Source organism: Moschus berezovskii, chromosome 6, assembly GCF_049115385.1.
Source record: "Moschus berezovskii isolate FMDL1 chromosome 6, NW_MosBer_1.0, whole genome shotgun sequence".
NCBI lineage: Eukaryota > Metazoa > Chordata > Mammalia > Artiodactyla > Moschidae > Moschus > Moschus berezovskii.
Window position 1 is genome coordinate 98584693 of NC_142465.1, and position 144179 is coordinate 98728871.

Consider the following 144179-nt stretch of genomic DNA (forward strand, 5'->3'; position numbering starts at 1 on the left):
TCTGCACCCAATCTCTTAGGTCAAAGAATCACAGTCAAAAGTCTATCAGTCTTCTGCTTTCGACTCCAACATGAAAATAACATTCCTGTACTCACCCCCTATGTTTTGAATTACTATGACTTTGACCCAATAATTCTACTCCCTTGTCTTCCTATATCCTTCTGCTAAACTCCTAACTGTTAAAATGTTCTCTTTTTACTGCTGCTTTTTTAGCTTAATTTGTGCTCTCCTGCTTTCCAAAATAGAATGTTAACATCCATTCACCCAGCTGGAGGGTCAGGGTGATACCAGAGTTGATATTCCCCAAAGCATGTGTAGGATAGCTGCTGTACCCCTCTTGCTGACTAATAATGAATCAAATAGCGCCTTTTCATTCTGATTTCCTCTGAGAGGCTGTTCAACAAGCATGGGGTCAACTTGAAGGAACAGGGTTTTTGTTTAAAATTTTCTCCTTTCATTAGTGCACTTAAATTACTTTCTTGCAAACTCTGCTCGTTACCTAAATGTACTAGCACTTTTGTTACCTAATTAGCTTTCTTATCAGAATTCCAACTAAAAATAATAAGAAATGTAATAATGATAAGGTATCCTGCCCCCTCCAAACAGATTTTCTTCAGCGCTTTATCTCTAGGTACTGTTCTGGCTTGTTTTAATTAAAGTATCAGAAATTATTAGGCTCAAATTATTTCTTGATCTAGTGCTCAAATTCTCCTGAAAAACTGCTTCTTCTGCCTCCGTATTTAAACCTTTATCAGTGTGAGGCAGATGAGTTTCCACATGTGTGCAACTGGATTCATGTAATTCAATATAAATTTCAGAGGAAAAGCCTAATTTAGCCTCTAAGTAATTAGACAAACAAATCAGATTTGGCCACACTGAGCTACCACGGTTTAAATACTCATGTCTCTTCTGTTCTCTTGGATCATCAAAATGAACATTAATGTGCAAAAAAAGCCTTATGAAACTTTAGCATGGAGTTGTGAAATTCAAAGCAAAGATCTTATTTATTTTTTCATTAGAGGGATGGGGGCAAAAATCACCAAGTTCAAACCACTAACTTAAGTGGTATTCAAGGAGGGTAGTCATGTCTGTTACAGGCTTTAAAAATACCGTTGAGAGGGTACCCTTAAATCATAGCATCGAGAAGAGAAGCGGGAAGCCGTAAGACGTGTTGGTTATTTGTTTTCTTCGTACTCTGTGAAAAAAAATTCAGGTTGGAATCTGTTTGTTTCTAGTAGAGCTGTGTGAGAGGTTCACTTTCTTCGAAGTCATCTGCAATATGATTCCCTTCTGCACTGTCAAGCTTGGTTATCACAATTACCAGGCCGCCATTTTGAACTTGTGTTTTATTGGACCATCAATCCTTACCCGGGTGTTTGCAGGTTGGCTTGCTGATTTCTGCCTAGGAAGAAACAAACTGGTCCATATTTGCTTATTTCTGCATTTTCTAGGTGAGTGTCCACTTCTGACTGGACTGTTCTACAACTTATTTTAGTGTATTTTTATTAGAATGTTTGATTTATGTTATTCCCACCTTGTTTTTAGCATAAAGTGTAATAAATGAGCCTAGAATGTTGTTTCAATTTATTTTATATTCTGTATAATTTGAGGGCTACTAGTAAATGTGTATGGAGAAGGCAATGGCACCCCACTCCAGTACTCTTGCCTGGAAAATCCCATGGACAGAGAAGCCTGGTAGGCTGCAGTCCATGGGGTCGCTAAGAGTCTGACAAGACTGAGAGACTTCACTTTCACTTTTCACTTTCATGCATTGGAAAAGGAAATGGCAACCCATTCCAGTGTTCTTGCCTGGAGAATTCCAGGGACAGGGGAGCCTGGTGGGCTGCCGTCTATGGGGTCACACAGAGTTGGACATGACTGAAGCGACTTAGCAGCAGCAGCAGTAAATGTGTATGTATATATGTGTGTCTCTATGTGTGTGTTAGAAGTTGCTTTGATACCTTTATCATTGCACTAATTATATTTTATATTAATTATCTCTTCAAATGTCTGTCTTCTGTAGAATGCCCTCCTTTTCCCCCTTCCTATCACAAGCCCAAATTTGTGACAAATTCTATGTGAAATGTGACATTCATTTGCTTCACAATTAAAATGAAATGTGCTAAAAAGGTGTTTTGAAGTTCATGTAGAATAACTGAGAAACGTTTTCATGAAAAAATGATCTTTTAATTAGTCATATAGTAATTAAGATTGCATTTGAATACATGATTTCCATGTTATGAGCTATGGTTACCTGCTAAAAAACCGAGTGAATTTAACACTATCCTGTGCTACTTTACATAGCAAAAAAAGAAATATATCCTTAAAACTTGGGGAGCAAAGTGGTTGCAAGCAATGTTGGGAAAATATCAAGTTTATTTGATAAGGTATAGAGACCAAGTTGATGAACAGTCTAGAAATTTAGACTGTGAAGTTCAAGGTGGTCTTCTAGACACAAAGGAGTTACTGAAGATGAGATGAACACGTTTGGGAAATCTTCCAATAAACAATCACAGTGAGAGATTAGATAGAGAACAGAAAATCTCAGGATGCTGGTCTAGGTGATGGAGAAGTATTAATCCAAGAAAGAACATAAAACCACAAAAAAACTCATCAACTAAATAAGGACACAAATATGATAGAAGGACAGAAATTAACTCCAAGTTCTGAGTTGAGGAACTTAGGAAGGTAGTTCATCAAAACCAACCAGTGCAGCAGAAATGCAGTTTTGGGTGACCGGGAAGATGATGAGGAAGTGACAGGTAGCAGGTACTCAGCCGGTGCACATTTCTATCAGATGGCCAAGTACCGTTCACTGAATCAATCAGAGTGTGATTCAAACTTGTAAACTGCTTCAGTTCTGTGAAACATAAACTAAGTCACTGCATGGCAAATATTCATTCACCATTCCACAAATGTTTCTCGTTGATGACTAGGCATTGTTCCAGGCAGTCTCTCTTCTTATGAAGCTAACTTTCTCAAATGGGACACGAGAAAATCAAGAAATAGCTATTTTGTTGGGTGGTAATGTACAATGATGAAAAATGAAGCTGGGGAAGTGGGCAAGACAGACTAGGTAGTGACAAGGCTGCTCTTCTGTATCAGGGAATATTTTCTGATAAGGAGGCATTTAAGCATGATTTACTCTTTTTTACTTGGTAACAGACTACATAGGAGTGTACATATACAACAATGCCAATCACCTTTGCAGATAACATCATCTATATAATTTTTCTAGATTCCTCATTTATGTGTTGATATATGGTATTTGATTCTCTCTGACTTACTTCACCCTGTATGCTAGTCTCTAGGTTCATAGTGCCTCTACAAATGACCCAATTTCATTCCTTTTTATGGCTGATTAATACTCCATTGTATATTATGTACCACATGTTCTTTATCTGTTCCTCTGTTGATGGACACTTGGAAATCCAAAAAAACATGGGATATATGTATATGTAGAGGTAGAGTTGATTCACTTTGCTATATAGTGAAAACTAACACAATACTGTAAAATAACTATACTCCAACAACAACAAAAAATTTTTAAAGAAAAATATAAGCAATTCATGCTAAAAAACCCCCCAAAATGTTTTCTTTAACAGGCTTCTGAGTTGACTAAGATCATAGTATTTTCTCTCTCTATTGATTAAGAACAAGTAACCATTGTGAAAGGTGGTTTTCTCTGAGGGGTGGGAGTGTAGCCATCTTTAGTATCTCACATCAGGTGTTCTGAATTGTTTTAATTTTGTTAAAATGGACTTGATTTGTTCTCCCCCAAACCTCTCCCATCCGGGCTGTCACATAACACTGAGCAGAGTTCCATGTGCTGTACAATAGGTCCTTGTTGATTATCTGTTTTAAACATAGCAGTGTGTGTATATGTATGGCTGAGTCCCTTTGATATTCACCTAAAACTATCACAACATTGTTAATCGGGTATACAAAAAGTTCCTCCAAAATGGACATGATTTGTTTATACATTCTGAGAGGTGGTTTGAGTTTGAGGGAAAAATAAACTAGGACCCTGGATTCATTAAAAACACATATTGAGGGAAATATTTACTTTTAGAAAAATTATATTACCTCCAGAATTGCCATGATTAATATTTTAATAAGACTATCACAAGACGAGGCTACATTCAGAAGAAAAACTTTATTTCTGGTGTGCTTTGGTGAGTCAGTGGTCTATGCATATTTATTTCTCTTTTTCTCCATCTACAGGCACTGCTTTATTATCTGTGGCTGGCTTTCCCGAGGAGGATTTCTACATAGGCACTCACCATCTGATTAACAACGTACCCAAAAAAGAGCAGACGAGGCTGTTTCACGTAGCACTGTTGGCTGTCTGCCTCGGCACAGGAGGAATCAGAGCTGTAGTATGTCCACTGGGTGCTTACAGCCTTCAGGAGTGTGGATCCCAGAAACGAACATCCCTTTTTAACTGGTAAGGAGAGCTAGCTAGGAGAGAAAACAGGTTATGACATCCTTTTCCCTTTGTGCATTTCTCATTGTTTGCTCTCTGGTTCCATTTTGATGGCAGTCATTCAGCCTTTGCCATTGATTGGGCTGGGTGACAGTGAGATAATACTTGAGACAGTGATTAAGCCAGTAGTCCTGGGAGACTATGAGTTAGGTATAGACCAACACAGCTCACCGGCACCTTCTTGAAACACATTGATGAATTTGTCCTCCACGTAAACAATTGTGAGATGGTGTGTCGTATTGAATAGAAGATGATTTTGGAGCCAAACAGGCCTTAGTGGAAATCTCAGCTCTACACAATTGCCTGATCTTAGTCATGTCATTTATTCTTTATGAGTTTAACCATTTCTGAAGGGTTATCATAATACCTCTTCTTGGATTTTCTTTGAGGTAATAATATGTACATTGCTGGTAGAGAACATGGCACATAGCAGTAATCAATAAGTTGTTTTTCTTAGTTATGTCTACATTGTAATAGACTAATTCGGCAGGGATTATAAATTCAGCAAGAAGGTGAAAAGGATGGAAGAAGAATTTTACTTCTTAAATATCCATTAAAGCACCAACCAAAATCTCTATTTCACATTCACTTCACCCCCAGCACCTGACAGAATTTCTAGTCCATAGAGATCAAACCACATTTCTATGAGTCTTTCTCTCCCAGTGAGTTCTTTTACAGTGTTATGTGTTTCTAAAGAACCAATTTTAATTATCAAATGCAAATTCAAGAAAAAAAGTGAAATTTTGATCTTAAGAAAAAGTAGTTCAATACTTAGTGGAGAACTTTGTTGCTATTGTCATTCATCAGTGGATATCAGATATATCTGAGACGTGTTGTCTTTCTTCCTCTTCTCTGTGAAATGAGCTAGCGACATTTTTCTAAAATATTGCCTTTTCCACCAGTGTTAGCAATAGATAAAAGCAAAGCAGAAATAGCATCAGACAAAATATCTAAAGAGAACTCATATTTAAAGCATTAAATGAAAAAATTATAATAAATATTATTTAGGTATTATTACATGTAGCTATCTGAGACAGTTCCTTTTTTCTTTCTTTCTTCCTTCCTTTCCTTCTCCCCACCCTCCTGCCATATTATATTAATATTACAAAGCACTCAGGCCTATTTTGGATCAAGTCCAGACTAAAGAGAATAATGCTATTTTACCAAAGGTGGAAAGAACTCTTTACTTCCTTACAGCAAATTCTGCCTCCTTGACCTGCCCAAAGGAGAAAGAAAAATCTTTCTTTTTTATTCTATTCAGAGGTTTTAATCCTTAATTAGCAACATCATTTTGATTAAATAAGACTCTGGAGGATTAAGACTAGAGAGCAATCAGTTGTTCTGAAAGATAGCTCTGGAGAATTTATTGTACTGTGGTCTTAGTCATTCAGAATTGTGTTTAATCAAAGTGACATTTCTCAGCGTTGATTACAAAGGAGACATTATATGAATGAAATATTTCCTCAGGGAAATGGAGGGGACACCCAATGGGTTTGTGCTTTAGGACATTGGAAAGGGGGATGAGGAATGGGGTGAAAATGAATTTCTGGAGCCAGGCCACATTTAAGATGAACACCTTTAGATTGGGTTACTTATTATTTTCTGATTTCATTAAAATCTCTGACAAAGGGATCATGCAACATTTTTTAAAATTAAGGGCGATGAGAAAGAGATATAAAGAATCAGAGTGTTATTCTTTAACATGATGAAAGACTGTAGAAATAATAAGCTCCTCGAAGGCTGAAGACGGTTGTTTTTCCTTTCTCAGTTCAAATACTAAACCATGGAAAAACTTTTATGAACAGCTGCTTGTTGCAGTTTATAGAAATGAATGTTCATTCTATTCTTGTACATATTGCAGGGGTTGGTGGCAAGATGGGTAGAACCCCTGCTGGGTTCCAGGCAGACAGCTGGCAGGAACCTGGCTGTTTCACTTAGGTGTCTTACGGTTTTCAGCAAGTTTCTTCACCTCCCAAAGTCCCGGGCACATTATAGGTATTCAAATCAGGGTAGCTATGACCAGTGTTATTCAATGAAGAATAAGTCATCAGCTAAAGTCATTGTCTAACTTCTGGGAAAAAGGAAGGCCATTTAAGAGAAGGTCATCTTTAAAATGAGCAGCCCATTGATTTATCATCTATTTCTTCAAGTCAAAAGTGCCCCTAGAAATTACAAGCCTGGTTAATATAATGAATTTCAGTAGTGGCTTTTGAAAAAGCAACATACCACTTGAATCCATAGCCACTTGAAGGTTGCATCCAGTTCTGGTTTCAGCACAGATGTCAGATGTTCATAGTTACGGGACCCTTAATGAGACGTGTCATTGCGTCTCTACCACCTAACGCTTCCCAATGATCATGTGAAATAGTGTAGACTAGAAGTCTCAGGCATTGAAAGCACGACTTCCGAGTAGAGCTGCCAAATGTAGGTGAGAAAACCTCTCCCAGCCAACATCACCATCTGGTACTGGATCATCCTCAAATATGTACCTCATTGAAAGAATAAAGCTAAGCTCCCTGAAATCAAGAGGCATAATAATCTGCCAACTTCTCCTTGTGCCATCACCCAGAACTGAACCTGGCTCTTTCAGTGTTTTCCAGACTCTGAGGTGTACAATTAAGAGTTACCATACTGGAGGTCATATAAGTAAATACACCTGTGCAGAATCTTTTCCGGAAGCAAACTGAATGGTGAATAATTAAGTCTGTTCATGACCGTAATTTTAAATCCTACCACAGTTAAACTTAAATCTTGCTCCCTCATGTCTCTACTTTGGGTTTCCCTGGTGGCTCAGATGGTAAAGAATCTGTCCACAATGCAGGAGACCCAGGTTCGATCTCTGGGTTGGGAAGATCCCCTGGAGAAGGGAATAGCAACCCACTCCAGTATTCTTGCCTGAAGAATTCCATGGACAGAGGAACCTGGTAGGCTACAGTTTATGAGATCGCAAAGAGTTGGACATGACTGAGAGACTAACACTCACTTACTCATATCTTTACTGACTTCACCTGATAATTTGCATCCCATCTGCATATCATAATCTGTTGTGAACCAGTTACCAGAGTGAATTCTACATGCTGTAAAGGCTCAAATAGTATATTGGTAAATTTCTTGCAAAAGTCTAGAGACTGAATTATTCCATCCCTGAAATTTTGATTATCTGGTACTCAGTTTGAATCTACATAATGTATGTCTCCTACTAAAGTGTTCTGATCTAAAATACTTACTCAAACTTAATACTTTTTATCTTAGGAAAACACTAGAGGTAAAAAATTATTATCCCACAGCCTTTTTTTCGAACCTGTTGTAATATTTTACTAAAGTGTTGTCTGAGAGAAAGTGAAAGTTAGTCACTTAGTTGTGTCTGACTCTTTGTAACCCCATGGACTGTAGCCCGCCAGGCTCCTCTGTCCATGGGATTCTCCAGGCAAGAATACTGGAGTGGATTGCCATTCCCTTCTCTAGGGCATCTTCCCAACCCAGGGATCGAACCTGGGTCTCCTGCATTTCAGGTAGATTCTTTACCAGCCAAGCCACCAGGGAGTATTAGAGTATTGTCTGAGAGAAGCGATTCTCAAACCTAGATGTCCAGGAAAGAGTAAAAATACTGATGCCTGGACCCTGCCACCAGAAATTCTGATCATGTTAATTTGAGGTGGGAACCAGAGGCTTTTTTTTTAAGCTGCCTAAGTAGTCAGGTTTGAGAACCACTGCTCTCAAACAGTGTTGCGTGATTTTAAGAATCAGTTGGGGATTTTGTTAAAAAAAAAAGTTCCCCATAACTCTACTTAATGCAGTGTGATGACTTGAATGGGAAGGAAATTCAAAAGGGAGAAGGTATATGTATGTGTATGGTTGACTCATTTTGCCACATGGTAGTAAATAACACAACATTGTAAAGTAACTATACGCCAACAAAAATTAATTAAAAAACAAAACAAACAAACAAAAAACATTGCCCATGTCCCTACCTCCAACTTCTCAGATCAGAATATCCTGGGAGCATAGCTGGGGAATGTGCATTTTTACCAAGTGCTTCAGAATTTTGAAAACAGTTCCAGAGACTTAAGAAAAGAGAATTCCACACGTGGTCTGGATTCTTGAAAAGAAATGGAGCTCAACACTGATGGAAGCACTTATTTTGTACCAAGATGCTTCAGAAATTTTTGATGATTCATAGCCGTTTTTGTTTACCACTCCAGAAATCTACCTGATTGAGAAATCCTACCTAATCCTTGAGGAGAAAAACAAAATATGAAATTATTCAATTCTGCAATGGTAAAATCATAATTTACAAGATACATTTCAGCTAACAAAATCAAAACAGTTCTTGGCATAGTCTTATTGGAACTCATTTCTTATTAGTACTCATTAACATGAACATAACTCTTTTTATTGCTTTGCTTTATTGTGCTTCACAGGAAATAGAATTTTTAAGTTCAAAAATTTATAAATTTTTATGAATTGTAAATTTTATAAAATTTACAGATTGCAAGTTAATGGCAACCTTACGTGTAGTGAATCTGTTGGTGCAGTTTTCCCAACAGCCTTTGCTGACTTTGTGTCTCTGAAGCATCTGATAAATTCTCACAGTATGTAAACTTCATTATTATTATTTTATTTATTATGGCGATCTATGTTCAGTGATCCTTGATGTTACTACCATCGTGCACTCAAGGCTCAGATGATGATTAGCATTACTTAGCAATAAAATATTTTTAATTAAGGTAAGCACATTATTTTTTAGGCATAATGTTATTGGACATTTAATGCATTATAGCATAGTATAAACATAACTTTTATATACACTGGGAAACCAAAAAGTTTTTGCACCAAAAACTTCATGCCCTCTGTTATATCTTGGTGGTCTGAAACCAGACCCATAGTATTGATATCTTCAAGGTATGCTTGCACTCAGAATATCTTCTTTTTTTTTTTTATTTTTATTTTTATTTATTTATTTATTTTTTTATGCGTCAAACCTGGACTGGTCACTTATGATAATATACATGCTACAATTCCATTCTCCCCAATCATTCCACCTTCACCCTCTCCCACAGAGTCCCAAAGACTGTTCTAAATGCCTATGTCTCTTTTGCAGTCTCTTATACAGGGTTCAGGTTACCATTTTTCTAAATTCCATATATATGCGTTAATATACAGTATTGATGTTCTTCTTTCTGGCTTACTTCACTCTGTATAATTGGCTCCAATTTCATCCACCTCATTAAAACTGATTCAAATGCATTCTTTTTGATGGCTGAGAAATACTCCATTGTGTATATGTACCAAAGCTTTCTTATCCATTCATCTGCAGATGGACATCTAGGTTGCTTCCATGTCCTGGCTATTATAAACAGTGCTGCAATGAATATTGGAGTACATGTGTCTCTTTCAATTCTGGTTTCCTCAGTGTGTATGCCCAGGAGTGCGATTGCTGGATCATATGGCAGTTCTATTTCCAGTTTTCTGAGGAATCTCCACACTGTTCTCCATAGTGGCTGGCTGCTATCCAAAAGTCTACATGCAATAAATGCTGGAGAGGGTGTGGAGAGAAGGGAACCCTCTTACACTGTTGGTGGAAATGCAAACTAGTACAGCCACTATGGAGAATATCTTCTAAGTTGAATACTGAGGAATAGCTTGTAAAGAGTTTTTAAAAAACCACTCCGTTCCGTTCCGTCGCTCAGTCGTGTCCGACTCTATGCGACCCCGTGGACTGTAGCCTACCAGGCTTTTCCGTCCATGGGATTCTCCAGGCAAGAATACTGGAGTGGGTTACCGTTTCCTTCTCCAGGGGATCTTCCCGACCCAGGGATCGAACCGGGGTCTCCCGCATTGGAGGCAGACGCTTTAACCTCTGAGCCACCAGGAAAGCCCAACCTTCCAAAATTCTATTTGCCTGGGCTCCAGCCAAGTTTCACAAATGTGCCCACTCACCGTAGTAACAACTGGTACCTCCTCTACTATCTTTGCCAAAATTGTCAGCATTCAGAAAATACTCAGAATTCCTCTCATACAACTATAAACTAAAAAATATTGAGAAAAAAATCAATTTCTTACATTTCTTACTGATCCTGCAGCCTCCTGCTTTTTCTTAAGGCTTGTGTGGTGGCTTTTAAGCTGTAGGTGCATCAATAGTGACTTATTGTCATCAATAAACATGCAGTGGTTCAAAGATCTAAACTCAGAAAATGAGAAAATGATACACTTGTTTTAAAAAAAGCAACAGAGTAAATTTGAAGACCTAGTGGGCTTTATCAGGTCATCCATGAATTGGGGAGCATCTCTTCTAACAACCAGAAGTGTGCTTTGAGGGGCTGTACAAAACGGAAGGCTTTTATAGGATGAAGGGTGGGGCAAGGGAGCTATTAGCAAAAGAAAAGAAAGCATTATTTTGGCGCCAGGATATCTTCTTTTGGGGGTGGGTGTTGGGAAGGGAATGGCAAGGGTTGCACTACAGAGATTGCTACTTTTTCTCCTGAGGAGTGGAGAGGTTCACAAGACAGATGACTTCATTGATCCTGACAAGAAAATTCCAGACTGGTTGATTACATTTCTGGGGAGGCTCAAAACTTCAAGTAAGTCGTGTCTCTAAGTCTAGATTTGGTATCATGGACTTTAGCCCGAGTGACGTCATTTTGGGCCTGGTGTTCTCTTCAACATTAGCAACTGTTAAAATTGAGGTGTTGACAAAAGAAAGAGAAATAAAGACAGAAACGGAATGAGAGCAAGTTAGAGGCGTGAGAGGCAGGGGAGCAATGAGAGAGAACGGAGCAGTCCCCGAATTTCTTAATTAAAAATGAACCTTTTACTTTAATAGTGCTGCCTGCCCACCAAAGTCAATGATCTTCTTTTATTAAGCTGTCTTTTCTTTAATAGCATTGTTGAAAAATACTTATAGATGAAAAGTAGGAAAAAATTATATAAATGAATTTATTTACAAAGCAAAAACAGACTCACTAATTTTGGAAACAAACTTATGGTTAAAGAGGGGAAACTTAGTAGGGAGGGATAAATTAGGAGCTTGGGATGAACAAACAGATACTACTATATTGCTGTTGCTGCTGCTGCTGCTGCTGCTGCTAAGTCGCTTCAGTCGTGTCCGACTCTGTGCGACCCCATAGACGGCAGCCCAGCAGGCTCCCCCGCCCCTGGGATTCTCCAGGCAAGAACACTGGAGTGGGTTGCCATTTCTTTCTCAACTACTATATTACTATTGTTTAATTGTTCAGTCATGTCCTACTTTTCTGCAACCCCATGGACTGTAGCCCTCCAGGCTCCTCTGTTCATGGGATTTCCCAAGCAAGAATACTGGAGTGGGTTGCCATTTCCTTCTCCAGGGGATCTCCCTGACCCAGGGCTCGAACCTGGATCCTGCATTGGCAAGCAGGTTCTTTAGCACTGAGCCACCTGGGAAGCCCACACTACTATATTTATATAATAGATAATCAATAGGGACCTATTGTATAGCACAGGTAACCCTACTCAATATTGTGTAATAACCAATGTGGGAAAAGAATCTGAAAAAGAATGAATATATGTACTATTTAACTGATTCACTACGCTGTATACTTGAAACCAACACAAACATTGTAAATCAGCTATACTCCAATCATTTTGTTTAAATAGAAACTGCAAAACTTCCTCTGGTCTCTCTTTCTCCAAGTTCATGTCAGCGAGATCATTCTTTGAAGTATTTCAATGTGCCAGTGGTTATGCTAAAAGAAGCAGTGACTGACAACAGCATCCACCATGAAATCAGCACCCCAGTGTTATACTGACTCTTCTAAACAGCTCAATTTAAACCCATTGAAGAGCCACAAATCCTGGTGAAGAGCCACCATAATCCTGGGGAATTATCTCAGTGTCGTTCCATGAAGAATAATATATTCTCTCTGAACTCAGAATTGTCCACTAAGGCTTGGGAGACCCAGAAGTTTTCCTCCCCTCTTTCATTATGTTCTGAAGTAGGATGGAAAGCCCATTTCAAACTGTTTCTCTTATAATCACTTAAAATAAGTCTGAAGCATGTCAAAATTGGTCAGTCTAAAAAATGACAAAACATTTGAGTGACTTTAAAAATTATTACTAAATAAATTATGGGGAATTTTAAAATTATTAATCCCCAAAGGTTTGCTAAATTCTACAGCGATAAGGTTTTTCCCCTTTATTTGTATTCAACACTGTGGACTCATGAAGACCAAAAAAAAGAAAATTACCATTTATATATACTCCCAATTATTTGCAGTTCCCAGTCTGTGTTTAAAAGTAGACTAAAGAAACATATTTTTACTGCTGCTTTCAATTTTCCTTAATCACTGGTATTTATTTTGCTTTAGTGCTTTGCTCTCTGACTTTCTGTGTGAGAGGTGCTTTATATATTCAATTTGCTAGTGAGCTATGAGATGAAAGGAGTCTTAATGGTGAGTTTGAAGACTGTGGATTTTTATTTCTTTTATTTTTTTTTACAGTTGATACATATATAATTTCACCCTTAATTATCTATGGCTTGTCCTGTCCATGGATCAACAAAGACATATATAAAGCATGATTGTACTAGGCAATTCTTTTAGAAAATTACACAATCAAATAAGTCGGGTGACATTTGCTAAAATACACTTAGTACTTTATGTGAAATCTCTTCCTATACAGAGACATTCAGCACTATAATTCTTTGGTTTATAACTATATTTCACAAGATGTAAGTCTTGGAAGAATTGTAATTTTCCTTGACCCTCTTTAGAGCAATTCCGTTTACATTCCCCAGTGGTGTGCTGAAGAGTTTCGCGGTGTCCTCTTGGATTTCTCTACAATACTTAGCATTTGAAACAGGGTTTGTTGAAGATTAAAGGGACTATAGCATTGCTTGCAGCTCCAGCTTCTCTTTGTTACTACCAGCCACACAGTTCAAGTGTCCGACTTGCAGAAGCATTAAAGATGACCTGAGGTAGAGGCAAGGGACTCTATCCCATTGTTCTAGAAAATTCTAACTTTGTACCTCCCCTGCATGGTGATAAATAAATCAATATTAGTAGATTATAGTCAGTCAGCTTACTCGGCATGACCATGCTTGACGTTTGATTACTTTTCTAGGTCAGTTATGGAGAGTAGATGTTCAAGATTTTGAATGGGGTAATCATTTCATGGGTGCATACATATTCAAAACTTAAATTGACAAGATGACATTGGTCAGACCACCGTATGACCAATTTCAAGATGACTGTCAGACTCACTGTACTGTTTCTGTATGTCGCCTCCTTCTTCTGCCGATCAAAGCTCTTGCCCATTGATTGTCAGTAGAGGGGAGTCAGCCTTTGGACAGGAGTCTGCTCTCCTCCTGCCCCAGTTGTCGTGTCCAACTCGTTGGGACCCCATGGACTTAGCCCTCCAGACTCCTCTGTCCATGGGATTTCCCAGGCAAGAATACTGGAGTGGGTTGCCGTTTCCATCTCCAGGTAATCTTCCCGACCCAGGGATCAAACCCAGGTCTCCTGCACTGCAGGGGGATTCTTTACCAACTGAGCCACCAAGGAAGCCCCCTGCCCTAGTTGCTGGCACCCAAAACAAAGCAATTTTTCCTTTCTACCAACTTTGCCTATTTATTGGCTTTTGAGCAGTGAGCAACCATACCCCACTTAATAAGTATGTACTTAATAAGAAAGCTAATAAACAAAGATGCAAATGGCCAACGGGCATATGAAAAGATGCTCAACATGTCTAATCATCAAGGGAATGCAAGTCAAAAATCACAATGAGATATTAATATCACTTCACACCCATCAGAACACCTATCATCGAACAGAACACAAATAACAAATGTTGGTGGGGATGTGGAAGAAAGGGAACCCTCGTGCACTGTGGGTGGGAATGTAAATTGTTACAGCCACTGTGGAAAACAGCATGGAGGTTTCTCAAAAAACCAAAAGTAGAACTACCATATAACCCAGCAATTCCACTTTTGGGTATATATATCTGAAAAAAAAAAAAAACCAGAACAACTAATTTTGAAAAGAATCATACACCCCAATATTCATAGAAACATTATTTACAGTTTCCAAGATATGGAAACAGCCTGTGTCCATCACTTGATGAATGAATAAAGGAGATGTAGTATATACATACAATGGAATACTACTTGGAATAGAAAGGAAAGAAATTTGGCCATTTGCAGCAACATGGATGGAATTGGAGGGTGTTTTGTCAAGTGAAATAAGTCAGATAGAGAAAGACAAATACTGTATGATTTCACTTACATGATAGAATCTAAAAAATTCAACAAACTAGTGAATATGACAAAAGAGAAGCAGACTCACAGATATAGAGAATGAACTAGTGGTTATGAGGTGGGGGAATATAGAGGCTGGGGGAGTGGAGGTACAACCTGTTTTACGTAAGATAAGCTACAAGGATGTCTTTGTACAACATGGGAAATAGAGCCACTGTTTTGTAACAACTATAAATAGAGAATAACCTTGAAAATTTTTATAAAAATTTAAAAAATGAAATTTGAAAAAAGAAAGCTAATAAATATTTGCAGAATCTAGTTTGGCTCATATGCTACTACTTTATAGCTTATGTTTATTAAAAGAATTAAAATTAGCAATTATTATATGAAGCTGCTGCTGCTAAGTCACTTCAGTCGTGTCCGACTCTGTGCGACCCCATAGATGGCAGCCCACCAGGCTCCCCCGTCCCTGTGATTCTCCAGGCAAGAACACTGGAGTGGGTTGCCATTTCCTTCTCCAATGCATGAAAGTGAAATATGAAGCTACTCAATGGCAATTTTATTTTTGTTTTTGATTCCCAGGTTTTATTGGATCATGAACCTGAATGCAACTGTGGTCTTTCTGGGAATATCTTATATCCAACACTCAGGGGCCTGGGCTCTGGTTTTACTTATTCCTTGTATATCTACACTTATGGCTCTGATAACTTTTTATATGATACACTATAACCTGATTTATCAGCCAGAAAAATGTAACTAAATCTCATTTTACTTTTTTTTTGTCTTTGTTTTTATGGTTTTCTTGACACATCTTCTTCCTCTTAGGTTCCCTATAATTTCACTTGCAACTCAGAGAATTTGTAGAGTCTGTCACTTACTTCACTTGAGAGCAACAGAGTCTATAAGAATATCAATAATCTCTATCTTATTTGTCCCTTGTTAAAAGAGTTTTACTAATGGAATATTTTAAATATAAACAAAAGTAGAAAAAAATCATATATGAACCCTTCTATCTAGCTCTCAGCTTCAACAATTCTCAATTCATTTCTACTCGCTTTCCCCCCATCCCTACAGGTAGTTTTGAAGCAAGAACTAAATATTACAGTGCTTCATATGTGTGTGTATAAAAAGAAGCTATATATATACTCAATACTTTAAAAATATAATCACAATGTCATTAATGCACACAGAGAATTTCTTAAGATGATCAAGTATCTGTTAAAAAATGTTTCTCTTTTAAAATCTGTTGATTTTGTTTTGTTTTATAATTTATTCAAATGAAATCCAAATGAGGCCCATACATTCCAAATAGCAGCTATGTCCCTTAAACCATATATATTCCCCCTTCATCTCTATTTCTCTCCTTTCAATATTTTTTTCCTTAAGAAATCTGAACATTTCACATAATCTGAATTTTGCTGATTACATTCATTTAATGTCATCCAAAAGGTTTTCCCTCTTTATTTCCACTAAAATGTCTGACAGACATAAATCCTTGATCAGTTTCAAATTTTTCATTTTTGGCAAAATTCCTTCACAGATGGTGTTAGGTACTTCCCACTGTCTCATTATCTGCTTTTGCAGGGTCAGTACCCATTGATAATTTTTGTCTAAATCTATGATCCCATTGGGGGTTGCAGGTTGGTGATATTCTATATTTCTTCCTCTTTTATTAGCTGAAATAATTCTATAAAGAAATTCTATAAAGAGAAATTTTATTAGCTGAAATATATTCTCAATAACTATTTCATTACACAGAAGTACAGTTTGTGTAAGGAAAAGAAGATAAATGTCTAATTCTTTCCCTCTATTTTTAGATTTTCAGATTAATGAGGTAAACTTTAGTGTCTTCCAAAGATGATCTATTAGTTGTTTTTAACCTATTATTAAAAACAACTAACAGGTCATCTATTAGTGACCCTGTGGACTGGACTGTAGCCCACCAGTCTTCTCTGTCCATAGGATTCACCTGCCAAGAAGACTGGAGTTGGTTGCCAAGCCCTCCTCCAGGGGATCTTCCCAACCCAGGAATTGAACCCGCATCTCTTATGTCTCCTGCATTGGCAGGTGGGGTCTTTACCACTAGTGTCACCTGGGAAGCCCATAGATTCCATATATATGCATTAATATACAATATTTCTGTCTTACTTCACTCTTTATAACAGTATTTAGGTTCATCACTGCTTTAGAATGGACTCAAATTCATTCCTTCTTATAGCTGAGTAATATTCCATTTTATACATGTACTACATTTTTTTCATCCATTCATCTGTCAGTGGACATCTAGGTTGCTTCCACAGTCTACTACTGTAAATAGTGCTGCGATGAACAGCACTACAAGTTGTTGCTGTTGTTGAGTTGCTAAGTCATGTCTGACTCTTTGTGACCCTGTGGACTGTAGCCCACCAGGCTCCTCTGTCCATGGGCTTTCCCAGGCAAGAATACTACAATGAGTTGCCATTTCCTTCTCCAGGGGATCTTCCCGACCCAGGGATTGAACCCACATCTCCTACATTGCAGGTGGATTCTTTGCCCTTGAGCCACTGGCGGAGCCCTTCCATGTACCAGACTTTTGTCTATTTGTTTTGTCTTTTGCATAGTTTATGTTTGAAATCGAATTTACCTATCTTCTTTATGTTTCTACATTTTGAATTACAGTGAAAAAGTTTCCCTCACTCCCAGATTATAAAAGATTCATTCATATTTCTTTTGGCATATATATATATATTTACCTTTATATCTGTGACCCATTTGGAAATTGTATTAGAATAAGTTTTAAGAGTGAACTCAATTTTGTATTTTTCCATATGACTGTCATATTATCCAGCCTCTTATTAAAAAGTATATTTTTTCCTGCTACTTTGATATGCCACCTTCCTGTATACCACCACTTGCATTTCTGGAATTTCTGTTCTCTTTCTTTGATCAGTCACTCTGTTCATATTATCTCTCTTGTTTAAAGTATCTCTGATCTTAATTTCTAACATATTTTACTTTCAGTAGTACCTTCACTGTTACCACTATTTCTACCCCTCATCTACATAACAACCACTAATAGCAATGCAAGAAGTTATATTTTTCAAAATTAAGCACATTCACCAATGGTACTTCATTTCACCCCATACCAGTGATGTGGGCAAGAAGGGCACAGGGTTTCCTTTTACAGACTATACTCCATGGACTTTGTTTCTGCTCTTGTACCATCCCAAGCTTTACTTTTTCACCCAGCACATTGTGTTGAAATGATCTATTTCTGAATACAGTTAAAAATTCATATGTCAGTTTGGCAGAAACCAACACAATACTGTAAAGCAATTGTCCTTCAATTAAAAGTCAGTGAAAGTCGCTCAGTCGTGTCCGACTCTGTGACCCCACGGACTATACAGTCCATGGAATTCTCCAGGCTAGAATACTGGAGTGGGTAGCCTTTTCCTTCTCCAGGGGATCTTCCCAACCCAGGGATCAAACCCAGGTCTCCCGCACTTCAGGAAGATTCTTTACCACCTGAGCCACAAGGGAAGCCCTCAGGTAAAAATAAATAAATTTAATTATAAAAGAAAATTCCTGAGTCGTATACATACTTGGAATATAGTAAATGTTCAGTGTTTGTTATTGTTAAACTGAGTGCAGAAGATGAGACATAATTGAATTTAATGAGTTGCCCAAGACGTCACAGGCAGTAGCTGATGTGGATCCAGAACCCAGATCTTACTTTTCCCAGGCTAGAGCTTGTTTCTTTTATACCACGTACTGAGGCAGTGAGACAGGGAAAACATTACCCTGGAAGCCTGTGCCTTGTTTCTCAGAGCTCTGTATTCTGTCAGTCACAGCTGGGCAGTACACAGCTTCCTGGCAGTCTGTGGAATGGGTTCATTATGCAAAAAGATGTCTGAGAGATACTCTCTGTCAACCCCAAAAGGCAAAAAAGAGGAAAATATAAGGAAGTATAAACTTGTGTCAAAAGACCACTTTGGCATATTCTGGAGTATGTAATTGTCAAATAATTCTGCTTTTGTGAATGTGTTAGTCACTCAGTCATGTCTGACAGTTTGCAACCCATGGACTGCAGCCTACCAGGCTCTCATGTCCATGGAATTTTCCAGGCAAGAATACTGGAGCAGGTTGCCATTTCCTACTCCAGGGCTTCTTCCCAAGCCAGGGATCAAACCTGTGTCTCCTGAATTGCAGGCAGATTCTTTACTTTCTAAGCCAATAGGGAAGCTTGTACATAATTTTTACATTCAGACTTTCTAAGTAACTATTCAGCATCCAACCATTTGCTTCCTGATCTCCTGTTTGAAAGTATATATTAATGGATTAGAGAGCTAAATGTAAGACCAGATTCTATAAAACTCCTAGAGGAGAACGTAGGCAAAACACTCTCTGACATAAATCACACCTGGATCCTCCAAGACCCACCTCCCAGAATATTGGAAATAAAAGCAAAAATAAACAAATGGGACCTAATTAAAATCAAAAGCTTCTGCACAGCAAAGGAAACTATAAGTAAGGTGAAAAGACAGCCTTCAGAATGGGAGAAAATAATAGCAAATTAAGCAACTGATAAAGGATTAATCTCCAAAATATACAAGCAGCTCTTGCAGCTCAATTCCAGAAAAATAAATGACCCAATCAAAAAATGGGCCAAAGAACTAAACAGACATTTCTCCAAAGAAGACATAAAGGTGGCTAACAAACACATGAAAAAATGCTCAACATCCCTCATAATCAGAGAAATGCAAATCAAAATCACAATGAGATACCATTTCACACCAGTCAGAATGGCTACTATCCAAAAGTCTACATGCAATAAATGCTGGAGAGGGTGTGGAGAGAAGGGAACCCTCTTACACTGTTGGTGGGAATGCAAACTAGTACAGCCACTATGGAGAACAGTGTGGAGATTCCTCAAAAAACTGGAAATAGAACTGCCATATGATCCAGCAATCGCACTCCTGGGCATACACACCAAGGAAACCAGAATTGAAAGAGACACATGTACTCCAATGTTCATTGCAGCACTGTTTATAATAGCCAGGACATGGAAGCAACCTAGATGTCCATCTGCAGATGAATGGATAAGAAAGCTTTGGTACATATACACAATGGAGTATTACTCAGCCATTAAAAAGAATGCATTTGAATCAGTTCTAATGAGGTGGATGAAACTGGAGCCTATTATACAGAGTGAAGTAAGCCAGAAAGAAAAACACCAATACAGCATACTAACGCATATATATGGAATTTAGAAAGATGCAAATGATAACCCTGTATACGAGACAGCAAAAGAGACACAGATGTATAGAACAGTCTTTGGGCCTCTGTGGGAGAGGGTGAGGGTGGGATGATTTGGGAGAATGGCATTGAAACATGTAAACTGTCATATGTGAAACGAATCACCAGTTCAGGGTCGGTGCATGTTACAGGATGCTTGGGGCTGGTGTGCGGGGATGACCCAGAGGGAGGATAAAGGGAGGAGGGAGGTGGGAGGGGGGTTCAGGAAGGGGAAATCATGTACACCTGGTGCGGATTCATGTCAATGTATGGCAAAACCAACCAATATAATATTGTAAAATAATTAGCCTCCAATAAAAAAATAAAAATAAAAAAAAGAAAGTATATATTCATCTGAATAAAGAACTATAATTCTTCATGTAATACAAATCTATTTGATCAGCTCTGTTTACTGTCAGACTACTGTAGTTCATATGTTACATATTTTAACATGTGATAAGGTAAACTTTCTTTGGAAAGTTACAAGAAAAAATTGTATTAGCTGCAGGTAAAATTACAAAATGTTCACCAGCAGTTTACTTTACACAATAGTCTATTAAGTGAATATTTTGGAGTTGTTTTGCTTTGTTTCGTTTGCTTTTTCAAAGTTATGCAGTCACCCAACAATGGTGAAGTAAAACTCTGTCTTCCCTCTAGAAAAGTATATCATCCTTATTTTGGCTTCTTCCTCTCTGATGACTAAATTGGAACTTCCTCCAAGCTGTAATTCAAAGCCATAGGTGACCTTAAAGAAATGATTTTTTATATGCTACCTTTTATTTTAAGGTAACTTTTCAAATGTGGACCATGCATTCCATTACGTTTAGCTGTCAAGCACAGTCTTCATTTGCATTTCTTCCCACTGCTGTAATTTTGAAAACTGGCAGGTGACCAAAGAAGAAGGAAAAGAAGTGCATCTACCATCTAGAGTGCAATGTAGGATTTTTTATTATAATTAAGTAGCATAGATATTCATGATTAGATCAAGGTCAGAGGAGCAGACCATCAGAGCCAAGGACTTAAAGGTACAAAGAATTAAAAAATTGCTTTCTAAAGTTTTTTTTTTTTTAAATAGTAATGGTTACAATCTTTTAAGTTTGGCAAGAAGCATTTAAAATAGCTCATCTGTTTTATTTTAAAATGTGCACACCTGGTGTGTTTGCCATGCACGTTTAAACTGGAGCTTGAAGTCTCAGTTGCATTTTCATTTCAGGTTTTTTTTTTCCACTTCCCATTTCTGCTCCTGGTGTAGAAAAGCAATTTGAGGATTATAATGACAATGGATTTTTTAAAAGGCTGAGTCTACACGACACACAATATTATTTGTACAGAAGGCTTGAGTTTCCTATTAAGCCTAATAGATTAATCCAAGAATGTGGTATGATGTTTAGATACAGATGTTTTCAGTGGCACTTCCCTCCTGACACTCAGGGATAGTTCGAATGGATAATGGATGCTCCCTCTGCATAGACAGATGACACCATAGCTCCTTTTCCTGCCTCCTTACTGGCTCCCTCGCAATCCACCTTATCAGTTAGGTTTATTACTTCCTCTTTCCTCTGACTAACAGTCCATCTAGTTCATTGTCCACTCTTTCTCCTTGGCCACCTTTTCTCATTCTAATACTCTCCTAATGGAGTTGTTGTTGTTCGGTCACTCAGTCGTGTCCAACTCTTTGCAACCCCATGGACTGCAGCATTCCAGGTTTCCCTGTCCTTTACTATCTCGCAAAGTTTGCTCAAACTTATGTCCATTTATGCCATCCAACCATCTCATCCTCTGTCGTCCCCTTCTCCTCCTGCCCTCAGTCTTTCCCAGCATCAGGGTCTTGAGGCAGCTCTTTCCATCAGATGGCCAAAGTATTGGAACAGAGCCCTGGAATTTATTCCAGGACCCCACTCTTTCTTCACCCTCTTTCCTTAAGTGACCCACACCAAACACTCCATTTCATTTAACTCCTCTCCTCATCTTGAAACTCACATTTCTGACTTCCTAGTCACCATTTTCGTTTGGTTATCTAGGGGTCATCTCAAATTTAAGCTGACCAAACCTCAACTCTTAATTCATCCAACTGCAAATGTGCTTGTCTTTTCCATCTTCATGTAAGCGGAGCAGAAGTAGCATCCTCAAATCTTCTAATTTCTTCAACCTCTCCCCATGTCAAAATATCCTGTTGATTCTTCAACAACACATCTCATTCTTTTTTTAAGTTTTTATTTTATATTGAAGTATAGGTGATTAGGTGATAGGTGCTTAACAATGTTGTGTTACAGATGTACAGTGAAGTGATTTAGTTGTACATGTATCTATTCTTTTTCAAATTCTTTTCCCATTTAGGTAGTTATGCAATATTGAGTAGAGTTTCCTGTGCTATACAGTAGGTCTTTGTTGGCTATCCATTTTAAATATAGCAGTGTGTACATTATATGTGATGAAAACTCAGCCATTAAGAAGAATGAAATAATGCCATTTATGGCAGCATGGATAGACTTAGTGATTGTCAGTATATACTGAGTGAAATAAATCAGAAGAGAAAAACAAATATCATAATGATATCACTGATATGAATCCAAAGAAAGATACAAATGAACTTATTTATAAAACTGAAACAGACTAACAAGCCCAGAGAGGAAGGATTGGGGAGGGGGATAGTTAGGGATTTGGCATTGACATGTAAACACATCCCATTCTGTTCACTTCTCTTCTTGCTCTCTGGTCAAGTCATCACTATCTGTTAACTGTCTTCCATCTCTGTCTCTTGTTCCTTAAAATCCATTATGCACGCAACTACCAGAGTTCCTGAGTAACTTTTTTAAAATGTACATCATATCTTATGTCTACTCTGTGTAAAATTTCTTAATAGTTTCTCATAACATGAAGAATAAACTCCAGGTCCCTTACTTTGGCCTGTAAAGTCTGACCCTGACCAACTCTTAGACCTATTTCCTTCCAACATTCTAAGCTACAGCTTCATTGACCTTTACTGTTTCTGAGCCTCTCCCAGCTAATTTCTACTTCATGACTTGCTTGGTATACGCTTCCTCTGGGTCATTTTGCCTAGTTCCAAACTATTCAATTCTCAATTCAAATTTCAACTCTTTAGATGTTGTCTACACCCTACCCCAGGCTTCCCAGAAAAGCAGTGGTATAGAATCCGCCTGTCAATGGAAGAGACACTGGAGATAAAGGTTTGACTTGGGTCAAGAAGATCTCCTGGAATAGGAAATGGCAAATCACTCCAGTATTCTTGCCTGGGAAACGCCATGAATGGAAGAGCCTGGCGGGCTATAGTCCATGGGATCACGAAGAGTCAGACATGACTGAGCACAGACATGCACACCTTACTTCTACAGCCTCAATCTTATCACTTCACTTTGTTTTCATCATTGAACTCACCTAATAGTTCCCAGCTTGTTTAGTGTCTTCTCAGGGACCTATAGATCTTCTTCACTACTATATTCTTAAGGACCACAAATGTTACTGGCACATTGTAGGTATGTAATAAATATGTTATATGAATGAATGAATGTTGGCATTCACATTTGCTTGGCACCACTTATGCACACTTGAAGGGCTAGCTAAAATTTTAGACCTTAATCTAAAAGGTCTAAGGTCTTAATTTTAGACCTTCATACTTAATCATTTCTTGTTCTTAATCATTTCTTGTTCTTAATCATTTCTTGTTCTTAATCATTTCGTTTTTATTGTTTCATATCACCATATCAGACACAATTTTACTTGTTCAAATAAATTCATTTTTCAAAGTGTGTATTCAAGGTAGGCTACTCAAAACTTGGTCCATCAAGCATTGCTTCTCATAAATTGTTACTAGTGTGTAACAAAGAAAATAAAGTCACTGGGAGAAAACACATAGAAGTATTATGGAAAGTTACATCATATATCTGTTGAATTTAATAATTAGATGATCAGGTTTTATATTTTGTATCTTTGTTTTTACGTTATTTCTTAGGTATTTCATTTTATCATACTTCACAAATGTGTTGACTATTATAGTTGAGAAATTTTAAAAAAAAATCTTTTATCTTTTAACACAGCTAATTTCAGAAGCACTAATTCAAACTCCCTTTCTTTAGAAATAATAAAATAGCAATATTAATTATTTAATAAGATTGGAGATATCAATTTATCACACATAAAAGCAGATCCCAATTTTCCTTGAGACATAGTGATTTGTTTATGTGAAGAAGAAATAGTTTAAAACATTATATTCAATAAAGTCCTGAATTTAAAACATAGGGAGAAAATTAGGGAAAATACCTCTGGAAATAATCTTTTATCCTTCAAATAGTTATCATTTAATAATAAAGCCTATTTGAAAGCACAGAGTAAGTTGGATCAATGCCAGTAATGACCCTTCTGACTACTCGGTACTGTTTCACAAGAGTTGAGCAGAGAACAGGTTGATGAGCAACTGAAGCAGGATCAGAAGGAAATGTCAAGAAGTTAAGCCTCCAAGCCCAGACCTGTTCAAATTCAGTCTCTAGACTGTTCATCAAGACAGTTTCAGTTCTTATCTTACCAAAACCTTAAGTAAACTAATTGAAATAGCTGAGAAAGTTTCCTAATAGAGCAGTTCTTCCTCCAATAGTAAAGAGATGCCCCAATTATTTCGTTGTTAAGAGACACAATCCTTGGCCACTCACAGAGACGTCTGTCTCCTTTGGATTTCTCAGTTCTGGGGGCCTTTCATCCAAGTCTGGCCACAGTGACTACGAGGCAAGAGTGACAGTAGATATGAGCCTATCTCCTGTCAGCAATTATCCCGACATACTTCCACTTGACCTCAGCACACTTAACAGAGGCCACCAAAGAGCCTCTGCTGTAATCATTCTTGGTCACTACCAATTTGGGCTGGATTTGATTCAGTGACTTAGAGGTGAAAGGCTCCATATTCAATTACCAGGCCCCCAGCTTCCTCAGTTAATCAAAGACTGACATAATAGGTCTATTACAACTCTTAAAGAAAAGACCAGATCCAATCAAGATCATCACTCTATAACCATAAAAAGACATTAATATTCTCTATTTAAATCTGAAAACCAACACTGTGGCATTTAAATGAACTTGGTTGCAATGCATTTCATCTAGAATTTTACTATGGGAAACTTGAACATATTTAAAATGATGATCAAACTATATACTCTGAGTTTCTAAAGCAGCCTTCTTTGGAGAAACTCAAGCACTTTCCTATTTATTTCACTGTTTATCCTGAAACCATGGTTTGGTGTCTTTGTAACTTGAGGCAGTGTTTGTCTGGTCCAAGGGAGTGCTGTGAAACATTGTAACAATCATGATGGCACCTCTGAACTGCTAACTAAACCAGGATCTCTTATCTGTCATTGGATCAGAAAGTCCTAATGGAGTCAGTGAAAAGGTGAAATTTGAAAGATGATAAAAGAAGCAACAATGAGATTGCAAATCACTAACAGTTAAGTGATTGCAAATACCTAAAGCAATAAAATGCTTCTGACGCTAAATGACAGCCATATAAACCCAGAGGAAACTACTGGAAAAGTCAAAAGCCAGCTAATCTACTCTGAACTTTTGGTGACACTATCAACATATATAAAGTCATTTGAAGAGTTCAAAGTTTAACCTTATGTCTGAAATTCAAGGATAAAGTCAAAGCAGAGAATATATTTCCCTTCATCTACATGTCAAAATAAGAAACCACCTTCTACCTGACAAGGAAAGTGAGGATTATTTATATGGCAATTTATATTTAAAAAAAAATAGTACCAGTTCTTTGTGTTAAGGCTGTAAAAGAAAGTTCAGGTTGTCTCATTCATTAATGTGTTAAAGTTAGAGGCTTCTGAGAGATTCTGAAATCTTTTACTTTGGTACTATATTTTGTCACCTTTCTTCCCTTTTTAATATGCTCCCGTTGATCTTATCTTTTTCATTTTTTACATCAGCTGTCAGGCACCACCTTGGGCTGGTCACCAGGATGCCAGAACCCTCCTCAGAAGCTTGTTCCTTTGAATTCAGCCCCTTGGGTGCTAAAATCTTTTCACTTTACTGCCCTTCATCCTTACCATTGTTATCTTTCTGATAGATATTTTGGAAAACTGAAAAATATTCCTTTACTAAATACATAATATTTCCAATTATTTGCAGGTTGCTCCCTCCTGACAACATTCAGGGTGTTTGTTAATGCACTGAAAACATTATTTCTGCAGTATTACCAGCTTGGTAGAGGTGTGACAAGCTGGTTGGACCATGCCAAGGAAAGAAATGGTGGTCGCTACAGTGAGCTCCTTGTGGAAGACACACAATGTTTCTTCTGTCACTCTTTATTTTTCAGCTCCTCTACAAAATATGCATTATGCAGGTGAGGAAAGATAACTAATACTACCCACAGAAACAGTAAAATGATTGCATGATAACGTTACAAGTAGACATTTCTTTTCACCCCAACAAGTGCTTCCCATATACTTCGTTAGGATGTTAACATATAAATGCTTCTAATCATTACAGGCTCTAGCTTTTAAGGACTAAGTGGAGTCAGGTATAAGCATTCCAGAGGAGGATCCGAGTATGGCATTTTTCCTGTGGAACTGCAAGTGTCTGTCAGTAGGTGCTTACATGGCAGACAATACTTTACAGAATTTCCAAGGCCTGTGAATAACTCAGAAAAATATGAGATCTTTGGGCCATTATGGGCTTCTCAGGTGCTGCTGCTGCTGCTGCTAAGTCTCTTCTGTCATGTCTGACTCTTAGCGACCCCATGGACTGCAGCCCACCAGGCTTCTCCATCCATGGGATTTTCCAGGCAAGAGTATTGGAGTGGGGTGCCATTGCCACAGGTGGTGCTAGTGGCAAAGAATTCACCTGCCAATGTGGGAGATAAAGAGTTCGATCCCTGGGTCAGGAAGTTCCCCTGGAGAAAGACATGGCCTCCCACCCCAGTATTCTTGCCTGGAGAATCCCATGGACAGAGGAGCCTGGTGGGCTATAGTCCGTGGGGTCACAAACAGTCAGATATGACTGAGCATCTGAGCAACAAAAGTGGAGATAAATTAACTTTGCTTTCCTCCTTGACCAAGCCTTTAAAAATTGGTATTAACAAGTAGCTAAATTGGGTGAATCAGTTATGAAGAAATATAGATGATTATAAAAATCTTTGAAGAAATTTGAAACACTTCATTGCTAACATCTAACTTAGGATTGGAGAAGGCAATGGCACCCCACTCCAGTACTCTTGCCTGGAAAATCCCATGGATGGAGGAGCCCGGTAGGCTGCAGACCATGGGGTCGCTAAGAGTCGGAAACGACTGAGCAACTTCACTTTTCACTTTCAATTAGATGGCTAATGAGTGAGTTAAATCATACAATAGTAGATTCTATGATCTATAGATCTAGGAAAAAATCTTAGAGATTAACTTACTCACTTCCTTCATTTATTAAAGAGGAAACTAAGGCTTGAAAAAAATTAAGTGATTTGGGGTAAGTAGGTCAAACAGTAAATAGCAGTGAAAGAAAAGGCAGAATCTTATCTTCTGACTCTTAGTACAACGCTTGCTCCTCTAAACCAGGGGTCAGTAAATTACTACCTGCAAACCAAATCCAGCCCACTGCCTTTTTCACATATCCTGTAAGGTAAGAAGGTTTTTGCATTTTCATATGATTTTTAAAATAAAGAATAATATTTTGAAGCACATTATAATTGGGTGCACAATTATAATTATAAATTGTATGAAATTCAAAATGAGCTGTCCATAGAAAACAAACAACAAATTTATGATTACCAAAGGGAAAGGGCAGGAAGGATAAATTAGGAGCTTGGGATTCACATATACACTCCACTGGGTGGAGCTAGTGGTAAAGAACCTGCCTGCCAGTGCAAGAGATGTAAGAGACACGGGTTCAATCCCTGGCTCGGGAAGATTCCCTACAGGAGAGCATAGCAACCCACTCAAGTATTCCTACCTGGGAAATCCCATGGGCAGAGGAGCCAGGCAGGGTACAGTCCCTAGGGTCACACAGAGTCGGACACCACTGAAGTGACTTAACATGCATGCAGTACTAAAGATAACCAACAAGGCCTTATCTAACACAAGGAACTACATTCAGTATTTTGTAATAACCCTATAAGGATAAAGAATCTGAACAAGTGTTGGGCCTGCCAAAAAGTTCATTTGGGTTTTTATAACATCTTATGGGAAAACCTGAATGAACTTCGGCCAATCTTATATATATATATATATATATATAGAGAGAGAGAGTATGAAGTGAAGTGAAAGTCGCTCAGTCATGTCTGACTCTTTGCAACCTCATGGACTATACAGTCCATGGAATTCTCCAGGCCAGAATACTGGAGTGGGTAGCCTTTCCCTTCTCCACGGGATCTTCCCAACCCAGGGATCGAACCCAGATCCCCAATATTACAGGCAGATTCTTTACCTGCTGAGCTAAAAGAGAAGCCCAAGAATACTGGAGTGGGTAACCTATCCCTTCTCCAGCATATCTTCCTGACCCAGGAATCGAACTGAGGTCTTCTGCATTGCAGGCAGATTCTTTACCAACTGAACTATCAGAGAGCCTCCATATATTGAGTGTATATATATTGAATCACTTTGCTGTATACCTGAAAGTAGCACAATGTTATAAATCAACTCCACTTCGATTAAAAAAAAAAAAAGAAAGTACAATTGTCAGAAAAGAATAAGCATAGGATTTCTCTTTGGTTAGAAGAATCCTGCCAGCAACTAGAATAAAAGCCTCTTCTTTAAAAGAAAAAAAAAATTCAGCATTCATAAATACAGTTTTATTGGAACACAATCTTATGTTTGTTTGTAATAGTATGTCTGTTTATGCATGCAAACAGCAGAGTTGAGTAGTTGCAACAGAATCCACACATGGAAATATTGTCTATCTGGCTTTTTACAGAAAAGTTTGCTGACCCTTGTTCTAAACAATGCATGAAAACTAGGCTGATTTAGTAGATTCAACCTCTCTCTTGACTCCACAATAATAGATGGTGCAAAAATGCAAAAATACCACCTCTATATATGAGCATTAATATTATAAAAAATCTTAGGATGAAAAAATTAATCATGAGTACAAAATTGCTGATTGACCCATGGATAGCCTTGAACCTTCTGTGCAAATAGCACAAATTCTTGATTCTTACTCTCATAATGTAGTGACTCCTACTATTTCTTTTGACTAAATCCAGCCCTTCTCTGCAAAGTGTCATATATTTTAAATTTTGACATAAATTATAATAAACTTTAATAAACTAATTTTTAAGCATATCACCAATCTAGATGCCTACTCTGTTGCAAAGAACAAACACTAATATCATTGACCACCTATATGCGGATGACTTCACAGTGTCTTTAAGTCAACTCCCACAACATGCCTCGGGGTTGATTTTGTTATCCTAAATCTGAGTCTCAGAGACATTAAGTGACTTGCAATTTGCTCTCGATTGCCCTACTAGCAATATGGCAGCGTGGCTGTCCCAACCCAGGGCAGGTATCAGTGCCCACACTTTGCTGTTACCAACTATGCCTCTTTTGCATCTGGGTTAAAAACCCTTATACAGGGCTTTCCTGATGGTTCAGTGGTAAAGAATCTGCCTGCCAATGCAGGAGACATGGATTTGACCTCTAATCAGGGAAGATCCCACATGCCTCAGGACAGCTAAGCCCATGCACCACAACTATTGAGCCTATTCTCTAGAGCCTGGGAGCCACAGCTACTAAGCCCACAGGCCTCAACTACTGAAGCCTGGGTGCCTTAGAGCCCATGCTCCACAGCAAGAGAAGCCACTGCAATGAGAAGCCCGAGCACCGCAATTAGAGAGTAGCTCCTGCTCATGGCAACTAGAGAAAAGAAGACCCAGAGCAGCCAAAAATATAATAGATAAATAGATAAAATTATATTTTTAAAAATCCCTCTACAATGAACTCCCTGGGCAGTCCAGTGGTTAACACTCTGTGCTTCAACTGCAGGAGTCATGGGTTTGATCCCTGGTCAAGGAACTAAGAGCCTGTATGCCAAGCGGTGCAGCCAAAAATTAATTTTAAAAAAACAAAACCCTGTACAGACTATACAGGTTCCAAAATCATATACCAGAAACTCCAGAGAAAACGGTTAAAATATACTTCTCAAGGGAGGCAGATGAAACTTCCACTGGGATAGGCTGGTGTTAGATTTTTGCCTCCAGATGAAATAATCACCAGTATAAAGGAGATCAAAGCACCAAGAATAAAACATCATAGCATGCCATATTTTAAATTTAGTAGCAATTATTGACCTTCAGTTCCAAGACATACATTTAAAATATGTTGATATTAAGGCCGATGATGTTGCCATTTGACATTACTGGCCATTCAGAGGTGAAAATGAATCTCTATTGACAGCAATTATTCCTGAATACTCAGAGGCTTGTATGAAATAAGAGTATTTAAAATTTTAAAAGGAGATGATTTCAGAACTTGAGGCAGAAGCAGAAATGATTTCAAGCTTTCAAGACATCGGAGCCTTTTCTTAGATTAGGCAATATATGAGTATTGCTTCACTAAAGATTAATCACACATTTGCCACATTATTAAGTTAACAGGTTTCTGTGTCTGTGATTCATGCTGATAATAACTTTATTCCTATTAACAATAATTCTTGTTTGAAATCAGTAACAGAAACTTCCAAGTTGTGCTGTGAGCCTCTTAGTCTTAGAGGAGGTCTGCTGCCAGCACTTTTTCTTAAAAAAAAATCATTCATTTTCCTCTGATTAAGGAAGGAACCTAATATTTTGATGGAACTAGGGCAGAACTAGCTAATGTTCCCTTGTCTCCTGCTGTCTTTACCCAACTATAACAATTCTGTTTACTATCCCAAGGGTCAAATTCAAGATCGGAAGATAAATTATCACCAGGACATATTTTATATAGATTAAAAAAAAAAAAAATCTCGGTGAAAATGTAGTCCATCCCTGGATGGAGGCAGTTAACAGAGCAAAAGGCTCATTTTATAATTGGTGGGCTTGTTAGCAACTGTACTGACTTATGACTCTGCTTCTCCTTATGCTTCTCAAGTTGCACAACTGATAATTAGAGAAGGAGATAGTGAAGGTTTCAAACACAAAGTTATCATCTGGATGTCTTAGCCAGGTTGCTCTACCAGGATGGGGGTAAAGCAGGAATCCTGATGAAGTTCACACACTGTAAGAAAAAAAAATATGGAGAATCCATTCCTTAAGGACAAAACTTGGGTTGACTTTCTCACCAAGCCAGTTAGTAGCTTTGTGTGCCACTGGGAATTAAAGAAATACTCTGCGTTGCTAATGATAATGACAAAGATGTGATTATTGCAACAAAGTTCATGAACTATAAAAGTGAGAAGATACACCTTTCCTGTGACACTGTGCTTTAGTTCTGACCTAACAGTTATAACCTAACAAAAGGTTTGGAGCACATGAAGAGACTCCAAGTTAATGTCAGAGTTTTTTAGTTAGTATCAGGATTTATTTTAAAAATGAAATTCTGACACTATGTTGAGGGTTTGCAGTGGGGCAGAGGTATTTTTCGTTGTAGGGTTTTTTGTATGTTTGTTATTAATTTCTTCTACTTTATTGTGCAGTTTTTTTCATGGAATTCCCTTTTTGGTCCTCTAGTGCTTCACAATTAGTTTAAAAGGAGAGTATAGACACAAGTCTGTTTTCTCTCTTTTTTTTCTCATTTTACTTGACATATTAAAAATGAGACCAATCCAGGGAGCCTATAAATATAGCCTACATCAAGTAATGGGTTTCTACACTGGGCCCCTCTTCTTAGGGAAAAATCATTCTTACTTATTTTGCTACCAAACTCAATGCTATTTAAAGGATATACTAGCCATGATCTATTGTTTATGAGTGAAAAGAAAGTCTTAATACTTTCTGCTGGCTTTTGCTTTATTGTTGGGAAAAACAAAAACTTTACTTGCTGATATGCAATATTTGTTACTTGATTTCTCATGTGTCAACTGAAGCACAAAATTAGGGTCTCTGTTACTTTTCCAAGGAAAATTAAGAAGAAAGACTAGATGACAAAAGAGTCATCATAAAGAATCAGTAGCATTGTCAATAGACTAAACAGAGCTCCTACTGACCTTTGTGAGCTCATAATCATGACTTTGAAGACATGGGGAATGTCCAGCTTATCTGTCACAGAGTACAGGCAAAGGACAAGGCATCTGCCACAGGCCTCTTCCTCTAAAGTTAAACCACTGTCCTTTTGTTTTCTTTTTTAAAATCATTTTATTTATTTAGTCATGTATTTTGGCCTTAACATGGGGCACCTGGGATCCTAGTTCCCCAACCAGAGACCAAACCCACACACACACTCTGCATTGGAAGCTTAACCACTGGACCACCAGGGAAGTCTTAAACCATTGTCTTAATGCATGGCGCTTTCCCTGTTGAAAAGCAGATTCCTTCAGGATATTATCTGCAGACTGTGAATTCCAACCTTAATCTGGGTGGATCGCTTCTGCCACTTTCAGTCATGAATGTCGTCAGTATCCTGCCACTACTCATTCTGGCTCCTTTTATGGAATGTTTCAGCACCCGCCTGCTTCCCTCTAAGAGAGATGGCTCTTTTCTGTCAACATGCATTCGTAAGTACAACTTACCATTTTTGGTAAGTGGTTTGTAACATTTTTTTAATTGGAAGGTAATTACAATATTGTGCTGATTTCTGCCGTACACCATCATGAATCAGCTACAGGTATACATATGTCCCCTCCCTCTTAAGCCTCCCTGCCATCTTCCACACCACTGTAGGTGGTCACAGAGCACTGGGTTGAGCTCCCTGTGTCACACGGCAAATTCCCACTGGCTGTCTGTTTTACGTATAGTAAAGTATATCTTTCCTTGCTACTCTCTCAATTCATCCCACCCTCTCCATCCCACACTAAAATAAGAAACACTGTACAAGGCTCTCAGTTAGCTATGTGCTCTGGAGTAGAGTCTGATTTTGACAAATTTGATGTCCAGTTTCTCAAGTCTCTACATGGACATCAGTGTTCCATTTTATTCCTATCCTTTTATGCTTCTCAGAAGACACACCTGATATAAAGACTCGGCAAAATTTTCAGTGCCACCAAAATGTTCAGTGTCTCCTTCTTCATGTAAAGCAGTCTCTACTCCTAAGTTGATGCTGAGAATGTTTTTAAAAACTAACACAGGTAAGCAATAATACTTGGGAGGAATGAACTTCTGAACCAACAACAACAAAAAAATTATTACAAGTTAGTACTGTGATTCAGTTTCAGTACGGTATTTCTTCCAATAGTAAGGTGTGTAACAATAATTTTCAAACAATTTTTCCACCTTGAGATATAATTGACGTTGTTGTTCAGTTGCTAAGTCATGTCTGACTCTTTGGGATTTAATGGACTGCAGCACACCAAGCTTCCCTGTCCTTCATTTAAAATTTTAATTTTTAAAAAATCATAAATAGCTTCATGGATCTAAAATTTCATGTACAAATAAGGTCTACTTATATTCATATATTCTCTCTATTCCTTTGGGTGTCCATTTACATATTCTTAAAGAATTATCCTTCTATTTTTAAAATAAAGATTCAGTCACTCAGTTGTGTCCAGCTCTTTGCAAGCCCATGGACTGGAGCACACCAGGCTTCCCTGTCCTTCATTATATCCCGTAGTTTGCTCAAACTCATGCATGTCCATTGAATCGGCCATGCTATCCAACCATCTCATCTTCTGTCAACCCTTCTCCTCCTGCTCTCAGTCTTTCGCAGCATCATGGTCTTTTCCAGTGAGTCGGCTCTTCACATTGGGTGGCCAAAGTATTGAGCTTCAGCTTCAGCGTCAGTCCTTCCAGGGAATATTGAGGGTTGATTTCCTTTAGGATTGACTGGTTTGATCTCCTTGCTGTGCAAGGGACTCTCAAGAGTCTTCTCCAACACCATACTTCAAAAGCATCAAATGTATAAGTTTAAGGTCAGTCAGTCAGTTCTGTCAGTCAGTTCAGTCGCTCAGTCGTGTCCGACTCTCCGCGACCCCATGAATCACAGCACGCCAGGCCTCCCTGTCCATCACCAACCCCCGGAGTACACTCAAATTCATGTCCACAGAGTCGGTGATGCCATCCAGCCATCTCATTCTCCGTCGTCCCCTTCTCCTCCCGCCCCCAACCTTTCCCAGCATCAGAGTCTTTTCCAGTGAGTCAACTCGTCGCATGAGGTGGCCAAAGTATTGCAGTTTCAGCTTTAGCATCAGTCCCTCCAATGAACATCCAGGGTTGATCTCCTTTAGAATGGACTGGTTGGATCTCCTTGCAGTATAAGGGACTCTCAAGAGTCTTCTCCAACACCACAGTTCAAAAGCATCGATTCTTCGGCGATCAGCCTTACACAATGTTATAAATTGATACCATTCTATATTGCAAAATATTTATGACAGTAAGGTTAGTTAACACATCCTTGACCTCATATAATTGCTACTTTGCTGTTGTTATGGTCCCCTCTTAGTTTTTAAAGTGAAAAAATTGTAGGACATTTTACACAGATTCCATCCCTGGATCAGGCAAATCCCCTGGAGAAGGAAATGGCAACCCATTCCTGCATTCTTGCCTGGAAAATTCCATGGACAAAGGAGCTTGGTGGGCTACAGTTCATAGGGCGGCAAAGAGTTGGACATGACTGAACAGTGACCTTATATTATTACCATTTTGTTGTTGTTGATATGGTCTACTCTCAATTTTTTTAAGTGAAAAAAGTGTAGGACTTCTTACTCGGAACACAATCTATACAGCGTAAAGTAAAATTTCTGCCAATGAAATGGGAGAGGAGGAGCATTCTGATGACATTCTCCTCTTCATCGCTGTGGTCCCCCAGGCACTGCCATGGAACAAGAAGACAAGCGATGGAACAGGAAAACCAAGCTCATCTAATGACCAGAGATTGGGGTCTCAGCCCCTACTCTGCTGCTGAGCTGTTCCTGGGTGACTTAGGAAAGCCACTTAATTTTGTCTTCTAGTTCACTTTTTTAATTGAGGTTCATACCCGAGAAAACTGTTGGAACCCTTTGTTCTGTAAAACGTTTGAAATAATTCAAGGTGATAGTAGTGTCTAGAGCACAGTTGGGGCACAGAGTGGAAGCTCTATAAATATTAGCTAATACTGAGTCATCATTTGCAAGGGCAGGTCTAATTGTTTGATACGGATAAACAGAAAGCAGAGGAAGTCTGAAACTCTTAAGAAATAGCATGCAATGGCAACATTATGTCTTATCATCTACTTGAGAAATAATTTCATTGGGAGTCAAGGCCAGGCATCTGGAAGTTTCTTTTCTCTTGGTTCAGTTTAGTTCAGTTCAGTCGCTCAGTCATGTCCAACTCTTTGCGACCCCATGAACTGCAGCACTCCAGGCCTCTCTGTCCATCACCAACTCCCAGAGTCCACCCAAACCCATGTCCATTGAGTTGGTGATGCCATCCAGCCATCTCATCCTCTGTCGTCCCCTTCTCCTCCTGCCCTCAGTCTTTCCCAGCATCAGGGTCTTTTCAAATGAGTCAGCTCTTCACATCAGGTGGCCAAAGTATTGGAGTTCAGCTTCAACATCAGTCCTTTCAATGAACACCCAGGACTGATCTCCTTTAGGATGGACTGGTTGGATCTCCTTGCAGTCTAAGGGACTCTCAAGAGTCTTCTCCAACACCACAGTTCAAAAGCATCAATTCTTTGGTGCTCCTGTTGTTATTCTTAAAACCTCTTTTGTAGAGATCTGTGAAGACAACGCAGTCTTCTGGCAACCCATTATATATATATATATATATTTTTTTTTTTTTTTGCTGTTTCTCTGTTTATAGAAGTTACATTTTAGCATATGTGCCTCCTGTTATTTGCTGGAGCCATCAGCAAGATCACTCCAGGTCACATCACATAGTAGATTTGTTTTTAGAAAGAACTCAAAATGGTTAAACTCAGTTTATTTTATCTTCAGTTGTAGAGGTCTTAAGTACAAAATATTTTTTGATTTATTCTGTAAGCCAGTACCCTGACATTATTTACTGTTATAAGTTTAGATAAACTATAAAACTTAATAGGTTTTAACAATCGTTAAATCTTATAAACTGCTTTATTTTTTTGTCTGCTAGTATAGAAATCCAAACCAGTATTTAGTGAAAGTCCAGCACTATTTGAGGATACAAAAGAAAAGTAAGACTTTGTACATACCCTCAGCAAGTGTACTATAAAAATATAATGAATGCAGAACAACGTAGGGGTAAATTTATATTGCAAAATGCCAAAACTCTTGACAGTCCTGTACAGAATCATGAAAATTCAGTTTAAGCTTCTGAATTATGCTTTATTACTAAAAATTTTTTTCAATTGGGTTACTTTAGAGAAATATGGTATACAATATGGATGAAAGAACTACTTTTTAAAATCCTTCCTGTGAATTCCCTGGTGGTCCAATGGTTAGGACTCTGCTTTCACTAACGAGAGCCTGGGTAAGGACTCAGGTACCTTCTCTAGTCAGGGAACTAAGATCTTGCAAGCCACATGGTGTGGCCAAAAAAATAAAATAAAATCCTTCCTGAGTATAAGAAATCTTAAATCACTTGAAATATGAGCACTTTCTCTTGGACATTCTCCAGTCTCGCATATTTGAAAGCATGTCTATTCTTAAAGAAGTGTATGTGTTTTTCTGGAGGGAGGAAAGTTAGATAGAGTTATCTGATATATTATTTGATGTTAATGAACTAAATATTCCCTGTGAAGGTTGGTAACAGACTTAGTGGGCAGGAAGAAAAGGGAAAAAACTAGATTCATCTAAAAATTCTGAGCTATATCCTTCTGAGGACAAATTACTGAATTCAATTGTTTCTAAGCCAGACTCCATTCATGTGTTCATTTACATACTTGCTCACTTATTTGCATAATATTTTGCTCTGGGGAAATAAAGAGGTGTGATGATATGCATCTTTTTAACTAGATGTTTGCTTAAGTTTTCCATATCCTGCTTGTGATTATGGAAGATTAATAAGTTTTATCAGGACAAAGAAGCATAAACCTAGGGTACTTTTTGATAGTGTTTTACATAACCAAATTAATCTAACATTAAAATTTACTTTCGCGTTGAACCTAAGTGCCTTGAAAATGTGAGTGAAGTATGTAAGTATATAAATTATGAACAAACAAATATTTATGAATTCTTCATTTGAACCTAGGCACCTTCCTGTGCATATCCCACTTAAGCTCATGATAAATCATCATTTACTAGGTCAAGGATCTCAAAGATAATGTCTTATTTGAATTCAGACCTTCTAATTCTAAGGCTGTTGTTTTATTATTTGTTATTATTATTCCACTTACTAGCTATCTATAGTTCTTTTTTATTGGAGTATAATTGTTTTACAATGTTGTGTTAGTTTCTGCCATACAATAACGTGAATCAGTCCTATGTATACATATAAACTCTCTCTTGAGTCTCCCTCCCATACTCTGATTCACCCCTCTAGGTCATCACAGAGCACCAAGCTGAGCTCCCTGTGCTATACAGCAGCTTCCCACTAGTTATCTGTTTCACACATAGAAGGCAATGGCAAGCCACTCCAGTACTCTTGCCTAGAAAATCCCATGGACAGAGGAGCCTGGTGGGCTGCAGTCCATGGGGTCGTTAAGGGTCGGACACGACTGAGTGACTTCACTTTCACTTTTCACTTTCACACATTGGAGAAGGAAATGGCAACCCACTCCAGTGTTCTTGCCTGGAGAATCCCGGGGATGGGGGAGCCTGGTGGCTGCCCTCTATGGGGTCGCAAAGAGTCGAACACGACTGAAGCGACGTAGCAGCAGCAGCAGCAGCAGTCGATGCTACTCTCTCAATTCATCACCCACATTCCTTCCCCCACTGTGTCTGCAAGTCTGTTTTCTACTTTTGCACCTCTATTCCTGCCCTGCAACTAGATTAATCAAAACCATTTTTCTAGATTCATATGTATACATTAATGCACAATATTCGTTTTTCTCTTTCGCACTTACTTTACTCTGTATGACAGGTTCTAGGTTCATTCACATCACTACAACTGACTTAGTTTCATTCCTTTTTATGGTTGAGTAGTATTCCATTGTAGAAGGAAATGGCAACCCACTCCAGTGTTCTTGCCTGGAGAATCCCAGGGACGGGGGAGCCTGGTGGGCTTCCGTCTATGGGGTCACACAGATTCGGACACGACTGAAGTGACTTAGCAGCAGCAGCAGTATTCCATTGTATATATGTACCATATGTTCTTTATCCATTCATCTGTCAATGGCCATCTAGGTTGCTTCCATGTCCTGGCTATTGTAAATAGTGCTGTTTTGAACATTTAAATTATAGACATTATCAGTGTTAATTTGGAATCCTTACTGCTATTTCTAATCAAGGCTGTGAAGTAAATGAAAAATCCTTCTGCTATCACAGTGAGTTGGTCTTTAAGGTTCCCCCACTCCCTTTCACAGTCAGTCACTCCCTGTCCAAGGACTGTCATGTTTAAGGAGGCAGATGGTGCCAAAGCTGAGATACCTAGGGTTTGACAAGGATAATGACAGCCCAGGCCAAGAGCGAGGGGTAGAGAAATCTCATCTGGTTAGTCAAAGTAGAAATTTAACAAAGGAAAAAAAATGAGCTTGCTTTTCTTTATCTAGCTCATAACAATGCAAGGAAAGAGGGGTTTCTGATTGAAGATAGGACATTCTTGAGTTTATCAGCTAAAGAAATTAACAAGTATATGACTGTACCAATGATAAAAAAAAATCTCCGAATCTTTTAGAACTTGGAAGACAAAGGTTTGATATACACAGAGTATTTCATCAAGACTGTATTTTCCTAGCATTACACGAGACAGGTGTGTCTATTTAAAAGTCAGCCTTAATACACCAAAAATCTAGAATCTGATATTATGATGTATCCTCTGTCATAGTTGGATATACTTTGTTTTAGCTTTTTTCAGTTCAACAATGTTTACACCATGAGTATTTCCTCTCCTGCTGCTGCTAAGTCACTTCAGTCGTGTCCGACTCTGTGTGACCCCATAGAGTCAGCCCACCAGGGTCCCCCATCCTTGGGATTCTCCAGGGAAGAACACTGGAGTGGGTTACCATTTCCTTCTCCAATGTGTGAAAGTGAAAAGTGAAAGTGAAGTCGCTCAGTCGTGTCCGACCCCTACCATTAGTTAAAATCCAGTATGTGGCATTTAGTAGCTAGTGCTGACACACACCAGTATTAATCTGACTAAAATTAGCCTAATTAAGATTGTTATTAAGCCTTATACAAAGCAGAAGTGCACAACACAGTAGGTAGCTATTATCTTGGCTTTTAAGTAATATTGATATTGAAATGCAGATGAAGTATATTCAAATATCCTCCAGGCCTTCCTCTTTAAAATAAAACTTGAAAATTCAAATCCTAATTCAAAGTTCTTTATGATTCAGGTACAGCCAAGGTGCTGGTCCCTTTTTATATAACCAGTACCTATGAACTCTGGACAGAGGTTCGTGACATTGTATAGGAGACAGGGACCAAGACCATCCCCATGGAAAAGAAATGCAAAAAAGCAAAATGGCTATCTGAGGAGGCCTTACAAATAGCTGTGAAAAGAAGAGAAGCAAAAAGCAAAGGAGAAAAGGAAAGATATAAGCATCTGAATGCAGAGTTCTAAAGAATAGCAAGGAGAGATAAGAAAGCCTTCCTCAGTGATCAATGCAAAGAAATAGAGGAAAACAACAGAATAGGAAAAACAAGAGATCTCTTCAAGAAAATTAGAGATTCCAAGGGAACATTTCATGCAAAGATGGGCTCGATAAAGGACAGAAATGGTATGGACCTAACAGAAGCAGAAGATATTAAGAAGAGGTGGCAAGATACACAGAAGAACTGTACAAAAAAGATCTTCACGACCAAGATAGTCACGATAACGTGATCACTGACCTAGAGCCAGACATCTTGGAATGTGAAGTCAAGTGGGCCTTAGAAAGCATCACCACGAACAAAGCTAGTGGAGGTGATGGAATTCCAGTTGAGCTATTTCAAATCTTGAAAGATGATGCTGTGAAAGTGCTAAACTCAATATGCCAGCAAATTTGGAAAACTCAGCAGTGGCCACAGGACTGAAAAAGGTCAGTCTTCATTCCAATCCCAAAGAAAGGCAATGCCAAAGAATGCTCAAACTACTGCACAATTGCACTCATCTCACATGCTAGTAAAGTCATGCTCAAAATTTTCCAAGCCAGGCTTCAGCAATATGTGAACCGTGAACTCCCAGATGTTCAAGCAGGTTTTAGAAAAGGTAGAGGCACCAGAGATCAAATTGCTAACATCCTCTGGATCATGGAGAAAACAAGAGAGTTCCAGAAAAACATCTATTTCTGCTTCATTGACTATGCCAAAGCCTTTGACTGTGTGGATCACAATAAACTGTGGAACATTCTGAAAGAGATGGGAATACCAGACAACCTGACCTCTTGAGAAACCTGTATGCAGGTCAGGAAGCAACAGGCACAACTGGACATGGAACAACAGACTGGTTCCAAATAGAAAAAGGAGTATGTCAAGGCTGTATATCGTCACCTTGCTTATTTAACTTATATGCAGAGTACATCATGAGGAACGCTGGGCTGGAAGAAGCACAAGCTGGAATCAAGATTCCTGGGAGAAATATCAATAACCTCAGATATGCAGATGATACTACCCTTATGGCAGAAAGTGAAGAGGAACTCAAAAGCCTCTTGATGAAAGTGAAAGAGGAGAGTGAAAAGGTTGGCTTGAAGCTCAACATTCAGAAAACAAAGATCATGGCATCTGGTCCCATCACTTCATGGGAAATAGATGGAAAAACAGTGGAAACAGTGTCAGACTTTATTTTTTTGGGCTCCAAAATCACTGCAGATGCTGATTGCAGCCATGAAATTAAAAGACGCTTACTCCTTGGAAGGAAAGTTATGACCAACCTAGATAGTATATTAAAAAGCAGAGACATTACTTTGCCAACCAAGGTCCATCTAGTCAAGGCTATGGTTTTTCCCGTGGTCATGTATGGATGTGAGAGTTGGACTGTGAAGAAAGCTGATCGCCAAAGAATTGATGCTTTTGAACTGTGGTGTTGGAGAAGACTCTTGAGAGTCCCTTGTACTGCAAGGAGATCCACCCAGTCCATTCTAAAGGAGATCAATCCTGGGTGTTCATTGGAGGGACTGATGCTAAATCTGAAACTGCAATACTTTGGCCACCTCATGCGATGAGTTGACTCACTGGAAACGACTCTGATGCTAGGAAAGGTTGGGGGCGGGAGGAGAAGGGGACGACGGAGAATGAGATGGCTGGATGGCATCACTGACTCTGTGGACATGAGTTTGAGTGAACTCCGGGAGTTGGTGATGGATAAGGAGGCCTGGCGTGCTGTGATTCATGGGGTCGCGGAGAGTCGGACTCGACTGAGCGACTGAACTGAACTGAACTGAACCTTCTACTAGTTCTAATAATTGACAGAGTTTCTTTTTGGTTGGAATCAAAGTGTTGATAAATTAAAAACCAAGCCAGGGATCCAGTTACCTTTATTGAAAGTAGGATTATTTCATCAAAACTACTTTTTCTCTAGTATAGTTTTCAGAACTATCACACCGAGAAACATCATGGTGTATACCTTCTGCAAAATACCTGGCAGGAAGTTACTTTAAAAAGTAACATGTAAATATCTAGCCTGAATAACTCGTTCATTTAGTTTTTCATTTGTTTAATAAAAGCACATTGATGTTCCTAGGTTCTTACTTTTAAAGTTGACATCAACACTGGAATTAAATTTGAGGCAAAGTAGACCAGAAGGACGGAGAAGGCAATGGCAAGCCACTCCAGTACTCTTGCCTAGAAAATCCCATGGATGGAGGAGCTTGGTAGGCTGCAGTCCATGGGGTCGCTGGGTGTCGGACACGACTGAGCGACTTTACTTTCACTTTTCACTTTCACACATTGGAGAAGGAAATGGCAACTCACTCCAGTGTTCTTGCCTGGAGAATCCCAGGGACGGGGGAGCCTGGTGGGCTTCCGTCTATGGGGTCACACAGAGTCGGACACGACTGAAGTGACTCAGCAGCAGCAGCAGCAGCAGACCAGAAGGAAAGTAGTTTTTTTCAGGGAAAATAATTTTTCCATGGGTTGGAGGGGGGAATGGTTTCCGAATGATTCAAGAGTGTTACATTTACTGTGCACTTTATTTCTATTATTGTTATATCAATTACATCTCAGATCATCAGACATTAGATCTCAGAGGTTCAGTTCAGTCACTCAGTCGTGTCCGACTCTTTGCGACCCCATGAATCACAGCACTCTAGGCCTCCTGTCCATCACCAACTCCCGGAGTTCACACAAACTCATGTCCATCTAGTCGGTGATGCCATCCGGCCATCTCATTCTCTGTCATCCCCTTCTCCTCCCGCCCCAATCCCTTCCAGCATCAGAGTCTTTTCCAATGAGTCAACTTGTCGCATGAGGTGGCCAAAGTATTGGAGTTTCAGCTTTAGCTTCAGTCCTTCCAATGAACACCCAGGATTGATCTCCTTTAGAATGGACTGGTTGGATCTCCTTGCAGTCCAAGGAGCTCTCAAGAGTCTTCTCCAGGGGACCCCTAAATTAGACCATCTGGTAAGTCAACTATAGCAATATTTTATGCCTTACAGATATGTTTGTGTAACTGATCTCCATGCAAATGAGTGACCTGTTCCAGATTCAGAAGTTAAAACACAAACTGAAGCTGAACCTCCTGAAATGAGTTCCCAGTGGTCTAAAAAGAAACAAAAGACAGAATATGGATAGCTCAGTTCAAACACAGGAACATATTACTAACAGGAGAAACAAAGCAAAAAACTTATGCCAACTAGCAGGTGAGAAAGATCTTCCACAAAGGCAGAAATATATACGATGATAAAATCATAGCTATCTCTGTAAGAGTGTTTTATGGACACCAGTGTGTTCTTACATTAGCCAATTTCCTGTTTTTGGAATTTGCCAATATCATGAATCTGAGGACAATTTCTTAAGAACTCAATATTGAGTTTCATCCTTTCAGCTGTGTTACATATCAGAGACTCATACCTCACATGACACATTTTTTAAAAATCCATAGTTTTCTCAGTGAGGCAAATGTATCCAATGTTGGAATCATCTTTACATATTTATATTGTAGTGTTAGATTTCGCTTCAACAGGAAATGCAAGTACAACCAAAATGTTTGAATAAATTCTGACTTAAAAAATTCATTGTGGTCTGTTTTGAAAAATTATTACATGAATAAACTCTAAGAGATTTAAGACTTTCAGAGAGTTGTCTACAACCATGTGTGTGTTTGGCCTCTTCAGTCGTGTCCAAACCTTTGCGACCCTATGGATTGTAGCCCACCAGGCTCCTTTGTCCATGGGATTCTCCAGGCAAGAATACTGGGGTGGGTTGCTCTTCCCTCCTCCAGGGGATCTTCCCGACGCAGGGTCAAACCCAGGTTTCCCGCATTGCAGGCAGATTCTTTACCATTTGAGCCACCGGTAAAGCCCCTACAAACACATAGCCAATATTAAAGCATACATTATTTATCTGAATATAAGATCTCCTTTGGAACCATGTGCTTTATCTTGTAAATACAGATCTGCTAGAGGTTTAAAACATGTACTTTCTGATAAACTACACTCTGCTTTGGACAAGTTATGATCTCATAGGTGTTAAGGATAAAATTGGAGCAGATTTAATTTAGGTTGGAATCCAGCTTTGTTTTGAATTTTTAAAAAAGCCATTTTTTATCTTCGCCAGAGTGCAGTAGCAAATAAAAAGCAAATGCAGTTAGTTTGATGTTTCAGGTAAAATATGCTTTGCCCGAAAATATCTAGGAAGATGAACTAAATATTTGTGCTTTGCTTGAAATTGTTTGGAGAACTGTCTTTCGTTGGATTTTCCTAGAATAGGTCTCAGAACTTCTTGGATCTAGTTGCATGTAGGTCTGATCAAACCTAGGATGGAGCTTGAAATTCTATCTAGCAAGCTGCCAGGTGATTCCTATGCTGTTGATCAAAGACTAGACGTTAAGTTTCAAGGACAGAGCAAAAAGCCAAGAGACTGCTCTCTCACATTTCATGCTTGTATACTGCCAGCAGAGGCTTAGGTAAAAAAAAAAAAAAAAAATGCCACAATTTCGCATCAGGTCAGAGCTAAAATTCAGCAGTAGGCAATAAAAGCTGACAAGTTAACCAAGATTTGGCCAATCACTACACTCATGGGCCAAATCTGGCCTGCCATTTGCTTTAACATTATCTGCAAGCTAAAATTTGTTTTCACTGATGAACATTTGCAATTGATTTGATAAGAAATGATAACTTTGACTACCAATTAAGTGAAATTACATCACACCCTCAGAAAAGCATTATTAGTTTGAATCATATCAATAAAAAATTTGTAGAAAATGTAATCTGTTTCTTGTTATATAATACTTACATAGCTTCAAGATGTTGCCTTTTGTCACATAAAACCAAAAATACTTACTACTGGTTTTTTACAAAAAAAAATTTGCCCATCTCTTGTCTAATCTATTGCCTCTAAAGCTATCAACTTTCCTGGATCAAATACAATATAAGCCTTTTTATATACAACAGGTGATAACAGAAAAAAAAAAAGGTGGTGGGAGGATTGGACATGATATCTTTATCTAAATTATACTAAATTAGAATGAGATGTATTATAGAAGATACACAGAGAATTCAAATTCTAAAATAAGAAAGCCAAGAAATTTAAAAAATCTATCTACCTCAATCCTTTATTTGAGATTCATGGGAATATCTTACAATTTAATTGCACACTATTTGAACAACTTAATTTTTTGCATGAAGGATCTTAGTTCCCTGACCATGGATTGAACACATGCCCCCTGCACTGGGGAGCTCAGAGGCTTAACCACTGGACTGCCAGGGAAGTTCTTGAACAATTTAATTTTCACGTAATACCTGAACATACCTGTAATCAGCTGGCTAGTGCTAACAGGACAAGATATCATACACTAGGTGGCTTTCACAAGTTTATTTCCTATACTTCTGGAGGCTAGAAATCCAAGATCAAGGTGTTGGCAGGTTTAATTTCCCCTGAGACCTCTATCCTTGGATAGTAGATGGCCAACTTCTTGCTGTCTTCACCCTTCCTTTCCTGTGTCTGTACAGACATCATATCTTTTCTTCTTCTTACAAAGATAACAGTCATACAGGGCTTCCTTGGTGGCTCAGGTGGTAAAGAATTTGCCTGCCAATGTAGGAGACCCAGGTTCCATTGCTTGGTTGGGAAGATCCCCTGGAGAAGGAAATGACAACCCACTCCAGTATTCTTGCCTGGGAAATCCAATGGACAGGGGAGCCTGGCAGGCTACAGTCCACGGTATTGCACATGTTGTATATGACTGAAGCAACTGAGAACCATATTAGATTAGTGTCCCACTCTTACAACCTCATTTAACCTTAATTGCCTCTTTAAAGGCTCTGTCTTCAAATAATGACTTTGGAGGTTATGGCTTTAAATGTATGAATTTTGAAGGAACACAAACGATTCAGTCCATTGTACGTGTACATGAAATTGGGTTGCATATTAAGCTAGATTGGCAGCATGTTTTTCCTTTCTCAGTGGTATGAAAGAATGTTTCCTCATATAGCTAAATTAATCTAAAATTCAGGGAAGCATGGTAGGTGAGAAAATAAATAGTTCTGAAAGTTTTTTAACAGTAAGTAACAGTCTCCAGCCGTTGTTTTCTTTACATCCAGTCAGTCATAATTCCCAGAGGCAAATCATTTTTTTAAATGTTTAGGTGTCATTTGTCTAATATTGTTGAATAATATGATTATAAGAAACATTTTTAAACAATAATAATATGTATGTCACTGCAAAACCAAAGAAATAATTTATTTTTCTCTACTTAATAAATAGATCATTTTCTGCACAGTTGCTCAGTCATGTCCAACTCTTTGTGACCCCAGGGACTGTAGCCCACCAGGCTCCTCTGTCCATGGAATTTTCCAGACAAGAATACTGGAGTGGGGTACCATTTCCTTCTCCAGGGGATCCTCCCAACCTAGAGATCAAACCCACAACTGTCTCTTGACTTAGAAGATGAATTCTTTACCTCTAGCGCCACCTGGGAAGCCCATACTTGAGCCTTTAACTTCCTAACTATCTTTCTACCTTCAGTTATCACTCCCATTCTATCAACCAGCACCTGGCTCTTAGAGTTGTCATCCTAAATGCCAATTCTAATCTTTTCACTTGTGTTTAATATCTTCAATGATTCCATTTTCTTCAGAGTAATTTGGAAATTCCTTAAAAATTTATTAAATGCCTCTTACGATCTGACCTCAATCTGTCTTCTCCCTGATACCTAAATAACTTGAGTTTCTCACCATTCTGAAAATTTGTCTGATACTCTCATGACTTTATGCTTTTGCTCAGGCCATTCATGCTGCCCTCACCTCTTCCTACTGAAACCTTCTTTCTTTCTTTTTTAGTATTTATTTATTTATTGGCTGCACCGGGTCTTAATTGCCGCATGAAGGCTTTTTCTAGTTGCGGCAAGCAGGGGCTACTCTGGTTGCACTTCGAGGGCTTCTGATTTTGGTGGCTTCTCCTGTCGCAGAGCACAGGCTCCATGATGTGAGCTCAGTAGTTGTGGCACATGGGCTTAGTTGCTCCAAGGCATGTGAGATTTTCCCTGACCAAGGATTGAACCATGTCTCCTGAACTGGCAGGAGGATTCTTAACCACTGGACCACCGAGGAAGTTCACGCCTTCTTTCTTTAAATCATAGAATGATTTCTCTCACTTTTCCAGCTAGAAGTAAATTCTTCTCCTTTTAGAATAGCATTATAAGTCCACAAAAACTGAGAATTTTTTTTAATCTTACCTCCCCAACTGCCCTAACAGACAGCTTTACGTATAGCAGTAATAGAGTAAATATTAAATCACATTGACATTTTAGGTCTCTTTCTAGTGAGTTTTAATGTGCTAAGTATAGATAAATTCTGTGATGAATTTTATCTTCAAGGTGTGTGCGTGTTAGTCACTCAGTTGTGTCCAACTCTACAACCCCATGGACTGTAGCCCTTCAGGCTCCTCCGTCCATGGGATTTTCCAGGCAAGAATACTGGAGTGGGTTGCCATTTCCTTCTCCAGGGAATCTTCTTGACCTAGGGATCAAACCCAGGTCTCCTGCATTAAAGTCGGATTCTTTACCCTCTGAGCCACCAGAGAAGTCATATCTTCTTTAATGGGAGTATTAAAATTCCTGTTTTAAATCTGAGCTGTTAACAGAACCAAAATCTCTACTTCATTATGAATGGACCTTCATGGAATCTAATTTAAAGTAATCTAATTTAAAGTAATAATATATTTTAAAATTCCTTAAATTTTCTGTTATTCAGATTTCTTCCTTTTTTTATGCCTTCTGTTTCTTGAGGTCTCAGAAAGAGCAGACTTTATGGATACATTTAAATGTTGAGATATAATCAAAAAATTTACCTACCAGTTTCTCTATCAACTAAAACAAACACTAAGCTATTTAAACATTAGATTGATTTTTCTGAATTGAAAGTTTGCCTTATCTGAAATTTTATGCAAGTTAGCAAAAGGTGACTATCTCTAAATTTCAAGTAAATTCCATCAAGCTAAAGTTTGCCTCTGCTCTAACAATGGGATTAAGTCCAGCAATATGAATGATAAATTGAGAAATGAAGTGGTTGCAGTAGATATAAACTGTAACAAAATCTCTTCTCATTTTCAACCAAAATTTCCTAGGTAATTCCTTAAAAATAAGAGAAGAGTTGAACTGCTATCTGAATAATTCCTTCCATTTATATTCTCTACCCACTTAATTACATTTAATATTTTTTCCTAAGCAAAAGTTCCTAATCTTTAATTCTGTAATAGCTACTTTACTTTTCCTGCAAGGATTAGAGAAACATCAGAAAACCAAGGACTGATAATGCTTATAGTTTATTTCATAACCTTTTTAAAAATAATAATTATAATCTTTTGAAGAGATCATTTATTTTAAATTTTCCCAAATCATTTTTTATTCAGACATAGATTTTAAATTTCTTCAGAATAATATATTTTATCTGAGGATAAAAGTTCAAAACCATTGCTTTAGCTTCAACAATAATTGCTACTAATTGCTACCAGGAACTGTTACAATAATACCCGGGCGTGCGCGCATACTCAGTCACCTCAGTCACGTCCGACTTTTTGCCACCCCATGGACTGTAGCCAACCAGGCTCCTCTGGTCCATGAGATTCTCCAGGCAAGAATACTGGAGCAGATTTCCATGTCCTTCTCCAAAGGACAGTCCCAACCCAGGGACTGAACCCATGTCTCCTGCGTCTTCTGCATTGCAGGCGGATTCTTTTCCTCTGAGTCACCAAGGAAGCCCAATATTACCTGAATGTGATCTTATTTATATCTCATAGCCATCCTACAAAGTAACCACCTTTTAGAGCCAAGGAAGGGTTTCCCTGGTGGCTCAGATGGTAAAGAATCTGCCTGCAATGCGGGAGACCTGGGTTCAATCCTGGGTTAGGAGGATCCCCTGGAGCAGGGCATGGCAACCAACTGGATTCTTGCCTGGAGAATCCCCATGGACAGGGGAGTCTGGTGGGCTATAGTCCATGGGTTGCAGAGTCAGACGTGACTGAGAGACTAAGCACATACACCCAGAGCCAAGGAAAATGAGAGTGAGGTTAAATAACTGAGGCCATCTGGATAGTCAATCAGTAAACAGAGAACTAAAGCAGCCATTTCTGAGAGACCAAAACCTCAGCATAGGAAAATCACACAGCACAGTCAGCTGACATCTGGACATCCCCAGAATAACAATAAAAAAATGTTGAGGAAACATCCTCTAGTGTCAGTGTGTGAGAAATACTGTGGCCTATTACACTGATTGGGGGTGTTGATAAAAAAATATAGTCACAACCTGAAAGTAGAGAGCTGTTCTATTCGATGGGAATTTTCAGGACTTCAAGCCAGGGAGGCAGCATCTCAGGCAGCCCTGAGAAGGCGGGCGGTGGAGTCAGATTATATAGAAGATTGCAACGAAGGGAGCAGATAGTCTGAACATCAAAGATTGCCTGTAATTAAGGAAAACCACAAAGACATACAGATGGCTAACAAACACATGAAAAAATGCTCAACATCCCTCATAATCAGAGAAATGGAAATCAAAACCACAATGAGGTACCATTTCACACCAGTCAGAATGGCTACTATCCAAAAGTCTACATGCAATAAATGCTGGAGAGGGTGTGGAGAGAAGGGAACCCTCTTACACTGTTGGTGGGAATGCAAACTAGTACAGCCACTATGGAGAACAGTGTGGAGATTCCTCAAAAAACTGGAAATAGAACTGCCATATGATCCAGCAATCGCACTCCTGGGCATACACACTGAGGAAACCAGAATTGAAAGAGACACATGTACTCCAATGTTCATTGCAGCACTGTTTATAATAGCAAGGACATGGAAGCAACCTAGATGTCCATCTGCAGACGAATGGATAAGAAAGCTTTGGTACATATACACAATGGAGTATTACTCAGCCATTAAAAAGAATACATTTGAATCAGTTCTAATGAGGTGGATGAAACTGGAGCCTATTATACAGAGTGAAGTAAGCCAGAAAGAAAAACATCAATACAGTATACTAACGCATATATATGGAATTTAGAAAGAGGGTAAACTTAACCCTGTATATGAGACAGCAAAAGAGACACAGGTGTATAGAACAGTCTTTGGGACTCTTTGGGAAAGGGTGAGGGTGGGCTGATTTGGGAGAATGGCATTGAAACATGTATATTATCATATGTGAAACGAATCACCAGTCCAGGTTCGATGCATTAGACAGGATGCTCAGGGCTGGTGCACGGGGATGACCCAGAGGGAGGATACGGGGAGGAGGGAGGTGGGAGGGGGGTTCAAGAAGGGGAACACATGTACACCCGGGGCAGATTCATGTTAATATATGGTAAAACCAATCAATATAATATTGTAAAGTAATTAGCCTCCAATAAAAAAAGAAAAATAATAATAATAAACATAAGGAAATCCAAAAAAAGGAAAACCAGATATCTCAAAGTAAGGAATTTAGCACTCTTCTATGTATAGGAGAAGAGGGCATGACAACCCACTCCAGTATTCTTGCCTGGAGAATCCCATGGACAGAGGAACCTTGGCAGGCTACAGTCCACGGCGTTGCAAAGAGTCAGACATGAATGATGTGACTTGGCAGGCACACATGCATGTCTGGGAAGATGCACGAGACTGGAGTCACTGAATTCACCTCAGCTATCTGGGGCCAGTAATCCTTCGTTTCACATCCCCAGCTGCCCACCCCCTCACTCCTGTCTGTAGGGAGTGTCATGTCGGCAGCTACATCACAGGGATTGTTCTTCCTTTTGGGGGCCCTCCAGGTTGAGAAATTCCCATTTGGAGGGCCAGAACCATAGATAGCTGTGGCATCCTTGTTTATAGATATGGCAGGAGATACTCCATTTCAGCGACTTTTTAAAATTTATTTTTTTCCTTTGCATTCTTTTTCTTCAGTCTCTGGCGATCTTTCTGCTGCTTTGTCTGAGCTGGTAGCTGGCTTCTCTGAAATACACAGAAAGCACTTCCCTCCGGTAGAGCAACCTCTTTCAGGCAAAGCTGTCACCGTCTCCTCCGTGCCCTGGTCCCACCTCGGAGTGGCTGAAACCCTGGTCAACCCAGCCTGTGAGTAATAATTTTTTTTAACCTCCTGTTGGAACATACTGAGTCTTCACTCAGATTACATCACCTCAAGTGTTTGGAAATCTGATCCTGCCCCAGAAATTTCCCACAATGCTTCAGAACAAGCTTATGCATCACTCTCATTTAAAAAGAAATCACAATTTCTCTTCGTTCCTTTACCACATACAGACAATGATTAATTCTACCTGAATGTTGATAGGATGGAATGGAAGATTTACTAATCTGGTGAAAGGTAGCAATCATTTGGTCAGATACACAACAGAAGAAAATTCTGTTAAAACCTAGAAAACAAGACCGATATGTAACCTTTCCTCTGATCTTCTCCCTTCTCTCTTCCCACCCTCTCCCTCTCATTCATAGATAAACTCACTTATACACTCCCTCCAAAAATGACATTTGTAGTGTACGTTGGGAGTATATAAATGAAAGTTTAAGCCAGTTTTCCAGATAACTCAGTCTTTAAATGACACTAAATTAAGTGTGATCACTAATGGTTCATAAGACAGGTTCAAAATAACTTGATTAAGTATCAAGGGTTTTCTGTATCATCTAGATGCTGATATTAATTAAACTAGCTACTTCAAAATTCATCAAAGTATTTCAGTGACTTCTTACAAAACTGCAATATGTATGTGTGAGTGTGTGTGTATCCTTATCAGTGTGATCTACTGCATCTTATATTTCTGTCTTCCTTATAAGTTCCCCACACAGAGAATCCTGATTGTAACTCAAGCCAATTATACTTTACCAAAATTACTTTTATAACTTCCTGACTCTCTTCCTGCCTCTACTGTCTCTCCCATTCTATCTGCTCAACTCAACCTTTTGAGCAATTTTCATCGATGACAGTTCTAACTAATTCTCTTCTCTAAAATCTTCAATTATTCTATTATCTTAAATTATTCTTTTTTAATTTTTAAAAATTTATTATTATTTATTTATTTGTTAAATTTATTTTAATTGGAGGCTAATTACTTTACATTATTGTATTGGTTTTGCCATACATTGACATGAATCTGTCCCGGGTGTACATGTGTTCCCCCTTTTGAACCCCCCCTCCCACCTCCCTCCCCATCCCATCCCTCTGGTTTATCCCAGTACACCAGCCCCGAGCATCCTGTATCATACATCGAACCTGGACTGGCGATTCGTTTCACATATGATAATATACATGTTTCAATGCCATTCTCCCAGATCAGCCCACCCTCACCCTCTCCCACAGAGTCCAAAAGACTGTTCTATACATCTGTGTCTCTTTTGTTGTCTCATATACAGGGTTATCGTTATCATCTTTCTAAATTCCATATATATGCATTAGTATACTGTATTGGTGTTTTTCTTTCTGGCTTACTTCACTCTGTATAATAGGCTCCAGTTTCATCCACCTCATTAGAACTGATTTAATTGTATTCTTTCTAACGGCCGAGTAATACTCCCTTGGGTATATGTACCAAAGCTTTCTTATCCATTCATCTGCAGATGGACATCTAGGTTGCTTCCATGTCCTGGCTATTATAAACAGTGCTGTGATGAACATTGGAGTACATGTGTCTCTTTCAATTCTGGTTTCCTTGGTGTGTATGCCCAGGAGTGCGATTGCTGGGTCATATGGCAGTTCTATTTCCAGTTTTTTAAGGAATCTCCACACTGTTCTCCATAGTGGTTGTACTAGTTTGCATTCTCATCAACAGTGTAAGAGGATTCCTAAATTCCTCAAAGCAATATACATTTATATATGTATTTAATATATATGCACACACACATATATATGACATCAAGGTAATTCTTTTTAAAAATGTCAAAATAAAATTAATTGTGTAATTACAGCCATATATGTATGTTAGACTTCTTTTTTTTATAATTTTAAGTCATTTCATTCACATGAAATAAATAATTTTATGGGATTCTAAGATGTGACTATCACTGTTTGACACTAAAGGGAATATGAAAAAAGTATAAAAGAATGTCACCACACAAATGTTTGTGACTTCCCTGATGTTTCCAGAAAATTGGTGGAAGTAGTCAGCTGACATTTTCTAGGTAATGAATGAAGGTGATGAGTGAATGCGCATGTGCTCAGTTGTTAAGTCATGTACAGCTCTTTTGAGACCCAGTGGACTATAGCCTGCCAGGTTTCTCTGTCCAGGGGGTTTTCCAAGTAAGAATACTGGAGTGGGTTGCTATTTCCTCCTCCAGGGGATCTTCCTGACCTAGGGATCGAACCCGGATCTCCTGTCTCCTGCAATGCAGGTTATCTCATTACTGCTTGAGTCATCAAGGAATCAATGAAGGTGATGAGTGAATACAGTCAGGACATTCCCAGCCAGCTAAGCAATTGTGGTTCAACATTTGAAAGCCAGAGAGGCACTTTTAACCAGAGAGTTAAAAAGGCAGATCATGTCATATTAAGCACTTAGTCCATCCATCCCTGATTTCCCATCTGAAAACTGAGGTCCAACTAAGTCCACTGACTTTTCCTCTATAGAGCTCATGGGACAGGGAGCAGGAGATTTCATTTTAATTTCCAGCCTTGTTATTAACTACACATGTGACCTTAAAAATCCACTTAACCACTAAGCTTCACCTTTTAGACCTTTAAAATGGAAATACTTATAATTCTTCCTCATATCACAATATCAGTGTAACAGTCAATGGGAATGAAACCTACTCCTGAGAATTAAATGACAAAATGTGAGAGGGTGTTTTGAACTATGAAATCAAGAATCATTCTTTTGGAAGGCAGTATGGCATAGTTGTTAATATCCATGAATCTTAAAGTCGGGCAGAACTGAATTCAAACCCAGTTCAGCCAATGACTAGTTGTATGACCTTGGCAAAATGATTCTGCATTTCTGAGCATTTCTCATCGTCTGTAAAATGAGGAAGGGATGTTGTAAGGACTAAGTGAAATATTTCATGTAAAGGAAAAAGCAGTCTGTCCATAGACAATATGTAGGATAGACCGCACTTGCCATTAACAATTGTATAGCTTCCCTGGTGACTCAGACGGTAAGAATCTGCCTGCAATGGGGGAGATCTGGATTTGACCCTTGGGTTGGGCATCTCACACACTAGTAAAGTCATGCTCAAAATTCTCCAAGCTAGGCTTCAGCAATATGTGAATCGTGAACTTCCAGATGTTCAAGCAGGTTTTAGAAAAGGCAGAGGTACCAGAGATCAAATTGGCAACATCCGCTGGATCATGGAGAAAGCAAGAGAGTTCCAGAAAAACATCTATTTCTGCTTCATTGGCTATGCCAAGGCCTTTGACTGTATGGATCACAATAAACTGTGGAAAATTCTGAAAGAGATGGGAATACCAGACCACCTGACCTGCCTCTTGAGAAACCTGTATGCAGGTCAGGAAGCAACAGTTAGAACTGTACATGGAACAACAGACTGGTTCCAAATAGGAAAAGGAGTACGTCAAGGCTGTATATTGTCACCTTGCTTATTTAACTTATATGCAGGGTACATCATGAGGAACGCGGGGCTGGAAGAAGCACAAGCTGGAATCAAGATTGCTGGGAGAAATATCAATAATCTCAGATATGCTGATGACACTACCCTTATGGGAGAAAGTGAAGAGGAACTCAAAAGCCTCTTGATGAAAGTGAAAGAGGAAAGTGAAAAGGTTGGCTTGAAGCTCAACATTCAGAAAACAAAGATCATGGCATCTGGTCCCATCACTTCATGGGAAATAGATGGAAAAACAGTGGAAACAGTGTCAGACTTTATTCTTTTGGGCTCCAAAATCACTGCAGATGCTGATTGCAGCCATGAAATTAAAAGACGCTTACTCCTTGGAAGGAAAGTTATGACCAACCTTGATAGTATTTTAAAAAGCAGAGACATTACTTTGCCAACCAAGGTCCGTCTAGTCAAGGCAATGGTTTTTCCCGTGGTCATGTATGGATGTGAGAGCTGGACTGTGAAGAAAGCTGATCGCCGAAGAACTGATGTTTTTGAACTGTGGTGCTGGAGAAGACTCTTGAGAGTCCCTTGTACCGCAAGGAGATCCAACCAGTCTATTCTAAAGGAGATCAATCCTGGGTGTTCATTGGAGGGACTGATGCTAAAGCTGAAACTGCAATACTTTGGCCACCTCATGCGACGAGTTGACTCAGTGGAAAAGACTCTGATGCTGGGAAAGGTTGGGGGCGGGAGGAGAAGGGGACAACCGAGAATGAGATGGCTGGATGGCATCACCAACTCTGTGGACATGAGTTTGAGTGTACTCCGGGAGTTGGTGATGGACAGGGAGGCCTGGCGTGCTGTGATTCATGGGGTCGCGGAGAGTCGGACACGACTGAGCGCCTGAACTGAACTGAACTTGGGAAGATCCCCTGGTGGAGGGCATGGCAGCCCACTCCAGTATTCTTGCCTGGAGAATCCCCAAGGACAGAGGGGCCTGGTGGGCTACAGTCCATGAGGTCGCAAACAATTGGACAGGATTGAATGACTAAGCACAGCACAGCACATGTGTGCTGTTATTATTGTTACTGTGCTTCAGGTAAATTAATAGTCTAAGACTCAGGGCTCAAGCACAGATGGCCAGCTCACAGGTCATAGTAGAAAACCAACCACACCTCCCACAACTTGAACACCAGGAGATCTGATATTGGGAGCAGTATCACATCTTTGTCACCAGTCATGCAAAGTCCCTTTTTTTTCTTGCTTCTCACCTCCAATCCAACTGTCCTTACTCTGAAATATAATTTAAATCTGGTCGTTTCTCATCATCTCCTTTCCTATTCACCTGGCCTCTAATCCTAGTTCTTTATTTCCCCATGTACACTTCTTATTTTAAAAAAATAAAACAAAAAGTTTTAATATTCCAAGGATATAGTGGACTTGGGTGTGAGTTGTTTAAAATATTTTTAATAAACATCACTGCTGGAAAAGTGGTATGTAAATGCACAGGTGGGAGTGTGTCTGATAAGAAAATGCAAGGGGTCTCATGCAGTTGGATGAGTGAGGAAGAGATAAACTGGTCAAACTGTCAAACTTATTTTTGTTCCGGGGGGGCCCAGGTTCAATCATCTGTTTGGGAAATTAGATCCCACATGCCACAACTAAAAAATCCTGCATACTGCAACTGGAGAAGGAAATGGCAGCCCACTCCAGTATTCTTGCCTGGGAAATCCTGTGGACAGATGAGTCTGGCAGGCTACAGCCCATGCGGTCGCAAAGAGTCAGACACAACTTAGAGACTGAACCACCACCACAGTGCTGCAGCTGAGACCTGGCACAGCCAAATGAATAAATAAAATAAAAATTAAAAAAAAATGAATTGGTCAGCAGGGTTATGTGGTTTTCTCTAGCTATGTCAGACTGCGTGGATCTAGGAGCATATAGTGAATTGTCTTGCCAGTCAGTTTCCAGAAGGCAAGAGACAGGCAAAGAAATGAGGGAATGTGGAAGAATATGATTCTAATAGTTGACCGTGGAACTTAGCTTGGATAAAAAGAGTAGTGAGAACATGTAGGGCATGAAAGAGGTGAAAATAATGAAAGGAGTAGTGGAGTGGAAGCCCTGAAGGAGGCCAGGCATTTTGATGGTTGAGTCATCGAGAGTAAGCTGGGAATATGGAAGGTGCTAGTCAGAGTCCAGGGCACAAAGCTGAGATGATGTATCAGTGACAATCTCTACTCTGGGGCATGTGTTGGCAAACTTTTTCTTAAAATTTTCAGATAGTGAGTGGTTCGGTTTTGCACTCGTTTCTGGTGCAACTACTGAACTCTGTCACTGTGGTGTATAGGCCGTCAGAGATGATATACAATGAATGGGCGTGGCTGTGTCCCAATAAAACTTTATTTATAAATAGATGACAGCTGGACCTTACCTGACCATAGTTCACCAACCCCTGGTCTGAGGTACAAGATTCAGCATATGTCCCTAGATGTGAGTGGCTAAGGTCAAGTGGGGGACAAGGACATTGGAAAGGGGGCCATGGAACTGAAAAACCAAGATACGACAGAATGGAAGGTTGGAAAGATGATCCATATGTATGTGTGTGTTAAAATTGCCAGGGGACTTCTCTGGACGTCCAGTGGTTAAGACTTCACTTTCCAATTCAGGAGGGTTGAGTTCATTGGGGGACTAAAATCCCACGTGTGTTGAGGCCAAAAAATAAAAATAAAACAGAAGCAATATTGTATAACAAATTCAACAAAGACAGAAATAGTACACATCAAAAAATATATATTTTTTAAAAACTGCCAAGAATTAAGGCAGAAGTAGAACCAGAGAGTGTAACCATGAGAGGGGAGCTGATGACTTTGAAAAATATAAGAAAATGTCACAGAGACTGGCAGCTGACAGCAAAGAAATATTAGGTGAGCTAACCAGGTAACGTGAAATTCAAAGTTGAAGATTTTGTCGAGATGAGGGAGGAATAATGATCTGAAAATGGTAATAGCATAAAGTTCCATTTTCTAGTTCTGCCATACTTCTCCACATGTTCAAAACAAATCCCTCACCAAATGCAATAAACACATTTTAACTGTTTAAGAACAAGTGAAGTAAAAGAAATTTCCAGGAATGAGTCTCCAGTACCAGCTGCCTGAGGAAGGCAGTTATGGCTCTATTGTTTGTAGATTCCACATAAACTGTGATGGGGCATCTCTGCAAACACTACAGTCTCCACCTGGAGACACATTTCAACTCGCTCTTTGGCAACAAGAACAGCTTTCCCCTACACTGTATATGTTTTACTGTATCTTCACAGTAAAATGATCTTCCCTGGTGGCTCAAGCAGTAAAAAATCTGCCTGCAATGCCAGTGACTCTCAGGTTCGATCCCTGGATCTGGAAGATCCCCTGGAGAAGGAAATGGCTACCTTTCCAAGTATTCTTGCCTGGAGAATTCCATGGACAGAGGAGCCTGTTGGGCTAGAAAGTCCATGAGGTAGCAAAGAGACACAACTGAGCGACTAACACTTCTCACAGTAAAATGAGGATTTTAGAATAGTGGCAGACTTGTTGATTACATCGATACTACAGTATGCTAAAAGAAATATCATGGAACCTAAAAAAATCAAGTCAATGATCACCAAAGTCAAAAAAGTTCAGAACACGCAAGTAGTTGCCTGAAATTAGAGATCGGAGGACTTGAAAAGCGAAGTCCTATAAAAGGGAACCAGAGGTTTTCAAAACGAGGAAAATGACACCAAAGAGAGATTAACCAGCAGGCAGAGAGCTGGCAAAGTGTGCTCATGAATTATATACCGCACCAGAAGTTCTAGCAAGAGAAAAGCACGGGATTAATAATTAACCAGCAAAGTAATAATGGGCCCGAATGTTCCGCTTTTTCTCAGTGAAAGAAATCGTCCTACTTCATCTTCCTGCCCATTGTTTGTCTCCTTGTGTTTAGAAAGAGGAAAGTTCATCAGCCAAATCCTTTTTGTAACTGAGTCATTCCTGCCCAAAGCCTCCTCAGCGTTTCTCTTGCACTTTCCTTTGGCTCTTCCTGAGAAAACTTGCAAGCTTGGCCTCAAACTCCTGCAGGTAATTTGCAGGGCACAAGACAGCTCTGGAACCCACGTCTCCTGCTGCCAATATTTGAAGGCTTTCTTCTCATCATCATTACCTTAATCTCCAATAACAATATTTGTGATATTAAGCACCTAGTTAGTGCTGCCCTTAGTATTATGCATATCTCTGCTCTCTGCCCTCCCAGAGTTCAAAATCCAGGGAAGATGTACTGATACTTTCTCCCACCCTCAGCCTTAGTTCTTCAGCACATCTGAAGCACAGAGATTCCTTTAACTGTTTATTGAATGATAAATAAAAACACATGGAGAACACAGAGAAAGCAAAATGAAAACGTTATATAAATACAGGAAGGAATAGTAATACATTTACATTAAATATTAGTAAGTTCATTTAAAAGTGCTGGACAAAGGACTTCCCTGGTGGTCTAGCGGATAAGAATTCGCCTTCCAATGCAGGGATGTGAGTTCAATCCCTGGTCTGGGAACTGAGATCCTACATGCCCCGGGATGACTAAGTCCACTCGCCACAATGAAGACCCAGGCAGCCAACAGTAAAAGTAAATTAAATTTTTTAAAAAGTGCTGGACAAATGCAGAGTTTTACTGGGGTAAAGTATGGGGAAACTAGGGGTGAAGTCTTCCTGAAAGGGAAGGGGGAAGATAATTAAATTTCATTCTTTGTAAAGAGAGTGAAACTAAAAGTTTCGTGTTCATGGCATATCAGTTTTCTATCACCACCTTTCTTTTTAAAAAGACCTTCAATATTTTTTTACAATCTCTCATTGTAGAAAAATTTGCTAAGTACAAAGGAGTAGGAAGAAAAATTAAAAATCCAATCATTCAGCCACTCAGAGCTAAAACCGTTCATATTATTTAATGTGTCTCTTTACAATTTTTTGCCACTTATATACAAAAGAGAGAGATTAGTACAATAAACTCCCATGTATTCACATTCCAGCTCTAATAATTTTCTACACATGGCCCAAACTGTCTCATCTCTACCTTCATTCACATAATGTCTTCCTCTTCATGGTATAATTATGAAGCACACCACAGGTATCAAATTATAATAAATACTGTAAAGACTTTAGTTTGTATCCCTAGGATGGCTAGTCATAGTTATGTTGATATGGAATGCATACAATTATATATATGCTTACTTTGTTTATTTCTGATATCAAAAAATTATGTTTAATTGAAATTTAAAATAAAAACTTTCCTCCATAATTTTCTTTTCACCCCTTACCACCATCATTACTACTATTCCAACAATGACTTGGTAGGAAAAAGATAACCATTCTGGAGACCCAATGCTTCAGCTACTGCCTTTCCTTAAATGAGATATTTAAATGCATATAAAAATAAATAAATAAATAAAAAGGGAATTCCCTGGCAGTCCAGTGGTTGAGACTCCACACTTTCACTGATGAAGGTCTGGGTTCAATCCTTCCTTAGGGAACTAGGTTTGTGCAAACCATGAAGTGCAGCCAAAAAACAAATTTTGTAATGATAAAAGGATTTGCACAGTGCTTTGCACAAATAAGGGATATTTGATTTGGTAAAATTAATATTGTTACAAATAGCTAACCTTATTCAGTTCTTGTATACATTATAGCAAATTATTTGTAATGATAAAAGGATTTGCACAGTGCCTTGCACAAATAAGTGATATTTGATTTGGTAAAATCAATATTGTTACAAATAGCTAACCTTATTTGGTTCTTGTATACATTATAGCAAGTAACTGTCATACACCTCAAACAAGTGCATAATGAATGAACTTACTACCATTTCATAGAGAAGAAGACTGAGGCTTGAGAAGTTTAAGTAAAGAATCCGCCTACCAAGCAGGAGACATGGGTTCGATCCCTGGGTCAGAAAGATCCCCTGGAAAAGGAAATGGCAATCCACTCCAGTATTCTTGCCTAGAGAGTGCCATGGACAGAGGAGCCTGGTGGCCTACAGTCCATAGGGTTGCAAAGAGTTGGACATGACTTAGCAACTCAACAACAACCTAAAATCACAGAGGTAATAAATATCTGACCCAGGATTTTATCATAAGCTTATCTAAGTCCAGAGCTCATGCTGTTCTCCGCCGTGCTAGTTTTCTACGATAGATTGAGATTTCCACGGGGAATCTAATGATGTATCTAATGAGGACAACAGAATCACAGAACTTACTGATATCATCATGATACTATCCAGTACAAGTCTTCCCAGGTGCTAGTGGTAAAGAATCCGCCTGCCAATGCAGGAGATGTAAGAGGCACAGGATGGATCAATCCCTGGGTCAGGAAGATCCTCTAGAGGCAAGTACAGCAACCCACTCCAGTATTCTTATCTGGAGAATCCCATGGACAGAGGAGCCTGGCAGACTTCAGTCCATGGGGTCACAAAGGGTTGAATACAACTGAAGCAACTTAGCATGCATGCATGATACTCTCTAGTACAAGACTTAACTCAATCCAAAATCCATAAGAAATATTCAAATTGATGTATAACTTGAGTGAATATTTTGGGACACTCAACCACCTAGCAATTAAATTTTCCTTATAGCTATAGAGGAGTGTATTTTGCCACATTTTATCCCTTGTAGATATCTGTAAACTGTAACATCATATCAGTTCAGTTCAGTCACTCAGTCATGTCTGACTCTGCGACACCATGGACTGCAGCACTCCAGGCTTCCCTCTCCATCACCAACTCCCTGAGCTTGCTCAAACTCATCTCCATCGAGTCGGTGATGCCATCCAACTATCTCATCCTCTGTCATCCCCTTCTCCCCCCGCCTTCAGTCTTTCCAAGCATCAGGGTCTTTTCCAATGAGTCAGTTCTTCGCATCAGGTAGCAAAAGTTTTGGAGTTTCAGCTTCAGCATCAGTCCTTCCAATGAATATTCAGGACTGATTTCCTTCAGGATTGACTGATTGGATCTCCTTGCAGTCCAAGGGACTTTCAAAAGTCTCTCCAACACCACAATTCAAAAGCATCAGTTCTTTGGCACTCAGCTTTCTTTATGGTCCAACTCTCACATCCATACATGACTACTGGAAATACCATAGCTTTGACTCTATGGACCTTTGTCAGCAAAGTAATGTCTCTGCTTTTTAATACACTGTCTAGGTTTGTCATAGCTTTTCTTCCAAGGAGCAAACATTTTTTAATATCATAATATATCTTACTCTAGTAATGTTAACAGAAGTGAAGTGAAAGTCACTCAGTCATGTCTGACTCTTTGCAATCCATGGACTATATAGTCCATGCAATTCTCCAGGTCAGAGTACTGGAATGGGTAGCCTTTCCCTTCTCCAGGGGATCTTCCCAACCCAGGGATCAAACCCAGGTCTCCTGCATTGCAGGCGGATTCTTTACCAGCTGAGCTACAAGGGAAGCCCAATGTTAACAAGGACCAACAGAAATTTTACCTGCATCAGTAAACTTTCTTTGAGGTATGATCAATACCTATTTGAAGAATACCTATACTTTTACTTTAGAGAGAATTTTCTATGAACTTATGGTTGCTGGGAGGAAGAATGGAGGGAAGGGATAGTTACGGAGTTTGGGATCAATATATACACACTCCTGTATTTAAAATAGATAAACAACAAGGATCTACTGTATAGCACAGGGAACTTGGCCCAATGTTATGTGGCAACCTGGATGGGAGGAGAATTTAGGGGAGAATGGATGCATGTATATGTATGACTATGGGCTTCCCTCAGTTGGTAAAAAATCTGCCTGCAATGCAGAAGACCTGGGTTCAATTTATGGGTCGGGAAGATCCCCTGGAGAAGGAAATGGCAATCCACTCCAGTATTCTTGCCTGGAAAATCCCATGGACAAAGGAGCCTGGCAGGCTACAGTTCACGGGGTTGCAAGAGTCGGACATGACTTAGCAACTAAACTACCATATGTATGGCTGAGTCCCTTTGCTGTTCATCTAAAGCTATCATGACACTGCTAATTAGTTATACTCCAATATAAAATAAAAAGTTTAAAAAAGGAAATAATGTTCTAAATTCTGAACTTTTGTCTTCTCAGTCCCTGTAATATACAGATTTGTTCCAAGTACCATCAGAGGAACCTTTATGAATTGTTTGACACTGATCAGTGGATTTGCTTGTTTCATGGGGGCACTGCTGATGGAGTTGGTCTACCTCATCTCAGAAGGTAAAAATAGTTCCATGGTTTGCTTATATATATATTGATTTGATGACTAGAGAATTGAGAGACAAAACCTTAACAGAGGCTTTGCCAGTGTAGTCTTTTTTTTTAATTGATCCACTTTTGCAATTAAGATAGAATTAAGATAGGAAATAGACTCTTGCTGTATTCATTAATTTCTGGGAATTGTTTTTCTTTTGATAGGAGGAGGTAATTACAGAATGTCACTTCTCACGAGACCCTGTCTGCTGTCTTTCTTTATTGTACTTTAACACAAACTGGTCATTATATTCTTATTAGGTTTTTCAACAGGGCTGTATTCAATAACGGGTCATAGATAACCCTCAGAAAAGGTAAGTCCTGTGTAAATATAGGAGGATGGAGGTATCTGGATGATCCTTTATCCAGAAATATAGTCTGTGCAACCAAAGAGAAATTGTGAGTTGACTTGGAAAAATTTCCCAATAGATATTTTGGTCAATCTGAAAAAGTCACATGCTACATAAAAAGTGCTACTCTAACATTGGTTGGTAGAAAAATCAAACAGGATAATATTAAAGATTAGCTGTCGTGACAAAATGTCTTTGGCTGTATCTTAAATCTATGGACTTTTTCCTTTGTTTTGTTCTTAGATGTTAATACAGTTTAAAATTTATTAAATTTGCTTGTGCTTATTTTATGGAAAATACTGAAAGCTTATTGTTCTCTCCTTTCAAAATTACAATACATTTTAAAAATGTAAACAAATATTCTTATTCTCTACAAATAAATTTAATTTACCTACCTTCCAACTATGGAAAAAATAAATTCTATGAATGAGAAACTCCTTTTAACACTAGGTATCCATTCAGATATGACCTCAATCAAATCCCTTATGATTATACAGTGGAAGTGAGAAATAGATTTAAGGGACTAGATCTGATTGATAGAGTGCCTGATGAACTCTGGACGGAGGTTCGTGACATTGTACAGGAGACAGGGACCAAGACCATCCCCATGGAAAAGAAATGCAGAAGAGCGAAATGGCTGTCTGAGGAGGCCTTACAAATAGCTGTGAAAAGAAGAGAGGCGAAAAGCAAAGGAGAAAAGGAAAGATATAAGCATCTGAATGCAGAGTTCCAAAGAATAGCAAGGAGAGATAAGAAAGTCTTCCTTAGTGATCAATGCAAAGAAATAGAGGAAAACAGCAGAATAGGAAAAACAAGAGACCTCTTCAAGAAAATTAGAGATTCCAAGTGAACATTTCATGCAAAGATGGGCTCGATAAAGGACAGAAATGGTATGGACCTAACAGAAGCAGAAGATATTAAGAAGAGGTGGCAGGAATACACAGAAGAACTGTACAAAAAAGATCTTCACGACCAAGATAGTCACGATAACGTGATCACTGATCTAGAGCCAGACATCTTGGAACGTGAGGTCAAGTGGGCCTTAGAAAGCATCACTACTAGCAAAGCTAGTGGAGGTGATGGAATTCCAGTTGAGCTATTTCAAGTCTTGAAAGATGATGCTGTGAAAGTGCTGCACTCAATATGCCAGCAGATTTGGAAAACTCAGCACTGGCCACAGGACTGGAAGAGGTCAGTCTTCATTCCAATCCCAAAGAAAGGCAATGCCAAAGAATGCTCAAACTACCGCACAATTGCACTCATCTCACACGCTAGTAAAGTCATGCTCAAAATTCTCCAAGCCAGGCTTCAGCAGTATGTAAACCGTGAACTCCCAGATGTTCCAGCAGGTTTTAGAAAAGGCAGAGGCACCAGAGATCAAATTGCCAACATCCGCTGGATCATGGAGAAAGCAAGAGAGTTCCAGAAAAACATCTATTTCTGCTTCATTGACTATGCCAAAGCCTTTGACTGTGTGGATCACAATAAACTGTGGAACATTCTGAAAGAGATGGGGATACCAGACCACCTGACCTGCCTCTTGAGAAACCTGTATGCAGGTCAGGAAGCAACAGTTAGAACTGGACATGGAACAACAGACTGGTTCCAAGTAGGAAAAGGTGTACGTCAAGGTTGTATATTGTCACCTTGCTTATTTAACTTATATGCAGAGTACATCATGAGGAACGCTGGGCTGGAAGAAGCACAAGCTGGAATCAAGATTGCTGGGAGAAATATCAATAACCTCAGATATGCAGATGACACTACCCTTATGGCAGAAAGTGAAGAGGAACTCAAAAGCCTCTTGATGAAAGTGAAAGAGGAGAGTGAAAAGGTTGGCTTGAAGCTCAACATTCAGAAAACAAAGATCATGGCATCTGGTCCCATCACTTCATGGGAAATAGATGGAAAAACAGTGGAAACAGTGTCAGACTTTATTTTTTTTGGGCTCCAAAATCACTGCGGATGCTGATTGCAGCCATGAAATTAAAAGACGCTTGCTCCTTGGAAGGAAAGTTATGACCAACCTTGATAGTATATTAAAAAGCAGAGACATTACTTTGCCAACCAAGGTCCATCTAGTCAAGGCAATGGTTTTTCCCGTGGTCATGTATGGATGTGAGAGTTGGACTGTGAAGAAAGCTGATCGCCGAAGAATCGATGCTTTTGAACTGTGGTGTTGGAGAAGACTCTTGAGAGTCCCTTATACTGCAAGGAGATCCAACCAGTCCATTCTAAAGGAGATCAATCCTGGATGTTCATTGGAGGGACTGATGCTAAAGCTGAAACTGCAATACTTTGGCCACCTCATGCAACGAGTTGACTCACTGGAAAAGACTCTGATGCTGGGAAAGGTTGGGGGCGGGAGGAGAAGGGGACGACGGAGAATGAGATGGCTGGATGGCATCACCAACTCTGTGGACATGAGTTTGAGTGAACTCCGGGAGTTGGTGATGGACAGGGAGGCCTGGCGTGCTGTGATTCATGGGGTCGTGGAGAGTCGGACACGACTGAGCGACTGAACTGAACTGAACTGAACTGATCCATTCAAAAAATATTTATGGAGGATCCGCTCTGTTCTAGGTACCATATTGGCTACTAGAGATATCATGCCAAGAAAAATTAACTTCCAGATTCTCACAAAATTTCCAGGGGTGTAGTGAAGCAATAAAATTGAGTAATAAATGATAGGTATAGTAGAGTTCAAGGAACAAATCTACAGTCTTTGATTGTTAAGATCAAACCCTGTTCTTAGTTAACTGAGAAAGTTACGCCAAAGTATGTAATGAGTGATTACCCTGTGCCAGGCTCTACTTTATTAATACATGGAATTATGTGAGACATGGTTCCTGTTCTTAAGAGCTCACATTCAAACCGTCATAACTAAGTGTGAACAACAGAATTTGTTGACATCTCTGATGATCTGAGTCTTTAAATGTAAACAAAGCCTAGAACACTGGTATTAGGATTTTATAAGATAGCTTGGAAAAATCTTACCAATACCTCTACCTAAACATCTTTTGATAAGCTGGCTATAAATGTGGAGATTCCCCACAGACTCCCCCTCAGAACTGATAATTTGCTAGGAAGCACAATACTTGTGATCACAGCTTTATTATAGCAAAATATATATATACAAATCTGAATGACATAAAGGCAGAGATGCATGAAACAAGGTCTGGGAGGGTTCCAGAAACAAAGTTTGTTTCATCCTCAGAGATGTGGTACCCAGCTGGTACATCAGTGTGTGACAATACACAGAGCACTGTCACCCAGGAGAGCTTAGCTGAGATTCAGTGTGCAGAGTTTTTATTGAGGTAGGGGCTTCCCTGCTGTCTCAGACTGTAAAGAATCTGCCTGCAAGGCAGGAAGACCCAGGTTCAATCCCTGGGTCAGGAAGATCCCCTGGAGAAGGGAATGGCTACCCACTCCAGTATTCTTGCCTAGAGAGTCCCATGGACAGAGGGGCTTGGCAGGCTACAGTCCTTGGGTTCACAAAGAGTCGGACATAACTGAGCGACTAACACTTCTGTCTTATGTGGACAGGATTAACTGAACCATTGGCCATGTAGTTGAACTCAGTCTCCAGCCTCTCTTCTCTCTCCAGATACTGGGCTGATTGATACCCACTCTGTGACTCAAAATCCCAACCCTTTAACCCTATGGTTGGTCTTCCAGGCTTGCCAGCTCCCCTTCTGAGTGATGCCATTAACAAAAACCATCAGGTGGGGCTTAACGAGCCAACCATGAATAACAAAGGCACTCAGTCACTTGGGAAATTCAGAGATTTTAGAGTTTACCTCCCAGGAACCAGGAAGAAAGGCCAATTTCCTTATTACACACAACTGTTCTTGCAAATATACTTTACTGAAAATCTATTTTTGCTGAGAATCTGCATAGTATGGTAGGATCTGTTATATAACATTGCTACTGCTAAGTCACTTCAGTCGTGTCCGACTCTGTGCGACCCCATAGACGGTAGCCCACCAGGCTCCCCCGGCCCTGGGATTCTCCAGGCAAGAACACTGGAGTGGGTTGCCATTTCCTTCTCCAATGCATGAAAGTGAAAAGTGAAAGTGAAGTCGCTCAGTCGTGTCCGACTCTTCGTGACCCCATGGACTGCAGCCTACCAGGCTCCTCCGCCCATGGGATTTTCCAGGCAAGGGTACTGGAGTGGGTTGCCATTGCCTTCTCCGGTTATATAACATTACTGGGTCTATTACCACAATTTTATAAAGCTGACAAAGCAGCTACTCTCTAGTCGCAGTGGGCAGGCTTCTCATTGCAGTGGCTTCTCTCCTTGCAGAGCACGGCTCTAGGGTGCATGGGCTCAGTAGTTGTGGCTCCCTGGCTCTAGAGCTCAGGCTCAGTAGTTGTGGGACATGGGCTTAGGTGCTCTACAGCATGTGAGATCTTCCTGGACCAGGGATGGAACCCACGTTTCCTGCATTGGCAGGCTGATTCTTTACCACTGAGCCACCATGAAAGCCCAAAAGTTTATATAGTTTTGGCAGAGTTTGGTGCCCATTAAAGGAGGTCTACCAAGAACACATAGTGAGGACATCTTAGCATCATGTGATGTGAGGCAGAGGGGAGGAGCAGTCTCTAAACTTATATCGAAAAGAACATCATTTAAATTACTGCTAATTGATTTAATTTACTTCTTTAAAATATTTTTCTATTCATACTAACACTGTGTTACATCAAGTCGTATCCTAATCAGTTAGAATCTTGCAATTGGATGTCACTGTAGAGGTCATCTAATCTAACACTGTACCAAAAACTAGAAGATACACAATCTTCTTCTAGTGCCCAGGAAATGTTCTCTACTTTGAGAAGTAACCCATCTGTTGATAAATATATTTCCCAGAATAAACCTACTTTTTCTGCCCACATAGCAACTCTTCAAAACATTCAATAAATATTTGGAGCAATAATGTACAATGTTAAAAGAGTAGGTTCTATAGTCAAACTCCACGGATTCCTATCAAGGTAGTCTAGCTGTGTGTCCTCAGTTTTCATGTCAATAGCAACAATAAATAACTCTTTATGTTGCTGAGAGGATTAAGTAATTAATATGCATAATAAGTATTCAATAAAGATAGCTATTTTGACCCCCTTCTAATATATAGACAAACCACTCCAATTTTTTTCATAGTACATGATTCCCTGATTTTTCATTATCAAAATCCCTCTATCTTAATGGATAGATAACAATTTGTCAGTATCGTTCTTAAAATATGGTTTTCAGACTCAATCGCAAGGCTCAAAATGGGTACATCCAAGATAGATATGTTACTTTTATCAACCTTCTCAATCTCTCTCTCTGTTGGCATTTTTAATAGAATGCCAACAGAGATTGTAGTTACTTTTTCAGTAGTTGCATCACACCTATGTTCAATTAAAACCTGAGGTTTCTTTTTTTATTTTTAGCAGTTTCTCTCAGTTCAGTTCCAATCATCTTATCACAATTTCTTTGTCTAATTAAAGGCAGGATTTTATCTCTTATCCTTAATAAATGTCAGCCCATCATTCTAAATAACAGACAGTTTAAAAACTTGATTCTGTCATCTGGTGAATAACTGATCTTTACTTCTTTACCAGCTTTGTGTCACTGGCAAATTTAGTAAGCAAGTTCCACACTTCTTTCAGACAATTGATAAAAAACTGTTGAATTGGACAGGACCAAAAGCAGGACCTTGTGAAAAATTCCTAGAGACCTCATTGTAAGTTAATAGTAATCACTGGAGAAGAGTCTGGGCTTCCCTGGTGGCTCAGAGGTTAAAGCGTCTGCCTCCAATGCGGGAGACCGGGGTTCGATCCCTGGATCGGGAAGATCCCCTGGAGAAGGAAACGGTAACCCACTCCAGTATTCTTGCCTGGAGAATCCCATGGACGGAGAAGCCTGGTAGGCTACAGTCCACGGGGTGGCAAAGAGTCGGACACGACTGAGCGACGGAACGGAACGGAGAAGAGTATGATGCTGGGAGGGATTGGGGGCGGGAGGAGACGGGGACGACAGAGAATGAGATGGCTGGATGGCATCACCGACTCGATGGACATGAGTTTGAGTGTACTCCGGGAGTTGGTGATGGACAGGGAGGCCTGGCGTGCTGTGATTCATGGGGTCGCGGAGAGTCGGACACGACTGAGCGACTGAACTGAACTGAACTGAATCCTCCCCTTTTGGATATAATCAGCTGCCTCTTCACCTAGTTACTGTCATTGAGCCTACACGCTTCTCCATCAATCCCAGAATGACATCACAGGAGGCTTTTGTCACATGGTTTTTTCTGGGAGCAGATATATCTGAGTTTGTGACAGTCACTTTAGCCATCAGATTAGCATTCATTAAGAAAGGCAATGAAGTTCATTTAGATGATTTGATTTTAGTGACCCTAAACTGGCTTATGGTGACTAATTAGGGCCCCCTGAAAGAGAGTGATCCTTAGACTATCTGCATAATTTCAGGTAGGACACCATCTCATTAAGAATGTTTAAAAAAGGAAATGCTGTACTTCACTGTTCTCAGAGATGATGAGAAGATAAAGTTAAATAACGTATTTGAGCATTTTAATGTTAGAGATTATTTTAAACATAGAATAAAGCCATAGTGGCCCATTCAGTTAGAAATAAGATCAGTCTGTTTAATCAAACAAGCAGACCAATTTCTTTGACAGAACTGAGCATCATGAAAAAGAACTCTATAGCTCTATGTTTAAGCATCCCACAAGGCTCCACATTCCATTTAGCATATAGGATATTTTAAATCTTTAAGGATTCATGTCAGCAGAGCATGTGTGTATGTGAGTGTGTGTGTGTGAGTGTTAGCGTATGATTGGAAAAGATGATCAGTTATCACAGTCTCCAAGCTGCATTAGTCATTTTTAGCACCAAGATGGAGAATGGTGTGAATGCGGTAAATTCAAAAGATTTCTCAAAACTTGACGGTGCAGACAGATAGCTGTTAGAGTGACATTTTCAGTACAAGTGAGAAAACTGATGCTTCTGGGATCTCTAACTCTAAGTGCCTTAAAGGAGAAGATACAAGACTAAACCCATCCTCCTACACTAATCATTTCAGGAATAGTTTATCTAAAAGTAGCAATGCTAATAAAAAGGGAGTGAAGAAGTCAGTCAAACTGCTTATTTCGACTCTGTGCCATTAGCAACCAGATCAATTTTCTCACATGCGTGAGCACAAGCTTACCTTCTGACAAAAATAACAAAATGGGAATTCAGTGAAAAGTGACATCTTAGTTACGGACGTGGAGGTGATTGAAAGATCCAAAGCAGAATGTCTCAGAGAAAAAAAGGATAATTGGGCAGAATCAAGAGGTCAAGTCATACATCTTCCTGTCCCTGTTAGTTCTTCCTCTTCAGAGTGCAGCGAAGGGGCAGAGAACGTAGCAGTTTAACGCCCATCAAGAGCCATTTTAAAATAAAACTGTGATCTTTTAAAATTCTCATTTAAATATCTCTGATGATTGAGACCGCTGACAGCCTTGTCGGCATGAATCACTGAGTTGTTCTTGAAATGGGCATTTGCAGTTGCAGTAAACTTGAAAGAAGAAAATATTTATGCATCTGGAAAGCTATTCAGCTGGATTTCACAGGTCCATGCCTATTTTCTTAGAGCTGGGTTTCTTCAAACTCAGGTCAGGCCTAAGGTTCAACGTCATATGGGTTTTGAAATGACAGACCCAGAGGGGAAAAGTGGCTCGCTTCCCAGTAATTCACCTGTGTTGTTATTCAGTCGCTAAGTCATGTCCAACGCTTGCCTGCCAGGCTCCTCTGTCCCTGGGATTTTCTAGGTAAGAATACTGGAGTGGGCTGTCATTTCCTTCTCAGGGGATCTTCCTGACCCAGGGATCAAACCTGTGCCCCTTGAATCTCCTACATTGGCAGGTGGATTCTTTACCACTAGAGCCACCTGGGAAGCCAGGCCATATTCTACATTTTATTGTCGAGTAGTTTAGTGCCACCATTCCCACGGATAATATGGCAGCCCCCCAGCGCTCCACAGGCAAACCCTGCTCTTCTTCCTCAGTCAGAATCAGGAGCAGAGACCCCCTCATCCAGTGGGATTATATGACCCAGAAAAAATTTATTCTATATCCTCAACGTTTGGCTCCACAGAGACCCTTGGAGTTGCCCGGAGACCTTAAGTTTTCACAACAGTATCAGGTCAAAGCTCAAAGTACTTTTCCAACATGGACAGCAAGTATCCAGTGCTGTTGGCTCATGAGAGGTAGAAAGGGCAGAAGTTGGAGTCAGAGCACTTGAGTTCAAACTCAACTCCGCCCTTAATAAACTGTGAAGTTTTTAGCTCTAGGGGTTCGGAACAGGTCTTCCCAAGATGAGTTCCTTTGGCATGTGGATTATTTTGAGTGAAAGGCAGTGGGGACCCTACTGCCTCTCCCTTAGCTTCCTAGAAATAATTTAAATTGGAAAGTTTTCCCCAGAAAAAAATGAGTTTTCATCAGAGATACATTTTATCTAAGATGGCAGGGCAAACATCTAATTACCAAAGGTCTATATATCTAGGCCTATGTGCTCAGTTGGTCAATTGTGTCAACTTTTTGCAATCCTCTAGAGTTCTTGCCTGGAGAATCCCAGGGATGGCAGAGCCTGGTGGGCTGCCGTCTATGGGGTCGCATAGAGTCGGACACTACTGAAGCGACATAGCAGCAGCAGACATCAGCCCTGGAGAAGGCAATGGCAACCCACTCCAGTACTCTTGCCTGGAAAATCCCATGGATGGAGGAGCCTGGTAGGCTGCAGTTTGTGTGGTCGCTAAGAGTCTAGCAGGACTGAGGGACTTCACTTTCACTTTTCACTTTCATGCATTGGAGAAGGAAATGGCAACCCACTCCAGTATTCTTGCCTGGAGAATACCAGGGACAGAGGAGCCTAGTGGGCTGCCATCTATGGGGTCGCACAGAGTCGGACACGACTGCAGCGACTTAGTAGCAGCAGCAGCAGACTTCAGCCCACCAGACTTCTCTGTCAATGGGATTCTCCAGGCAAAAATACTGGCATGGGTAGCCATTCCCTTCTCCAGGGGATCTTCCTGACCCAGGGATCGAACCCACATCTCTTGCATTGGTGGATTCTTTACCACTGAACCACCAGAGAAGCAAGCATATACCAAAGCCTAGAAGTAAGGAGTCACCTGGTGCATCAGAGGAACTCAGAGAAGATCAGTAGCCTGAAAATATTCAGGGAGAATCACGTGAAGTCAGGTCAAGAAAGTAGGAGTAAAATCATGCAGAAACTTTGGCTTACAGATATTTTTTTTTAAGTTGTATGCAATATATATGGAATCTAGAAAAATGGTATTGATGAACCTATTTACAGGGCAGGAACAGAGACACAGACATAGAAAATGGTCTTGTGAACACAGTGGGGGAAGGATAGGGTGGGACGAATTGAGAGTGTAGCATTGACATATATACACTACCATGTGTAAAACAGATAGTGGGAAGCTGATGTATAGCACAGAGAGCTCAGCTCAGTGCTCTGTGATGACCTACAGGGATGGGATGGGGGTGGGTGCGAGGGAGGCTTAAGAGGGAGGGCATCTATGTATACTAATGGCTGATTCATGTTGTTGTACAGCAGGAACCAACACAACATTTTAAAACAGTTTCCCTCTAATTTTAAAAAAATCTATATGCAATAAGAATTTATAAAGGCATTAAGCAAGTCACATCTATTTGTGTTTTAAGATCACTTCGGATGCAGTGTAATTTGAAAAGGAAAGAAGAATGACTTGGGAGAAGCAGGATGGGTTCAAATGAAGTAAAACTCAGGCAAGTCTAGTAATGATGAACTAGTGACAAAATAGGCAGATGGAGAGAAATGGATGAATATAAGCTTGATTTTAGAGGTAGGGTGAATAGTATTTAGTGATGGTTTTGAGTTAGGAGGTGGTAGCATGCAGGAGACAGAAGTGGGGTCAAGGAAGTATTCCAGATTCTGCCAAAAGATAAGTGGGTGGGCAAAGATTCTATTGACCAAATGGAGAACATTAGAAGACAGGTTGAAAACCTTATCACCTGTTCATTTTTAACGCATTTAAGTTTGACTTATCTATGAGACATCCAAAGGGAAATACCTGGAGCTCAGAAAAAGGTTCTGGGTTAGATATATAAATATGACAATCTGTGGCACAAAAATAGCATTTGAACCCATGATAGTAAACAAAATTATCTAGTGTGAGTATTAAGAATGAGAAGAAAAGGAGAGAAGGACCTAGGCCTGAAAAGCCTCAATATTAGAGATTGGGTGGCGGAGAAATGGCCGGCTAGAGAAGGAAGAGGACAGCCAGGGAGGTAGCGGGAAAATATACGCATTCATGCATGTGTGTGTATGTGTGTGCATGTGTGTGTGCATGGTGTGTGTTCACTGAAAATAGGAAATGGTAAATTGTGTTAAATGCTACTGTGAGGTCTGAAAACTATCACCACAGTGATAATCGGCATACTCCAATACAAAATAAAATGTTTAACATAAAACAAGAATCAGTAAGAAATTAAAAAGAAAATTCTAAAGATGCTATGAAGGTGAAATAGTTCAAACAAGTAATGCAAGGAATGGTTAAAAAAAAAAAGAAGAAGAAACAGAAAGTATAAAACTCAGAAAATTCATCAATCTTTTAGTTTCAGAAATGCTGCTCAATGATGAAGCAAATGAAGTCAGATATTAAATATCTGTATAGAGCACATTTCTACTATTTAACAGCAGCAAAATAGTCATTAACATCATTTGATAATGAATGGTCCTTTCCCTTATATTCCATAAAAACAATATATGTTTATGTACAAAAAAATGCTACTGTGAGATCAAATAATAGAATGTAGAATGGAAAGTATCCTTAGATTTGCAACATTATGATCCCTGATAACTGTAGCAAGAGTCATTTCAGCAGTGAAAAGGGAAAGAAAACCTGATTGGAGCAGGGTCAAAAATATCTACTAAGTGAGGGAATAAAGGCATCGCATTTAAAACAACTCTTTTGAAGAACCTTCTCTGAAGATTTAAAAAATAAAGTGGTGGCTGGAGGAAGCTGTGGGTAGATTTGCCAACTTTAGCAGATAAAAATACAAGACACCCAGTTACATCTGAATTTCAGGTAAACTAAATTTTTTTTAGAATAAAAAATATTATGTGCAATATTATGGATGTACTTTGCATAAATTATACTTTACAAAGTTACCAGTGCAACATTCAGGACATGTGCCTTCTAAAAAAATATTTCAAAGTTGTTCTCAAAATCAGATTTAACTGTGGGTCCTGTGTTTTATCTGGAAAACTGAGATGTGAGTTCAAGATACTTTTTTTTTTAATCTTGAAAGAGACTTGAGCATGTTTAACTGATGAAAATAGCTGGTACAATTGGAGAAGTTTAAAATGCAAGAGAATGGGGGAGAATGGATACACGTATGCGTGTGGCTGAGTCACTTTGCTGTGCACCTGAAATTATCAGAACGTTATCAATGGGCTATACTCCAGTAAAAAAATAAAAAGTTTTTTTAAAAAAGAAATATATGTAAGCAAAAAAAAAAAAAGAAGATGCATGAAAGAAAAGGGAGATTGACTTCTTATCAGAGGGTGGATATTTCTTTCCTCTACTGAAACAGAAGAAAGGAGAGTGGGTGTGCAGGTGCAAGCAGATGTATAGTTCTCGTATTAGAAATATACTGGAGTCTTCCTTTCAAGGGTCCCAACTTTCTTCATAAAGTAGGCAGCAAACCATTCATGAGAGCAAAAAGGAATAAATTAGGATGAGAATGTTAAGAATAAAAAGAACGGGAGATAGGAGAATGTTATTTCTAGAGCTAGAAAAGATGATTTAGAAGAGAAGTGTTGGACTTCCCTGCTGGTCCAGTGGTTAAGAATCTGCCCGCCAATGCAGGGGACACAGGTTCAGTCCCTCGTCTGGACAGATTCCACATGCCGCATGGCATCCAAGTCCATGTACCACGATTACTGAGCCCATGTGCCTAGAACCTGTGCGGTAGTGTTGAAGGCGTGGTTGACACTGGTGATCGTGAAGGGTGATTTCAAATCACCTGAAGCATGATTCTACCTATAATATTCAGGTGCTCAAGGCAGTCATGAAACTGTTCAGTAGATTTTAAATTGGTCTAAAGACCACAAGACACAGGGAGAAAGGCACAAACTCTATTTATGACTTTAAGCACTTCGGGGGTAAATCTTAAATATGCAAAAGTGAGAAAAGCTTTCTTCTCAAATTCTGAAATTAATGTCTGCACCATTAGCTAATTGAAGCTGCAAATGAGTGAACAGACTGTACAAGCAGGCAGATTTGGGACAAAAATCAGTTCCTGCTATAGCCATGATGTTATTTAAATTCAATATTTCATTCTTTGAAATAGCTCCACTTAGAGATGGATTTATTAAATCAGTCCACAAAAACATATTAGGTTCCTACTATGTGCAAGTACTGGCTAGATACTGAATTAGTAATACCAAGGCTGATGTTTAATTAACAAGAAGAATCTTATAGAAATATTTGACACTCAAATTAATATCAGATATATTCATTTGACTAATGCTATTACAATTACAGTTCATAGCTAATGGCATTATCGGGCTATTATCACAAAGCATTACCTCTCTTCTAAAACTCATTTCCATGATAATTCATTGAAATCATCATGAGAACACACTATCTTGATGGGTTTTTACCTCCCAATGCTCTTCAAAAGAATGAACTCACCCTTCTAAGAAAGCTTGTTATCCCAAATAGTACCCAGGCCCGTTCTCCTGCAGTTCAAGTGAACAATGCATAGAGATTTCTCTACAGTTTTGAAAGACACTGTGTCTCTTCCTGGAAACAGCAAGCTGATTTCATTTTTATCCACAATTCCCAAGAAGTAGAAATGCAAATTTAAGTCTCCATGCAGACATTGTTATGAGAAAAAAGTATTGAGCATGTATAGATTCAGGATCCAAGCTCCAACCACCCCTTCATTCAACAAATGCTTATTCTATCTCCTTTACATGACTTTAGGCAAACAGTTCAGCCTCTCTGTGCCTCTGTTTCCTTGTCTGTAAACTGAGGGTAATAATGATTTGAGTAGTTATTAGATAAATATGAAAAAAGTGGTAGAAAAGCCAAAGTTAGAATATAGTTGTTAGGTATTATTTCCTTCAGGTATCATGAAAATTAATGTGTTTTAAAAATTAACTCAGGTAGGAGAGCTATGAATCTCAAATGAAGCATTTAAATCAGGTTACTGAAAGGAGGAAGGAAAGAAATTAACATTTATTAAGTGTCAGTTATATGCAGACCTTGCTACATGCATTTCACAAGGATATTATTTCATTAAATCTTCACAACAATTCTTTGGGGGTAGGTATTTGTAGCCTCATCACGGATAAGAAGGAAATGAGCTCAGAAAGCTGTACAAGTTGCCCAAATCCTATAGTGGTGGATTCCTGATTGGAAAGCTCTTTTTACTGCATAGGGTTTATTTCTCGAGATGCAGAAGCACATACACCCTGGAGAATGATGGTTACATCTTTTTAATTGCCTACTTCTTGGCTCCAAAGCCAAAAGCACACAGTGAAGTGATAGATGTGCCTAAAATAAAGTAAGGTGTAAAACCCATTTCAGTTTTGCCTCAACCATGTTGGATGTTTGCTAAACCATTCCCATTATAAAATAACCTTTAAAAAAATCTAACAAAGTTTGAAAGAAATAATTGCTCCCTGTGCCCAACTGAAGTCCTTGAAAAATTCCAAAAGGCACATTTTAAGGTTTTTGACTTTTCAGTTCAGTTCAGTTCAGTTCAGTCGTTCAGTCGTGTCTGACTCTTTGCGACCCCATGAATCGCAGCACGCCAGGCCTCCCTGTCCATCACCAACTCCCAGAGTCCACCCAAACCCATGTTCATTGAGTCAGTGATGCCATCCAGCCACCTCATCCTCTGTCGTCCCCTTCTCCTCCTGCCCTCAATCTTTCCCAGAATCAGAGTCTTTTCAAATGAGTCAGCTCTTCGCATCAGGTGGCCAAAGTATTGGAGTTTCAGCTTCAACATCAGTCCCTCCAGTGAACACCCAGGACTGATCTCCTGATCTTTTGACTTTTAGATAAAGACAAAAATAAACAAATAGGACCTAATCAAATTTACAAGCTTTTGCACACCCAGAGGAAACCCTAAACAAAATGAAAATACAACCTACAGAATGGGAGAAAATATTTGCAAATGATATGATTGACAAGGGCTTAATTTCCAAAATATATAAACAGCTCATACAACTCAACAACAACAAAATAAACAACCCTATCCAAAATTGGGCAGGAGATCTAAATAGACATTTCTCCAAAGAAGATATACAGATGGCCAATAGTTACTTGAAAAGATGCTCAACACTGCTAATTGTTAGACGCAAATCAAAACTACAATGAAGTACCACCTCACACCAGTCAGAATGGCCATCATTAAAAAGTCCACAAAAGATAAAAGCTGGAGGCAGGGTAGAGAAAAGGGAACCCGCCTGCACTGTTGATGGGAATGTTAGTAGGTGCAACCACTATGGAAAACAGTGTGGAGGTTCCTCAGAAAACTAAAAATAAAATTACCACATGATCCAGCGATCCTACTCCTGGATACATACCCAGACAAAACTGTAATTCAAAAAGATGGATGTGCCCCTATGTTCATAGCAGTGCTATTCACAATAGCCAAGCCATGAAAACAACCTACATGTTCATTGACAGATTAATGGATAAAGAAGATGTGGTGTATATATATATATATATATAATGAAATATTGTGTGTGTGAGTCACTCAGTCATGTCTGACTCTTTGTGACCACATGGACTGTGGCCCACCAGGTTCCTCTGTCCATGGAATTCTCCAGGCAAGAATACTGGAGTGGGTTCCCTTGCCATTCCCTTCTCGAGGCGATCTTCCTGACCCAGGTATCGAACCCAGGTCTCCTGCGTTGCAGGTGGATTCTTACCATCTGAGGCACCAGGGAAGCTGGCAATAATTACTGAACATCTGTGTGTTAGAATGAAATATTACTTAGTCATAAAAATGAACAAAATAATGCCATTTGGAACAACATGGATGTAAATACGGATTATCATACTAAGTGAAGTAAGTCAGAAAGAAAGATAAATACTATATAATATCTCTTATGTGGAATCTGAAATATGACCCAAATGAAACTATGAAACAGAAACAAAATCACAGACATAGAGAACAGACTTCTGGTTGCCAAGGAGGAGAGGGGTTAGGGGAGGGATGGAGTGGGAGATTGGGGTTAGCAGATGCAAGCTTTTGTATGTGGAATGGGTAAGCAGCAAGTCCTGTTGTATGGCACAGAGAACTATGTTCAACATACTATGATAAATCATAATGAAAAAAAATATTTTAAAAACAGTGTATATTTATACGTACAACTGAATCACTTTGCTGTACATCGGTAATTAACACAACATTGTAAATCAACTATACTTCAATAAAAAATTTTTAATATTTTCACAACTCCATAATATTCAGAATAAAATGTTAGTAAAAAGAGAAAATACTACCTCTTCCTCCAAAAAGAGATAGTTGAAATCTGCCTTGAACCAAAAACAATACGCTTGTCATAATTGAAATATGCCTGGAATCAAAAACAATATGCTTGTCATTATATGTACATATATGTTATATATAGTGTGTGTTGTACTGCAGAAACCAACACAAGATTGTAAAGCTATTTTCCACCAATTAAAAAATAAATAAAATTTTAAAAACACCCAATATGCTTTAGCACTTAAAATAACATCATGTATACCTGAGGCATTGGGTAAATCTAGGATTTCAATACAGAATATAGTGAAATGTCACTGAGGGGTTCAGACTTGACTGGTTATTGTCACTTGGGGTATTATAATTTCCAAAATAAAATCTTAGGACAGGTTCATAAATAGCAGATAACTTGCAACTTACAATATCAAGGCTGTCATCCAGACTTTCACTGCTGAAAAGAGTTGATTATAGTGGAAAACCAACCAATTTTTATCTTTTATAATAAATCAGAAATTATTTTTAGAAGTAAAATATCCTCAAAAGTCTGTTTGATGAAGTGGTTTAAAAATATTTTTCTCCCATAAAGGTGCCCATATATGTTTTAAAATATTATTATTCTGCCATATATGATGAAATAAATTCAAAGTATAAAGGAAAGGAGAAAAAGTTGTGGCCCATGGGCTCAGTAGCTGCGGTTCCCATGCTCTAGAGCACAGGCTCAATAGTTGTGGGACACAGGCTTAATTACTCCACAGCATGTAGGATCTTCCTGGATCAGGGATCAAACCCATTTCTCTTGAATTGACAGGCAAATTCTTTACCATTGAGCCACCAGAGAAGCCCTGTGGGTATTTATTTTAAACAAAACTAGTGCCTGAATTAATCCTGCTGAAAGCTCAATAAACAAATTTGTATCCAGTACCTACCTTTTGTTCTTTCCTTAAAAATATCGAGAGATAGTCACATGTTATTCGAAATTCTTCTCTGAAAGAAAAAAGGAAAGCTTACTTTTAACAATTACTTGATGTTTTATTGCGTGGATGGGGATATATATTGATTTAATTTTAATATATATCATATACATGTATAATATATATTAATTTGCGTTTTCCTTCTTAAGGAATGTTTAGATTTTTCCCATTTTCTAATGCTATAAATATTACTAAGGTGTGCATATTTTATAAATTTTAACGTACATCAGTTAAGGATTGTCCCCTTAGAATAGAATCTTGGAAATGTGATTGCTCTTTCAATGAAGTTAAATATTTTAAAGGCTCTTGAGAAGTAAAGCCAAATTGTTTTCTAAAAGGCTAATCAATTATGCCACCAGTGTGATAGGATAATACTTGTCTCAATGTATTAATTTCAGCCCTGAGCATATTACTATTTTAATCTTCGTCAATCTGATTAGCAAAAAATTATATTCCATTGTTACTTTAATTTGTATTTTTAAAAACAGGAAATTGAAATTTTTAATGTGATGAACATTGCTTTTTTCTTCATAAAATGACATATCATATTCTTTCCCATTTTTCTTTTAGTCTATCTGTGTTTTTTCTTATTGCTTTCCATGTTCTTTAAACTTTAGGGATATTATTATATCATTGCCATTTATTGCTAATATTTTCCCAGTTTTAACTAAACATTTAATTTAATAGATGAGTGTTTTACATGTATTTTGTTGACATATATTAATAATCAAATCTATCAACCTTTTGCATTGTGATTAACTTCACCACATTTATCTATGGTTATGGACTTTTGCATGCTCAGTCACTCTAGTCGTGTTCAACTCTTTGCTACCCCATGGACTGTAACCCACCAAGCTCCTCTGTCCAAGGGATTTTCCAGGCAAGAATACTGGAGCTGGTTGCTATTTCTTACTCCAGGGGATATTAATCCAACCTGGGTCTCCTGCATTGCAGGCAGATTCTTTACCACTGAGCTACCAGGGAGTTCAGTTCAGTTCAGCCGTGTCCGACTATTTGCGACCCCATGAATCACAGCAAACCAGGCCTCCTTGTCCATCACCAACTCCCGGAGTTCACTCAAACTCACCTCCATTGAGTCAGTGATGCCATCCAGCCATCTCATTCTCTGTCGTCCCCTTCTCCTCCTTCCCCCAATCCCTCCCAGCATCAGAGTCTTTTCCAGTGAGTCAACTCGTCGCATGAGGTGGCCAAAGTGTTGGAGTTTCAGCTTTAGCATCAGTCCTTCCCATGAACACCCAGGACTGATCTCTAGAATGGACTGATTGGATCTCTTTGCAGTCCAAGGGACTCTCGAGAGTCTTCTCCAACACCACAGTTCAAAAGCATCAATTCTTCAGCAATCAGCTTTCTTCACAATCCAACTCTCACATCCATACATGACCACTGGAAAAACCATAGCCTTGACTAGACGGACCTTGGTTGGGAAAGTAATGTCTCTGCTTTTTTTTTATTTTAATGGAATACCATCTTTATTTGTGTGGGGGTTTTTTTTTGAGAATCTATTTTATTTTATTTTTATTTTTTTATTGGGGGCTGAACTCCTTATTGCCAAATTCAGACTTAAATTGAAGAAAGTAGAGAAAACCACTAGACCATTCAGATATGACCTAAATCAAATCCCTTATGATTATACAGTGGAAGTGAGAAATAGATTTAAGGGACTAGATCTGATAGATAGAGTGCCTGATGAACTCTGGAAGGAGGTTCGTGACATTGTACAGGAGACAGGGACCAAGATCATCCCCATGGAAAAGAAATGCAAAAAAGCAAAATGACTATATGAGGAGGCCTTACAAATAGCTGTGAAAGAAGAGAAGCGAAAAGCAAAGGAGAAAAGGAAAGATATAAGCATCTGAATGCAGAGTTCCAAAGAACAGCAAGGAGAGATAAGAAAGCCTTCCTCAGTGATCAATGCAAAGAAATAGAGGAAAACAACAGAATAGGAAAAACAAGAGATCTCTTCAAGAAAATTAGAGATTCCAAGGGAACATTTCATGCAAAGATGGGCTTGATAAACGACAGAAATGGTATGGACCAAACAGAAGCAGAAGATATTAAGAAGAGGTGGCAAGAATACACAGAAGAACTGTACAAAAAAGATTTTCACGACCAAGATAATCACGATAACGTGGTCACTGACCTAGAGCCAGACATCTTGGAATGTGAAGTCAAGTGGGCCTTAGAAAGTATCACTACGAACAAACCTGGTGGAGGTGATGGAATTCCAGTTGAGCTATTTCAAATCCTGAAAGATGATGCTGTGAAAGTGCTGCACTCAATATGCCAGCAAATTTGGAAAACTCAGCAGTGTCCAAAGGACTGGAAAAGATCAGTCTTCATTCCAATCCCAAAAAGGCAATGCCAAAGAATGCTCAAACTACCGCACAATTGCACTCATCTCACACGTTAGTAAAGTCATGCTCAAAATTCTCGAAGCCAGGCTTCAGCAATATGTGAACCATGAACTTCCAGATGTTCAAGCAGGTTTTATAAAAGGCAGAGGTACCAGAGATCAAATTGCCAACATCCGCTGGATCATGGAGAAAGCAAGAGAGTTCCAGAAGAACATCTATTTCTGCTTCATTGATTATGCCAAAGCCTTTGACTGTGTGGATCACAATAAACTGTGGAACATTCTGAAAGAGATGGGAATCCCAGACCACCTGACCTGCCTCTTGAGAAACCTGTATGCAGGTCAGGAAGCAACAGTCAGAACTGTACATGGAACAACAGACTGGTTCCAAATAGGAAAAGGAGTACGTCAAGGCTGTATCTTGTCACCTTGCTTATTTAACTTCTATGCAGAGTACATCATGAGGAACGCTGGGTTGGAAGAAGCACAAGCTGGAATCAAGATTGCTGGGAGAAATATCGATAACCTCAGATATGCAGATGACACCACCCTTATGGCAGAAAGTGAAGAGGAACTCAAAAGCCTCTTGATGAAAGTGAAAGAGGAGAGTGAAAAGGTTGGCTTGAAGCTCAACATTCAGAAAACAAAGATCATGGCATCTGGTCCCATCACTTCATGGGAAATAGATGGAAAAACAGTGGAAACAGTGTCAGACTTTATTTTTGGGGGCTCCAGAATCACTGCAGATGCTGATTGCAGCCATTAAATTAAAAGACTTTTACTCCTTGGAAGGAAAGTTATGACCAACCTTGATAGTATATTAAAAAGCAGAGGCATTACTTTGCTAACCAAGATCCGTCTAGTCAAGGCAATGGTTTTTCCCGTGGTCATGTAAGGATGTGAGAGTTGGACTGTGAGGAAAGCTGATCGCTGAAGTATTGATGCTTTTGAACTGTGGTGTTGGAGAAGACTCTTGAGAGTCCCTTGTACTGCAAGGAGATCCAACCAGTCCATTCTAAGGGAGATCAGTCCTGGGTGTTCATTGGAAGGACTGATGCTAAAGGTGAAGCTGCAATACTTTGGCCACCTCATGCGACGAGTTGACTCACTGGAAAAGACTCTGATGCTGGGAAATGTTGGGAGCAGGAGGAGAAGGGGACGACAGAGAATGAGACGGCTGGATGGCATCACCGACTCTGTGGACATGAGTTTGAGTGAACTCCGGGAGTTGGTGATGGACAGGGAAGCCATGCGTGCTGTGATTCATGGGGTCGTGGAGAGTCAGACACGACTGAGCGACTGAACTGAACTGAATTATTTTACAATATTATATTGGTTGGTGTTGCCAAACATTGACATGAATCCACCCCGGGTGTACATGAGCTCTCCCTCCCAAAGCCCCCTCCCACCTCCCTTCTCCCCTTATCCTTCCTCTGGTTCATCCCCACATACCAGCCCCGAGCATCCTGTAACATGCATCGACCCTGAACTGGCAATTCGTTTCACATATGATAATAAACATGTTTCAATGCCATTCTCCCAAACCATCCCACACTCAGCCTCTCCCACAGAGTCCCAAAGACTGTTTTATACATCTGTGTCTCTTTTGCTGTCTCGTATACAGGGTTATCATTTGCATCATTCTAAATTCCATATATATATACGTTAGTATATTGTATTGGTGTTTTTCTTTCTGGCTTAATTCACTCTGCATAATAGGCTCTAGTTTCATCCACCTCATTAGAACTGGTTCAAATGCATTCTTTTTAATGGCTGGGTAATACTCCATTGTGTATATGTAACAAAGCTTTCTTATCCATTCGTCTGCAGATGGACATCTAGGTGGCTTCCATGTCCTGGCTATTATAAACAGCGCTGCGATGAACATTGGAGTACATGCTATTGCTGCCTTAAGTCACTTCAGTCTTGTCCAACTTTGTGTGACCCCATAGATGGAAACCCACCAGGCTCCCCCGTCCCTGGGATTATCCAGGCAAGAACACTGGAGTGGGTTGCCATTTCCTTCTCCAATGTGTGAAAGTGAAAAGTGAAAGTGAAGTCGCTCAGTCGTGTCCGACCCTTAGCGACCCCACGGAGTACATGGGTCTCTTTCAATTCTGGTTTCTTCAGTGTGTATGCCCAGGAGTGCGATTGCTGGATCATATGGCAGTTCTATTTCCAGTTTTTTGAGGAATCTCCACACTGTTCTCCATAGTGGCTGTACTAGTTTGCATTCCCACCAACAGTGTAAGAGGGTTCCTTTTTCTCCACACCCTCTCCAGCATTTATTGCTTGTAGACTTTTGGATAGCAGCCATTCTGACTGTGTGAAATGGTATCTCGTGGTTTTGGTTTGCATCTCTCTGATTATGAGGGATGTTGACCATTTTTTCATGTGTTTGTTAGCCATCTTTATGTCTTCTTTGGAGAAATGTCTGTTTAGTTCTTTGGTCCATTTTTTTGCTTGGGTCATTTATTTTTCTGGAATTGAGCTGCAGGAGCTGCTTGTATATTTTGGAGATTAATCCTTTATCAGTTGCTTCATTTGCTATTATTTTCTCCCATTTGAAGGCTGTCTTTTCACCTTGCTTATAGTTTCCTTTGCTGTGCAGAAGCTTTTTATTTTAATTAGGTCCCATTTGTTTATTTTTGCTTTTATTTCCAATATTCTAGGAGGTGGGTCTTGGAGGATCCTGCTGTGATTTATGTGTTTTGCCTATGTTCTCCTCTAAGAGTTTTATAGTTTCTGGTCTTACGTTTACTCTCTAATCCATTTTGAGTTTATTTTGGTGTAAATTGCCAACATCCGCTGGATCAGGGAGAAAACAAGAGAGTTCCAGAAAAACATCTATTTCTGCTTCATTGACTATGCCAAAGCCTTTGACTGTGTGGATCACAATAAACTGTGGAACATTCTGAAAGAGATGGGAATACCAGACCACCTGACCTGCTCTTGAGAAACCTGTATGCAGGTCTGGAAGCAACAGTCAGAACTGTACATGGAACAACAGACTGGTTCCAAGTAGGAAAAGGAGTATATCAAGGCTGTATCTTATCACCTTGCTTATTTAACTTATATGCAGAGTACATCATGAGGAACGCTGGGCTGGAAGAAGCACAAGCTGGAATCAAGATTGCCGGGAGAAATATCAATAACCTCAGATATGCAGATGATACTACCCTTATGGCAGAAAGTGAAGAGGAACTCAAAAGCCTCTTGAGGAAAGTGAAAGAGGAGAGTGAAAAGGTTGGCTTGAAGCTCAACATTCAGAAAACAAAGATCATGGCATCTGGTCCCATCACTTCATGGGAAATAGATGGAAAAACAGTGGAAACAGTGTCAGACTTTATTTTTTTGGGCTCCAAAATCACTGCAGATGCTGATTGCAGCCATGAAATTAAAAGACGCTTGCTCCTTGGAAGGAAAGTTATGACCAACCTAGATAGTATATTAAAAAGCAGAGACATTGCTTTGCCAACCAAGATCCGTCTAGTCAAGGCTATGGTTTTTCCTGTGGTAATGTATGGATGTGAGAGCTGGACTGTGAAGAAAGCTGAACGATGAACTGATGCTTTTGAACTGTGGTGTTGGAGAAGACTCTTGAGAGTCCCTTGGACTGCAAGGAGATCCAACCAGTCCATTCTAAAGGAGATCAATCTTGGGTGTTCATCGGAAGGACTGATGCTAAAGCTGAAACTCCAATACTTTGGCCACCTCATGCGACGAGTTGACTCACTGGAAAAGACTCTGATGCTGGGAAAGGTTGGGGGCCGGGAGGAGAGGGGATGACCGAGAATGAGATGGCTGGATGGCACCACCGACTCTGTGGACATGAGTTTGAGTGAACTCCGGGAGTTGGTGATGGACAGGGAGGCCTGGCGTGCTGTGATTCATGGGGTCGCAAAGAGTCGGACACGACTGAGTGCCTGAACTGAACTGAACTTGGTGTATGGTGTTAGGAAGTGTTCTAGTTTCATTCTTTTACAAGTGGCTGACCAGTTTTCCCAGCACCACTTGTTAAAGAGACTGTCTTTTCTCCATTTTATATTCTTGCCTCCTTTGTCAAAGATAAGGTGTCCATAGGTGTGTGGATTTATCTCTGGGCTTTCTATTTTGTTCCATTGATCTATATTTCTGTCTTTATGCCAGTACCATACTGTCTTGATGACTGTGGCTTTGTTAGAGCCTGAAGTCTGGCAGGTTAATTCCCCCAGTTCCATTCTTCTTCCTCAAGACTGCTTTGGCTATTCGAGGTTCTTTTTATTTCCATACAAATTGTGAGATTATTTGTTCTAGTTCTGTGAAAAATATCTTTGGTAGCTTGATAGGGATTGCATTGAATGTATAAATTACTTTGGGTAGTATACTCATTTTTACAATATTTATTCTTCCAATCCACAAACACAGTATATTTCTCCATCTATTAGTGTCCTCTTTGATTACTTTCACTAGTGTTTTATAGTTTTCTATGTACAAGTCTTTTGTTTCCTTAGGTAGGTATATTCCTAAGTATTTCTTTTCATTGCAACGGTGAATGGAATAGTTTCCTTAATTTCTCTTTCTATTTTCTCATTATTAGTGTATAGGAATGCAAGGGATTTCTGTGTGTTGATTTTATATCCTGCAACTTTACTGTATTCATTGATTAGCTCTAGTAGTTTTCTGGTAGAGTCTTTAGGGTTTTCTGTGTAGAGGATCATGTCATCAGTGAACAGTAAAAGTTTTACTTCTTCTTTTCCAATTTGGATTCCTTTTATGTCTTTTTCTGCTCTGATTGCTGTGGCCAAAACTTCCAGAACTATGTTGAATAGTAGTGGTGAGAGTGGGCACCCTTGTCTTGTTCCTGACTTTAGGGGAAATGCTTTCATTTTTTCACCATTGAGGATAATGTTTGCTATGGGTTTGTCATATAGCTTTTATTATGTTGAGATATGTCCCTTCTATTCCCACTTTCTGGAGGATTTTTATCATAAATGGATGTTGAATTTTGTCGAAGGCTTTCTCTGCATCTATTGAGATAATCATATGATTTTTATTTTTCAGTTTGTTAATGTGGTGTATTACGTTGATTGATTTGCGGATATTGAAGAATCCTTGCATTCCTGGGATAAAGCCCACTTGGTCATGATGTATGATTTTCTTAATGTATTGTTGGATTCTGATTGCTAGGATTTTGTTCAGGATTTTGCATCTATGTTCATCAGTGATATTGGCCTGTAGTTTTCTTTTTTTGTGGTAACTTTACCAGGTTTTGGGATTAGTGTGATGGTGGCCTCATAGAATGAGTTTGGGAGTTTCCCTTCCTCAGCAATTTTCTGGAAGAGTTTGAGTAGAATAGGTGTTAGCTCTTCTCTAAATTTTTGGTAGAATTCAGCTGTGAAGCCGTCTGGACCTGGGCTTTTGTTTGCTGGAAGATTTCTGATTACAGCGTCTAGTTCCGTGCTTGTGATGGGTCTATTCAGATTTTCTATTTCTTCCTGGTTCAGTTTTGGAAAGTTGTACTTTTCTAGGAATTTGTTCGTTTCTTCCAGGTTATTCATTTTATTGCCATATAATTGCTGATAGTATTCTCTAATAATCCTTTGTATTTCTGTGTTGTCAGTTGTGATCTCTCCATTTTCATTTCTAATTTTATTGATTTGGTTCTTCTCCCTTTGTTTCTTGATGAGTCTGGATAGTGGTTTGTCAATTTTATTTACCTTCTCAAAGAACCAGCTTTTGGTTTTGTTGATTTTTGCTATGGTCTCTTTTGTTTCTTTTGCATTTATCTCTGCCCTAATTTTTCTTTTGTATTTATCTCTGCCCTAATGACTTCTTTCCTTCTACTAACCCTGGGGTTCTTCATTTCTTCCTTTTCTAGTTTCTTTAGATGTAGGGTTAGGTTATTTAGTTGACTTTTTTCTTGTTTCTTGAGGTGTGCCTGTTTTGCTATGAACTTCCCCCTTAGCACTGCTTTTACAGTGTCGCAGAGGTTTTGGGTTGTTGTGTTTTCATTTTCATTCATTTCTATGCATATTTTGATTTCTCTTTTGATTTCTTCTATGATTTGTTCATTATTCAGCAGCGTGTTGTTCAGCCTCCATATGTTGGCATTTTTAATGGTTTTTCTCCCATAATTGAGATCTAATCTTACTGCATTGTGGTCAGAAAAGATGCTTGGAATGATTTCAATTTTTTTTAATTTACCAAGGCTAGATTTATGGCCCAGGATGTGATCTATCCTGGAAAAGGTTCCGTGTGGGCTTGAGAAAAAGGTGAAATTCATTGTTTTGGGGTGAAATGTCCTATAGATATCTATTAGGTCTAACTGGTCTATTGTATCATTTAAAGTTTGTGTTTCCTTGTTAATTTTCTGTTTAGTTGATCTATCCATAGATGTAAGCGGGGTATTAAAATCTCCCACTATTATTGCATTGTTGTTCATTTCCCCTTTCATACTTGTTAGTAATTGTCTTACATATTGCGGTGCTCCTATGTTGGGTGCATAAATATTTATAATTATTATAACTTCTTCTTGGATTGATCCTTTGATCATTATGTAGTTTCCTTCTTTGTCTCTTTTCACAGCCTTTGTTTTAAAGTCTATTTTATCTGATATGAGTATTGCTACCCCTGCTTTCTTTTGGTCTCTATTTGCATGGAATATCTTTTTCCAGCCCTTCACTTTCAGTCTGTATGTGTCCCTCGTTTTGAGGTGGGTCTCTTGTAGACAACATATAGAGGGGTCTTGTTTTTGTATCCATTCAGCCAGCCTTTGTCTTTTGGTTGGGGCATTCAACCCATTTACGTTTAAGGTAATTATTGATAAGTATGATCCCGTAGCCATTTTCTTTATTGCTTTGGGTTCGAGTTTATACACCCTTTCTGTGTTTCCTGTCTAGAGAAGATCCTTTAGCATTTGTTGGAGAGCTGGTTTGGTGATGCTGAATTCTTTCAGCTTTTGCTTGTCTGTAAAGCTTTTGATTTCTCCTTCATATTTGAATGAGATCCTTGCTGGGTACAGTAATCTGGGCTGTAGGTTCTTTTCTTTCATCACTTTAAGTATGTCTTGCCATTCCCTCCTGGCCTGAAGAGTTTCTGTTGAAAGATCAGCTGTTATCCTTATGGGAATCCCCTTGTGTGTTATTTGCTGCTTTTCCCTTGCTGCTTTTAATATTTGTTCTTTGTGTTTGATCTTTGTTAATTTGATTAATATGTGTCTTGGAGAATTTCGCCTTGGGTTTATCCTGTTGGGGACTCTCTGGGTTTCTTGGACTTGGGTGATTATTTCTTTCCCCATTTTAGGGAAGTTTTCAACTATTATCTCCTCAAGTATTCTCTCATGGTCTTTCTTTTTGTCTTCTTCTTCTGGGATTCCTATGATTCGAATGTTGGAGCGTTTAACATTGTCCCAGAGGTCTCTAATATTGTCCTCATTTCTTTTAATTCGTTTTTCTTTTTTCCTCTCTGTTTCATTTCTACAATTCTATCTTCTAGCTCGCTTATCCTGTCTTCTGCCTCTGTTATTCTACTGTTTGTTCCCTCCAGAGTGTTTCTGATCTCATCTATTGCATTATTCATTGTATATTGACTCTTTTTTTATTTCCTCTAAGTCCTTATTAAAACTTTCTTCCATCTTCTCAATCTTTTTCTCCAGGTTATTTATCTGTAACTCCATTTTGCTTTCAAGATTTTGAATCATTTTCACCACCAAAATTCAAAATTCTTTATCAGGTAGATTCCCTATATCTTCCTCTTTTGTTTGTGTTGGTGGGCATTTATCTTGTTCCTTTACTTGCTGGTATTTCTCTGCCTCTTCATCTTGCTTATATTACTTTGCTTGGGGTGGCGTTTCCCTCTTCTGGCCATTTGTGGAGTTCTCTTTATTATGTAGTTTCCTCGCTGTGTGTGGGGTTGGATGGGTGACTTGTCAAGGTTCCCTGGTTAGGGAAGATTGTGTCGGTGTTCTGGTGGGTGGAGCTGGATTTCTTCTCTCTGGAGTGCAATGTAGTGTCCAGTAATGAGTTATGAGATGTCAGTGGGTTTGGAGTGACTTTGGGCAGCCTGTATATTGAAACTCAGGGCTATTTTCCTGTGCTGCTAGAGAATTTGCATAGTATGTCTTGCTCTGGAACTTGTTGACCCTTGGGTGGTGCTTGGTTTTAGTGTAGGTATGGAGGCATTTGATGAGCTCCTATTGATTAATGTTCCCTGGAGTCAGGAGTTCTCTGGTGTTCTCAGGATTCGGGCTTAAGCCTCTTGCCTCTGGTTTTTGGTCTTATTCTTGGAGTAGTCTCTACTCTATCTGTCATTTCCAAGGTGGTTCCCTCTGTTTTAGTTTCTGTTTGCTGGTCTCTTCAGTTTCTAATTTCCACCCTGATACTAGGGGGTGGTGGACACTTTTTAAGGCTCAGTTGTTCAGTCCTGTTCTGGGAAGGGAGGAACGCTGCAGACAAATATCTCTGGTGTCTGTGGGGAGTGCTCGCAGTGTCTCGGCCACACTGGGTTTGCCCCCACTCACAGCGTGTGTGTTGTCCCAGTCTATACTGCACAGGCTCTAGGTTGCTCTGCCAGGAACTGTCTGAGGCTGGCGCTGGGTTGTATGCACTTCCCAGGTCTGAGCGGCTCAAGTTCAGTTTCTCGGGTACTCCACAAAGGCGCAGACTTGGCTGGGTCTGCATTTTGTGCCTTCCCCAGTCCAAGTAGCTCAGGTGACCAGGTGTTTGGCGAGCGCGGTCGCTGCAACTTATCGCCTCCCCAGTCCCTGCCACTCGGTTTTCTGGGTGTACAACTGGCGCACCTACTCAGGCAGATATCGACCGGCCCGAGCCCAAGAAGTCTTGATTAGCAACAAGCCTGCCTGCAGTTTGTATCGGATGCCTTTCTGGGGCCGCAGTTGCCCCCTCCGGCTCTGGCTGACCTCCCTGCCTGTCTCGGCGGGGGATGGGGGATGGGCCGACCGCAGCCGGCTCGCTCTGCTCAGCCGTTTGTTCTGTGAGCGGGGCTGGCGGAGTCTTAGGTTAGAGCTTTCTGCCTTTTCGTGGGGAAGCTATCCCAGTCTGCTTTGCTATCCCCAGTTCTCTCAGATTGTTCTCGTGGCATTCAAGCCCAGTCCTCTCTCTAAGCAGTTCAGCCGGCTCCCCACTGCCCAGGCCCCGCTTGCTAATGGCGTATGGAGGAGTCTGTGCTGCTTCTCCGCTGGGAGTTACTGTTTGGCTGGTAATCTGCGGGTTTTAATTATTTCTCTTTTTCCTCCCTGTTATGTGGCCCTCTGAGGTTCGCCACAGACTAGCCAGTGAGAGTGTTTCCTGGTGTTTGGAAACTTCACTCTTTTTAAAGCCTCCCTTCCCAGGACGGAGCTCCGTCCTTACCTCTTTTGTCTCGCTTTTTATCTTTTATGTTTTTTCCTACCTCCTTTTGAAGACAATGGGCTGCTTTTCTGGGTGCCTGATGTCCTCTGCCAGCATTCAGAAGTTGTTTTGTGGACTTTACTCTGCGTTCAAATGTTCTTTTGATGAATTTGTGGGGGAGAGAGTGGTCTCGCCATCCTATTCCTTTGCCATCTTGTTCCTTCCCCTCTGTCTCTGCTTTTTAATATGCTGTCTAGGTTGGTCATAACTTTCCTTCCATGGAGTAAGTGTCTTTTAATTTCATGGCTGCAATCACTAGCTGCAATGATTTTGGAGCCCCCCAAAATAAAGTCTGACACTGTTTCCACTGTTTCCCCATCTATTTCCCATGAAGTGATGGGACCAGATGCCATGATCTTAATTTTCTGAATGTTGAGCTTCAAGCCAACCTTTTCACTCTCCTCTTTTACTTTCATCAGAGGCTTTTTAGTTCCTCTTCACTTTCTGCCATAAGGGTGGTGTCATCTGCATATCTGAAGTTATTGATATTGCTCCTGGCAATCTTGATTCCAGCTTGCGCTTCTTCCAGCCCAGCATTCCTCATGATGTACTCTGCATATAAGTTAAATAAGCAGGGTAACAATATACAACCTTGATGTACTCCTTTTCCTATTTGGAACCAGTCTATCATTCCATGTCCAGTTCTAACTGTTACTTCCTGACCTGCATACAGGTTTCTCAAGAAGCAAGTCAGGTGGAGCTACCAGGGAAGCCCTATGGAATTCTAGTAAAATAGACTTATTCATGTGGACTTAATGTTTGTATTAAGTGAAGATAACACTTATTTGATTCAAATAAACAAGTTTCACAACATAATTTGATATATATTGAGAAAAGTTAGTTAAACCAAATATAATCCACAACTATAGGATAAATGAAATGAAACCAGTTAGTTAGTGATGTGTACTTTAATATAGACTTAGTTCTCAGGTGGTCTTAGCATTGTTTCAAGGATGTCTTTCTGTCTTGTTCCTTTCCGATGCCTCTTGATTTTAGCTTAGTATCACTCTCTTTTTAATTGTACAGTTTTATGATATATAATGCATCCAGTGGCTCAATGGGTAAAGAACCTGCCTGCGAATGCAGGAGACACAGGAGATACAGGTTTGATCCCTGGGTCAGGAAGATCCCCTGGAGGAGGAAGTGGCAATCCATTCCAGTATTCTTGCCTGAAAAATCCCATGTACAGAGGAGCCTGACAGGCTACAGTCCATGGGGTTGCAAAGATTTGGACATGACTGAGCAACTAAGCATGCATGCATGCAGTGCATATCAGGTATTACTAATCATGCTTCTTGTGATTCATTTATAAAAATATAATAAATGTAAAAATTATATTCCCTATGGTTTATACCTCCATATGAATTTTGAAGTCATTTTATTAGTTTTACCCAAATCCTGTTATTTAAAAAAATAAGGGGGAAAGTTTTTACAATAGTTAGTGTTTCATCTAAGTGTATAACATTTTTAATTTATTAGTGTTCAAAAATTCAGTTTAGTAATATTTTTTTCTTTGCATATATCCTGAACATTTCTTACAGTTATTGTTGGCATTTTATGCTCTTTTTCTTTTTGCTATTATGAACTGAATCATTTTCCCTCATTACAACTCACTGAGATAATCACTATTATATAGGGAGATTATTAATGTTTATGTCTTCATCTTGCATCTAACGTCTTACACTTTCTTAGTAAATTTATGAGGGCATTTTAGTTGATCCTTTTAAGTTTACAGCTGAATTCTCTAATCTTAAAATAATTTTCATCCTTATTTTCAATATTAACTCCTCTGCTTTGCATCCTCATCAGGACGCAGAACTTCAGGGCAATGTTAATACCAGAATACAGTCACATTTTCTCTTTCTCATGACCTTAACAGGAATTTTTCTTAATTTTCTATTAAGCATATTTATAGGTTTATAAAGAGAATCTTAAAGGATGTTATCATAAGAACATTTCTGTTTCTTGTTCTCTAAGATTTAAATGAAGCAGGCTAAATTTTATTGAATGCTTCTTAAGCAGTTCCTGAGATCACCTTTTGATTTTTCTTACTGCTCCTGACATTACAGTATATTTAATTAATAGATTTTTCAATATTAAATCATCTTAACTACATGGGATAAACAATCCTCAGTAGCATCAATACTTGATGATCTTTTGCTCTGTAAGATCCGGAGGAAAGACTCACTTCTTCCATGAAAATGAAAAGGTGTTTTCAGACCTACTGTGTCTTTGACAATCATTCTTTGCTATGTTTCTTTCCCTGCTATTTCTTGCCATTAAGATTTTTCCTTTCTTCTACGTTCTATTTTGGCAAATAACGTTTTCCTAGATAATCATCCTCTTTCCAGAAGATTTTTTGACACTAACCTAGCACACTCTTGCCTGGAAAATCCCATGGACGGAGGAGCCTGGTAGGCTGTAGTCCATGGGGTCGCTAAGAGTCGGACACGACTGAGCGACTTCAATTTCACTTTTCACTTTCATGCACTGGAGAAGAAAATGGCAACCCACTCCAGTAATCTTGCCTGGAGAATCCCAAGGACGGCGGAACCTGGTGGGCTGCCGTCTATGGGGTTGCACAGAATCAGACATGACTGAAGTGATTTAGCAGCAGCAGCAGCAGCATACTCATAACTTAACACTGTTATATCTTTTGATTCTTTTGTTGTATATTTTGATTGGATTTGTTAACTTTTTTGTTGTTGTTGTTACATTTTCCTGCAATGAATCAGCTCTTAGAACTGTTTAATATACTTTAAGATATTGACTTTCTATTCTATTTCCTTCCTCCTACTTTCCTTAGATTTGTTTTATTTTCTGACTTTTCATGTTCAGTGTTTAATTCATGTATGCTTATTCTTACTCTAAAAGTGAAAACTGTGTGCCTTTAAATGTCTCTTAATAGGATTTAAATCTGTATGCTTAAATTTGTAAATGCAATTTTCTCATTTTCTTTATTTTCTAAATACATTGTGATTGTAAATTTCATTTCCTCTTTGACCAGCTAGTTATTTAGGAGCAGAATCTTCAATTTACAGGAATTTGGTTTGTCATTAATGTTATCTAAACTTCTGTAGGTCCTCTAACATTTTTCTTTGTACTCAACAATATTGTAATCTTAATTAAACTCTTACCAGTCATATTACTCCTTTCTATTGAAGTATAGTTGATTTACAGTATTGTATTAGTTTCAGGTGTACAGCAAAGTGCCAATTACATTATTCTAACTCTCTACATTATTTCCTTTTTGCCTATTCGATCAAAAAATGAATCACACTATGATGTAATCATTCAGCAGAATTATTTATCTGTTTTTTATCTCTGCATTTCCAACAGATTTTGTTATGTTTCATTACCTAAGAGATATTCATTGATATATCTGCAATTTGAATTGAGCTTTTTATCAATATAAAAAGATTCTCGATGTCCCTTTGACATGGTTTTTCCTTTGAATTCAGTTTTTCCTGAAATTTGTTTTTCTGCTATTTTATTTTTGCATTTGCTGTATAAGTTTCTCATTTTATCATTATTATTTTAACCTTTGTCATTTTGTGTTGGGGTATTTTGTAAACAACAGTAATAATATGTATTATCATCACATTTCCTCCCGCATAAGGATTTTTTTTCTATTTACTCATCTTCAGTGAAAGTTAAAGTGTGTTAGTCACTCAGTTGTGTCCGACTCTTTGTGAACCTATGGACTGTAGCCCACCAGGCTCCTGTGTCCATGGCATTCTCCAGGCAAGAGTACTGGAGTGGGTTGCCATTTCCTTCTCCAGGAGATCTTCCCCACCCGGGGATCGAAACTGGGTCTCCTGCATTGCAGGCAGATTCTTTACCATCTGATTTACTGAGGAACAGATTTACTGAGGAAAGCTCAAAGAACAGATTTACTGAGAGGCGGTATCTACTAACTGAGAATGTATATGGATTTCCTTACCTCCAGTCACATTCCCAGGTGGCACTAGTGATAAAGAACCTGCCTGCCAGTGCAGGAGATGTGAGAGATACAAGTTCAATCCCTGGGTCAGGAAGATCTTCTGGAGGAGGGCATCGCAACCCCACTCCAGTATTCCTGTGGAGAATCCCATGAACAGAGGAGCCTGACTGGCTATATAGTCCATGGTGTTGCAAAGAGTTGGACACGACTGAAACAACTGAGCACAGTACAGTCACATTCCATATTTTTGCCAAAGTCTTTTGTTAAAGAGCCCCATTAAAACCCAAGTTACGACAATAAGCAGACTGACATGAGAACGTTATCTACCCCCATTTTCTAGTTCTTCAACACTCTGATCATACAGTGTGATTATAACCTTCAGTCTCCAGCCTACTTGACTTTCGGGTGCTCCCAGAACTCATGTTCACCTATAATACTTCTGAAGACTACACTTCTGGGATGCAATGTCCCCTGACTGTGCTGTGCCCCTGTTACGTCTTGTCTGATGGTTTCTGGGAGTTCCACTCCCTGATATAATAGTTTAGAAGCTTGGTACCTGGTGCTGGGTGCTGGCTAGAGGGGTATAGGGAAGGGCTTCCCCAACCATCACCAAAAAAACAAACAAACAAACCCTAAACCCAGTAACTGTGTATTAGCTCAACAACAAATACCATCTTTCTGTCTAGGACTGACCTTGATTTCTGGGATGGGGGCATATCCCAGTCACCTCCTATTCACCATGTTGGCGAGAGAGGGATCCTCCTACCTAAATAGCATAAGATGAACACGTGAGCAGATGAGACTGACAGCAGTTTATCCATCACCTGTGCCCATGTTAGGGTACGGGAGCATGCCATGCCCGGCCCTATGGGGCTGCACCCCAGAAGAAAGCATACAAGCAGGGTCTGTGAGGGACAGACTTACAGCAACAAAGATCTCTGCTTCCCAGAGGAGGATGTGACTGTTGGACTGAATAATGGTGATGCACTGGTAAGAAGTGAAATCTGTTGAGGACCAGTTGGAGTGTAGCTGGTCTGGCTGATAGTGAACTAGCTGGACGGGACAATATCCCCCTGGGTAGGGAACATATCTGATGAAGTAGGGAAATGTGTGGTCAGGCCTTTAGGGCTCTGTGACACTCAGGACACAAAGGTATTACATGGAATATTAGGCTTCACATCACAGGGCATAAGATGCCATAGAAATAATGTATTTTCTTTCACATCAGCAGTTTTGTGCTGTTTACAGCATCATAGCATGTGTGGGTCACTATATGTATTTCTCAAGCCCATTCCTAAAACCTTAAATTTAGTGTAAATTATTCTGAGTCTCATAATAAGTTGAATATGAATCCCAAGATTTAGGTGGAGATACCATCTTAGATATTTTGGATGTTATTTGGAGCAAGCGACTTCAAAGACTGCTGTCCAGATGTTTTTAGACTGTTGACAAGATGCTAAGGAAAAGCATAATTAGTTGTTACATTAGCACCAATAGGGAGCTGTAGTTGTACAGTTTTAAGAGTAAGAAATGAAGGTTCTGGAAATTCCCTCATTGTCCAGTGGTTAAGAATATGCCTTGCAATGCAAGGGGCACAGATTTGATCCCTAGTTGGAGAAGTAAGATCCTACACGCTGCAGGGCAACTAAACCCACAGGCCACAACTAAGACCGATGCAGTCAAACAAATAAATATTTAAGAAAAGGAGAAATAAAAAGCTCAAAATAAAAAAGAAAATGAGGGTTCTACTAAGTGAAGCTTCCCTTTACCTCTCTGTGCCTTCATCTTTTCATTGATAAAATACAAGAACTAGTTTAGATAAGTCTATGGTCTTTTTGTGTCTAAAATTACCATGATAATTTAAGATAAACAGAAACATTTTATTTGGTGCCTATAAAGTCTAATGTTCGAGAATAATTACTGGCATACCTCAGAGACTCTGTAGGTTTGTAAAGCAAATATAGCAATAAATCAAGTCATGTGAATTTTTTTGGTTTCCCAGTGAATATAAAAGTGCTGTTTACACTATACAGTCTAGTAAGACAGTATGTGTAAAAGGCATTGTATATTAAGATGCTATATTGTCTATTAAGATGGTATAGCATAAAACATGTTTACACTGTAAGTCTACTAAGTGCCCAGTAACATATGTCTAAAAAAAAAATGTACATACCATCATTTAAAAAGGATTCTGTTTGGGGGAAGTTTCCTGGTAGTCCACTGGTTAGGACTCTGCACTTCCATTGCTGGGGGTCCATAGTTCCCCTGGTAGCTGGCTGGGGAACTAAGATCCCACACACCACATAGTGTGGCAAATATATATACATATATATCTGTTGGGAAAATGGCACCAGTAGTCTTGCTTGACAAGAGTTGCCACAAACCTTCAGTTTGTAAAAAATGCAAGATCTGTGAAGTGCTGTAAAACAAGGCATGTGGTGTATCTGTTTGTATGTTTCATGTTACTAATCCATGAGCTCCTTTGCTTAAGCGATGGAATGCCCATTTCCTGGTACATAAAAATATCTTAAATGATTTTCAAATGAACAAATAAATCTAGCTGAGTGGAGATGATTTGGGGGGACAGTGAATAATGCCAAATATTTTGTGAGTGTTCTACTAGTCAGTAGTCTAACACTCATTACTAACAAGCTGGTTACAATATCAAAATACGTCACCAAGGCTTAACTGTCAGCATTAGCAAACAGCACTTTGTCATCCCCCAGACTCCTCATGTGGCTATTTTTTCTCACGTTGTTAACCTTCCTGTCCACCCCAGCTAAGACCTAGAGAAGTCTCGTTCGTCCCATTCGAGACCTAAAGCCTTCACTTTGTCTCCTTTTGCAAGGATGCTCCCAATTTCAATCAGCTACTAGAAATGTCAGATGAAAAATGGCACAAATGTGAATTACGACAATAAAAGTTTATAAGCTACTAAAATAAAGTTATAGTACCTAAGAGCTGAGTCAACTGACAATGTTAAATGGAACATTTTACAACCAGTCCTGGGATAATGATAAAAAAAAAAAAAAAAGCACACAGAACATGAAGAAATATCTGACAGGAGATGGGCTCAAGATCAAGCTCAGGCTCCATGAGTTTATATGAGCACCTCTCAAGTGAGGCGCAAGAAGGGATAGCCTAATGCTTATTGGGGGTACCCCCTCTGTGCCCAACCCTCAACATCTATTATCTCTTTTTCTTTTCATACCAGCTCAGTAAGAGGGGGTACTGCTATCATTTTAGAGAGGAGAAACCAAGGCTTAAGCCATCCATTTGGGCAAATCCCCAACAATCAAACTATTAAACAATAGACTTCAAAAGTCTCTCTGATTCCAGCAATGCTGTTTCTACATTTTTTTCTGTATCTTTCTATAGGCAATGCTAGCTCTAAAGAGCATACATAGACATGTAATACATTGACATGTAATCTCATATATAAAGCAAATTTAAGCTTCACAAAGAATCTCTCTCTCCAACTTGATGCTAGTGTTTGTTCCATGTAATCAATTCAGGTGATGGTTTTCTTGACCATGAAGTGCACCATGTAAATTAGCTACACAATCAAAGGCTTCCCTGGTGGCTCAGGTGGTAAAGAATCTGCCTGCAATGCAGGAGACCCAGGTTCCATCCCTGAGTTGGGAAGATCCCCTAGAGAAAGAAAGGCAAAACTATGGAACTAGAATGAGATCAGCATTAGGAAGAAAGATGAACATTAAAAATCATATTTTAGAAAGAATACTCCTATATATAAAATAGAAAACTAATAAGAACCTACCGTACAGCACAGGGAACTCTACTCACTACTCTGTAATGGGAAGAGAATCTAAAAAAAGAGTAGACATATGCATATGTATAACTGAGTCACTTTCCTGTTCAGCAGAAACTAAGAAACATTGTAAATCAACTATACCCCAATAAAAATTTTAAAAGAAAGAATAAAGGAGTATTATCAGGAGTTTGACTAGGTGGTATGGTTCTTTTTTATTTTTAAAATAATTCTCGTCACAAAATATCTTGTGTTATTCGTAAATTTCCACTGCCTTTCTCTAACTTTTCAAGTACTAGATCCTCCTGTCAGCCCCATGCACATAATACCAGGTGACAGTGTTTCTCTTGTGTGCCCACCCCAGCACCCCCAATGATAGAGATGCAAGCACACTAACCCCACGCCGGGTGCGTGTGTGCATGCTCAGTCTCTCAGTTGTGTCGAACTCTTTGTGACCTTATGAACTATAGCCCGCCAGGCTCCTCTGTCCATGGGATTCTCCAGGCAAGAATACTGGAGTAGGTTCCCATGCCCTTCCTCCTCCAGGGGATCTTCCTGACCCAGGGATCAAACCCCTGTCTCTTATGCCTTCTGTATTGGCAGGCAGATTCTTTACTGTTAGCGCCACCTAGGAAGCCCTGATAGTTTGGTATTTGCTGTAACTGCACACTTTCTTAGAAATATTATGTTTTACCTTTAAAGATCTTACAAAATTTATATTCTTCTCCCTCATCTGACTTTGTTATGGAATAAAGATAGTCTTTTCAATTACTTATTATGGAGTAAAATTCATGCTCCAAGAAGAATTAATGTCATGTTAATTCTGAGGCTTTGCCTACTCTGTGCAAACTACTCTTACTCTAGCCAGAGAAACACGGTGATAAAATGGTATAATCACATGACATGCAAAGTGCTGATGTGAAATGAAAAGGACAGAAATATGATTGGGATATTAATTCAGCAGAAATAAGGAAATGGGACTGTTTGAATAGGCTTAGCAGGATGGTTTAGTTCTTCCTGAAAATAAGTGTGATGCTATCTCAGCTTACCTTGACCTCTACCCTGACTCCCCCATTCAAGTACAATCAAATGTTTAGTTTCTAAACATGCACACATGCATTAAAAGGGTTACAAAATACCCAATAGACAGACACAGACATTCAGTGAAACTTCTCCTAAATATCAGATAAAGGCAGCATGCCAATATAGCAATAAAACCATAAATTTCTATTGTAATGGAACACAAATTAATAAAATGGGGAAGTAGAACTTACAAAATAGCTTTAAACTCAATACCAGATTTCATTATAGGTCCTAGACTATAATGGACACAAGATAATTTTCATGGTTGATCCATAATAATAGTCATTGGGAAGTTAAATGACAGAAGAGCAGCAGCTTTAAGTGGGAAATGGCACAATTCTTCACAGCTGTCATGCTTGTGCACTTGCTGACTATCTACCTTGAACAAAGCATTTAATTCAAACCCCATTTAAAAGTATACACTGTCAAGAGAGAGGCCAAAAACCATATACTAGTTAAGGAAGCAACCTATAACCCATGTGCCAGAGATTACACTGAAGATCAGGTCAGTTGGAACATAGATGGATTGCTCACAACCCAGTGTAGGAGTTGACTATTCAGAGATGATCTCTTCCTGGTCTCTTAATGTGGGGTGGCCACCTGATGGGAGGAACTGACTCATTGGAAAAGACCCTGATTCTGGGTAAGATTGAAGGCAAGAAGAGAAGGGGACAAGAGAGGATGAGATTGTGGGATGGCATCACTGACTCGATGGACATGAGTTTGAGCAAGCTCTGGGAGTTGGTGATGGACAGGGAAGTCTGGCATACTGCTGTCCATGGAGTCGCAAATAGTCAAACATGACTGAGTGACTGAACTGAACTGAACTGACTATTTTGCCCATTCAGAACTGCAATTGAATTTAAATTCTCTCTCTAAAGATAGATTTTGCCTTTTAAGTAATCTTTTAAACTTCCGTAATGCTATATATCTATGATATATTATTAATACTAAGATCCAACTGTTGTTTTTAAAAGTAGTGCATAAAAATAAGTGCTACATGTATAATGTATATGATAGAATACATCGTATTTCATAGAATATATTCAATATTAAATTTCAACACCCACTGAAGAAAAATTGAGCATGTGTGTAAGTCGTAGTGATAATATGGATATAGATATATAGATTTAGGTACGAAAAGAGAGTTCTAGCAAAGATCCAAAGCAAAAGTCACAACTTAGGAGCGTAGTAAAAGCAATGACCTTGAACCCTAATTAATTTTCTACATACTCAGTTTGGGGCTTCCCAGATGATGCTAGTGGTAAAGAACCCGCCTGCCAGTGCAGGGGACATAAAAGATGCAGGTTTGTTCCCTGTATCAGGAAGATCCCCTGGAGGAGGGAATGGCAACCCACTCCAATATTCTTGCCTGGAGAATTCCATGGACAGAGGAGCCTGGCAGACTATAGTCTGCGATCCCATGGAGAGTCAAACATGACTGAAGCAACTTAGCAGAGCACAGCACAGCACATACTCAGTGTGACATCAAAAGGAGGTGACAATTCCTTACTTAAGGGTATTAAATTGAGGAATTCTCATCAAGTTAAAAGAAAATCTTCACATGAACCACAGACTGCAGTATGACCAATAGGGTCTGTGGTTTTATAATAAAGTAACACTGGATTTATCCTATCTCAGTTATCAAAATAAAGTAACGTCTGGCATCTACATGTATTATCTCACTAACCTTACAATTGGGCGTCCCTGGTAGCTTAGCTGGTAAAGAATCCTCCTACAATGCAGGAGATCCCAATTCAATCCCTGGGTTGGGAAGATCCCCTGGAGAAGGGATAGTCTACCCACTCCAGTATTCTTGGGCTTCCCTGCTGACTCAGACAGTAAAGAATCCACCTGCAATGCAGGAGACCTGGGTTCAATCCCCAGATTGGGAAGGGAATGGCTACCAACTCCAGTATTCTTGGCTGAAGAAGTCCGTGGACAGAGGAGCCTGGCAGGCTACAGTCCATGGGATCACAGAGTCAGACACAACTGAGTGACTTTCACATTCACAGCCTTACAATTAGCACATGAAATGGGCTATCTGGTGATGACAAATATTTTTCATACATTCCATGTATTTTACCAAACAATCCCTATGGGGGTGCCAAACACTGTTCTATATATTAAACATATAAGAATGAATAAAAAATGTGATTCTTGCAAATTAGAAGCATAATCAGGTTCTTCTGATACCTACATTGTGTTATCGAAATCAAATTTTTTGACCTTCAAAACATTTGGCGTGCTTTGCTTATTATTTTACTGTTAATTACAGAATTCAATGAATTTTAACTCTGAGTTTCAGATGTGCTTTTTTGCTCTGTAGATATTATTCAAGCGAATAAAACTCTATGAATTGTGGAATGATAAAATATTCACCGAAACTTACAACTCTGCAGTTGAATAACAATTACATTTGTTCCAAACAGGCAATTGGTTTCCAAACACATTAAACAAAGGCAATTTAGAAAACTTCTTCTTCTTCTTGGCATCATTAACATTGTTGAACGTCCTGGGATTCTGGAGTGTTTCACAAAGGTAAGTAAGTGTGTGGTAAGATGAACAATTTCTAAGTCCATGAAATATTGATCTGGGAGCCATCACTGAGCCAATGGGAATCTTGTATTCCATGACTGGACAAATTAGCATATTAGAGAAATTTAACAGAAATTCAGAGCAAGAAATTTCCATTTAGCCTTCACTTTTTCCATTAGTCCTTATCATAAAAAGTTCTTTGCTCAACTCTAAAACAAGATATTTTTCCTCCAACATACAGTGCCATTTTAGAATTAGAAATAACCATATCGATAATAAGAATGAATGAGTCATTATCATTAAAAGCAAATACCATTAAACAAATAGCTAGAAATCTAATGAGGCTTAAGATTTGGATTCCATTCAGGCCTTTAAATCAGCAGTGACCATTTCAAGGTCAATAACAAACTGTGCAAAATCGTTTAGCCAGTCACCTGAGACCATTCAAGTGGCTTAATATGTATCATCTACCATCCATCCATTGCCAGCCTGTCTCTCTCTCAGTGATGTCTTCTTGGATGGCTGTGTGCTTTTGAACAAAGTGCCTCACCTCTCTGAGCTTCTGTCTTCACACATGTAAAATAAGGACAATAATTCCAACCTTTTGTGGGCTTTTTGTGGAGATGAATTTTGATAAAAGACCAAGCACAATGTCTGCCATGTTGCAGGAACTAAATACGTCTTTATTTTCCTCACTTCTTTCCATTCATTTATATATGTAGTCATTTAGTCTCTCATCTAGTGCCACTTATTTCTTGCCTGAATCATTCTTTTATTCCTCTAATAAATCTCTTTTGGAACATCAGCCATGGGATGTGGTAAATTAGAAGGACATGAAGTCAGTATCAGTCAATGTTCAGTGCCACCTATGCCCTCACTATCATGGGGCCTATGGTCCAGCATAAGAGAAGCACTGAGACCTCATGCGAGACAGAATTAATGACAAAAATAAAAAACAAACAAAAACTGAAAGTCTTAAGGGCTTCCTGAATTTTAAAGTTTCTTACCTTCCAAAGTGTATGTTATCAAAGTGACCCTCTGTACTGTAAAATCTCCTTTAAAATGTCTGCCTGGTTCTTAGATTGACCACCACATTAGAAAGTCAGATTCTTGCAGAAGGATTCAACAGCGATGTCCCCGTCTTTGCAACAGAACAGAGTCAGCAATAAAAACTGAAACTGAAGGGAACGCTTCTTTCCCCTCTGGCCCCTGCCTCCAAATACATGTGTCACCCATCAGCTAATTCTCACAAACCTGTGTTGTTTCTCAATTTCACATACTCTCCCACTGTAAGATTTGACCCTGTGTTTCAAAAAAGTAGTTTGGGTTATTTGTCGAGACGTGCACGGACCTCAAGTTTGTCACACAGAGTGAAGTAAGTCAGAAAGAGAAACAAAATCTTATCTTAACACATAACTGTGGAATCTAGAAAAATGGTAGAGATGAACCTATTTGCAGGGCAAGAATAGAGACAGACATAGAGAATGGACACGTAGACACACAGCAAGGAAGGCAAGGGCAGGCCGAATCGGGAGAATGGAATTTACATATATACATCACCATGTGTAGAATAGATAGCTAGTGGGAACCTAGCTATCTAGGTTGTATAGCACAGGGAGCTCAGCTCAGTGCTCTGTGATGACCTAGAGGGGTGGAATGGGTGGGGGTGGGAGGGGATATATGTGTACATATAGCTGATTCACTTTTCTGTACCGCAGAAACTAACACAACATTGTAAAGCAACTATACCTTAATTAAAAAAATATATATGTCAATAAAGTTGAAAAAAAAAAAGCAATCTTTAGAGGCAGCCCAGTGGAGTCCAGTCCCACAGCTTAGCTGCACAAACTTCAGCAAGTTGCTTAACCTTGCTAAGCCTCAGTTTCTTCTTTGTGAAAAGGAAACCATAAGAATGGTAACTGTGCCATAAGGTTATTGTGAGGATAAGTAAATATGCAAAAATGTTAGCAATAATAATAATAATGGCCTCACGTGTTGCTTTATGCTCTCTTCTTCCTCCTGTTTATTTTTCACCTAGACTCATGCTGAGATATGGCCAAGATGACCATGACTGCGGGCTAAATTCAGGTAGCACTAGCACGGGAACCAAAAATCTATTCGCTCTGGGACTGACTCACACATTTATTCATTCATCCATTCATTCAACCAATGAGTAAAGCCATTGTTCCAAGCACTTGAAAAATAAAACTGAAGAAAGCAAAGTACTGGTCTACATGGAGCTAGCATCTAGCACTCAAAATATTTAAGTGTGATTATTCTTCTGTGATTGTTGAGCAAGTGAGTTACTATAAAGTGAGAGATGCTAGACAGGGTTCAGAGAAGGAGGCAGGAATAAAAACACACAAAGCACCAGAGATTGGAGGAACCAGAGATGAAAAGGACGAAGAGATAATGTAGGCAGGGCTTGTGCATGTGTGCTAAGTTACTTCAGTCATGCCCAACTCTTTGCAACACTATGGACTATAGCCTGCTAGGCTCCTCTGTGCATGGGATTCTCCAGGCAAGAATACTGGAGTGAGTTGCCATACCCTCCCCCAGGGGATCTTCCCAACCCCAGGTACGTCTCCTCCGGCTCCTACATTGCAGGTAGAGTCTTCATCACTGAGCCATCGAGGAAGCCCCGATGTAGGGCTTATTTAGAAAGAAATCGGATTCTTACCAAATCTTCTCCATCTCCTGTATGCTTTCTTTTATCTTGCATCCTTTATGAGGGAAGGAAACAGAGGATGAAACAAAGCAGGATGAGAAGAAATTAATTTTCCATATGTTGAGCATTTCTGTCTTAAGAAGCATGTTTGTCCACCTCTCTGATCTTATCACTCTATACATGAGAAGTGTGGTGTTGGAAAAGACTCTTAAGAGTCCCTTAGACTACAAGGTGATCAAACTAGTCAATCCTAAAGGAAATCAGTCCTGAATATTCATTGGAAGGACTGATGCTGAAGCTGAAACTCCAATACTTTGGCCACCTGATGTAAAGAACTGCCTCATTGGAAAAGATTCTGATGCTGGGCAAGATTAAAGGCAGGAGGAGAAGGGGACAACAGAGGATGAGATGGTTGGATGGCATCACCAACTCGATGGACCTAAGTTTGAGCAAGCTCCGGGAGTTGGTGATGGACAGGGAAGCCTGGCGTGCTGCAGTCCGTGGGGTCACAAAGAGTGACTGAGTGTCAGTCCACGGACATGACTGAGTGACTGAACTGAACTGAATACATGAGAACACTGAAGTGAAAACCTAATTGAGTAAACTGTGCTGCTTCTAAGTGCCATGGAGGAGCCCTCTTCCTGCTCTGATGACCCCTTAACTCTATGGGGATGGAAACTGTCCCTTCAGCTCAAGTAACTACTCAGCACCACCTGTTGATCAGCCTCCACAAGTAAAGAACGCCTGTCCCATTTCAGAAGAAAGGAGAGTCTGAAAAATTTGCCCATAGAGATTAAATACCTAGAACCAACTACATTAGTTCAAAGGAACACATTGCCTTGGGTATCTATTCCCAGTTGGGACTGGAGAGGCCAAACTAAAAGCATTAAGAGAGAAACCGTGTGGAATATAAGTGATTAGATCAGTGTCTGCAGTGAGAAGTGCAGGATTCCAGCTTATTTCTATACTGATTGCTTTTGTTAAACACTGGCAAACAATAAGGGGCTTCCCTGGTGGCTCAGTGGTAAAGAACCCGCCTGCCAAACAGGAGACAAGGGTTCGATCCCTGGGTCAGGAAGATCCCCTAGAGTAGGAAATGGCAACCTCCTCTAGTATTCTTGCCTGGACAGTCCCATGGACAGTGGAGCCTGGTGGGCTACAGCTCATGGGGTCACAAAAGGGTCAGACACGACTTAGCAACTAAACAACAGCAAACAATAAGGATGGAAACAGGAGAAAACACAGATGTCCCAGGGACAGTATTATTGAAACATTATTTATGAGAGAGATGATGTTTTATCTCAATACACTTCCAAACACAATCTAGTTCTTACCAAACCCAAAGGTATATCTGGCCAGAGCCAGATTTTGGTGATAAATCTATCAATGTCAGTCCCAAGTATCAAGGAGAGTCCCAAGCTATTCTTGTCCCAAAGATCCTGCTGCTGCTGCTGCTAAGTCGCTTCAGTCGTGTCTGACTCTGTGCAACCCCATAGATGGCAGCCCACCAGACTGCCCCATCCCTGGGATTCTCCAGGCAAGAACAATCCTGAGGCCAGTGGATTAATGATGAAACAGCACCCTCACTAATATACAGTGTCATTAGGTCTGTGTTAGCATCCAAGGGCACCCCACCATCAAGTTTATATTCAGTTCAGTTCAGTTCAGTTGCTCAGTCGTGTCCGACTCTCCACGACCCCATGAATCACAGCACGCCAGGCCTCCCTGTCCATCACCAACTCCCGGAGTTCACTCAAACTCATGTCCACAGAGTTGGTGATGCCATCCAGCCATCTCATTCTTGGTCGTCCCCTTCTCCTCCCGCCCCCAACCTTTCCCAGCATCAGAGTCTTTTCCAGTGAGTCAACTCGTCGCATGAGGTGGCCAAAGTATTGCAGTTTCAGCTTTAGCATCAGTCCTTCCAATGAACACCCAGGATCAATCTCCCTTAGAATGGACTGGTTGGATCTGTGCTACAATCCTGGTATAAGTCCTAGAACCAAACTAATCTTGTTGAGGTCAGTGGAAAATCACTTAACTGGGTATGCTGCTGTTTAGTCACGAAGTAGTGTCCAACTCTTTTGCAATTCCACAGACTATAGCCCACCAGGCTCCTCCTTCTGTGGGATTTCCCAGGCAAGAATACTGGAGTGGGTTGCTATTTCCCTCTCCAGAGGATCTTCCCAACCCAAGGAGATCGAACCCGTACCTTCTGCATTGGCAAGGGAATTCTTTATCTCTGAGACACCAGGGAAGCCCTAGCTAAGTATCAGTTCAGTTCAGTTCAGTCGCTCAGTCGTGTCCGACTCTTTGCGACCCCATGAATCACAGCACACCAGGCCTCCCTGTCCATCACCAATTCCCGGAGTTCACTCAAACTCATGTCCATCAAGTCAGTGATGCCATCCAGCCATCTCATTCTCTGTCGTCCCCTTCTCCTCCCGCCCCCAATCCTTCCCCGAATCAGAGTCTTTTCCAGTGAGTCAATTCTTCGCATGAGCTTAGGAATATTCCAGAGTGCCAGACCAAGTGTACCTTCCATTTCTAAGAAGAAACAAGAGCAAACAGTCCCCTGTCTCTGTCTGTATTAGAGTCCTCTTCAATCACATCTGAAATGGTGACATGAACACCTGAGGCTCACCAGGTTGGGGCTGAAGGAAGTAGGTGGATGAAATGCTTTTCCTTGCTGGAAAGTATTATGTGAATATCTCTGACCTTAATATAAATATGCATCCTACATCAGATGCTAAGATATTAATGAAGGATATTATAGATGTTTATTGGGCTTCCCAAGTGGCACTAGTGGTAAAGAACTCCCCTGCCAGTGCAGGATACATAAGAGACACGGGTTCAATCCCTGGGTTGAGAAGATCCCCTGGAGGAGGGCATGGCAACCCACTCCAGTATTCTTGCCTGGAGAATCCCATGGACAGAGGAGCCTGGCAGGCTACAGTCCATGAGGTCGCAGTGTTGGACATGACTGAACTGACTTAGAGTGCATGCACAGATGTTTATAGCGGGGGAAAATAGAAGGGTATTTATTATTACAACTTGACACCATCATCCCTCTAATATTGCAAACACATAAAGTTAATATCATTGTGCTTAATTTGTTAATGATACCAGTAATCTTTTGTACATAACCTGCAACAATTAACGAGAGACCTAAATCAGAGACAAAGGACTAGTTATTCAAAGCATATCCTTTTCTTACAGGTATTTTGAGCAATGTTGAGAAGGGAAAGCAGGCAAAGTTAGCATCAGAAACCTTCACAAATTAAAAAAAAGCCTAACCTCGGAGACTTATGTATCTTTGATAAAATTGAACTTACGGTTCTTATTCATTTGTTTATTCAACCAATATTTATTGGACATCTGCTATGTACCCTGGAGGAGGAAATGGCAGCCCACTCCAATATTCTTGCCTGGGAAATCCCATAGACAGGAGCCTGGCTGGCTATGGTCCATGGGTTCGCAAAAGGATCGAGCATGACTTAGCGACTAAACAACATGTACCAGGCACTGGTCAAAGCAGTAGGCATACAGCAGTGAATAAAACAGCCTAAAATTCCTCTCCTCCTAGAGCTTCTTCGAAATGTTTAAGAAACAATTTGTCTTCAGAGGCAGCATGCTATAGAGGAAAATGATCAGGACTCAGAGTTCTGGTTTCAAACCTAAGCTCTGTCAACTATTACTCATGTGAACCTAAGCAGGTTATGTAACCTCTTCAAACATCAGTCTTTCTTGCCTGTGAAATGGGAATGGTTTCATCCTTCCCAGGTTGTAGTGAGAATCTGGTAAGTTAGGGTGAGTACTGGGCCCTGGCTTAGGGTCTTAGAAGATAGGGAATCTGGATTTTGCATAAGTCAGGGGACACATTTTAGAAACACATTTGTAGATTTCTTCTTCAACAGTGGTGTTTTCCGCACAGTCTCAGCGCTGAATTTACAAACCCTTAGTGCATCTGACCACTCTAAAATGGAGCTAGTGGTAAAGAACCCACCAGGAGACATAAGAGACATGAGTTCGATCCCTGGGTCAGGAAGATCCTCTGGAGAAGGAAATGGTAACCCACTCCAGGATTCTTGCCTGAGAAATCTCATGGACAGATGAGCCTAGTGGACTACAGATCATAAGGTTGCCGAGAGTCGGACACGACTGAAGTGACTTAACACACACAGTACATCTGATAAATCTTTCCAGTCCTGCCGCCATTAGATCTACAAAGTTGATAATTCCAGACTTCTACAGTTTCTCACCATCAGACTCACGGCAGACTGTAAAACAGCACCACCTAAAGGTCCTTGCGAGACACCTTCACATGTCCTAAACCTCCAGTGTCGTTTTATCCAGACTCTTCTGGGGAGCAGGGCTCTTAAATAATCATCGCCGTTGTGCCAGTATCTATGGGACTGTAATAAAAGGGAGACAAGCACGGGGAGAAAGCAAATGATTTATCAAGTCATCTACATCTGGCCTTAAAAAAAACCTTTCTTTCTTTCTTTTTTAGGTATTGTAATCTAAATCATTTTAATGCCCAGAACACCACTGGAGGTAATCTCAAAGAAACCCTTCCCCTCCAGGAAAAGTCTCTGAAATTTTACGGCAGTACACAGGAATTTTCTTCAAGTATTGATGTTTGGGAAACAGCCCTGTGAAACTATTCAACTCAACCCATCATAGGAGCAGAGTATTCACTGTTTTCTTCAGCTGGATGCTATGCCTTTTAGTTTAAGACCTAATATGTATTGGTATGAGAGTGGCCTTATGAACATTATCTGTGTACTTTAATGGTTCAGCCATTTAAAGCAATGTACATGACACTTCTTAGTTGTTGTAGTTTTAAGTCCTTAGAATTGAAATAATAGTATGTCGATATTCTTCCCTTTAGTACATTTACTGAGCATTATCACATGCCAGGCATAATAATCATACACAGTTTATGTCAGAGTAAATAATAAACCTAAACACAAATAACCTATATCTTATACATAGTTCAGTTCAGTTCAGTCGCTCAGTCGTGTCCGACTCTCCGCGACCCCATGAATCACAGCACGCCAGGCCTCCCTGTCCATCACCAACTCCCAGAGTTCACTCAAACTCATGTCCATCGAGTCGGTAATGCCATCCAGCCATCTCATTCTCTGCCGACCCCGTCTCCTCCCGCCCCCAATCCTTCCCAGCTTCAGAGTCTTTTCCAGTGAGTCAACTCGTCGCATGAGGTGGCCAAAGTATTCCAGTTTCAGCTTTAGCATCAGTCCTTCCAATGAACACCCAGGATTGATCTCCTTTAGAATGGACTGGTTGGATCTCCTTGCAGTCCAAGGGACTCTCAAGAGTCTTTTCCAGCACCACAGTTCAAAAGCATCAATTCTTCGGTGATCAGCTTTCTTCACAGTCCAACTCTCACATCCATACATGACCACTGGAAAAATCATAGCCTTGACTAGACGGACCTTTGTTGGCAAAGTAATTTCTCTGCTTTTTAATATACTATCTAGGTTGGTCATAACTTTCCTTCCAAGGAGTAAGCGTCTTTTAATTTCATGGCTGCAATCAGCATCCTCAGTGATTTTGGAGCCCCCAAAAAATAAAGTCTGACACTGTTTCCACTGTTTTCCCATATATTTCCCATGAAGTGATGGGAACCAGATGCCATGATCTTTGTTTTCTAATAATAAGCCTATATGTTTTACTGTACTTCATCTTGCTATTACACTACCAAGTTATGAGTGAAGGAAACTTTCTCTGAATTAAACTGCAGCATTACTGGGTCCAGTGATTAAGACTTTGCCTTCCATTGCAGAGGGTGCAGGTTTGATCCCTGGCTGAGGAGCTAAGTAAGATCCCAGCCACAGCCAAAAAGCCAAAACACAAGCAATATTGTAACAAACTTAATAAAAACTTTAAAAAAATTGTCCACATTAAAAAAAAACTTTAAAAAAATTTTTTTAAAAAAAACAACGTTACTAAAATAGAGATCCTTAACCCAAAAGTGAATATTCACATACTGAAGAAATTGTAAAATAAATATAAGTGGTGGAATTATTGAGATTAAAAGAAAGAAAAAAATTAAGGAGGTTAAATGAGTGTTGGGGGACGGGCAAGTGATCAAATCAAAGAGATGCATAAAGAGATTCCCTAACCTGGTCTTCACTGGTACCAGTTCAGATACATTCAGAAAACTGTTTTCCAAAAGAGATTTTACCACTATAAGCAAATAAATGTAAAAAAATTAATTAAAAAAAATCAAATACAACTAGGGTCCCAAATCTTTGTAGTAGTGTTTATCAAGGTTTTGCTGAGGACGCCCAATTTCAGATCTTTCTGGTCCCAACCACAGACTGCTTTAAGGCAAACTTTCCCCAGAAATTGGCAGTTCTAACAAACCCACCCAAATCATTCTTATGCTCTCTAAAATCTGAGCATCACTCTTTTCTGGGACAGTTCAAGCTGAATAGGAGAGGTGGGTTTTATCAGTTGATTGAAAATAATTCTGCAATTAAAGCACCTCCCTTGTGTATATCTAAAATATTTTAGATCTGCAGAATAAAAGATTTATACATCTTGATGAGGTGTGATATGCATTTTTAATTGCAAAAGAGCAGCTGTAAAGCGCCAGGTGTTTCTCTTACTCAAACTATTTTTCATTTGTTTGTTCTGAGGCTAGTGAAAAGACAAACCCTTACAGACAGAAATTCTTGCCCTGTAACTTTTTTGAATCCTTCTCTTTTTTATGGCATTTGTTCTCTGATGAAACAGTGAGGGCAATCCCTGATCTGCCTTAGAATCTTTCTTTGTTGTAAAAGGTTAAATGCTGAGTTTGTGATTTGGGTTTAATCAATGCTCCAAAGATCAAAAAACCTTTAAACACACCTCATCTCAGAACAAGTCAGAAGCTCAAACAGTCCCTCTCACTGTTAGAAATAGGGTCTGCTTTATTTTGTTGTCCCCCGCCAAATTTGCCTTTGTCTCCTTAATTTCTACATCACGATAGGAAAAAGTGCTCATTATGCTTTCACTCATCATTAGAGATGAAAAAAGAGCTACAGAATTATAAAGATGACCCCAAGCAAACACCAAAAGAGCTTAGAATTCGCACACTGGGGATGACACTCGTGATTAGCTAAATTGCAGGGACTACACACACTTGCATTGGAAACAGGAGGCATTCACACAGTAGTTTCTTGTCTAGTGCTTAGCAACATTATCACTGAGCACCTGGAATAGTTTAGGCATTAAGTGTAATTGGTTTTGCTTTACATAAATCTGTAGCTTTGTAAATAAGCGGAGCATTTCAGCTTCTCTATAACACCAATTAACTTAAAGGGATGTGTTGTTTGCAGAAGCCTGCTGGGCTCTGTACAGTATTTCTCCAGTAATATGCTCAGTGGCAGGCAAAGTTCTGTGTCCCCGCAGTGCTGCATTGACTCCCAGTCACTTGTTGCCAAGGGTCTGAACCCAGACACTCGGTTGCTCCATTTTGCAGTGGTAAAAGATCGGGAAGATGAAGTCTTTCCTAAGAATCACCTTCTGTGCTCTATTTCGGTCCACGACCGAGACCTGAAAGGTGAGGTACTTGAAAATGTTTTCTGTGACCTGCAGAGCACACATCTGACACCAGCTGACTCTGTCCACAACTGACAGCTACATCTCTTTCCTCTTTCTTTTCTTCATGTAACACTTCAATCCAATGCAGCCAAAAGTCCCTGCATTGAACTGTATACAAAATTAAGAAAACCACGTTCTTATGATGTGAATCTGCCAGTGAAAATGTGCCCATCAGACTGACTTTTTTAATAACACTTAGAAATTTGCTCCTGGAAGTTGGTAAATTTTTTCAAGCTTCTTGGCTATTTCCCCTCATTCTCTCTCTCTTTTTTATTAATTAATTGTTAATTAATTAATCAATCAAGTGTTAGTTGCTTCACCTGTGATGTTTTTAGTTGTATCGTGCCAGATTTTTAGTTGAGGTATGTGGAGTCTAGTTGCCGTGCCAGGAATTGAACCTGGGCCCCTTAAGTCTTAGCCGCTGCACTACCAGGAAAGTCCCTCCCCTCATTATCTCTTGGACTTAGCTTAATCCTTTCTCATATCCCTTTCAGGTAGTCTTGATTTATAGCATTCATTCCACCCTAACCAAAATCTAATTCTCTTTGTTTCTGAAAGTGTTTTATCGACTATCAGAGTAACAGTATCACCAAAAAACAGCTCATGTTTCCAAAATGCTTCCTATTAATATTACATGATTTACAAATTGGAGGAGGGAGACTCCTAAAAACCACAGGATCCCTTTGCTGTATGACAAAAGAGCTTCAGCCTTAGCACCTTGAACCAGGCCGGTGGTGGGCATAGCCCATCACCACTGCTAGAAAAGCCGACATACAATCACCAGCCACAGACTTATAAATAAGGTCCTTAAATGAAATCAACAGCTGAGTGATGACAGCACGCAGGTGCTGCTAACATTCAGGTCTGCTTGTAGAGAACAGGGAAATTAGAGGAACCACTCATAATAACAACTCATATCTGTGTCACCCTTTATAGTTTACAAGCTGCTGTCACATGTATCATCACATTTGGTTGGCACCACCCTGGGAAGTAGACACATTTTGGCAAGCCCGTCTCGTACAGGAGACATTGCAGCTCTGAGACATAGCGAATAATCGAGAGTCACAGAGATAGTGGATGTCTCAAGACGTTCACTTGGTCTTTTTAAAGTGCCAGCCCCTCCTACAAAAGACACTCATAATAGTCACCAACACCAGATGATTCCCAGCCACTTGGGTGAAACACTCTCCACATCATCCCAAAGGGAACAAGAATGAAAGGAAAGACCACATGGGGGTTCACTGTTGTTTAGTCGCTAAGTTGTGTCCAGCTCTTTTGTGACCCCGTGGACTGTAGCCTGCCAGGCTCCTCTATCTATGGGATTTTCCAGGCAGGAATACTGGATTGTGTTGCCATTTCCTTCTCCAGGGGATCTTCCTGACCCAGGGATTGAACTCGTGTCTCCTGTATTGGCAGACAGATTCTTTACCATGGAGCCACCTGGGAAGCCCCACTGGGGTTAGAGACCCTGGCAGAATGGTTACCCAGAACAGCATTGTTCTAACATCTCTTCCCCAGCCCTTAGCTCCCTCTATGGAGCCAGCCACTGTCCTTGTGTGGATCTTAGGCTTTCAGGAGCACTGCACTGAAAAGATGCCCCCAGACTGACCAGCCTGGGGTTGGGAAAGAGGGTCTTAGGCTCAAAATCATCCTTTCCTTCCCCTTGCAACAAAATGCCCTCAGATGTGCTATAGTCAATTCCAAACTGCCTTAGGAAAGAACAGGTTAAGGAAAGCAAATTTACCCTCCAAAATATTATTAATAATGGTAAAGACTCCTGTAGTACTGCTAAATACAAGGCTCTATTGTGTTTTTTAAAAATATTAATTCATTTAATCATCAGCTTCCCAGGTAGCATTAGTGCTAAAGAACCTACCTGCCAATGCAGGAGATACAAGAGAGGTGGGTTCGATCCCTAGGTTGGGATGATCCCCTGGAGAAGGGCATGGCAACACATTCTAGTATTCCTGCCTGGAGAATCTCATGGACAGAGAAGCCTGGAAGAGTTCCATCCAAAGGATCACAAAGCATCAGACAGGAGTGAAGCGAGTCATCACAATAAATACTCTATAAGTACAATTACCTCTATAAGTACAACGGTAAACCCCATTTTACAGATACAAAACATGAAACACATGTAAAGTTAATAACTTTACAAAGGTTGTACAAGCATCACGGACAGAGTGAAAATTTGGACCTAGGGAGCCTGATTGCAAACTCCAGGGGCAAGCCCTTTATATGGAACTGCCCTTCACTAGAGCTGTTGCCTACAATATCAGGGCAATTCCAGGGAAGACAGAGCTTTGGCCCAAGGCATATCAGTATCTTCTGTACCAGCACAAAAAAACAGGACTTCTTCCATCAGTAATTGTTGGATGCAAACAATATCAACTCTTAATAACCCCAGGGACTGCCCCTCCCTCTCTTTTGTGAGTAATTATTGTTCTTCCACTTAAACCCAAGGGCATGACTCTAAGGGCAGAATGTCAGGCTCTGTGGCAATTGCTGTAGGGGTCCTTTTGGAGTGTTCCTTGATTTATAACATAAGCTGTCTGTTCCTCAATTGACAGTCATTGTTAGATTAAGATGGAACCTTAGGCCAACTAGTCTCCACTTCCTTAGCCTCTACAGAGACATTCCTGAGATTCCTCCAGTAAATTTAGTAAAAGTGTCAAAGATAATCCGGCACTGTGATGACAAAACCCAGCCTCTCTGTCTCACTCTGCCTCTCTCTCTCTCATACACACACACTCATTCTCTCTCTCCGTATCTGTCTTGCTCCCTGTCTCTGGCTGTGTGTCCAACTTAGGTGGACTATGGTCTGTGGTCTAGCATCCATTGTCTATGGTTGAATGGATGCTATTTGACAGCCAAGATCTTCTCCCCAAGTGATATATTGTCACTAGTCTACTCAGAGACCTTCAGTTCAGTTCAGTCGCTCAGTCGTGTCCGACTCTCCGCGACCCCATGAATCACAGCACGCCAGGCCTCCCTGTCCATCACCAACTCCCGGAGTTCACTCAAACTCATGTCCATCGAGTCGGTGATGCCATCCAGCCATCTCATTCTCTGTCGTCCCCGTCTCCTCCTGCCCCCAATCCCTCCCAGCATCAGAGTCTTTTCCAGTGAGTCAACTCGTCACATGAGGTGGCCAAAGTATTGGAGTTTCAGCTTTAGCATCAGTCCTTTCCATGAACACCCAGGACTGATCTCCTTTAGAAGGAACTGGTTGGCTCTCCTTGCAGTCCAAGGGACTCTCAAGAGTCTTACTAGTTATTAAATAATATAACAGCACCAAAATTTTAATCTATCATCCACCTTAGACAGGTTTGAATCCATGTACTGGCTGGGAGTCACGTTGTTATAATACTTAAGCCTGCTAAACCACAAGTGACCAAACCTTATCTAAACAGAGTAACGAGTCAATAGCTGATGACAAGTGTCTATTACCATGGTAGCAGTAAAGCAGAAGCACATTTCAAGACACTGATGCCAAGAGCGAGGCAACACTGCTAACAGGGATAAAAGAAGGCAAAAAAATGGAATCAGTGGGAGGCAGAAATTTGGCAAGAAGCAGGGGGAAGTCATCAGAACATCAAAGGAACTATCAAGAAAGCACATGCGCCATCATCATGGACAGTTTTCATCTTCCCAAAGCCATCTCTGGAAACAAAATGAGAGTCAAGAGACCATGCTGGATTTTTAAGGAAGAGAAAGAGCTCTCTGTCAGAAATGCCAGAGAGGAAGGGTAAGCTTTAGAAGCCACAGCAGTAAGACATCATCTGAAGACACTGATTTCCCGTGTAATAAAATAGGTATCTTCAATGAGGCAAATACCCTTTTAGCTAGACTAACTCATTAATGTGAAAAATCATTTACGATATAGCATGGATTAGCAGAGAAAGCTGGAAGGAGAGAAGCCATTGGATTTTTTGCACCTGCTCATCTAGCCAGTGAACTTCATGGACAGTTACGCATGTAAGCATCTTGGTAATTTAAGCCTTCTCTTGTGAACTGCATACGGTGATCTGGGCCGGCCGTCTGGGATGTGACTCCTGCTTTGAGAGTAATGATAAAGTTTCTAGCACTCACTGTTGTTGTGGGAGGCAGACTGTCATGGAAGTGTTATTAATGAGCGTTACTACTGGACAGCTTGAACTCCCATCTTGGGGTGGGATGCATTGCACAGAGTAAGTGCCTTAATTTCCCTCAATTGATGAGGGCCCCCTTGAGCATAACAGAATGCTTCTTAATGCATTCCCATGCCTCACTCACATGGGTTAAACCTTCCTGACTGGTTTCTACGGTATCTCCAGAAATGCAGACTTCTGTCTTCGTGCAGCTTGTACAGCTCTGCCTTATTTCTTTGCAGCCAACCATGCCTGAAAGACGGGAACAAACAAGATGGACAAGTGTGGCAGTGAATGAACCGTTTTACTGCAATTAGAAGTTCACGGAGAATAAATTATCCCCTCATTCAAGCTGTCCAGTAGTAATGCTCATTAATAATAACACTTCCACGACAGTCTGCCTCCCACAACAACAGTGAGTGCTAGAAACTTTATCATTACTCTCAAAGCAGGAGTCACATCCCAGACGGCCAGCCCAGATCACCGTATGCAGCACACAAGAGAAGGCTTAAATTACCAAGACGCTTACATGCGTAACTGTCCATGAAGTTCACTGGCTAGATGAGCAGGTGCAAAAAATCCAAGGGCTTCTCTCCTTCCAGCTTTCTCTGCTAATCCATGCTACATCGTAAATGATTTTTCACATTAATGAGTTAGTCTAGCTAAAAGGGTATTTGCCTCGTTGAAGATACCTATTTTATTACAAGATCTTTATTTTCTACATGTGGCCATAAGATTATAGAGAATATGTGGTCCATGAAAACAGAAATGTTCGTGGAGAACTGCATCTCCACCTATACATGTACATATACATATTCATATGGACTTCCCTGATAAAGAATCTGCCATCAGTGCAGGAGCCACAGGAGATGCAGGTTTGATCCTTGAATCAGGAAGATCCCCTAGAGGAAGACATGGCAACCCACTCCAGTATTCTTGCCTGGAGAGTCCCAAGGACAGAGGAGCCTGGTGGACTATGGTCCATAGGGTCACAAAGAGTCAGACACAATTGAAGAGACTGAGCACACATATATACATATACATGTACATATACATATTCATACACTTGCTTTCCAGGTGGCTCAGTGGTAAAGAATCTGCCTGCCAAGCAGGAGACATGGGCTTAGTCCCTAGCTTGGGAAGATCCTCTGGAGAAGGAAATGGCAACCCAACCCAGTATTCTTACCTGGGAAATCCCATGGACAGAGGAGCCTGGCTGGCTATAGTCCATAGAGTCGCAAAGAGTAGGATACAACTGAGCAATTATACACAAATACATATAGTTACATCCATGTACAGAAGAAGCATTCCGGTTAGTAGCTAATGCTACTATGCCTCTCCATTTGGGCTTCTCCATGTCTTTCTACATGGGCTCCTTTGGTCTTCTTTGAAACTTGATGGCTGGTGGCCTATGGCAAGTATCCCCAGAAAGAAATAAAGCCAGGCAGAAACAATATCATCTTTTGTGACCTAGTCAGGGGCTACACAGCATCACTTCTACTGCTTTCTGTTTGTTGAAGTAATCAGAGAACCCTGTCTAGATGTGAAGAGGGGAAACTGGACCCAACTCTTCATAAGAAGTAGCAAGATTCTAGAAATGTACATGGGACCCCAAATGTCAATATGGACATTTTTTGTCTAAAGAGGAACAGATATCTGTTAGACAAAGGGCAGAAGCAGGAGCATTTCAGGTAACGTTGGGAAGTAGCATAAGCAACATGAAAAAGTACAAAACAGCACAGCTTATGCTGAAAACTGCAAGTCATTTGGACTTTTGACAAGAGCAGTTGTTTGGAGCACAAGATTCGAGGGCAGAATAACATGACAGATTTATGCTTCGAAAAGAACACTCAGTCCAAAAATGTAGAGGATCAATTGGTAGGGGCTAGACAAAAGTTAGCTCAGGATAATCACTATGTGTAAGTGAACACTGGTAATAGATAATGAGATCCAGACTTCCCTGGTGGTCCAGTGGTTAAGACACCACCTGCCAATGCAGGAGACACAGGTTCGATCCCTGGTCCAGGAAGATCCAGCATGCTGCAGAGCAACTAAACCTGTCTTCCACAACTACTGAGTCTAGAGCCTGGGAGCCACAACAAGAAAAGCCACCGCAAAGAGAAACCAGTGAACTGCAACAAAATGCAGCCCCAGCTCGGCGCAACTAGAGAAAACTCATTCCCAGAAATGAAGACTCAGAGCAATGGAAGACAAATAAATTAATTTTGAATAAAAGATAAGGAAATCTGAGGTTAGTGTAGCAAGATGTGGATGGGAGACATCAGAGATTCAAAGGCAGAATACTAGGAAGAAACTATTGGATTTCTACTGGGACTGAATAATCTCACGTAACTCTCACAACCTGTCTATGATCTAGGAATTATTCTTGTCTTCATTTTGTACATAAAGAAACTGAAACAGAGAGAAGCCAAGCTGCTTGCCCATTTTCCCCACAATTAGGACTTGGATTCATAGAGTCCAACATGGAAGCCCATACATTTAATCACTGCTGCTGCTGCTGCGTCACTTCAGTCGTGTCCGACTCTGTGTGACCCCATAGACAGAAGCCCACCAGGCTCCCCCGTCCCTGGGATTCTCCAGGCAAGAACACTGGAGTGGGTTGCCATTTCCTTCTCCAATGTGTGAAAGTGAAGTCGCTCAGTCGTGTCCGACCCTTAGTGACCCCATGGACTGCAGCCTACCAGGCTCCTCCATCCATGGGATTTTCTAGGCAAGAGTACTGGAGTGGCTTGCCATTGCCTTTCCTGATTTAATCACTAAGCTATACTAATTGGATGTGGTGGTAACAAAGGAAAAAGAGTTCAAGATCATCACCAGGCTTCTGATTCAAGCAACAAAGTGACTGTTAATGCAGCTCATCTAAAGAAAGAAATACAGTACAGGAGTATAGGGAACCAGGATAGTGGAAAGGATGCAAACATGTTTGTACAAAGTGAGTTTGAGGTATCTGTAGGGAATTGACCAACCTGGAAAGCATATTAAAAAACAGAGAGGTTACTTTGCCAACAAAGGTCCATCTAGTCAATGGATGTCAATGTCAATGTCTAGTCAATGGATGTGGGAGTTGTACCATAAAGAAGGCTGGGTGCCAAAGAATTGATGCTTTTGAACTGTGGTGTTGGAGAAGACTCTTGAGAGTCCCTTGGAATGCAAGGAAATCAAACCAGTCAATTCTAAAGGAAATCAATCCTGAATATTCATCGGAAGGAGTGATGCTACAATACTTTGACCACCTGATGCAAAGAACCGACTCACTGGAAAAGACCCTGATGCTGTGCAAGACTGAAGGCAGGAGGAGAAGGGGGCAACAGAGGATGAGATGCTTGAATGGCATCACCAGTTGGGTGGACATGAATTTGAGCAAGCTCCAGGAATTGGTGATGGACAGCTGGTGTGCTGTAGTCTATGGGGTTTCAAAGAGTTGGACACAAATGAGCGACTGAACTGACTGACTGTAGGGAATTGAGTGGAGATTTCTAAAACCTTGTTGGTGATCTATAAGGCATAATGGATTTTGTTCACATAGAAATGAATCTGAATCATCAAGCAGTTATACTTAAAAAGGACCTTCAGTTCAGTTCAGTTCAGTTGCTCAATCGTGTCTGACTCTTTGCGACCCCATGAATCACTGCACGCCAGGCCTCCCTGTGGAACATCTAATCAAGATTTTTATTTTATAAATGAAGAAATCTAGGTCCAGAGAGGTGATGCAATTTGCCCATATAGAAATCCCTATTTCATTGTGAAAGCTTCCAAGAGTTCTGACACTCAGTCTGGCTCCGTAGAGTATAAATTCTCAAAAGAATTAGTAGGGAAGAAGTGTCCATCATCAAATGCTGGATTTAACAAACAATTTAGTTTGATGTCTTCAGGACTTCTCAGAAGTTTTATTATATATACTTGGAATTTCTAAGAAATGGATTTGCTATTCAGTGTTTTCTAAATTCATGTGACTACTCAATCCTTTACTCATAGAATACTTCTCAGCACTGGTATTCTTTGCTATACATCAGAGATGCTGGTAGGTTCTCTTCAGGCCAGGCCTTACAGTGGCAATGGTAGTCACTGAATTGGGAAACCTAAATGCAATGGGAGTGATTGGACCCCAGAGTGGCAGAGGCCAATGGCAGCACTCAACCACCAAAGGCGAAGTGAGCCTTCATACCATACTGGACAGCAGAGTCAAAGCAGAATAGCCTGACTCAGGCAGACCTATGGCACTGACTAGTTGACCGTGGTGTTCCCAGAAGTAAGATGCTGATTTCTTATTTAATCTGTACTGGCAGAAAAAGTTCTAGATCAAAGGAAGGCAAGTTTAACCTGATCATAAAAACAGAGAGTTGAAGCCACTTAATCAATTTTCAGACTTGAGCCTCTTTCCAGAACAATTTGGATGAAAGGGAACCAGATCCCTTTGAGAAAAGACCCCAGTACACTGCAAAAATATACTATCAATTTTTCTCCCAGGTCCCCCAAAAGGGACCTGCTGCCTTTTACTAGACTACCTGTATACTGTGCATGAGGAAATGATCAGACCATTTGGGAATTACTGGATTCAGACTCTGAACTGACAGATTCCATTAGACCCAGAACATCACTATGGCACACAGGTTAGAGTAGGGACTTATAAAGACCAGAGGACCAGTGTTTTAGCTTAAGTCTAATTCACAGTGGGCCCAGTATGTTCCCAAACCCACCCTGTGGTTATTTCTCTAAATCCAGAATGTGTAATTAGAATAGACATACTTAGCAGCTGGCATAATTTTGACATTGACTCCCTCTCCTTGTAGATTGAGGGTAACAGTAAGACCCCTACATATGAACCTTTAAGTTGTGAACTTTCAAAGATGTGATTGTGTGTTCACATGTCCAATCACATAAGTTAGTTCAGCTATCTGACATACATTGTGTCATGTGTGCATCCTCTACAAGTGGTTGTGCTTTCGTGTACTTTACTGTATAGCACTCTATAGTACTGTATGAGTACAGTAGTGTAGTATCTTTATTTCAGCCCAGGATGTCTGGAAGCAAGCATTAAAGCAGTGGTGATTTAACTGGTACTGTACTGTATAGCCAATGGTGTTGAGTAGCTAGGTTAACACTGTTGGATTTATGAATGCACTCTCAGGATGGAACTTGTTCATATGTAGGGAACTTACTGTATTACAGCTGGAAAGGCCATTGGAACACATTAGAATAGCCTCTACATAGGAAAACAGTAAACCAAAAGCAATACTATATTTCTGGAGAGATTACAGAAGTTAGTACCACCATCAAGGGCTTGAAAGATGCGGGTCTGGTGATTTCTACCAAACCCCATTTAAGTCTCCTATTTGAACTGTGAAAAGGACCAGTATCAATAAAAAAAATACCAACAAAATACAAAAGAAGACAGCAAGAAAAGAAAGGAGGGACCAAGTAACTATAAAACTAACAAGAAACAAAAAAGTGGCAATAATAAATCCTTCCCAACCAGTAATTATTTTAGTGTAAATGGTTTGAATTCCCAATCAAAACACATAGAGTGGCTGAATGGACTAAAAAAAAAATATCAAACTATATGCTATCTATAAGAAACTCACCGTAGGTTTGACACATACACTGAAACCCAACAGCACATTAAAAGGATTACCATAACCAAATGGGATTTATTCCTAGGATATAAGGATTATTCAACAATGAAAATGAATTAATTTGATACAACACATTATAGAATAAATAATGAAAAAAATCACATGATTATCTCAGCAGATGCAGAAAAATTATTTGGCAGAATTCAACACCATATCATGATAAAAATTTTCAACAAAGTAGGAATAGAAAGAAATCATCCCAACACAATTAAGACTATATATAAAAAGTCTTTTTTAATATAATTAAGACTACATTTGAAAATTCCATGGACTATACTGTAGATGGAATTCTCCATCCAGCATACTGGAGTGGGTATCCCTTCCCTCCTCCCTTCCTAACCCAAGGATTGAACCCAGGTCTCCGGCATTGCAGACTGATTCTTTACCAGCTGAGCCAAAAGGGAAGCCCAAGAATACTGGAGTCGGTAGCCTATGCTTCTGCAGCAGATCTTCCCGACCCAGGAATTGAACAGGGGTCTCTTGCATTGCAGGCAGATTCTTTACCAATTGAGCTATCAGTGAAGCCCTAGACTATATATGAAAAGCCCATAGATAACATCAACTCAATGGTGAAAAACTGAAAGCTTGTCCTCTAAGATCAGAAAAAAGCAAGGATGTCCAGTCTCACCACTCCTATTCAACATGGTATTGGACATCCTCACCAGAACAAACTGACAAGAAAAAATAGAAGGCATCCCAATCAGAAAGAAGTAAAACTGTCCTTCTTTGTAAATGATATGCTCTTGTATATGGAAAACCCCAAAGACTCCATTTTTTATAATGTTAGAACTAATAAGCAAATTCATTAAATTTCAGAATATACAATCAACATGTAAAAATCAGCTGCATTTCTATACTAAAAAAATGTACTATCCAAAATTCAGATAATCCATTTACTGTCTGGCATGGAAAAGAATTAAATACTTGAGAATAACCAAAGAGGTGAAAAATTTGCACACTTAAAACTACAAATCATTGATGGAAGAAATTTTTTAAAAGAGACAAATACATTTATTTATTAGAAAAAAATCAAATAAAGGACATCCCATGTTCATGAATAGAAAGAATTAATATTTTTAAAATACCCGTACTGCCTGCCCAAAGTGATCTGCAGATTCAATGTCATCCATATCAAAATCCCAACAGCAATTTTTACAGAAAATTTTTAAAACCTAAAATTCATTGAAACCACAAAAGACCATGAATAGCCAAATCAATCTTGAGAAAGAACAAAGCTGAAGGAATCAAATCTCCTGATTTCAAAATATACTACAAAGCTATAGTATCCAAAACAGTATAGTTTTGGCATAAAGACAAAGAGACCAATGAAGTGGAGTAGAGAGTCCAGAAATAAACTCACACATATTGTGTTAACTGATCCTCAACAAAGATGCCAAGAACACACAATGGATAAAAGATAGTCTGTTCAGAAAACAGTGTTGGAAAAACTGGATCTCCACATAGAAAAGAGTGAAGTGGGACCCTTGTCATACACTATACACAAATATCAACTCAAAATGGATTAAACATTTTAAACATAAGACCTGATTCTGCAAAATTCCTAGCATAAAACAAAAAATGCTTCATGACATTGCTCTTGGCGATAATTTTATGGATACAACATCAAAAGCACAAGCAACACACATAAATATACAAGTAAGACTACATAAAACTAAAAGTGTCTGCACACCAAAGGAACGAACAACAAAATGAAAAGGCAATCTATCTAAAATTTCAAATTTCAAAGCTATGGTTAAACAGTTTGCCCTAAATCTAAGAAAAATACTCCGTTCCGTTCTGTCGCTCAGTCGTGTCTGACTCTTTGCGACCCCGTGGACTGTAGCCTACCAGGCTTCTCCGTCCATGGGATTCTCCAGGCAGGAATACTGGAATGGGTTACCGTTTCCTTCTCCAGGGGATCTTCCCGACCCAGGGATCAAACCCGGGTCTCCCGCATTAAAGGCAGATGCTTTAACCTCTGAGCCACCGGGGAAGCCTAACATTGTCTACATCCCACCTTCCTGTTGGCTGTGCCACTCCTAGTGATGAACCCAAGTTAATAAAGATCAAATATCACAGACATGCTAAATTTTTGTCTTGACTTTGAGGGTATGTAATAACTCTCTGTCTTTGGTATCTGATACAAGAAGGCATATGTCCAAAGAAAATCCCAGACAACTAGTATCTTCCTTGGACTTTATTATTCATCCCTAAAAACAATTTGGCTCCTACGTGCAGCTGAATCGGATATGAACGAGGAAAAACAAGGGGAGAGGAGCATTCCTCTCACCCTCACATGTGCCGATCGTAAGTAAAGTCACTTCCGCGCAAAACTAGTTAACTAAAGACATTGTAGCTATAAATGCAGTGGGGAAAATGAAAACAAGGAAGGAAGGAAGAGAGGGACGGAGGGAAGAAAGGATGGAATGAAATAAGGAGAGAGGGGGTGGGGAGGGAGAGGGAGGAAGGAAGGAAGAGGGACGTTGACCCGTCTCCACAGAGTGCAGAGCATTTCAGTTTAGTCAGCTTGGTGCAGCTGTTCTCATAAACCCATGAAAAGTGGAGCCAATTGTCCATTAAAGATTTACCAGCCATTCCTAATCTTCGCTATGCAAAGTGTCCTTGGGAGATTTCCCTGTACTAGTTGGTGAGAATTATTCTTCCTTTCAAAGTCATTTATGGTCACTGAGGAGTCTGAATGGTAAGAAATGGACTGTTCGTCATATAACCAAAATTGTACATGTGATTACTGACTTTGTCAGATCTCAAGTTGTCCCAAAGCACTCCAATAAGACCTTAAAGAATGTGCAAAAAAAAAAAAGGTTTTTTTTAACCAACTATCTGAAAAGTTAGATAAATGACATTTTAAAAGCCAACTATTTCCTTAAATTTGGGGCTGTGTAAGGGATGTTTACTTCGGAATAGTAACCTTTCCCTCTTAACCCACGATATCCAGATTTGCAAAAGTGCAGCCTGGGCTAAAAGAATACTTCTGATTCTTCTGAGATAACAACTAGCAAAATCTAGAAAACACCAGCAACCCTCTGAAATGTCAAAATAGCCTGGTTCAAACTGTTCAGTTCTTCATGCTCACATTAATTATTTCAAAGCTATGTATTGACTGCTGCTCTGCCTGTATCAGTCAGTTCAGTTTAGTCGCTCAGTCGTGTCCGACTCTCCGCGACCCCATGAATCACAGCACGCCAGGCCTCCCTGTCCATCACCAACTCCCGGAGTTCACTCAAACTCATGTCCATTGAGTCGGTGATGCTATTCCGTCTAGTCAAAGCTTTGGTTTTTCCCGTGGTCATGTATGGATGTGAGAGTTGGACTGTGAAGAAAGCTGATCGCCAAAGAATTGATGCTTTTGAACTGTGGTGCTGGAGAAGACTCTTGAGAATCCCTTGGACTGCAAGGAGATCCAACCAGTCCATTCTAGAGGAGATCAGTCCTGGGTGTTCATTGGAAGGACTGATGCTAAAGCTGAAACTCCAATACTTTGGCCACCTCATGCGACGAGTTGACTCTGCCTGTATAGTACCTAGTAATACAAAGGTAAGGAAGACAGAAGATTCCTCACGGGGCATACAGTCTAGGGAAGAATCAAGATGTAGGTTTCATCTAAATGCTGAAAGACATGTAGTGAAATGAAAGTCGCTCCGTAGTGTCTGACTCTTTGCAACCCCATGGACTATAGAGTCCATGGAATTCTCCAGGCCAGAATACTGGAGTGGGTAGCCCTTCCCTCCTCCATAGGATCTTCCCAACCCAGGGATCAAAACCAGGTCTCCCACACTGCAGGAGGATCCTTTACCAGCTGAGCCACAAGGGAAGCCCAAGAATATTGGAGTCGGGTAGCCTATCCCTTCTCCAAGGGATCTTCCTGACCCAGGAATTGAACCAGCATCTCCAGCATTGCAGGTGGATTCTTTACCAACTGAGCTATCAGGGAAGCTGAAAGATGACTATAACTTAATCAAACAAGGGGGACATTTGGCAGCCCTCAAGTGATTGTGTTCATACAAGAAGTCCTTGGAGATCTAGAATTATTTTCACAAAGTCTCTTAGAAGGGGCCTCGTGTTCTTCTCTCCACTCTCATTCTAGGATTAGTTTCAAGGAAAGTGTAGTAGGGAATAGAATCCTGGGATGATTTTGGGGAATCCAAAAGAACTCTGAGTTCTTCCAGAAGTCGGGAAGACAGCATCTGTGTTCACTCCATTCAGTCAATCAACAAACATTCATAGTGATCCTTGTTCTGTGCCAGGCATATCTTTACAGGGCTTTTGTTGTTGCTTAAATCACTAAAGCAAGGCAGTAGTAGAGCTGAATGGCTTCCTGGGATGCCTGGGGCAGAGAGTCCAAGGCATGTCCAAGTCTCCTGCATTCCCGCTTGCCTCTTCGGGATGTAGAAGTTATAACTCTGAAAGAGAGGAAAGAAAGACACAGAATAAACAAATGCACCCCAAATGTGTTTTGAGATCATGATGAAGGGTCACAGAAGCACAAAACACCTTGGTGGACCAAATGGAAGAATTATATATCTCAGGATAAACCAGTGCAGGACAGGTGAAGACCAGGAAGTAGGTACTGTCTCATTAGTATTGTTATGAGACTGTGCTATGAGCTCTGATTAGCACCCAGAAAAATCAGAAACTATGACTTAAGGGCTTCCCTGGTGACTCAGACAGTAAAAAATCTGCCTGCAACACTGAAGACCCAGGTTCAATCCCTGGGTCAGGAAGATCCCCTGGAGAAGGAAATGGCAATCCACTCCAGTATTCTTGCTTGGAGAATTTCATGGACAGAGAAACCTGACAGGCTACAGGCCATGGGATTGCAAAGAGTTGGACATGACCGAGTGACTAACACTTTCATTTCCATCTTTCATGACTTGATGGAATTTAAACCAGAAACAGGGAAAACTCAGAACTGACTTAGGGTGCATTGTTTATAGCCAGAAAGTAATAAAATTAGAGATTCCAGGGGAACATTTCACGCAAAGATGGACTTGATAAAGGACAGAAATGGTATGGATGTAACAGAAGCAGAAGATATTAAGAAGAGGTGGCAAGAATACACAGAAGAACTGTACAAAAAAGAGCTTCAGGACCAAGGTAACCACGATGGTGTGATCACTGACCTAGAGCCAGACATCTTGGAATGTGAAGTCAAGTGGGCCTTAGAAAGCATCACTACGAACAAAGCTAGTGGAGATGATGGAATTCCAGTTGAGCTATTTCAAATCCTGAAAGATGATGCTGTGAAAGTGCTGCACTCAATATGCCAGCAAATTTGGAAAACTCAGCAGTGGCCACAGGACTGGAAAAGGTCAGTCTTCATTCCAATCCCAAAGAAAGGCAATGCCAAAGAATGTTCAAACTGCCACACAATTGCACTCATCTCACACGCTAGTAAAGTCATGCTCAAAATTTTCCAAGCCAGGCTTCAGCAATATGTGAACCGAGAACTCCCAGATGTTCAAGCAGGTTTTAGAAAAGGCAAAGGCACCAGATATCAAATTGCCAACATCTGCTGGATCATGGAGAAAGCAAGAGAGTTCCAGAAGAGCATCTATTTCTGCTTCATTGACTATGCCAAAGCCTTTGACTGTGTGGATCACAATAAACTGTGAAACATTCTGAAAGAGATGGGAATACCAGACCACCTGACCTGACTCTTGAGAAACCTGTATGCAGGTCAGGAAGCAACAGTCAGAACTGTACATGGAACAACAGACTGGTTCCAAATAGGAAAAGGAGTACGTCAAGGTTGTATATTGTCATCCTGCTTATTTAACTTCTATGCAGAGTACATCATGAGGAACGCTGGGCTGGAAGAAGCACAAGCTGGAATCAAGATTTTCGGGAGAAATATCAATAACCTCAGATATGCAGATGACACTACCCTTATGGAAGAAAGTGAAGAGGAACTCAAAAGCCTCTGATGAAAGTGAAAGAGGAGAGTGAAAAGGTTGGCTTGAAGCTCAACATTCAGAAAACAAAGATCATGGCATCTGGTCCCATCACTTCATGGGAAATAGATGGAAAAACAGTGGAAACAGTGTCAGACTTTATTTTTTTGGGCTCCAAAATCACTGCAGATGCTGATTGCAGCAAGGAAATTAAAAGACGCTTGCTTCTTGGAAGGAAAGTTATGACCAACCTAGATAGTATATTAAAAAGCAGAGAAATTACTTTGCCAACAAAGGTCCGTCTAGTCAAGGCTATGGTTTTTCCCGTGGTCATGTATGGATGTGAGAGTTGGACTGTGAAGAAAGCTGATCGCCGAAGAATTGATGCTTTTGAACTGTGGTGCTGGAGAAGACTCTTGAGAGTCCCTTGGACTGCAAGGAGATCCAACCAGTCCATTCTAAAGGAGATCGATCCTGGGTTGGAAGGACTGATGCTAAAGCTGAGACTCCAATACTTTGGCCACCTCATGCGACGAGTTGACTCACTGGAAAAGACTCTGATGCTGGGAAGGATTGGGGGCAGGAGGAGAAGGGGATGACAGAGAATTAGATGGCTGGATGGCATCACCGACTCAATGGGCATGTGTTTGAGTGAACTCCAGGAGTTGGTGATGGACAGGGAGGCCTGGCGTGCTGTGATTCATGGGGTCGCAAAGAGTCGGACACGACTGAGCGACTGAACTGAACTGAACTGAATAGTGTCTTTGAATGTGTATTTAGCTGAATTATATAAAGTTTTATTTTATACATAACCAAGACACTTGAAAATATGGCAACCTGTACACAAGCTCTCTGTGTGTGTATTTGTACATGTGTGTTTACACACAAACCAAATGCACTTGAACATTGGACCCTTCAGAATAGCCACCTTGGGAGGTTCTATTTATGGTATTGTCATTGTTCAACCCTTTCTTAAGCCTTCAGCATCATTTTATAAACCATACAAGAAAATCAATTCCATTACTTCATATTGACTTTCCATGTTTAATTGCTAACTGTAAAAGAAAGAAAGAGAAAAAAAGATCCAGTTAAATCAAGGTTTTATTTCCCAATCTTGGCACTTGCAGTCTTCTGGCAGTTTTCAAAATTCAACAGATATATGTTTATTATCTCTGAATATATGCAAATATAAGCAATGGCAAAGATGCTTCGAGCAATGGCTACTGTGCTATAATACATGTTCTATCAAGGTGACTCTTTCCAATGAGAACATTCATTTGAATGTATTAGTATATTTGTTGAAGACAAGATCCAACCCCCAGAAAACAGCTACACTTCATTATAGTCCTGGGTATTTACAGCAGTGATGAAAAACACAACTTTGACTGAATGGTCTTTCCCCTTGAAATACCGCGTTCTCTGTCACCATCTCAAGCTCCACATGCCTCAAATTTCTCAACAGTTTAGAAAGAGCCTTCTCAAGGGGGCCACTGCATCAATGCTGCCACACAAGAAGAGAAGAGAGCTTGTGAGAGTCTGAGTCACGCTTCCTCTGCTGTCTCTCACACAGGTATCTTTGCATTTTTACAAGCATTACTCTTAATCTCATTTTTCATTCCCGTCTTGCAACTTTATGCCTTCCTATTGATCTTAGTTCTGCTGCTTAGAGACACCAATGAGAAATGCTGAGAACATTCAATAAATAAAAAATATCCATCCATCCTGAATGTGATTCCTCTTTAAAAAATTGTGCAAGTATCAATAAAATAGCATTTTTCTGCTCCCTGTTCGTTCCTGAGACCAAAGCCTATGCCCTGAATGTGGAATTGACTCCAGGGATAGGTAGAGGGTGTTCTAAATTTCAAATCTCAGTCCTGGTTCTGAAGCCCAATATTGCCTTAGAGAAGTTTCCTTCTATAATTATTGATTACCTCTCACATACTGGAATTGAAGTCACATCTACAAAGATCTCAGTTTAGATTGTAGCATTTGTGAATCTTTCCTGAATGAGAACTACATTCATTTGCATTATTTCTATAAAAGAATTTGTTTGCAAGTGAGAAAACAGTCTTCTATCACATATATTTTGCCAGTTTGGATTTAGTCAGGGACGTTGGTGTAATGGTGCATATTTCATATAAATAATACTTTGTTTTAAAATTTTTGCAGTCACAGATCACCTAGGAGGTGAATCTTTTTATCACACAGTTGAGTCAATTCAGGGATCAAACTTAGGCTCTTTATCTCTGAACTATGGACAACTGAAGTAAATACCAAAGAGAAGGACAGAAAGGACTCTGATCTAGGCATAGGGGATAGGCCTATGTATTTGCTCCCAAGCTATGTGGGTTTAACTGGACTTCCCCAAGCTCCTTTTATGTGTGAACACGAAGGGGCTGACACCTGATCTTCAATATCACTAATATTTTCAGGCTTCATGGACAAGGTGTGAAGGTATATTTTCATAAGCATCTGATTGCACTTCATGGCAACTTTATCTGTCTCTCTTCCCTCGTTTCCAAGTTTCTTAAGAGCACTAAAAATATTTTGTCTATGGAGAGAAAGACTATTGAGGAGCAGGAACTGAGACGTTGCATTGGGAAGTCATCTTGTTTAAATTTTTAAGTTCTAAGTGATGAAAAAAGTCAACCTAAATTACACAAAAGAAAGTGAAAGTTGCTCAGTTGTGTCTGCCTTTTTGCAACCCCATGGACTTGTCCATGGAATTCTCCAGGCCAGAATACTGGAGTGGGTAGCCATTGCCTTCTCCAGGGAATCTTCTCAATGCAGGGATTGAACTCAGGTCCCCAGTTGCAGGTGGATTCTGTACCAGCTGTGCCACTAGGGAAGCCCAAATTACACAAATAAAACAGGAATTTATGGGTTTAATTTTGGCCATGCAAAGAGTTGACTCACTGGAAAAGACTCTGATGCTGGGAGGGATTGGGGGCAGGAGGAGAAGGGAACGACAGAGAATGAGATGGCTGGATGGCATCACCGACCTGATGGAGGTGAGTGTGAGTGAACTCCGGGAGTTGGTGATGGACAGGGAGGCCTGGCGTGCTGTGATTCATGGAGTCGCGGAGAGTCGGACACTACTGAGCAACTGAACTGAACCATTGAAAAGTCTAGATACTGGCTGAATTTAGACTGACTTGGACTACCTCAAATGTATAGGCTGAATGCCTAACCCCTAGTATTTTTTAATGTGACTGTATTTGGAAATAGTGTCTTTGAAGATATAATAAGTTTAAATGTGGTGGACCTGAGCTGGACTGTGAAGAAAGCTGATTGCCGAAGAATTGATGCTTTTGAACTGTGGTGTTGGAGAAGACTCTTGAGAGTCCCTTGTACCGCAAGGAGATCCAACCAGTCCATTCTAAGGGAGATCGATCCTGGGTGTTTATTGGAAGGACTGATGCTAAAGCTGAAACTGCAATACTTTGGTCACCTCATGCGACGAGTTGACTCACTGGAAAAGACTCTGATGCTGGGAAAGGTTGGGGGCGGGAGGAGAAGGGGATGACGGAGAATGAGATGGCTGGATGGCATCACCGACTCTGTGAACATGAGTTTGAGTGAACTCCGGGAGTTGGTGATGGACAGGGAGGCCTGGCGTGCTGTGATTCATGGGGTCACGGAGAGTTGGACACGACTGAGCGACTGAAATGAACTGAACTGAACTGAACTGAGATTGTTGGAACTTCTGCCATACTCAAAATCTTCACTAGGTCTCCTGAAAAAGCCTTCTCCATCTCGTGTGGATAAGTAGCTACTGCTGTGTCACACCTCCCCCCACATACATACTCCCTAAAGTCACTCAGGAGGATAGCAGTGGCACAGCTCTAGTGTGTCCCTACGATGAGGCTATCAATCACAAAGGTTCTGCGTTCCAGGACTCCCAAGACCCCCCAGGTACCACAACTGCCATATATCCTTGTCAGAGCTTGTAGGTATCTTGACATCTCCTGACATTGTAACTCTGCTACAGTCTCTTAGACTCTATATGTTGAAGCCCTCAATTTAATGAAGCCACATTTTCTTCCCCTACCAAAGGGTTTTCCCATTTAGAGCTCTACTCTGTCACACGAATACCAAAGCAGAGTAGCCAGGCACCTTTAGGTCTTACGAATGTCTTAGTGGCAGCAGTCAAATGGAAATAATAGACACTGTTATGTATTCTAAACCCTTTCAGCTACAAGGCTAGTAGTAGTTAGAGCAAGCTTGGGTGCCTGGAACTCTCTTCTCCAAGAATTTCTTTCCTGGACAGAGAGTTGACAAGTAGAGTTGATATAGAGTTGACAAGTCCCTTGGGTAAACAGGCTCCTGGTGGGTAACTTCACTGTCTTGGTTTTGTCCAAAAGAGTAAATGTGTCCAGATGTCTGGAATGACAGCAGCTTAAACTCAATTGAGGAACTCACGAGCAGTAAATTCCGTCTAATGATGAATTTGGTCAGGATAAAGTCTGAGCCTGACAACTTGTCCACAGCTAGGGAGTTCTGGGGGGTACAGCTTACAGAAACGTTACTCTGTTTCTCATAGAAACTTTTGTGATTGAATATTGCTTGAAATTGAATGTAGTGTTCTTGACACATCATAGAGATAGATTTCATAGGAACTTAGCTCTTAGGGGGAATTTTGATATCATCTAATTCCTTCTTTTTGGCATTTGAGGAAACTTTTTTTTCAGCTAGTGAGTGACAAAGCTGGAACTAGAATCCAGATATTTCTTTGTTTTCTTTCCTCACAAATAAATCACAGGGACAACAGGAAAAAGATTTCTGGTACTCAAAGGTTTTTCATCTGCCACATTTGTCCTGGATTATGGAGAATACGTGGACTTCCCTGGTGGCTCAGATGGTAAGGTGTCTACCTGCAATGTAGGAGACCTGAGTTCGATCCCTGGGTTGGGAAGATGTCCTGGAGAAGGCAATGACAACCCACTTCAGCATCCTTGCCTGGAAAATCCTATGCAAGAGGAGCCTAGTAGGCTACAGACAATGGAGTCGCAAAGAGTCAGACATGACTGAACGACTTCACTTTCTTTCTTTTTTTCCATAGAGAATATACCCTCATATAATCCAGACCACTTCTTATTCTGTAGTTTCATGAGAAAGAATAGACAGAAACTGTCAAACTTAGAAACTGTCCAGTGAACTTTAAGTGGCATCTATTTCCAAGGTCTATACGACAAAGCTAGAGTCTTATATCTTATTTTCCATTTTATGTTCCATAGCAGGTATCCTGGCTCTTCCAGTTTTTCCATGATTTTTTTCTCATCAGTGACCCATCTAAAAGGAATGATGTCATCTAAATAATTTTGCCTCTCACACAGCCTCTCTATTTCCCCCTAAAATGAGGATACAACTCTAGAAAGCTAAGGAACTCAGATCTCTTTAAAATATCAGAGCGCTCTCTGAAGTTGGCCTTAGCTCCAAAGCTAGTTCTCCAGGGGTAAGAAAGAGTTTTCACAGAACAGAAAACAATAAAGACTTGGGTCACTTTAATGACGGAAAAATAAAAGAAAAGTTCAGAGTCACACAAAGACACTCGAGGGACATGACTGGGACATGCGATCTTGTCCCCAGGCTACTAGACAGGATCTATATATTATTCAAAGAATTATCTTGCTGACTCTGATCCCTGTCCACAATTAGATAGAGATCAGATATACCTTGAGAGAAGTGTGTGTGTGTGTTTGGTTCATGGCATTTAGCCCAAATCATTTGCTGATTATTTATAATGAATATGCTTCATGAAAACCAACTTAATAACCTCACTCAGTCCTGCCCCCCACTTTTTCATTTATGCAAATAAACAAGGACCTACAGGCTAGTCCTCTAGGTCATCACCACCGTGAGTGATTTAGTTGTCAGCCTTTCCAGTGAAGCTGCCTACCTGGACTTCAATTAATGCTAATAATTATAGGGACTCCATTACCCAAGTGAGGAAATGTCTCCCCTGATAAAGTCAACGCTACAGAAAAAGAAATTCAAATTTGCCTGCTTCCAATCAAGCACCCAAATTCTAAGTGTGCCTAGTAACCAACCTGGGGGCTAGCCAGGTGGTGCTAGTGGTAAAGAATCTGCCTGCAATGCAGGAGACGCAAAAGATGTTGGTTTGATCCCTGGGTTGGGAAAATCCTCTGGAGTAGGAAATGGCAACCCACTCCAGTATGATTGTCTGGAAAACCCCATGGACAGGGAAGCCTGGTGTGCTGCAGTCCATGGGGTTGCAGAGTAGGATGAGACTTGGTGACTGAACAACAACAATGGTCTAAGTGGCTGCCCCGAGCATTGTAGGATAGTTTGCAGCATCCCTGGCCTCTACTTACTGGATGCCAGTAGAACCCACTAGCTGGGATTATATACCAAATATATCTCAGTTCAGTTCAGTCACTCAGTCACATCCGACACTTTGAGACCCCACGGACTACAGCACACCAGGCTTCCCTGTCCATCACCAACTCACATAGCTTGCTCAAAACTCATGTCCATCGAGTTGGTGATGCCATCCAACCATCTCATCCTCTGTCGTCCCCTTTTTCTCCTGCCTTCAATCCCTCCAAGCATCAGGGTCTTTTCCAATGAGTCAGCTCTTCGCATCAGGTGACCAGAGTATTGGCGTTTCAGCTTTAGCATCAGTCCTTCCAAAGAATATTCAGGACTGATTTCCTTTAGGATTGACTGGTTTGATCTTGTAGTCTAAGAGACTCTCAAGAGTTTTCTCCAACACCAAAATTCAAAAACATCAATTCTTCAGTGCTCAGTTTTCTGTAGAGTCCAGTTCTCACATCCATACATGACTACTGGAAAAACCATGGCTTTGACTAGACGAACCATGGTTGGCAGAGTAATATCTCTGCTTTTTAATACACTGTCCAGGGTGGCCATAGCTTTTCTTCTAAGGAGCAAGCATCCTTTCATTTCATGGCTGCAGTCACCATCTGCAGTGATTTCGGAGCCAAAAAAATAAAGTCTCTCACTGTCCCCATTGTTTCTCCATCTATTTCCCATGAAGTGATGGGACCAGATGCCATGATCTTAGTTTTCTGAATGTTGAGCTTTAAGCCAGCTTTTTCACTCTCCTCTTTCACTTTCATCAAGAGGCTCTTTAGTTCCTTTTCACTTTCTGCCATAGGGGTGGTATCATCTGCATATCTGAGATTATTATTTCTCCCACAATTTTGATTCCAGCTTGTGCTTCCTCCAGCCCAGCATTTCACATGATGTACTCTGCATAGAAGTTAAATAAGCAGGGTGACAATATACAATATACAGGAAAGGTGAAGTACTCCTTTCCTGATTTGGAACCAGTCTGCTGTTCCATGTTCTCCATGTCCTCCATGGTAGGAAGGGCGAAATCATGTTTAGAATCAAATCCCATACTCTCCAGAGATGCTCAGAGGGCTCAAACAAAACCTTGTGCACACCAGGAGACCCTACAGAGACTGAGTCAGACCTGCCTGAGTGTTTGAGTATCTCCTGCAGAGGTACAGGTCAGCAGTGGTCTGCCACAGGGGCAGGGCTTCTGGGTGTTTCAGACCTGGTTGTGCCATAAGACCTCTTGGAGAAGGTCACCATCAACCCAACCAATGATCCACCAGAACTTACACAGGACTGAGGAAACAGACTCTTGGAGGACACAAACAAAACCTTGTGCTCACCAGGACCCAGGAGAAAGGAGCAGTGACCCCACAAGAGACTGACTCAGACTTGCCTGTGAGTGTCCAGGAGTCTCCAGCAGAGGCGTGGGTTGGCAGTGGCCTGCTGCAGGGTGGGGGGCACTGAGTTTGGCCATGCATGCATGGGACATTTTGAAGGAGGTCACCATTATCTTCATTACCTCCACCATAGTTTGGTCTTAGGTCAAACAACAGGGAGGGAACACAGCCCCACCCATCAACAAAAAATATATCTCAAGATATTGCCATATGCCCCCAGAGGGGAAGGGGGTAAAACTACTCTGAGTTGAAAACCATTTATCTAGGGTCATAGAAATGGGTCAGGAAGAGGCCACAGGTAAGCTGACTCTCAGAAGATGATTGTTAACCTTTTTGGCATCTCAGTACTCTCACAGAATCCAGTGAGGAACTCTTTCATCTCATATCCACAAATACACTTAAGTACATATGGTCAAATTTTACTTCAAAAACTTCCCTCAGCTGAAAAATTAATGCTCTAGGGCATTTTCTTTACATCAACACTGGAGTTTTTCACACAAGACTTTCCCAAGAAGCCAAGCAAAAAGAAATTGAAAGTACTAAAAATGTAGACGTTCAAAGACAGACAAGTTTTACAAGATAGAGATATCTTAAAATAATTAAAGTCTCCTTACAAAAGGCATGGAACAATTTATGGACTCACAAGCTGTACATTTTTCCTTCTGTTCTGAGTGACCTCATCTCATTGCTTTTTTTCCAACTCTCCCCTTCCTTCCCAGACAAGCATGGAGTTTGAAGTAAGAGTAGTAATAGCTAATTTTTACCTATAACCGTTCACACAGTAAAGAATTCGCCTGCAATGCAGGAGACAGTTTCAATCCCTGGGTGAGGAAGATCCTCTGGAGGAGAGAATGGCTACCCACTCCAGTATTCTTACCTGGAAAGCCCAATGGGCAGAGGAGTCTGGCAAGCCTCAGTCTATGCGGTCACAAAGAGTCAGACATGACTGAATGATTTTCACTTTTACCTATAACATACTAAAGACCTTAGGGGTTTCCTGGTGGCCCAAACAGTAAAGAATTTGCCTGCAATGCAGGAGACTGGAGTTCAATCCCTTGGTCAGGAAGATCCCCTGCAGGAGGGAATGGCTACCCACTCCAGTATTTTTGCCTGGAGAATTCCACAGGCAGAGGAGCCTAGCTACAGTCCATCAGGTTGCAAAGGGTCAGGCACAACTGAGTGACTAACACAATCGCTTTCATTAACTTACTAAGGGCCAAGCATGTTCGGAGTACTTTTACTTATATTTGCTCATATCATCCTCACAACAACTCCATGGCATAAATACTACGGTTATTTCCATTTTACAGATAAGGAAACTTAGAGATTAAGTAGCTTTCCCAAAGTCACTCAGCTAATAAGTGGCAGAAGCAAAAGTTAATTGTAGACCAGTCCCAGAGTCCATGTTTTTGGCCTCCCTGCCCTCCAGACAATGTGTGGTCCACAGTCCTAAGTGGACAATGGGAAGCAGTTATATAATGGTAAGACAAGCTCTCCATACATTTTCCTAGGATGTATTGCCATAGCAATCAACACTTACAACACCTGGCCAACTTCATTTCTTCCTTGTCCCTCACTTCCCCTTCAGTTTCTCTGCCTCTTATTACCTCTCTTCCCCGAAGAGAATAAAGCTTTGCTTCCTCATAGCATCCTGACAAATCTCCTGTGAATTCAGATGATTCAGGTATCACTTACTATTGGTTCTCAATGTTTGGCCAAAGAACCATCCAAGGATGAATCCCCAGTAGTACTTATTAAAATGGCAGATTCTTGGGTCCTACCATAGATCCATTGAATTAAAGTCTTGATTAAAGGACTTCCCTGGTGATCCAGTGGATAAGAATTCACCTGCCCACACAGGGAACACAGGGTCAGTCCCTGGTCTGGGAAGATTCCACATGCCAAGGAGCAACTAAACCTGTGTGCCACAACTACTGAGCCCACCTGCTGTAACTACTGAAGTCCATGAGCCCTAGAGCTCATTCTCTGCAACAAGAGAAGCCACTGCAATGAGGGGTCTGTGTACCACAACAAACAGCAGCCCCCCTCTCAGTAACTAGAGAAAGACTGAACCACAGTGAAGACCCAGCACAGCCAAAAATAAAATAAATAATAAATAAACAAAGATAAAATCTTGGTTAAAATGAAAATTGTATTAGAGCACAAGACTCTAAGCAAGTTGCTTAGAGGATTCTGTTGCACACAAAGGCTGAGCTCCATGTGTTGTTATTCAGCCTTTAAGTCATGTCCGACTCTTTGTGACCTCATGGACTGTAGCACACCAGGTTTCCTTGTCCTTCACTATCTCCCAGAATTTGCTCAAACTCATGCCCCATCGAGTTGATGATTCCATCCAACCATCTCATCCTCTGTCATCATCCCCTTCTCCTCCTGCACTCAATCTTTCCCAGCCTCAGGGTCTTTTCCAATAAGTCAGTTCCATGTAGATTTCTGTGACTGGCTAGCTCAGCAAGGTAGAGTTAATTACTAGGCTGTTCAGTTGTCAGACAGAAGAGTCAACTTTGCTTGGCAGTTCTACTCTTACCCTTTCCTTATTTATTTAATATTCTTCCAAACCATAAACAGCTGGGCAACATGGGAATATGGGAAAATAGTCTAGATAAAGTCAAACTTGTTATCAAAACTGAAACTACTAATTTCAAGGGTGTTATTTTGATTCAAAATGGACAATATTTTTTTAATTGGAAATTATTGAATGAATGAAATGTCTAACTTACAATGAAGATACAGTAATAGTTTCTAAAAGAGGAAAACATAAGTGATACTCCAATTCTTGTTTGACTCATATCTGTATCTTAGATCTAGAGATCTTAAAGATAGCAAACCTGTAATTTGCGGCATTCAGCATCTTGCAAGGTTACACTGTGGGTGAATTTATGTTTACAAAATAAGGTCAATAAAGCCTTTCAATGGGCTAGGTGAAGCCAAGGGACAAGGGTTGAGTCTTGGCCATAGACCCTGATTAGATAATTTCTTCATCAACACAACTCCTGTACCATCAAATCTCTCAGCAGGTTAGAATCACTCTCCACCAAGACAAAGCTCATAAAAACTTCTGAATCTTACTCAGTCATTCATATTAGGAGTGTCTCTGAACCAACATCGATGACAGAAATACTAAACCACAATGGGGAAAGGTATGGGTGGGGGAAGGATAAATTATGAGTTTGGGATTAACATAGACACACTACTATATATAAAATAAATAATCAACAAGGACCTATTGTATAGCACAGGGAACTCTACTCAATATTCTGTAATAACCTATATGGGGAAAAAAGTCTGAAACAGAATGGATATATATATATATATATATATAAAACTGAGTCAGTTTGCTATATACGTGAATCTAAGACAGCATTGTAAACCAAATATACCTGAATATAAAATAAAAATTAAATTAAAAATAACCTACCTATTCAAAATAAAATGATAATACTATAAACTACATAGAAACATTGGTGTTATTGCAAAAGCTACATAACAAAAAAAGGAGTCAGCCTCCTCGTTGCAGAAACACTAACTGGCAGATTGGTAGTTGATGCTCAGAAGTGTGCATACAGCTTCTCCCAGCAGATGAGCACCAATATCACTTGCCCAGCAGGAACCATGTGCCATCACTGCTCTTTAGTTACCTGTAAGTTTATTTTTGTTTTCCCTAAGTGAAAATAAAATAGTCTCCTAGTAGCATGGAATTAGAGCTACAAGACTCCATTCGGGAGTTTGATGGAAACTTTTGGAGACTGAGGAGAGTCCTGTTTCCCATATTTTATGAATGTTTCAGACAGAGGTTCCAGAACCAGTGATGTAACTCCTTTGGCACTCTGTCCTGTATTTTATTTCTGCACAGCCATGGGGTTGATGGTGCAAAGTCACTTTTCCTCAACTTTGTAAGGCAAATAATTCAATATCACAGTAATCCAAGTCTACCCTGACCAGTAATGCTGAAGGAGCAGAAGTTGAACGGTTTTATGAAGACCTACAAGACCTTCTAGAACTAACACCCAAAAAAAGATGTCCTTTTCACTATAGGGGACTGGAATGCAAAAGTAGGAAGTCAAGAAACACCTGGAGTAACAGGAATTTTGACTTTGGAGTACAGAATGAAGCAGGGCAAAGGCTAATAGAGTTTTGCCAAGAGAATGCACTGGTCATAGCAAACACCCTCTTCCAACAACACAAGAGAAGACAATATACATGGACATCCCCAGATGGTCAACCCCAAAATCAGATTGATTATATTCTTTGCATCCAAAGATGGAGAAGCTCTATATAGTCAGCAAAAACAAGACTGGGAGCTGATTGTGGCTCAGATCATGAATTCCTTATTGCCAAATTCAGACTTAAATTGAAGAAAGTAGGGAAAACCACTAGATCATTCACGTAAGACCTAAATCAAATCCTAACGATTACACAGTGGAAGTGAGAAATATATTTAAGGGACTAGATCTGATAGTCAGCATGCCTGAAGAACTATGGACAGTGGTTCATGACATTGTACAGGAGACAGGGATCAAGACCATCCCCAAGAAAAAGAAATGCAAAAAAGCAAAATGGCTGTCTGAGGAGGCCTTACAAATGGCTGTGAAAAGAAGAGAAGTGAAAAGCAAAGGAGAAAAGGAAAGATATACCTATTTGAATGCAGAGTTCCAAAGACTAGCAAGGAAAGATCCTCAGCTATCAGTGCAAAGAAACAGAGGAAAACAATAGAATGAGAAAAACTAGAGATCTCTTCAAGAAAATTAAAGATACCAAGGGAACAATTCATGCAAAGATGGGTTAAATTAAGGACAGAAATGGTATGGACCTAACAAAAGCAGAAGATATTAAGAAATGGTGCAAGAATACTCAGAAGAACTACACAAAAAAGACCCAGATAACCACGATGGTATGATCACTCACCTATAGCCAGACATCCTGGAATGTGAAGTCAAGTGGGCCTTAGGAAGCTTCACTACAAACAAAGCTAGTGGAAGTGATGGAATTCCAGTTGAGCTATTTCAAATCCTGAAAGATGATGCTGTGAAAGTGCTGCACTCAATATACCAGCAAATTTGGAAAACACAGCAGTGGCCACAGGACTGGAAATGGTCAGTTTTCATTCCAATCCCAAAGAAAGGCAACGCCAAAGAATGTTCAAACTACCGCACAATTGCATTCATCTCACACACTAGTAAACTAATGTTCAAAATTCTCCAAGCCAGGCTTCAACAGTACGTGAACGCTGAACTTCCAGATGTTCAAGCTGGTTTTAGAAAAGGCAGAGAAACCAGAGATCAAATTGCCAACATCTGCTGGATCATCATAAAAGCAAGAAAATTTCAGAAAAACATCTAATTCTGCTTTATTGACTATGCCAAAACCTTTGACTGTGTGGATCACAACAAACTGTGGAAAATTCTTCAAAAGATGGGAATACCAGACCACCTGACCTGCCTCTTGAGAAATCTGTATGCAGGTCAAGAAGCAACAGTTAGAACTGGACATGGAACAACAGACTGGTTCCAAATAGGAAAAGGAGTACGTCAAGGCTATATTTGTCACCCTGCTTGTTTAACTTCTATGCAGAGTACATCATGAGAAATGCTGGGCTGGAGGAAGCACAAGCTGGAATCAAGATTGCCGGGAGAAATATCAATAACCTCAGGTATGCAGATGACACCACCCTTATGGCAGAAAGTGAAGAGGAACTCAAAAGCCTCTTGATGAAAGTGAAAGAGGAGAGTGAAAAGGTTGGCTTAAAGATCAACATTCAGAAAACTAAGATCATGGCATCTGGTCCCATCCCTTCGTGGCAAATAGATGGAGAAACAGTGGCAGACTTTATTTTGGGGGGCTCCAAAATCACTGCAGATGGTGATTGCAGCCATAAAATTAAAAGACACTTACTCCTTAGAAGAAAAGTTATGACCAACCTAGACAGCATACTAAAAAGCAGAGATATTACTTTGTCAACAAAGGTCCATCTAGTCAAGGCTATGGTTTTTCCAGTGGTCATGTATGGACGTGAGAGCTGGACTCTACAGAAAACTGAGCACTGAAGAATTGATGCTTTTGAACTGTGGTGTTGGAGAAGACTCTTGAGAGTCCCTTGGTCTGCAAGGAGATCCAACCAGGCCATCCTAAAGGAGATCAGTCCTGGGTGTTCATTGGAAGGACTGATGTTGAGGCTGAAACTCCAATACTTTGGCCACCTGATGGGAAGAGCTGACTCATTTGAAAAGACCCTGATGCTGGGAAAGATTGAATGTGGGAGAAGGGGAGGCAGAAGATGAGATGGTTGGATGGCATCACCGACTCGATGGACATGAGTTTGAGTGAACTCTGGGAGTTGGTGATGGACAGAGAGGCCTGGCGTGCTTTGAGTCATGGGGTTGCAAAGAGTCGGACACGACTGAGTGACTGAACTGAACTGAACTGTGCTTCAGTCTTATCAGTAAAGGAACTCATTTCATTTGTACTCTCCTTCCCTCTCTAAGGCTTCCCTGGTGGCTCAGAGGTTAAAGCGTCTGCCTCCAATGCAGGAGACCAAGGTTAGATCCCTGGGTCAGGAAGATCCCCTGGAGAAGGAAATGGCAACCCACTCCAGTATTCTTGCCTGGAGAATCCCAACGACGGAGGAGCCTTGTGGGCTGCAGTCCATGGGTCGCAAAGAGTCAGACATGACTGAGCAACTTCACTTTCACTTTCCCTCTGTAAGGGGTTTTCCTAGTGGCTCAGATGATGGTTAAAAAAAAAAACAAACCCTGCTTGCAATGCAGGATACTGGGGTTTGATCTCTGGGTCAGGAATCCCTGGAGGAGCATGGCAATTCACTCTAGTACTCTTGTCTGGGAAATCCCACAGACAGAGGAGCCTGGATGGCTACAGTCCAGGGGTTCACAAAGAGTCCCTCCGAAAACCCTAAGGACTAAGTAAGTATCTGTAGCACCCTTCTTTTCAGACAGTTCCACCTTCCTAGGTTTTTTTTCTTTCTTTCTTTTTTTTTCTTTTGGTGAAGCTTCAGGAGCTGTGCGTTGTTCCTGACAGTTGCAAAGAGGGAGTTGATGTGGTTAAATACATTTTCATCACCTCTGAGTAGAAAATAAAATATATTGTAAGTAAAACTAAATCCTTCTATTTTGCATTTTAAATAGACCAAAGATCTCTGGAAGATTTAAAAACTTTTTTTTTTTAGCTTTTAATTGCTTCCTAAATTCCTAATATAGTTGACATTTATTCTGTAACCACTGTGTCCTCCATTCTTTCATATATATAAAATATCACTTGAGTTTCTCAACAAATCTGAGGACAGGACTGTGATACCCATCTTACAAACAAGAGCCTGAGGTTTAGAAAAGCAAAGCATACGTGTCTAATGTCACAGAGCAAGTAAGAAATAGAAATAAGATTCAAATTCTGTTCTCCTAACTCTCAGTCCAATGTCAGGCCAGTTCTACAGCTATTACCAAGTTAGGTACAATGGACGAGAAAAAAAAAACAAAACTGAGTGACCAAAATTCAGAGCTTCTATCTTGCTAAAGAATCCCATGTACTTCATATTTTTCACTGTGGTGAGGAAAGTTTTCACATGTTCTGCAGCGTTGGCATGCTCCCATATTCTCACCCTTTCCAGCTCATACTTGTTTCCCCTGCAGGAATTATAATAGCCGTATCCTCAGTTACTTTCTTTTTAGAACTTTTTGGAAAAACTGGCCATTGTAGAGGATTACAGAAGTAAATATGCAATGACACAGAGTGACATGAACCCAAGAATTTTTCCCACTGAACCGAGTCTCTAAGTCTCCCATTTCTAGTCCATCCTGTTGTTGCCAGGGGCAAGCAATACTGCTAAGCACACCAGAACGCTTGTAGGATCTCTCTAAAGGTTCCCTGCAAAATGTATTGCTTTTATAACTGCCAGTTAAATGATGCCTCAACTGCATTTGAGGAAGAGTGGGGACATCCAGTGGCCATGTTGGTTGATAACAACTGAATTATCACTACAGTG

The 144179-nt window shown here is 40.1% G+C and overlaps 1 protein-coding gene across 1 annotated transcript; it reads left to right on the forward strand.

The window, feature by feature from the left end:
• Nucleotides 1-1084: 1084 nt before the first annotated feature.
• Nucleotides 1085-109893, forward strand: SLC15A5 (solute carrier family 15 member 5). Its single transcript, XM_055395243.2, is given in 10 exon segments — nt 1085-1451; nt 4225-4447; nt 15297-15466; nt 26127-26279; nt 26282-26340; nt 32426-32612; nt 50611-50778; nt 62331-62459; nt 102364-102472; nt 109648-109893. Coding segments are annotated over 10 exon segments (1713 nt in total). The 3' UTR covers nt 109796-109893.
• The last annotated feature ends 34286 nt before the right edge of the window (nt 109894-144179 follow it).